The 144,179-nt window shown below is 41.2% G+C and overlaps 1 long non-coding RNA gene across 4 annotated transcripts; it reads right to left on the reverse strand.

The window, feature by feature from the left end:
* Positions 1-32,216: 32,216 nt before the first annotated feature.
* Positions 32,217-114,824, reverse strand: LOC123478191 (uncharacterized). 4 transcript variants are annotated; one of them, XR_008426547.1, is made up of 6 exons: positions 114,657-114,824; positions 104,232-104,355; positions 70,774-70,841; positions 53,974-54,180; positions 42,015-42,174; positions 32,217-36,704 (listed from the first exon to the last, which is right to left on the reverse strand). It is a non-coding gene; the product is annotated as an uncharacterized lncRNA (long non-coding RNA). The 4 variants fall into 4 exon arrangements; XR_008426546.1 differs by lacking the exon at positions 42,015-42,174; XR_006653337.2 differs by lacking the exons at positions 32,217-36,704; positions 42,015-42,174 and having other exon boundaries at positions 53,453-54,180.
* Between the last annotated feature and the right edge of the window lie 29,355 nt (positions 114,825-144,179).

The following is a 144,179-nucleotide window of genomic DNA, read 5'->3' on the forward strand; positions in this document are numbered from 1 at the left end:
GAAATATTCACTGTGCCCTCTCACTGGACAGATGACAAACGTGTGCACACCTGGCCTGTGGGTTTGGGACTGTGTGCAGGACGCATGCGCTGTTCCAGCACATGCCCTGTGGACACAGCCCGAATGTGTTTATGAAGATACCCAACCCTCTGATGAAATCCTCTACTGCAAATAAAGATCTCTGTTGGTCTGTTTATTTCTCTGTATACACACTTAACTTACATGCTCATCTTTTACTTAGACATCTGAAAGGAAAATACTAGGAAAATGAAAAGGCAGATGCCTGTGTTTTTCTGAAGTTGAGGGGTAGAATTCCTGGTTCACTGTATTAAAGACAGAACCAGAGGCACACACTTGGGGGCTGGATATAGCTGAAATACCAGGCTAGGGAGAACAATGAGAGAAACGAGGTTGGTGTGTCCCTTATTCAATACCCAGATTGCCTTCTCTGGAAATTAAGCATTAGTTGTTGTTTTCCCTCCCTCCTCTGTTTTCTCCACATTCCCTGATGGGGGGGGGCGGGGGGAGCTTAAAGCTCTGAAACTCCTCCCCCCTCCCACTTTTATGGGAGAAAATCTAGTTTAAAAAGAGAGGGGATGGATTGAGGCTGCAGGGAAACAAAGAGCTTCACCACCATGGGGTCTGGATTCTGGCCTAGACTTGGGGATTTGATGGGCAGGCAAGAATTTTGGGGGTCCCTTTCCTACCCAGGGTTCAGGCTGCATGATAGAAGAGGAGATTTGTGGAGGAGAGGGGACACAGGGCTTGAACTATCCAGGACAGAAAGCAATGTTTGAGATGGAGAGACCACTTACAGGAGGGGTTGGGAGTTCAGGGAGGGCACCCCTGAAATTGTGTCTGAGTGGGAAGAGCCTTCCAAACATTTGGAGGAAATTCCTGGTGTACAAAAAGGAAGTGGCAGATCCTGACTGGGAATCCCTGGCCCTGACCAGTCCCCCTCCTGGCCTCTTTTCTTCCAGGTCTCTGGGCTCTGGAAGGTCTGGGAAGCCCAAGGAGCATGCAGATTGCAGACACCACCTCCCGGATTCCTGGATCCCTCCAGAACCTGCTCTACTTTAATCTCTCCACCCCCACAGCCTAGCCTCAAAGAAAAGCCACACAGGCCTCACCTCCCAGTCTGGGAACTCACCTCCTGTAGACTCCATCTTGGCATCTTCCACTTTTATTATTTTTACTCCCTGGGCCCCCAGCTTGAGGGATGATGGGACCAGGATGGCTGAGACATCACTTTTTTCCTAGTTTTGGTGTTTTTTGCTTTCAAACCCAAACTTACCTTCCTCCAGGCCCTACTTGCTTCCCTCTTTCAGACATCAAAGAAAGTCACTACCTTCTGCTGCCCACTCAGGGCTTGCAGTTTGGGGAGCCACACTAAATTGTTCTTTCTGATTATTCAGGGACCCACGGAGAGATTCTGGTTTAAGCTGTTAACACCATTCTTTTCCTGGATTCCCCTCCAGCCTGCCCTTAATCACAGACCCTGCCTTGTGGTGCACTGGGTTTGAGGGAGGCGATCAAATGACTCCTTCCATGGGGAACTCTGAGGAAACCTCCAGTGGCCTCCAGAGTCCCTACTTCAGCCCTCTTTCTTCCATTGCTTCCCAGCCCCAACCAAGCGCATCACAGAGCCCCTTCCCAACCTTCCTCATTCTCTTCTTCCCCACTCCACCTCTTTTTAAATCCTAATCCTTGCTACTCCCTTTTCTTTTTCAGCAGCATCTGAGCCAGTCAGTTGTCCTCCCCTCAGTCCCCATTGACAAAAGAAGTCAGGGAATAAACACAGAGTTAAGAAATTAACAAAGTATCTCCTCCCCCTACTTGCCTCCCCAAAGCCCCTACCCCCACCCCATCCTCTGCTGTGGGAGAGAGCCCTCTGTCCCCCTCTTGTCTTCCCAAAACACTTTCCCCTTTTAAGAAGCCCTTCAGAAACAGACAAATAAAATCTATCCTGGTTTTAGGGCCTGTCTGAGAGGGAAGTCCAAGTTCATTTTCAAGTTAGACAACAGAGCTGAGGGGGGTTGGGGAAGAGGTAGAGGAATGTTGGTTGGGGGCTGGATTTGGCTTCCTTGCAGAGATCTAACAAAGGCCCCTTTTGGTCAGAAAGTTAACAAACTGAATGCTTGGAAAAGCTATTTATCACTTTCGATCATTTCCTCCATCTTTTAAAGTTTAGATTTGACACTCCTAGAAAGGAAGTAGACCAGTCTCTCCTCTCTTCTCTTCTCTCCTCTCTCCCTCTCCTCTCCCTCTCCTCTCCCTCTCCCTTTCCCTCTCCCTTTCCATCTCCCTCTCTCCCTCTCCTTCTCTCCCTCCCATTCTCTCAGATTTTCAGCTCTTTTAAAAGAGAATGTGGAAAATAACATTTTCTCTCCTCAGGGCGAGGAGGGGTTGTAGACCCCAAATACACATTCTTCTGGGTAAAGTGTATGGTTTACCCTGTCCCAAAGAATGACTAAATACAAAAGGCATAGCCGAGGGCTGCACATTTCAACCTTAACTAGGTAAGAGACCCCCTTAATGCCACCACGATGCTGGGAAATGGAGTTTTGTGGGGCCCTAAGAGGCAGATGGCAGAGGATGTATGTGTACTTGAACATGGAGAAGAGGAAAAATTATACCCTAAAATGGATCACAGTCTATTTCTCCCCATGACTAGACGACCTCAGAAGTCACTGCAGAAGATACATTCTAATCACTGGAATTTGAAAATCATTGAGCAGAACACAAAACATTAAAGGAACTTCAGAAGATCCTTATCAAAAGAAAGAAAATTCAACTACTCCATCTCCAAAAAAAAGAGGAAGGTGAAGACTCAAGACTCAACTAAATGGGGAAAAAGAAACCCCTTTTTGCTAAAATGGCCAGCCTTACTTGAGATCTATGGAGCAAAAAGCAAGAGGGTACTTGGGACAAGAATCCTGCTGGTGGTGATTAATTCACTTTTCCTAAAAGGATATAATTTGGCGCAGTTTTAGTGATTGAAGGTAAACTATCCCTATGATATCTCTGGGGAGAGGGATGTAGGGCTTTCCCTCCTTTATTGCCTCTTCCCTCTCACCCAAATTTTCCCTTCCCTAGGGAGTATTTAGAATAACTTTTTTCTTTTAGTTGTGGTGTTGCCTTGTACATGCAGCTAAGTCAATGAAACCCAAAGAACTAGAAAGGAGGATGGGGACACCCATTTTCTCTCTTCCCAAAGATTGGTTACTGCACTCACTTGCAAAGTCAGAGAAAATTTAACCTGGATAAGAAGAAATATCTCACAAAGAATAGAGACCACCCCAGGCTTCTTACACTTGATGACCTTCAGCACTTTCAGGGAGCATGATTGTTGAGTCTGAGTTTTGGGACACTACTGGATAGTGCACATGCCTGGGAACATGTGTTGCAAAGGATGTACCTTGTACCTGTACAGCATAGAGTCATTTTCAGGTCAGTAGTGACAGGGGTGCTGGTTGGGGCAGGCTGGTAGGGAACAGGTTAAAGAAAAGGAAACATGGTTAGGATGTGAGCTAGGATGTGGTTAGGAGAAGACCCTGTGAATCCACCAATTCCCGCTCTCTCTAAAGGTGGCCTTCTTTCCTTTGGCTGAGCTACCACACAAGCAAATGGATGGGAGAACAGATCATCCTCAAGTTTTTCAGAGGTGCAGTTCTTAAGGCAAAAGGAGAAGGGGAACCTTGTGTGATCCCTCTCCTTTTCTGAAGACTTAGGAAAATCCTTTTCTGCTAGAATCTGCATCTGTGATTTAAAGCACTGATGACTCATTTTTTCAGTGCTTGGTTTATTAATAAATTTTCCCCGAAGGAGTAATAGAGATTTACTTTACTTTCATCTGTTATAGACTTATAATCTCCAGACAAATGAGTATATGATATATGCTTTGTTAGGTGTTAAGGGAACTTTAGATAAATATTAACATATGATATGTGTCCATGGATACCCGTATTTATATAATTAAGTAATCTTTGTAAGAAAAAATGTTAAATATTCCCCCTGAATATGACAACATAGTCATGTTTAATTTAAAAAATTTAAAACATCTGTCTTTATACTGATGCTAAGATGTGTGAGGGGCACTTGGTGGACCTCCAGTTTTGTGAGTAAGGATATCTGTTGTCACAGACGTTTTTTAATCTGACTCTTCTAGTGTTTTCTCTGATGCAGTTGGTAATTAAGTGGAAATGGTATCCAGGAATATGTAAGGCAGAAATAATTTTTAAGTGTTATTTTTAAGATGGAATAAATACCCAGGTCTGAGGACATCAAGGAGCAACTTTGCAGTATGGAAGTCTCAGATCCATTCCCCCACTCATCTTGGGAAACTACATGCTTGGCAGAAACTGAGTTGTGGCCTCGTGTCACTCAAATTGGCAGGATGCTTGCTTTGAATCTGTTCTCAGCACAATTTTTTTCCTGCAAGGATTTTAAAAGATTTGGGTCACTTCCGCAGCCTGGAGGGTGATTCTCCTCAGTGGTAGCAGCCTCCGTTGCTTTGCTTCTCCAGGAATGGGGCGCCAGCATCTAACTCCTTTCTTGGTTGTCTCTGGATTGCTCCCAAGACATCGAGAGTTCCTTATTTATTTTAATAGGCTGTATGTTTTTGATTTTTTCAATGTGTAGTAATTATTTAGTATTTGATTTCAATTACTCCGACCAAGCTGAAGCTTGGCAAAAGCCGGCCTCACACAAGACAATAAATGGCTGACACGGAGGACAGGGAGCTGAGTGCTCGCATTGGGAAGCATCCGCTGCTCCACTCCCCTCAGCACCAGAGCAGATCCAGCGAGGCAGGCACAAGCACACCCGTAATCCAGACTGATGCACTTGTATGAGCTCTGTGGGCACCTATAGCTGAGCACACAGGTGGGTATATTTATTTGGGGGTGAGCAGACTCTAATGAGATCCCTGAAAGCTCGGGTATGTGGGTGAGGTGCAGCTTACCCGGTCTGGGCATTCACGGACGTGCTTGTAAGTACCGATTTGCAGGTTTGGGGAATTAGGTCCCTCTGCCCTCAGGAGCTACTGTACTTATCTGCAAGGACACTTCCTGACTGCGAATTTCTGTTGACAACCACCATTGCCAAGACCAAGAATGAGCCAACTTTCCCTTCCTACCCTCTGCTTGTCTGCCTGTTCTTGCGGAAAGGACATCTCCCCAAAAGGGGGGGTGGTGGTGGGAGGAAACACCGTATTTTCTGTTCTTTCAATGCCCAGTGCTCGAGATATGGAAATGGTAAAAGAAAAATCACACCCCTACAAAGGTTTTTCAAAAAAGATTGAGAGAATATCTGCTCAAAAAAATGGGGGGAGTAAGTGAATGGGTGGATGGGAAGGGCTGGAACCCAGAGGCAGAGAAGCCGTGAGCACAGGTTTCTGCAAAGCTGGGTAAATCTTGGTTGGCATAATAAAAGAGGAAAGCAAATTATTCAGACGAGAGGAACCTCGGTCTGTGTGGCTACTTAGTGGTTGCCATGTGCTGCACATAATGCACATGAAGTGGTGTGGTCATGCATTATGTCACAGATCACAACATCACCATACAGTTAGACATGTTTAAATGTCTAAATTTGGGACCCTGTGGGTCTACAGATTTCTCATACAGGGTACAGCAAAAGTAGGTTTACAGTTGTTTGTATGGGAAATAATACAATAATTAAGAAATTATAATACAAGAAAAAACTCTGTTTTATTTACTCACAATTGTAAATCTGCTTTTGCCCCACCCTTGTATTAAATCTTTTCTTCAGAATACTTTATACTTTAAATAATAGAGACAAGATTATAAACAGTAGTGAATTACTCTTTTCAAACATTGCCAGTAAGAAATTCCCACTCATTATCTTTCCAAGCTTAACCCTACCCTTGAAAAAGTTTCCCAAATGTGATTTCTCTTGGAAAGGAGAAAGCCCAATCCCCACCCCTCTCCCTGTAAAGATAACGACTGGTCTGGGGGTCTGGCCCTCTGGGCGCAGCCATTGGAGGAGTGCTCTTTGCTAGGTCCAGAAACACCCCTTCCATCTCTACACTGACCTCCCAGGGCTCACTGCTTAGGTCTGAGCACCGAAGGGATTTCTCAGGTGCTCTGCCCAGCTTGGAATACTGATCTGGGTCTGCCAGTTCAAGTCGAATAGGGTGATGCCCACATTCATTCTGCAAGTGCATATTCAGCCCAAGGGTTATGTGGAGGGGGTGGTCCTACTCAGCTTCAATCATCCTGGAAAAAAACTGGAGCCCAAATAATATCCCCACCATGAAATAAATATATTTTCCATCAAAATAAGTCAAAAACCTGTGTTCTCTCTCTCTCCATTTTGATAACATTAGCCTTATGCCTTTTACCCTAACAGAAACAATGTCCTTCCAGGAACTGATGCACCAGAAAGACCGTCCTTGTACCACCAGGAAAACAATGCACTGAGGACCCAGGCCACCATCCCGCACAGCACCCTGCACCCATCTCTGTTAGATTTTCTTTTTTTTTTTTAATTTTTCCTCTCCAGCCATGAATTTCCACAAGCAATCAGAATTCACCTTTTCTTAAATTATTCAAATAATTAAAAGGTAAGTGAGAGGAAGCGCTGTCTGAAGTTTTAGACGATGTCGCTTTGATGATGTTTTTTAGAACGCCTGTAATATTGCCCCCCCCCCCACTTCCATGGAGAACCTTGCAGCTGTGACCCAGCCCGCTCAGTGGCCCCGGACAATGAGGGCCACGCTATATTTGAACAGGGAGCATAGCTGTAGTAACCAGAATCCGCCTTGGTCACAAACCTCTAGGACAGTGAAGAAACCCCCTTAAACACCTCCCCCACCCACCATTTCTTCAACCTTTACTTGATAGCTTCAGTTTCAAGTACTTAGAGTTGCTGGGGAAGGTTCCTCTCCTCAAAGACAAAAGACATCTTTTTGTGCCTTCAGGGACAGAGCCGGCCGAGTACAGGCTCAGGGAGGGGGCAGGGGTGGTGCGAAGGAGGCTTCTTCGGAAAAGGCAGTGGGGCCATAATCTCGCTACAGGTCCGTCCTTTAGAGATCGATCAGTCGCACTATTTATTTTTTTTCCCCGTGCCGTTCAAAGAGACGAGGAATATTGCCTTTCTATCTAATTCCCCAGCAGCCTCGCATTTTGCCCTCGAAAAGGGATGGCCTCCTGCCGCCGAGATCGGGCGGAGGGAATGGCCGAGCTCTCGGCTGCAGACTGGCCTGTTCCTTCCCGCGCTCTCGGGCCTGCGACTTTGAGGGGTGCGGAGCCTCGGGCTCAGAATTGTCCCTGTTCACCCCCACAGTGATCTGGGGCCCGGCAGTGCGTATATACGGCCTCCGCGGGACCTCTGCGGGCTCCGGGCCGCGGGGAGCGCGCCCCTCTCCGAGGCCCCTCCGACCGTGCACGCAGTTCAGACACGGAGGTCCCCACGCTCCTGCCTGCCACGCCGCCACCCTTATTTTCTCAATCTGAATCGAACGAAATCTGCACCCGTCAGGACCTTAGTACCCAGACCCGGTGGCGCGTGCCGGTCCGCGTCTTTGGTTTTGTTTGTTTGTTTGTTTGTTTGTTTGTTTGAAGGGAGTAGATTTAAATGGGGGGGAAAGCCGAAAGGGGAGAAGTTTGTATTTTCAAACATTCCTAGCGTAACTTATGTGCGTTGGCGCCGCACTAGGGCCGGGCATCTCCCAGCGCCTCCCCGCCCTAACTAGGAGTTGGGTCCCGCTACAACGTCTCCACTTCGGGAACCACGCCACTTTCCCGCATTCGCCCTCCCGTGACCCGTCGTCCCCAAAAGCTGTTTTACTAGAGCGGCGGCCCCCTTTCCAGGCAGCGCCCGAGCGGCAGGCTCTGGCGAGGGGATGCGGCGCAGCCCTGCAGCTGAGGCCACTCGTCTCCCGCCACCCAGCCCGCCACGGGTCCCCAGATTTTCGAAGGCCTTGTAGCCGGCTTTCGTGTGGACGGCGACAAGGAGCGATGGGAGTGAAGTGAAGGGTTTCTGACTTTCGAATTCTCCAAAACCGCACTTTGCAGCTTTGTAACCCTCACAGCTGCACACTTCAAAAGAGCCGAGCCCGGGTCCTTCTTAGTTGTGACATTGGAGGGACAGGGCAGTAATCTCAACCCCTAAGTGTCTACACTAACGGATTACGTTTTTCCAAAGTCATTTTCATTTATTTACCTAAGAGGGCTGGGCTGCTCCTAGCTTTGAGGGTTGACAAGCATCCCCCCACCCCCACCCCGCCACTCGCCGGCCTTTGGTTTTTCCAGCGTGTATTCCAGCCCATCTCAAGAAACTCGGCAGGGGAGGGTACTTGATATAAAACTCCAGTGACTCTAAAAGTACAAGAAAGTGCTCACTGCACACATGCATGAATAAGGTGGTGAGCGTGGCTGCACAATGGTACTTCTGGGGGAGCATGGAGACTCCCTTTCATTAGTGAGATTAAGGCCCAAAATATAGGTAATAGAAGGGATCCAGTTGCCCGAAGCTGCTTTTGGTGAGGACAGGTCTTGCGAAGCTCTTTGCCCCACCACGAGTGAAACACCCCAAGAGGGAGGGTTTTGTTTTGTTTTGTTTTGTTTTTGTAGATATTCAAATTCTTCATGTGATGACCTCATCCCTGCCAAATGTGTCTTCTGCTCCTACCAAAATGAGGCACTTTTAAGAAATTAAATTCAACTTGGGAATTCATCTAATCTAAAACATGACTTTGTTTGGATTTTACTGGCTTCTGTGTCCAGTGGCAAATTTTACTGGATTCTTTCAGTAACAAAAAGGTTGTTTGGTTGGTTGGTTGGTTTTGGTTTTTAGGGTTATGTCCATTTCCAGGCTTTCCAAGACATGGGATTTTCAGGCACATCTTCATTACACAAAAGCCCAGAAGCTGGAGGAAGGCAGGGCGGGAAGGGAGGAACCAGAGTCTTACACGTGGAAGGTCTCAGTAGCCAAGCACAGGAGACTTGTTCATCTTCATGGCCACCTGATTGTTGTCACCTCTGTTCCTGTTGGAGTCCTCTCCTTCCCCTCCCCCCCTCCACTCCACCTCCCATTCATCGACACACAACATCTGGAGAAGTTCCTTTGGAGAATGACTTTTTTTAAAAAAAAGATAAAAGTACTTGTGAAAGTACTATACTCTCTATAGCGGCTGAACCATCAGAACTCCATGAGGATCTTCCAGGTTCTCTGTATAGCAACTCCTCCCCCTGAATCTGGTAGTTCTTTTCTTGGGCTCACGGCTGGACTACATTCCCCAGCTTCCTTTGCAGTTTGTTGTGGCCATGTGACTGCTTTCTAGTCAATGGAATGTACAGGCTATTTCCTGTCCAAGGAGTTTAACAAGTGATATGTCCCCATGCCCTCTCTTCCGTGCTTTCTGTACCCCTCCTTGGGTTTGGATGCCAACCTTGAGGCTCTAGGGAACAGTGGAGACACATATGGGAAGAGCCTGGACCCCAGAATTACATGTAGAAGGGAACTGTTCACTGACAATCATTTGCCTAGAACTTTACCTGAGGGAGAAGTAAAATTCTATTTTGTCAGAGCCACTGACAACTTTGGAGTTTATTATTGTCATCCAATTCACCCTTACTGACACTCTCTTTAAAAGACACCTGGCTGGTGTGGCTCAGTGGATTGAGTGCCAGCGTGCAAAACAAAGGGTTACCAGTTCAATTCCCAGTCAGGGCACATGCCCTGGGTTGTGGGCCAGGTCCCCCATAGGGGGTGCTTGAGAGGCAACCACACATTGATGTTTCTCTCCCTCTTCCCCTCCTTTCCCCTCTCTATAAATAAATAAATAAATAAAATCTCAAAAAGACAAAATGTAACTTTTTTTCCCCATCATCCCTTATAAATGTCAATGGATGTTAGGTAATCCTTCTTGGCCCTTGGACTAAAACTGTAGGAGGCTCCAAGACTCTTCTGCCCACTCTTAGTAACACAGTCCTATTACAGCTTCCAGTCATAGACACAGTTTCAAATCTGGAGTTAGAATGTCCAGTCCAATGTATCTTCAAGACTCTGAGTTTAATTTAATGTGAAATATTCTCCCTTCCCTAACTCTGGATTGCTTCATCTTAGATGTCTAGACAGGGAAACAAGGGAGTAATTTTGGGTTCTCTATTTTTTAACTTTGTGTTTCTCTTCCTCCCCCTATCCTCAGACTGTTTCAGACCCACTAGTGGTTCAAGAAATGGAGAGAGTGAGGGATTGGCTTGAACAATGTTTTAGTAATTTTGAGTTGTGGAGATAAACCAACTAGATCAGGGCTACTATAGTGGAGACTACAGATCACCAAATGAAGTGGAACTTTGGCAATTAGTTCCTAATTTGACATGTAGACAAGATCTAAGCACAAAATCCAGTGTGTCTGTATATGTCCCCAGATTGTGTAGAAACAGGTTTAATCGGTCCCTTGAAAAAGTGGCTGGTATGAAAGCATTTTCTCCAAAGGTGATGAGGATACTTTGCTTTGAATTGGTTCATCCCAATCCCCTCTGCCCCAGCACACACACATCCTTTTCCCTGGATGTATAGACTACAGTCACTCTCAGGAAATGAGTTCCTATTTTTTTGGCCCCTGCTCACACTAGGAACTGGGTCATTTCATTCCAGCGTTCTCATATTGCTTCTTCTGGTATGGAAATCACAGCAGCTATCTAATAGGCAGGATGCCTCGCCAGACTCTCTGGCACTTTTGAGACACTGGCATCTCTCTTTATAATCTGTACCAAGTCACTAGGCCAGCTTTAAGGTCACTAGGTGGGGAGAAAACCTGTCCAGCCATAGAGTGCCAAATGGGGAAGCGAAGTGTTAATGATGCAGTTAACTTTGTCAGTGGGCACTGCTCGACTGCAAGATGTTAGAGCAGTCGGCATGCTGACAAAGAAAACTTCAAACCTTCATTGGGTTATTTTCAAATATGTAGATATATTGCAGCAAGTGGATGGATTAACCAGATGACATTTTCCTCCTGCTATGACCACTTGCTTGGCATTATATAGACCCTTACTAAGTGTGCATGCTGTTGAGTGGCACCAGCATTTTCTGAGCCTGAGCTGGGTGAAGAGCTATAGAGTGGGATGTGGGTAGACAAAAAGCATTTAAATCTGTGCATGAGATTAATCTAAACTTGGAAACCTGCTTATCATTGTTAGTCAGGATTTTGGATGTCGATGGTGAACAGCTAAATCAGTTTGGAAATTACTCTGGTCTTCGGAAAGAACGTAGATTGGGTTAAAGATTGAATTATCTGTCATGGATAACTAACTACTTGGCTCACTTTCTCTGGATTATGTCCAATTACATTTTCAAGTCAATACTATGTTATATTCATCATCACCCACTTCGGGGGAACAATGAAAGGACTTGGCATTCAAAAGGAAAGGTTGTAAAAAAAAAAAAAAGGAAAGGTTGTGAGTCCATCTAATGAAGTATATTATTCTGGCAGTGAGGGCTGTTAGATAATGGAATGGGAATTGAAGAGTGTGACATCCATTCCTGTTGTATAGTACTTTGAATACAAATTCTCTTCTAATTTACCTGAGCAGAAATGGATGTATACTACATTGGAGACAGGAGCATGTCCAAGATGACCTCTCAAGGCATCTTTTATTTTTGCCTTTGGCCTCTATAATTTTCTGACAACATCTGTACCTGTAAAATGTGTCAGATTCAGTAGCAGGGTCAGGGGCTGCTGTCACTTGTCAGACTTCAACAACATGACCCTGGCAAAGACTTTGGAATAAAAACATCAGGAAAATAAACACTCAGTGCTCCATAGCCAGAGGACTGGCTGGGAGCTGTCAGGTTGAAATACTAGTCTGGGAAGGGAAAGAACAGGAGCAAGGCCTCTGACACTTCTCTGCCTCCTGGAAAATACCCCTTTAGTAGTAGAGCTAGTGCCAAACACATCAAATTAATTAAGAAAAGAGATAGGAGAGGTATTATAAGGCTGAGCTTCTATTCTAGCCAGTCTGTCAATCAAGGCTCTGTCAGCAACAAAGCACAGCCTCAACTGGGGGAGGGGATATCACAACACAAGAGATAAAGGCAATCCCTTCATGAGAGGAGCCTCACCCTATCTGTGCAGGGAAAGGGAGAATAGATTCAAGACACAGAAAGAAAGATGAGAAGGCAGAGACTAGAGCAATGAAGACATCTGTGCTGGGACGGAAGCTGCAGAGAGGGTGGAAGAATCAGACCAGGGAGTGATCCCCAGTGAGGGGAGATCTTTCAGAACTGGAAAGGAGAGCTGAGACAGGGTTGAGGGCAGAAGTGGGAAGACACCTGTGTCCCAGGTCAGACAGTGGCCTGTGCATTTTAAAGACTAAAGAGGACAGGAGTGTTGGAGAGAGTTGTAGGAATCTGTTCAAGCAGAAATTCTGCATCAGGGAATCATGGGAAAAGAGGCTCAGAAGCTGATGGATTATAAAGCTGGCAGAATGAGATGAACCAAGCATGAATTTCTGGGTAAAGGTGTTTGTGACAAAAATGATGACCAGAGGAGACATTTTTCCTTAGGCTAACTTTTGGAAAAGTAAAATTTAAGCAAATGAGGCTGATGCAGTCATCTCTGATCAACTAACCAGGGCAAACTCAGGAAAAGCAGGCCGCTTCATTGGCTTCAGTCAGAAGCAGCAGTAATATCTGCCAGCTGTAGCAGGAGTATCAGGGAAGAGCCAGGGATTGCGTGGGAGCATGCGCTGGCTACATGTCTCCAAGTGCGTGTGTGCACAAATGTGTTTAAGACAGTGTGCATGACTTTATATGTTCTGGTGATGTTTCTTGCTGAACACCTTAGAAAAGTATGAGAAATATGCACCAACAATAGACATTAGACATTAAATTAGAAGGTAGACTGATGATAGGGTTTGAGTAATATACATCCCATGGAGGAAAGCATCATAATAATAATCCCTCTATACCATACAAACATACACACACACACACGCAGACATTGAATAACATTCATGTATATATTAGAAATGCACATACACAAAGATACATCATTTAAAATATGAATAAAACACAAGTGCTATAGAGTAACTGCAATCCATTTCACAGGAATACTATAGAAAAGACTAGCAGAATAGAGACTTAAAATGGTGTTTAAATCATGTTATCTATTCTTTTGTCTATAAGAAAGAACACCAGCTAACCAACTATTTCAAGCAACATAAGGCCTTTTTCTCTGAAAGAACTCCAAGAAATTCATCAATCTCTAAACCCCACTGACATGTGTACTGCAGGGAAAGTACACTAAATCCTGCAGGAGTCAAACATATAAATTATTAATCCACATCTATCACCTAATAGCAGAGCATTCTTTGGTAAGTCATTTTCTTTCTGACTCTGTTTCTTTGTACATTAAATGTGAAAGTTGCTTATAAAATTTATGGTTGCTTTTAGCTACAGTCTGAGGATATAATATAGTATTACACACACACACACGTTTTCCAAGTGCCCAGAAGTTTTTTACCAGAAAGAAAATTAGATGACCATAGGTATCGACAAATTGGCCAAACAACTTTTCAGCTCTGTTTTCTTTCTTTTTTTTTAATTAAACATTTTTTAAATTGTTGTTCAATTACAGTTGTCTGCATTTTCTCCCTCAGCTCTGTTTTCTAATGGAAAAATCCCAAGTATGTTTTTGATGCGGTGAGGACTAAGGGGTTAAGAACTGAAATTGTCATCTTTCAAGGGCTGAGTTGGTGTCATATAGACAATGAACCTGACCGTGAATAGATCTATAGTTACCTGTTCTACACAAATCTTGGAACTGGGTCTTTTGATTATGACTGTAGTTAAACACAGTCAAAACAATGGGAGGACTTAGTCAAGTCAGTGAAAAAAAAATCAGTTACATTAGTCACTTGGCATTGAGTAGTCAAAAACAACTTTTTAAAAACATTTAAAGCAGATCCAGTCTTTGAGTTATGAGTGTGTGCCTGTCTCCACCAGAATCAGTGCTTGGGCCTTATTCTCTCTGGAGCTCTCTCTGCGCTAACCCCCAATGCCCAGCACAGAGGATTTTCCCAGGGCTCCCAGAGTAGCCACATTCTGAAATGAATTCAGAATACCTTAATGCTCCATATATACATGCATCTTGAAGAAGAGACAGACTGTTAGGTAATAGTGCACTTTATTTTGAAGGATCCTTAGTATAGCACTGGGACTTGCTATAATATAATACTGTAAAAAGACAAAAAGTCTGCAGCTGGCAAACTTCATCCTGAATGTCAACAGGGGGCTGATCTCATAACACAATAGCCTGAGATAACCTGTATCTCAAAGCCAAGGCTGGCTGTGATTACTTAGCACTTATATAGCACCTTATCTGGGTCCTGTTTGTCAGCATCCTTAATGGGAGATAACTCACCAGGACTTACAGCTGAGAAAAAAAAAATCATGACCAAAAAGAAAGAAGGGAAAGCTTAAAGTATCTGAGTGATTTCACAGGGTCTTGTGGTTAGGTTATTCAGTAATGATGCAGAGAGAGCAAAGATGCTATTTAAAGGGGAATAGGAAAGTTCTTTTGTCTCTCCTCGGTGAACAGGAGAGATTGAAGGTACAGAGGAGAGAATTTGCTCAGAAAAAGAAGAAAAACCCCATTAGTAAGACTGGCTAAGCCTAAGAGTTTGACTAAAATAATTTATAGTTTGTTTTCTATAGCACTTTAGATCCCAGGGAAATTATCATCTAGCAAAAATTGTGAGTAATGGTTGGAGGGTGATTCTGTCTGGTAGCAAGGGAATGGAAAAGATCACCTTTTAAAGTGGATTCCAAGCTCAGAAGTCTATTTAAAAAAATAAAATTCTCAAAAATTCATCAGAGTTTCATTGTGGTATTTTTACAAAGTACAAATTAATTCGAATCCTCTGTTACACTAAATAAGAATGTAATCATTCAGTTAGCTGGAAATACGCAGATAGTCAATGAAGACTCAGGAGACTGAAAAACAGCAAGGCTGCCTAGCTGTGGTTCTATTTTAAAGACATGGGTTTCACTCTGACCAATGTGGCTGTTAGTTGGGAACTGTCCAGCAAAGAGAAAGGTCACTGGTTCATTTCCCAGTCAGGGCACATGTCTGGGTTTCAGGTTTGTTCCTGGTCAAGATGCATGCAAGAGGCAACAATCGATGTTTCTCTCCCCAACTCTCTCCCTCCCTTCCCCTCTCTCTAAAAATAATAAATAAATAAAAATTTGTTAAGGAATACAAACTTTAGATTATTTATTTTTGAATGTGATATATTTAACTAGAGTAGATAATTTGTATTCTGTTCCATTTCTCCAAGCAATACCCTCCTTCAGTCAACACACACTTGTTTTTTGTGGGTTTTTTAGGTTTTAATAGTCATGTAGAATAAGAATCAAAATTTGTCCCAAATAAAAAGAAAAACATCTGTTCACTAGTAAAAACAAAAAAGGAAAAAAGAAAAAAAAAGGGACAAATCAGACAGAGAAAGACAAATATGATTTCACTTATATGTGGAATCTAAAAAACAAAATAAACAAACAAAACAGAAACACACTCATAGATAACAGCAAACAAATTGATGGTTGCTAGATGGGAGGGAGTTTGGGAGAATGGGTGAAAAGGGTGAATGGATTAAGAAGTACAAATTGCCCCCTGGCTGGTGTGGCTCAGTGGATTGAGTGCCAGCCTGAGAACCAAGGGGTTGCAGGTTCATATTCCTAGTCAAGGCACATGCCTGGGTTGCGGGGCTGGGTCCTGAGTGGGGGACGCATGACAGACAACCACACATTGATGTTTCTCTCCCCCACTTTTTCCCTTCTTTCTCCTCTCTCTAAAAATAAATAAATAAAATCTTTCAAAAAATAGAAGTACAAACTGCAAGTTAGAAAAATAGTCCCAAGGATGTAAAGTACAGCATAGGGAATATAGTCAATAATATTGGGGCGATCACTTCATAAGTTATAGAAATGTCAAAGCACTAGGTTATATACCTGAAAGTAATATAATATTGTATGTCAACAGTAATTAAGAAATGTAAATACATAAATATATATTTATATATAAACATATATTTATATAGATATACAAATATATATATGGAGAGAGAGAGAGAACAAAGAAGTTTATCTATCTTGGTCTAGGTTCTGGGCTAGAAAAGACATCCAACATATCATAATCTCCTATGAGATATTTTTTGCCTCCCTTCATGCCAGTTTGAAGTTCAAATTTATATTATATACATACAGTTAGACTTCCTTAGCTGAGAAATTAATATTAAAAGTAACCATAGGCTTGACTTCCTTGCAGAAGCAAATATATACAACCTCTCTGAAGAGAGATATCCTCAAATAGACCAGACAATATTCCCACAGGTAAATTCTTGTTCAAGATAAACGTGTAAATCAAAATTACAAAGGCACAAAGAAACCATCCAAAAGAACAAATGTCATCTGACACATTAAATAGCAGATTTGGGTTCCTAAGAAAAATAAGATAAAAAAAAATACCATAAGAAAAAGACCGCATTTAAAAAGAAACCTAGTAGAATTTTTAGATATAAAAATATACCATATTTCATCAATTCTAAGATATGTTTTGTTCATATTTTAGCATCTTTGAAATCAGGGTATTTCCTACAGTTCCTGTTGGTCAGGCAGCCCTTTTGATGTAGCTCACACACATCAAAACTTACAGAATAGATGCCAGTGACGTCGACAAATCCTGAAGACAATATGCAGCACTCTCATTGTGTTATATACACGGCACCACAATAAAAAAAAATAGATTTTAAGACAAAAATTGCAGTCACTATGTAATCCTAAAAGTAACCAGGAAGATAGAGCAGTTCTTTACTTTTATTTAACCACCTCAAATACATAAAACAAAACTATAAGAAATAGATAAATTCACTATAATAGTTGGAGATTTTAAAAATCATAACTCTCTAGTAATTGATGAATTGGCAAAAAAAATAGATTTTAAAAACACAATCAACAAGCATGCTTTAGTGGATAAACATAGAAACTGTTATGCAAAAACTAACAAATACACATTTGTTTTAAGAACATACAAAAAACACTTTATGGAATTCTATGCAGCAGAGAGAAAGAAGGAGCTTATACCCCTTGCAACAGCATGGGTGGAACTTGAGAGCATTATGTTAAGTGAAATAAGCCAGGCAGTGAAGGACAAATACCATATGATCTCACCTTTACCTGGGACATAATCAACAAAAGAAAAAAGCAAACAAAATATAACCAGAGACATTGAAGTTAAGAACAATCTAACAATAGCCAGAGGGGAGTGAGAAGGGGACAGTGGAGAGAGGGGTTTTCAGGAACTACTATAAAGGACACATGGACAAAATCAAGGGGGAGGGGGAGGGTGGAGGCAGGGAAGGGAGGTAGGGTTGGCTGGGGTGGGGTGGGGGGGGAGAAAATTCAGACAACTGTAAGTGAACAACAACAAAAATTTTTTTAATTAAAAAACCCCCAAAAACCCTCAACAACAATAAAAACCTAATTCAAAAATGGGGAAAAAAAGATATTCAATAAATATTTGCTGGACATATAACTAAATGAGAGATTTGCCTAAATAGCATTGTAGTCTGTTGATTTTGGTCAAAGAGAAAAGCAAAACTGTTATTGTCTTATAATGGTAATGGGTAAATATAGAGCCCAGAATTTTTCTTGGAAATGTGTGCTTTAATTTTATTTTATAAGCTATTATTTAACTTAAGCATATATTTTAAAAATTATTACGGAAAACATAAATTCTGCATTTAAGTTAAAATTGTTTAAAAGGCCTCCATGTGGTTAACATCTAACTAAATTTAGAATAAAATTATGTTTTTCAAATGTTAGCATCTAATAGAACAGAATGATGTTTAGAGTCTCATATTTTGAATATTAAACTTAACAATCTCAAAAAAATAATTAATTAATTAATTTTAAAAAAACACTTTAAAAATTGACCGTACACGGAGCCACGAAACAAATCTCAATAAATAAAAAGAAGCAGTTTTAAGTAGACCACATTTCTCTGAACACAGCAATTAACTTAGGTATCAATAACAAAAAGATAAAAATCTTACATAGTTGGAAATGTAAGAACACATTTTAAAATACACCTAATAATGGAAATTAGATCACAGTTAGACTGAGCAATAAGAAAATACACAATCAAAATATATGGGATATAGCCCTGAGCTGTGTGGCTCACTTGGTTAGGCATTGTCCCACAAAGTGAAGGTCGCTGGTTTGATTCCCACTTAAGGCACATGCCTGGGTTGCAGGCCTGGTCCCCAGTTGGGGCACATGCGAGAGGCAACTGATGGATGTTTCTCTCACACATCAATGTTTCTCTCTCTTTCTCCCTCCCTTCCCCCTCTCAAAAAATAAATCAATCAATTGAAAAACTATGGGATACAGCAAAAGTAGCACTAGACAGAGATTTATAGCCTTAGTACATTAGAAAAGAAGGAAAAAGAGCTAAGTTCCCAGCTCAAGAACTTACCGAAAGAATGTCACCGCAACACCTCCCCCACAAAAAGCAGATAGAAAGAATACTGTAAAAGTAAAAATTAGAAAACAGAGATACAATAGGGATAATCAGCAAAACTATAAACTAGTAAATGCTCACTCAGCAAAGGGCACTGACAGGTCTCAATAATCAGATGGACAAGATGACCTGAATCTGTAAATGTCAACCAGACTCTACTGAGCCACACAGGGCTTGCAAAAAGGCTCATGAATACAGTAGCTATGAGGACAAGGTTGGAAATTATGCAACAAAACGGATTTTCTCTCACTAAGGCAGATCTGGCCACTAATACCTCCTAAGGATGGCCTGCCAACAGCACAGACCAATAACGAGCCATATGGTACTGTACCTGAGGGGACCAGGTAACGCAGGTTGATTATAGTGGGCCCTTTCCATCATGGAAGAGGCAAAATTTTGTCCTCACCAGAATACATTTTCTGGATAGTGATTTTCCTTTTCTGCCCACCGTGTGTATGTCAGCACTATCATCCATGATCTTACTAAATGTCTTATTCACCATCATGATATCCCACATTATATCTTTTCCATCCAAAGTTTATAGCAAAAGAAGTGAGGCAGTGGGCTCATGCTCACAGGATTCAATAGTCTTACCGTGCACTCCATCGATCACAGGCAGCTAACTTTCTGGAATGGCAGAATTGCTTAATGATGACTCTATTACAGAGCCAGACAGGAGACACCACCTTGTGAGGCTGGGGTGCTATCTCACAAGACGGATTGCATGAGCCGTACTCGGAGATATTTCTCCCATAGCCAGAATCTATGGACCTAGGCATTAAGAAGTATACATGGGCTGACTTCTCCCACTGCTATACACAATGACCTACTTGAACATTTCCCTTGACTCTTACTCCTTTAGGGGTATTAATTCCTAGAATTAACAGGATCCCGGCCATTTTGTACACTTTGTGTCACTGTATCAATAGGCAAAGGGGTTCTTGCGCCAGCGGAGGTGAAAGAGTGGTTGCCTTGCAACGAGAACAGGGAGGAGTGTGAGTAAAACCCAGGGGAACCTCTGGGGTGCCTTGCAGTACCTCCATGACCAGGGTAAGCTAATGGAAGATTAAAGCATCCTAGTGCAGGCAGGACCACTAACAGCTAGCTCCTTTGGGAATAAAGGTTTGAGTTTCTCCACTAGGAACCTAAACCAGATTGGTGCTAACTAAGGATAAAAAGAACATGGAATGGGTAGTGTACTAAGAAAATTATAAATAGCAACTACAGCCTTGTTCTCAGAAGCTTTGTGGAATATATAGGTGGTGCTGGCAGCTATGACGGGGACAGCAGCAGCTTCCTGGGTCAACCACGATGGTATGTTCATCAACTAACGAATGAATTTAATGGCACCTTCTGACTCCTGTTCTTTCAACCCTTCCAACAATTTGCAAGCATTGAATTTCCTGTAGTAAATTCCTTTCTGCTTGGAATATCTAGAGTTATTTCTATGCTTGCACTGAGGCCTGACTAAATCATATAATGATTAAGGTAGTGTGGAATTTGCATATGGATAGTCAAATTGACCAATTTAAAAGAATAGAGAACCCAGAAATGGACCTATGCTAATTAAATCTAATGCCCAATGAGAGTGGACTATATAATAAATGCTGCTGAGGACCATGGGCCATCCTTGGGGGAGGATTAAACCCTTTTCTCTCACTATATGAAAATAATTAATTCCTACTGGATTAAAGATCTAAATGTGAAAAGCAAAAGTAAAGAGTTTTAGAGGAAAATATATAAAAATTTAGCCCTGGCTGGTGTGGCTCAATGGATTGAGCACTGGCCTGCAAACTGAAAGGTTGCTGGTTTGATTCCCTGTTGGGGTACATGCCTGGGTTGCAGGCTGGGTCCTAGGGAAGGGGCATGGGAAAGGCAACTGATACACATCAATGTTTTCCTCCCTCTCTTTCTCCTTCCCTTCCCCTCTCTCTGAAAATAAATAAATAAAATATTTTAAAAAAAGAATTTAAAGTAAGAAACATTATCATGCTAATGACCTTTAAATTGACATCTCTAGCTTATACCTATCCCCTAAATACCACACTAATATATTCTTCTTTCAATTCACAACTTCCACTTGGATGTCTAATAGACACTTCAAAAACAAAATATTCATTTTCTCCCAAATCTTTCTCCTACTGCAACATTTCCCATTTAAGAAAACAGCACCATCATCCATCCATTTGCTCAGGAAAAAAACTTGGAATTACCCTTGACTTTTCTTCCATATAATCCTTGCCAAATTCACTGGAACATCTTACCAGGTCTAATTTATATATATATTCTGAATCTGACTACTCCTCATGATTTTCTCTGCTATTATCATGGTCTAAGTTAATATTACCTCTCACTGGGACTCTAGCAATAAATTTCTAACCAATCTTCTTGCTTTTATTTTTACCTCCTGGATATTATGATAGTAGCCATAATGATCTTTTAAAAAACAAATCTCTCCCCTGCTCAACATATTCCAGTGATTTACCATCACAGAATAAAATCCTTGGCTACTTCTTTGAAGTAACAACTTGACACTCTTCCCCTTGCTCATGCCACTTGGCCACACTGGTCATTCTCTCAACCATTCTGTAACCCACAAAGCAGGTTGATATGTTAGGGTCTTTGCACTTGCTGTTTCCGCTGTCTGTAATGTGACTCTCCTTGGATACCATCACTTCTTGCTTCCTCACCATCTTCAGTTCTCTGATGAATGTGACCCTGTCAGGCCTTCCTTGTCCACTCAATCGAAAATAGCAAGCAGCTTATTGGTTTCTATTTATCTCCTCATCCTGCTTTATTGTTCTTCATGGCTTATTTTGTATTTATCTGTTGTCTATTATCTCTCTCCCACACTAGAATCTAAGTCCACAAGGTTGCCTGTCTTATCCTCAGTTGTATCTCCTGAGTCTAAAACAGTTCCTGACACATAGTAGACATTCAGTATATTATCAAATGAATAAGTGAGTGAGTGAATGAGAATTTTTATGACCTTAAGATAGGAAAGAATTTCCTAAACAACATACAAAAACTCACAAACCATAAGGAAAAGTTTGAGAAATGTGATGAATTTAAAATTAAACACTGTGTTGATTCACTTTAAAACATCTTTAGAATATTATGATATTTATTAAATTTAAAACATCATCAATATATAAGTTTCAGACTAGGAGAAGATACTTGCAATGCAGATATTGGGCAAGGTATTAATATTCAGGACATATAAAGGACTCCTAAAAATCAATACAAGACAAAAACTCAATAGAAAAAGGAACAAAGGACATCCAATCAAGGTGGAGGTGTAGGTAGACATGCATCTCCTCACACAACCACAGCAACAATTACAACTAAACCTCAAAACAAATAACACCCAGAACTGTCAGAAAATTGAACTGAATGGAAGTCCAACACCCAAGGATTAAAGAAGCCACATTCATCCAGACAGGTAGGAAGGATGGAGACACTGGGACAGATTGAGAGGCAGGAGATGCAGTATGTCATGGAGAGGCAATGGTGGTGGAACAGGCGGTCCCACATTCACATGTGGTGGGTGGAAGTGGAGAGGGATACCTTGGGAGCAAAGTGATCGTAGCAGCAGGCCAGACTGCACAGCCTAGGGTTTCAGTGCTGGGAAGATTAATCCCCCTAACTTCTGTCTGTAAAAACAAGTGGGGGTTGGGTTGGGGGAAGGAACTGCCAGGTTTTCAGGAGACTCGATTTAGAGGGCCTGCACAGTCTTAGAACTTTCACAGACCCAACCACTCTGAGATTCAGCAACAGGGCAATAGCTGGAAGGGTGCCAGTTGCATATGGGGAGTGGGTGAAGTGACTAGAAATGGAGTGAGTGCTATTCAAACCTCCAGAAGTCAGGCAGTGGCACTGTCTCCTCTCTGAGCCCTCCCCCCACACAGAGCCATAAAGTGGTGAAGTGGGTTGCCCCACCCTGGTGATAACCTAAGGCTCCACCCCACACAATTTACAGGTGCCTTTACTATAATAGGTCACACTGCTAAGACAGGGAGTCAAAACAGCTCTACCTAATACACAGAAACAAATAGAGGGAGGCTGCCAAATTGAGGAGACAAAGACATATGGCTCAAATGAAAGAACAGAACAAACCCCTGGAAAAAGAATTAAACAAAACAGAGATAACAAACCTATCAGATGCAGAATTCAAAACACTGGTTATCAGGATGCTCAAAGAACTCACTGAGTACAGCAACAACATAAAGGAATAAATGAAGGCTGCACTAAGTGAAAAAAGGAAGAAAAATCTACAGGGAACCAACAGTGAAGAGGAGGAAGCCAAGATTCAGAAGAGATCAGGCTCATTCAGGGTGGTATGGCCATAGAGTAGGAAGCCAGAATTCATATCAGCGATTTGGAACATAAGGAAGAAATAAGCACTCAACCAGAACAGCAAGAAGAAACAAGAATTTTAAAAAATGAGGATAGTATAAGAAGCCTCTGGGACATCTCCAAACGTACCAACATTTGAATCATATGGATGCCAGAGGGAGAAGTGGAAGAGCAAGAAATAAAAATAAATTTCAAAACAATATTAATGAGAGTTTCGGCCAAGATGGAGGCATAGTCAGAAATGCTCCACCTCCTTGCGTAACTAAAAGAAGGATAACAACAAATTTAAAAACAAAGAACAACCAGAACTGCCAGAAAATCATGTGCATGGAAGTCCAACAACCAAGGAGTTAAAGAAATATTTACCCAGGCTGGTGCACCAGGACAAAGAAATATGGCCCAAATGAAAGAACAGATCAAAACCGAAAAAGAACTAAACAAGGAGGAGATAAACAACCTTTTTGATTCAGAGTTCAAAACACTGGTAATCAGGATGTTCACAGGATTGATTGAACTCAGTCACAAAATGAAGGAAGAAATGAAGGCTACACAAAGTGAAATAAAATAAAATATACAGGGAACCAACAGTGAAGGGAAGGAAACCGGGACTCAAATCAATGATTTGGAACAAAAGGAAGAAAGAGGCATTTAACTGGAACACAATGAAGAAACAAAAATGGGGGGGGAAAAATGAGGAGAGGCTTAGGAACATCCAGGACAACTTTAAGCATTACAATATCCAAATCATAAGGGTGCTGGAAGGAGAAGATAAAGAGCAAGATATTGAAAACTTATTTAAACAAATAATGAAGGAGAACTTCACAAAAATGGCAAAGTAAATAGACTTCCAGGGAGTCCAGGAAGCCCAGAGAGTCCCAAAGAAATTGGATCCAAGGAGGAACACACCAAGACACATCATAATCAAGTTTCCCAAGATTAAAGATAAGGAGAGATCTTAAAAGCAGCAAGAGGAGAGAGTTACCTACAAAGGAGTTCCCATAAGGCTATCAGATGATTTCTCAAAAGAAATCTTACAGGTAAGAAGGGGCTGGAAAGAAGTATTCCAAGTCATGAAAGGCAAGGACCTACATCCAAGACTACTCTATCCAGCAAAGCTATCATTTAGAATGGAAGGGCAGGTAAAGTGCTTCCCAGATAAGGTCAAGTTAAAGTTCATCATCACTAAGCCCTTATTATATGAAATGTTAAAGGGACTTATCTAAGAAACAGAAGATCAAAAACTGTGAACAGTAAAATGACAACAAACTCACAACTATCAACAACTGAACCTACAAAACAAAAACAAAACTAAGCAAACAACTAGAACAGGAACCGAATCACAGAAATGGAGATTACATGGAAGGTTATAAGTGGGGAGGGAGAAGGGGAGGATGGGGGGAAGGTACAGGGAATAAGAATCATAATAGGTAGGCACAAAATAGACAGGGGGGTTAAGAATAGTATAGGAAATGGAGAAGCCAAAGAACTTCTATGTATAACCCATGGACATGAACTAAGGCGGAGGGAATCCTGGAGGGTAGGGGACAGAGAAGTGCAGGGAAGAGAGGGATAAAGGGGAGAAAAAAAAATGGGATAACTGTAATATCATTATCATTAAAATATACTTTAAAATAATAATGAAAGAAAACTTCCCTAATTTTGCAAAAGTTATAGACATACGAGTCCAGGAAACACAGAGAGTCCCAAACAAGTTGGACCCAAAGAGGACTGCACCAAGACACATCATAATTAAAATACCAAAGATAAAGAAAGAATCTTAAAAGCAGCAAGAGTAAAGCAGAGAGTTACCTACAAAGGAATTCCCATAGACTCTTAGCTGATTTCTCAAAAGAAACTTTGCAGGTAAGAAGACACTGGCAAAAAGTATTCAAAGCAATGAAAAACAAGGACCTACAACCTAGATTACTCTGTGTAGCAAAGCCATCATTTAGAATGGAAGGGCAGATAAAGTGCTTCCCAGACAAGATAAAGCTGAAGGAGTTCATCATCACCAAGCCATTACTAATGTTCAAAAGTATGAACATTAAAATAATAAACTCACAATTATCAACAACTGAATCTAAAAACAAAAAACAAAAAAACCCTGGCTGATGTGGCTCAGTGGATTGAGTACCAGCCTGCATACCAAAGGGTCACCAGTTTGATTCCTGGCCAGGGCACATGCCTGGGTTGTGGGCCAGGTCCCTGGTAGGGGGTGCATAAGAGGCAACCACATGTTGATGTTTCTCTCCTTCTCTTTCTTCCTCCCTTTCCCTCTCTCTAAAAATAAATAAAATCTTAACCCATGGACATGAACTAACAGGGGAGGATTGCTGGATGGAATGGGGGTACCAGGGGGAAGGGAGCAAAGGGAAAAATTTGGGACAACTGTAATAGCATAATCAATAAAATATATTTTTAAAAAAGAAAAAGGAGCAAATAATATAAACAGGAAAGTCACAGAAGAAGAAACCTGAATGGTCAACAAAAATATAAAAGATGTTTAACTCTCTAGTAGTCATAAAATACATATTAAAACAACAATGAGAAATCATTTCATAGCATCACATTAGCAAAATTTAAAAGTTTGATAATACCACGTGCTGGCAGAGATAGAGAACAATCTGCACTTTCATACTTTTGGTGGTAGCACAAATTGGTATAATGTCTTTGGAAAGCAATTCAGCAGTATTGAGTATTGTTATAGACATACATACTCTACCACCCAGCAATTCTACTCCCAATGGGAGAAGGGATCAATGTACTAGCATATACATGGTAGCATTTCTCCAATTCTGGACCTTTCTTCACTAACCATTCCTTCTGCCTGATACATTGCCTAGATACCTGCATGGCTCACCCCCTGATTTCCTCCAGGTCTTTTTTCAAATATCACCTTCTCAGTAAGGCCCTCCTTGACTCCTTGTTTAAATCACAGATCACTTTAGCACTCCCCAGCCCATTTATCTGGCTTTTATTCTCTCATAGCCTTTCTAAGGTATTATATAGTCTTTTTTAAAATTATTTATTTATTTTTAGAGAGAAGGGAAGGGAGGGAGGAAGAGAGGGAGAGACATCAATGTGTGGTTGCCTCACACATGACATTTATGGGGGACCTGGCCTGCAACCCAGGCATGTGCCCTGACTAGGAATCAAACCAGTGACCCTTCAGTTCACAGACCAGCACTCAATCCACTGAGCCACACCAACCAGGGCTATATAGTCTTTAATATATTATATTTGTTAGCCATTTTTATTCCACTACTTTGTAAGTTCCCCGAAGATACAGGTTTTTTTACAAAAATATATTTGAGGGAGAGAGAAAGATCAATTTTTTGTTCCACTTACTTACGCATTCATTGATTGACCCTTGTATGTGCCAACCCAGAATGGAATCCACAACCCTGGCATATTGGGACAATGCTCTAACCAACTGAACAGACTGGCTAGGGCAGGACACAGTTTTGTTTTGTTTTTTGTTCATTGATGAATTTTCAGTACTTAAAAGAGCACCTGAAAGTATTAGTTAGTCAATAGAAACTGGTTGACCAAATCAAAGGAGTTAGTAATAGCAAAAATTTGGAAGCAACCTCAATGCTCTTCCAAAGGACGATGGCTAAATAAACTGTGGCACATTCTTTACAATGGCATACTATAGAGCAGTTAAAAAGAATCAATTAAAGCTTCATGTATCCACATAGATGAATATCAAAAACAGAATACTGAACAACAAAAGCAAGTTGAAGGTTAAGTATGGTATGATACCACTTATAAAAAGTAAGAAACATATAAAAATATTATATATGGCTTATATTATATACATATGTAGCAAAAGTATTAAAAATTTCTATGGTAAGCATCAAATTCAGAACAGAGGCTAACTCTGAGAACAGAGGGACATTAATGTGATAGGGGCAGGGTATCCATGGGTTTTCACTGCATCTCTAATGTTTTATTTCTAAGATAGAAGGCCGGCACATAAATGTTAATTTCCTTATTATTTATACCTTTTTGTATGCCTGAAGTGCTTAACAATAAAATTACATAACAGTGACTAGAATGTACTAATAATCAATATTTATATAGAGCTTGCTCCAAGTTAGGCATTGTTCTAAGTGTGTTATATAGGACAGCTCATTTAAATTCTCACAACAACCCTATGAGGTAAGTATCAGCACTATTATTATCTTCATCCTAAGGATGAGAAGACAGAGACACAGAAAAGTTACAGAACCTACTCGAGACTCGCTGATGGAGCTGATGTGGATTCTTAAAAAATCAGTTTGGCTCTGGTTTTTAACCCTTACACCAAATTTCTTCATAATCTTATTAAGCACACTGTAGGTTCTTAATATTCAGCTGAAACTTATGAGAGAATCATGTTTATAAGCCAAAATGGTCAAATATGTAGCAATTGCATATGGTTCAACCTAATAAATGTCAAATAAAAATGAATACAACTGATCTTATGATATCACAAGGCTCTATGATGACTCTGCAATTGTTTTTAAACATTTTACATTCTTCTACTTGCACATCCTAGATGTTGTTAGCCCTGAAGCATAAGGGAGGAAAGTTAAATGCCAGAAGCAACTTCCCAACCACTAACATTGAAATCAAGAAAGCAAGTTTTTTAGGAAAGAGTGGTTATGACCAGGGCAGGTTGGTGTTAAGAGCCAACCATAGGTGGGAGGATGGTTGAGTTGCCCTCTCAACAACCAAGTCCACCTTCCCCTCTGACTTTCTCAGTTTGTCTAAGAGGGAGCTTCAAATCAGCCAGGACGTAGCCATGAGTTTGGCTTAGAAGTCTGTTTACAAGCCCCCTGAGCGAACTCCTTAGAAACCCAGACAGGATGGCAGGCTTCCTCATTAGAGCACCCATAACATAAGATCAAGTGTCCCTTGCCCCCACTCCTTGCTGTACCCCAACTTCCAGGAAATTACCAATAGACTGAAAGAGACAGGAGGCAGATACACATTACCCCAGGTTCAATCTATCTGTTCTTTATAGTTACAGTCCTAATTTATTAGCTGAATTTTCCAAGAGTTGCCTTCAGCATCTGTCCAACAGTGTAGTCTCCTTCCCAGTCTCCCTGTCTGTAGTGATCAAACTTAACTCCCTTTTATTTAGAGTAGTTGAGAGAATACCTGTAAGAAACACTGTTTTCCTCATGTCTTTCCTTGGGACAATCATTTACAGTCAAAATCCTCAGTGCAGATTTCTGCAACTCCTTGTTACTTTTACAGGTGCCCCTCTCATACCATGTCCACCTGAGCAAAACCCATGCCACTGATTGGATCGAGCCTACAGTCTGTGGAAACAGAAGAAAAGAAGAATGGACAGGGTTATTTCTTAAAAAGGTAGTGAATTATGTTGAACACTGTTGCATACATGCTGTTTTTATGGGCATGAGTGTATGTGTATGCACATGGCTGGAGAAGGGGGGATGTGCATGCATGAGTACACAAATGTAGTTGATAGGTGTGCCTGAAGGTGGTGTGAACGTTTTCTAGAAATCTATGCTTGAGGTTTCACCCCATAAATCTCTTTTACTGGCAGTACTCTGAAAACCAAGGGCTGTGTAATAATTTACACTACATTGTCCTTACTCTCTTGCTCCCCTTCACTTGCCTAGGATGAAAACTAAAGATTGATAGTGATGTCCCTCTGGAGGAGCCAGGGGTGTCATTCATCCCCACTCTGTCAGTCTGTCTCTCCAGAGTTTTCCTCTCACTCCACTCCTTTTGCTCCACTCTAAAGGACAGGCTTTCTGTCTCCTCTTCTTCCCCAAACCTTCTCCACTGACTCTTGAAATGTCCTTTTTGGGGCAGCCACCCTGGGTAAAGTAGGGCCAGAAGGACTTTTCAGCTGACCTAATCATAAGACTCAAAAGAAAAGTCCTCCACAGAGATCCAAACAGCTCTAGAAGTTTCCTCCTTCCTCCACTCAAAGCCATTTTAGACCAAATTTCCAAGGCTCCAGACAAGGTGAGTCCTTATATCTGTTGGTCTAAAAATAATTTCTAACTTTCAATGTTTTAACTTTTATCCTTTCCACTGTGGTTTTGGTCATATTCTCTTGAGATTGTTTTATTTCTGCCAGATAGAAAGTTCTGGGTAATGGGTAAGTATGGAAGCAGAGACAGAGAGAGCTGTACACATTCATTTTTAGTTTGTGCCTTGCAGCCGATTAGTGATATTTTTAGGTTCATAAAGAACTCAAGAATCATTTTTGTCTGTCTCTTGACCCTTCACTTCTTCCCTCCCAGTTAAACTATAATCTCTCTAGTATTCAACAACCCCCAAGCAACCATCCCCTGCTACCAAACAAAATAAAATAGACTCCATTGCTTCAATAAGCCAGTGAAACTTTGCAAACCCTCATGGATTGAAAACACCTCCTGCAGTTAGATGAACTCTCTCTGCAGCAGCTTCAGCTCTAACTCCATGTAGGCAGACCATCTCAGCATCTGCCTGCTATGGAAGAAGGAAATCCTCTCTTGGTGATTCCAAATTCTCACACCTCTTCAAAATTCAACTCCACCATCTTAATTTTTTAGAAGAAAACACAGAATGTCTTTATGATCTAAGGGTGAGGAAATATTTCTTAAAACAAGATATAAATAAATTATAATGGAAAAGATAGATACATCTGAATAGATTTTAAAAGAAAAAAAACCTGTTTCCTTTAAAGGCCTCTATGTAAAAAGTGACAATACAAGCCACAAATGGAGATTTTTGCTACTCAATGACTTACCAAGGATTTGTATACAAAACACATACAGAACTGACTTATCATCAAGAAAAGACAAACAGATCCATCAAAAAATGGGCAAAAGACATGAATAGGTCATTCACTTAAGTGGAAATTTAAATAGCGAATAAACATGGGAAAAGATGCATAGGCTCCCCAGTAATTAATAAAATACAAATTAAAACAATCTATCAGATTGGCAAAAAATTTAAAGCATGAAAATACAAAATATTGGTGAGGGTGAGGAGCAAAATTCTTGTACACGGTTAGTGAGAGTGTAATTGGCATAATCTCTTTGGAAAAAAATTTAACTTTATTTTCTAAAGTTGAAGATATGTATATCCTATCATCCAGAATTCTATTAATTCTTTGTGTGTGTGTGGTCAAAGACGTATAAAATATACCATCTTAACCTTAAGTGTACAGTACAGTAGTTGTGCAACAGATCTCTAGAACTTTTTCTTCTTGTAAAACTGAAACTTTATACCTATTGAAAAATTCTTCTTGTCCTCTTTCCCTCAACTTCTGGCAACCATCATTCTACTAATTTAGATGCCTCATAAAAGTGAAATTATGCAGGTTTTGCCTTTTTGTGACTTACTTAACTTAGCATAATGTCTTCAAGCTTCATCCATGTTGCAGCATATGACAAGATTTTCTTTTTTTCAGGCTGAATAATATTCCATTGTATGTGTATATATGCTACTATTTTTTTAAAAATATTTTATTTATTTTCAGAGAGAGGGTAAGGGAGGGAGAAAGAGAGGGAGAGAAACAGCACACCCCTAACTGGGGACTTGACCTGCAACCCAGGCATGTGCCCTGACTGGGAATCAAACCAGTGACCTTTCAGTTCATAGACTGGCACTCAATCTACTGAGCCACACCAGCTGGGCTATACTACTATTTTTATCCATTCATCTTTTGACGAACATTTAGATGGTTTCCATATTTTGGTTGTTATGAATAATGCTGCAATAAAATGGGTGTGCAAATTTCTCTCCAAGACCTTGTTTTTAATTCTGTTGGATAAATACCCAGAAATGGTAACTGTCCTATGGCAGTTCTATTTTCTAATTTTCTGAGGAATCGTCATACTGTTTGGAGGTATACTATGCAAAGTGGCAGTACCATTTTACATTTCCATCAACAGGGTACAAAGTTTCCAATTTCTTTGTATCCTCACTAGTACTGTTAGCTGTTTGTTTGTTTTTTGATAATGGCCATTCTTCAAGGAGGGAGGTAACAGCTTGTTGTGGTTTTGATTTGCATTTTCCTAATGATTATGATGTTTAGATTTTTCCGTATAGTTGTTTGCCATATGTATATCTTCTTTGAAGAAATGTCTATCAAAATCCCGTGCTCATTTTTTAATGTATTGTTTAGGAGTTTTTTTGTTGTTGTTGTCATTGAGTTGTGGTGTTCTTTATATGTGTCCTGAATATTAACCCATTATTAGGTATTTGGTTTGCAAACATTTTCTTCCAACAGATCTTTTCAATTTGTTTATTGTTTCTTTTGCTGTGCAGAATTTTTGAAGTTTGACATGGTCCCATTTGTCTATTTTGTCTTTGTTGCTATGCTTTTGGTGAAAACAGTACTCATTTAAAATAAATCTTTAAGCCAGGGAAAACTATTTATAAATCCTTACCAAATTCTGTTAAGTATGACCGACAATAGGCCAAGAGAGAGCACCCAAATCTGTTATTCCAGCCCTGATGAGCATATCTCAGTTGTCTGAGCATTCTAGCATAGGAAAAGGTTTTGGGTTTGATTCCTGGTCAGGGTACGTATTTGGGTTGCGGGCCTGGTCCGGGTTGGGGGCGTGTGACAGGCAACCAATGGATATTTCTCTCACACGTCAATGTTTCTCTCCTTTTCTTTCTTCCTCCCTCCTCCCTCTCTAAAAATAAATTAAAAAAATCTTTGTAAAAATCTGCTATACCAGAATGAGGCAATACTTATACCTAACTCTTGATTATTTATCCTGGATCAGAGATACAACGGTGTGCATATTCTGAGACAAGCATTTATATACTCACCTTGATCAATATTACACAAAAGAGGTATAGGCAGAGTTCACTCAAAATATCATTTAATCTAAAACATCAATCAGTTAATCCAAATAATAGGAAATGCGCAAATATCATTTGCATTTGTCTTTGGGGTATATTACCCTGTAACTGTAGCATATTTACTTAATGCATTTTTTCTCGCGCATTTGAAAAAGTGTTGTTAACTTCACATTCATTGCCTAGGATGGCCCAGTAGAAAACTGCTACTGGGACAGTCACTTGACAAGTGTTTATTGGCCTCTACTAACAAGATGTCAATTGTTGCTTTAAAACAGCATTATAAATGTTAAAATAGAAATATAAACAAAATGCTATGGGCACCCAGAGGAGGGAGCATCTAACTCTGTGGAGGGGGATGCATCATGTGGTCTTCTCAGAGTGGTGATTATTTAGGCAGTATTGAAAGACAAGTAAGAATTTTCCATAAGAAAGAAGCTTGTGGCCTCACCAAGAGCATGGAATAATGGGAGGCTCAATGTGGCAGCAGCCTAGCGTGAGGATGGGGAGTTGGACTGAAGGGAAATTAATGCCACATCCAAGTGCTTGGCCTTTATTCCATCAGCAATGCAGAGCCAAAGTTTGAGCAGAGGAGTGACCCAATCATATTCATATTTTAGAAAGATAATTCTTGTGGTGGTGGTAGTGGCAATGTGGAAGTTGCCTAAAGAATGAAAGTCACCTGGTAGAGAGAATTGAGGATAATTGCAAAGTTTTTAGCTTGAGAGACTGCATGGATAGTGACTCCATAAACTGAGATAGGGAAGGCAAAAGAAAGAGGCTTTGGAAAGATGATGGGTTGAAGAGCGAAAGGGAATTGGAAAGTTTTAAGAGGGTAAAGAGATTCACAGAAAGGTTTATTTTGGGTGAGAAAAATGAGAACATGGGTCAAGGACAGGTGAAAGAGGAAGGAGGAGGAGTGAGAACAGAAGTGGAGAGGTTGATCTAAAAGTAGTAGGTCATATATTCCTCTAATTAATATAAGACACTTGGAAGAAAGGCTATGTGGTTATGCTAAAGTTTAGGGGCCAGGGAGGGTGGGGGAAAGTTGTGAAAGTTAGCATTAGTTGGGAGGAAGGAGTAGAAGGGAAGCTTATCTGCTGAGGGTGTAAAGGAAATGTGGAGATGTGGCAAAATGCTATTACATGTACTTTCCCATCTGTATAATATTAATGAGATTGCGATTGTAAGCCCACAGTTACAATCTGCAGCTTAAATGCTTGCTGGTCTCATAGGTGTTCTTACCAGTCCTCAGTTATCTCAGAATCTCTTTCTTCCTAGTAGACATGGACTTTTGCAAAGCTGGTTGATACCAGAACAACTTCAGTTAGCAGATCAGTGTGATCCCCGCCACCCCATGTTTATGGTTAAATGCAAAACTGGGACAACTAAGAACTCAGACATCTGCAAAGAGTTCTTGGCCTGACTCTTCCAGTTCAGGTAATCTGATGAGTTTTTAGCAAGCTGCTTCATCATTTGAATTTTATGGAATTAGTGTAAATTCCCAAAGAAACACCTGCTTCCACTGACCATTTTTTGAGAATGTATGTCCCAGGTACTGCACTGGAAGCTGGGGCTTAAAGACCTGTAAGACACAGCCTTTGTCCCTGGGCAGCTCACAGCCTCACGGAGCAGCCTCACTGCGGTGTGCAGATGGCAGTACATGTTTACATACAATGAGATTTAGAAAACTTGGTACTCTGTTTTACTTTTAATGCAGCATTACTTCTTCTGTGTGTAGATTATTAATATAGTCAGGCTTTTTAAAATTCATACATTTTGACATAAGTGTATATTTGTAAAAAACAAAAACAGTATTACAGTCAAGAAAATAAATATATCCATCACCCCCAGAAGTTCTTTCCTGCCTCTTTGCCATCTCCCCCTCCCGCCCTCAGCCATGCCCAGGCAACCATTGACCAGACTTTGTCCCTATGGAATAGCTTGCATTTTCTAGAGTTTTATGTAAATGACATCATATAGTATGTTATTTTTATTATGTAGCAACATTCTGCTTTTGACACACCATATTAATGTAAGAAAATGTGGATAATTTTTATTTGATTTATGTATTTTTAAATATTTTATCTATTTATTTTTAGACAGGGAGAGGGAAAGAGAGGGAGAGAAAAATCAACGTGTGGTCACCGCCTGCATACCTGCACACTCCCCATTTGGGACCTGGCCCACAACCCAGGCAATGTACACTGACTGGGAATTGAACCCAAGTGACCCTTTGGTTCACAGGCTGGCACTCAATCCACTGAGCCACACCAGCCAAGGCATGGAGGGAAATATTTTAAAATAAATTAATGCTAAAGGCATTATGAATTGATTGGTCAAGTTCTTCTGGAATTACAGTATAAAATTTAAATGCATACAAACTGACCACTGATAAAAAGCAGAATATACCTTTGAGTGGGATGTAGTAGAAAATGGACAGGTTTGGGATCCATAACTACATTCACATTTAGGCTTCACCATTCCTAGAAGAGTTACATTGAATGAATCATTAACCTCTCTGAGTTTCAGTTATTTAATCCATAAAATGGGAATAACAAGGACCTATTTACTGGGTGACTGGGAGGATTCAATTAGACTTGGATATGAAAAGTGTCTCACGTTCAAATATTAGTTCCTCGTCCCTTAACTGTGATTCTTGTTTCTATGAGAATATTACTTTAGAATCATAAAGAAAGTCATCTAAGAATTATCCAACATAAAAATGGCCACTTAACAGCCTTTATGAGAACATATCTAGTGCATAGAGCTGTGTTAATCTATGTAATCTTTTTTACGACTGTGGGCTGACCTTCCTAATTCTGATTTGTCCTAACGAACACGAAAAAGAATTTAGTAGCAGTGTTCCCTGACTTCTCATTAAGGGTAGGAGAATATAGCCATGAGACCAGGGAGAAGATCAGGAAATAACCAAAGAAATGACCATGTGTAAACTCCAAAGTGGATAACTTCTACAGAGAAGAGTGAGGAAATGATGGCAGCCAAACTGAATCAAGTGGTTACTATCTGCCAGGCTCTGTGCTAAGGCTTCACCTGAATTGTTGTATTTAACTCACAACACGTCTTTGAACTAAACACTATTTTGGGGCCCATTTTGTAGATGAGGAAGTCAAGGCTTAGAGAAGTTAAGTAACTTAATCAAGTTCACATAGATGGAAGTAGCAAAGAAGAATTCACACCTACATCTCTGACTTCAGAGCTCAAACTGTTAGCTACTTCTTTTAGATCAATCCCAGATTCAAACCATGTTCCTAATTTTTGAATACCCTATTCTCTTGTGATAGGCCTTGAAGAGGTTTTCTGATCTTAGAAAGGCAGGAAAAGAAACTGCTAACAAAGTTGTGTCCTGAACTGTAGGAAAACAACCATTCACAATGATTTCTTGATGATCTTTTCTGGACTATCTGACAGTATGTTACCTATTTTAGGCCTTCCCATCCACAACCACCTATCACCCCCAACACATGCCCTTGATTTCCCTCACTCTTGGAAAATTCCTCTAGTTGTTGAATCTCAGTTTATCCCACTGAAGTGGTGGCCCTCCAGTTCTGGTTAACACCCACTTCCCTCCAGGGCTATTTGTCGAGGAAGGGGTGAGTAGGGACTTAATGACATGTTTTCCTTAACAATCTTCCAAACCTATCATCTAGGATTTATAAGCATTCATCAACAACACCCTAGCAAAGTAGGTTAGTAGGATGATCCCACTACCTGTTTAGGAATCTGGAGGACTAAGGAATTTTTACCAAGACTTGGGACTCAGAGGTTCCTCCTGTCCTGCATGGCCCTCGTAGGCTGCACAACTGTTCTGGATGCCATCTTCTCCTTACCTCTCCTCCATGCCCACTGCCATCATCTTTTTGGGAAGAAGGAAGGTTGAGTTTTGCTTTACTTCCCACAGACTAATTAAAGTCTACAAAGTACTTTGAGAACATTCAGTGTGAGGTTCTTGCCAAGACAGAATTACAGGTGGGAATGGCAAGGAATAGGAAAAGGCTAAAAGAAAGATAGTTGCATTCCTCTAAGGAAGGCTCCAGTAAGCCTCTTTCCACTATGAATCTTTTTTTCTTAACATGTAAAAACTTTTTAAAATTATATCTTATTGATTATGCTATTACAGTTGTCCCATTTTTCTTCCTTGGCCCCCCTCCACCCAATACCCCCCTTCCCTTCAGCATCCCCCCCTTAGTTCATGTCCAGGGTCATGCATGTAAGTTCTATGGCTTCTCCATGTCCCATACTATTCTTAACATCCCCCTGTCTATTTTGTTCTTACCAATTATGCTTCTTAATCCCTGCATCTTTTCCCCACTCCCTCCTTCCCCCTCCCAGCAAATAACCCTCCAAATGATCTCCATATCTATGATTCTGTTCCTGTTCTGACTGTTTGCTTAGTTTTTTTTTTAGATTCAGATGTTGATAGTTGTGATTTTGTTGCCACTTTAATGTTCATTGTTTTCATCTTCTTTTTCTTAAATAAGTCCCTTAAACATTTCCTGTAATAATAATGGCTTGGTGGCGATGAACTCCTTTAGCTTCACCTTGTCTGGGAAGCACTTTATTTGCCCTTTCACTACGAATCTTAAAGCTCTTTCTCTACTCCTTGTTCAGCCATCTCAGAGGAGTTCCTTTCCTTTCCCCTCTCACAGGCTCAGATATAAAGCAAAGTGGTACCTGAGTTCTACAGCTCCATCTGTCCTTTCTCCTTAAAATAGCACACAGACTCCTTCAGATAACACTTGCCTTATGAAAAGAAGGCAAGAGTTGTTGGCTGGATTATATCTTAGTCCAGAGCAAAGTCCTCAGATGCCGGGTGTTGATTGCTATGTTTTCTGAGCTTCAACTGTGGTTAGTTAATCATCGCTCTTGGCTTCTGACATGGGCCTTGACATGGGCACCTCTGGGGGGATTAAAAAATTGCTTTAGAGTCAGGTCCTGCCCAGGAGGAGTTCACCTGTGAAGGCAAAAGATATGCAAAAAAAAGCAACCTAAGAACAATTTACAAAGCAACACATTAATTAGGCAAATAAAATAATATTGGAGAGATTAGGTTAAACTTCTGAAAAACTCTCCACTACAACATATGTTATGGTTTTCTCCTTTGTTTGGTAAGTTTAGGAATATCCCTATGGGAAAGCAAGGGACTTTATGTTTTAATACTCATGACTTGTATTATAAAAACCTCTATTTGGGGGTCTTATAGCCTGTTTATAGCAGGTCAGTAGTAAACGGGGTGTTTCTCCCTTTCTTCTCTCATTGTCCTATAACATTTTCTGGCTCCATTTCCCTCATTCCCATATCCTGATTAAAAAAAGCTTTCTACTGTACACACCAACCTACCCTTGGGAGACATGTCATAAAACTAGCCAATATGTTGCTAGTTGAAGGTGAGAAGTATTGTTAAATATTCTTTATTGTGTAAAATGCTGACATCATGGGGCAAGGAGGACTATGATTGGGAGAGGTATTTACACCTCATAAATTCTCAGGGATTAAGTTCCACATCCTTTAAACCAAAGACTCTCAAGGCCTTTTGCCATTTTAGGGAAGGTTCTTTGTTGTCTCAATTGTCTACACTTCTGGTAGCAAGCTATGACACTGATAACCAGAATAGGAGACACTGATAGGAGAATTCTGCTGCAGTGTGGGAAGGTGTTCTCTGAAGGGTCTGATCTAGAATGAAGGGTTTCTCTAGGAGGAATGGATACCAGGAGGGGTTTGTTTCATTCTATCCTTCACCAAATGATAGAGTGAGGAGATGACCAAGCCCAAGGATTCAGAGTAACAGGAACAAGCTGGACCAAGACAAAACATTTGTGGCAAATGATTACAGAAATAGGTATCACACACAGATAATGGCAAAAAAGACAATGAATGCGACATAATCAACTCTAGCCAGAATTATATCTTCATCAGAAGAAGAAAGAAAGGAAAAGGGAACTCTCAAGTTTGGGGAAAGGAAGGTGATTATGGAAATTATCCCCAGTACCAGGTGACCCTGCAGCTGTGGTTTCAGGCCAGGAGTTGTGTTTTCAAACTTGCAAAGCTCACGCCTGCAGCCCTGGAAGAGATGGTTCTATTCAATGTGTGGGTTCAGCCAAGTTTAACAGGCCCAGTTTTCTCATTCAGCCCTATTCTACTTTACAGGCTTCCTTTCCTTCCCTACTATCTGCAGTGTGCACCTATGTTCTTGATCTTTTTTCTTAAAAACATATAAGGCTTTTGGGGCTCCACTGGATGCAGTTAAAGAAAGTAGATGAACTATATCTTAACACAGAGCAAGTTCCTCTGATAAAGAAGATCAAATAATACATTTCATAAATTAGAAATGGCAAATGGGCCAATAATAATTATTTGATACGTGGGCAGGGAGCTTGCCCTAAAACCTTCTATGGAATTCAGTGACATCAAAGAATAATAAAGAATACCAGCTCCCAGAGGCACTTACATTCTAAGTGGAGAAACAAAACACAAACCAAGACACAGAGAGCAATCACAAAGCTCACATAAGTCCAGGCAAAACCACGTAACACATGCTAGAAGAGGAGGGACTGGAGCTAGATTTAGCTCTGTTCTTCTTAACTATCATTTTTCAGCATTCACCATCAGACAGGCTCAGTGTTAGGAGGTGCTTAACATTCTTCTCTTTTAATTCTCACAAACCTTTTTGGTAGGTATTCTTACCACAGGTTCAGAGATAAGATTAAGTAACTTACCCTAGTAAGTAGGAGAGTGAATTGAAATGCTTCTGGAATAAAACCCAGACCTATGTGACTTGAAACTTGTGCCTTTAGCCACCACCCTATATTGACTCCTTCTTCAGAAGAACTTTCTACCTTGAAAGAAGTTATAAAGTCTTTCTTTGTTTAAGAAGAGGATGTACAACTTGGAGGTGGTGTTGTGAAAGTAGAGAAAAGAATTATATAAACTTCTATGTTTCAGTTGCCTGATTGGTCCTCCCAGCTCTTAAAAACAAAAACAAAAAACTACAAGTTCAAGTGATACAAGCTTCTGGGAGCCTTGGGCTGAAAGGTGCTTTGAGAAATCTTTCTCCTGACTCCACATTCCTCTTTAGACTCTGTGCAGTTCACTTTCGGCAAGTGGATGAACTACATCTTAAGACAGAGCAAGCTCCCTTCACATAGAAGATCACACGAAACATTTCACGAACCTCTAGATTGTTTACTCTTCAATTGTTTAGTCTTTCATTGTTTCAGTGGGCTCAGTAAAATTAACAGAAAGGGTTATTCTTGGGATCTTCACTGACTTCCTGGAATGGCATTTTTTCCACATGCTGCTGCAAGAAAAGCATGAGTGCTTTATATACGCTCTGTGGAACATAAAACTGTGAAATGGTCACTGTCCTCCAAGAACATATGCCCTCATATATAGATAATTATAATAAAAGCAGGTTTAAACATGGGAGCAGTATAGAAAGAGCTTGGAGTCCTTAGTACCAAGAGTTTCTTCAGTCAGTGATATTTACCCAGATGCTAATGGAACCACAATCTGTTTGAGAAAGTCTGAAACAAGAAGGCAGGGCACTTGGGTGCTATGCTCCATTTGTGCTTCCAGATCATTCTCTCCAGGAATTCATGGAATATTTACTGGGCACTTGTAAGGTGCAAGACTGGGAATACAGAGATGGTTGTGATATGACCCTGCCAGCACAGTGCTCACACACACAGTGGTAGCCATGTCCAACTTCAGTAAGGAGTTTTATTCAGGAATGGGGTGGGGGAGTGCAGGGATTAATGCTAAGACTGTTGAGTCAACAGTTTCTCCACCCCCACTTCCTCAGAAAGTGGGGGAGTTGTAGGAAACCACATGAGTTTCACTAATCCCCCATCAATAGCACCCACTGCATTACTGGCCTCATTATTTCTTAATAGGACTTCGTTGATTACAGACTACTTAATTACAGTGACAGGCTACTTCTTGGGGGGGGCTGGGGAAAGAAAATAAAGGTGAGGAGGTATGGGGGGGACCAACCCCCACTATCCAGGGCAGGGTGAGGAAGAAATCTCTGACCAGCAATATTGGCTTTCTCACTACCACCTTCCCCCCAAATAAAACCTCCAGGAATAAGGGGGAAAAATCAATTTCCTCTTACAGCTGTTTTCTTAATATCACTTTCTTCATTAGGCTTTTAAAATATCTGGTAATTAGAGAGAAACTGAAATATTGTGTCACTATTGAACCACAATATAATATAATTCTTGGCACACAGTAAATACCTAATAGGTATTCCTTGAATAAATAAAAGATTCCAGAGAGACAAACTAATGGGGGCAAAGGCAAACAGAGAGAGCAAACTGATCTGTTGGGCTACTTAAATCAAGTGGCCCTTTCAGAAAAGCACTCCCCTCCCCCCTAAAACCACCAATTGTATGACAGAGTTGACAACTCCAGAAGGTACTTTTAGCATTATACATATGCATTTAGTGACCAAAAGAGAGGAACAAAGAAGGGGGAAGAGCTTTTTTCTAGGTATATATAGATAGCCATCCTGAAAAGGCCGAGGTCCAGAGAACAGAGAAGAGGCAAGGTGAAATAAGCAAAACTAAACCAGCTACAGGTCAGAGAAATTGGTGTGGGTCAGAATGGGCATTTCAGGCAGTAGGCAGAGGAGACTTGGGGCTGGTGAATCGGGCTACATCCATTTCAAGTAACATGATAGTTCTTTTGTGGCTTTGAACTGACCTTACCTTGCCATCCCTGCCATACCTATTCTAGGCACTCAATAGTCTTGGTTTTATCTCAGGCAACTCTTGATCAGCTGTGCTAATAAAATGAAGTTGACCATGAAATATTAGAGATTAGCAGACTAATCTTTAAATTTGGTTTTGCCCAAGGAGTTATACCTTTGCAAATATGATTTACATAAGCATTCATTGGAAAGGGTGTGCAAGGCCAATTCTGGGATGACTGAGGTAGGGCAGCCAAGATGCATGCTGACAGGCAAGGAACAATCAAGTTATGATTTTAAATTTCCCAAGGACAGCTTGCACACCAATTCGTAAGAGCTGACTATTTGTATGTACATCCTAAACTATATAACTTATGGATATTTTTCTAATGTTTAATCTTTCATTTGCCATATTCAATATCAGATGTAGATATGTCTCAGGGGTCTTTCTCCTTTTATATAAACTGGCTTATTCCTTCATCTGATAGAGTATTAAACTGTCTATAAAACTCCCTAAATTAATCACTCAGTAGTTTACACATAATAAACATGTGAACTGTCTTAGTTAATTGGCTTAAGAAATTGTTTTCATCCCCAGAATCATTTTTTTCCTCTCTCACAGTTCCCCTGTCACCCTGAGCTAATGACATAAGCATGAAAAATTCGTTCTTTAAAAAAAAAAGATTTTATTTATTTATTTTTACAGAGAGGAGGAGGGAGGGAGAAAGAGAGCGAGAGAAACACCAATATGAGACAGAATCATCAATCGGTTGCCTCTCTCACATGCCCCATCTGGGGACTGGGCCCATAACCCAGACATGTGTCCTGACTAGGAATCAAACTGGCATCCTTTTATTTTGCAGGACAACGCCCAACCAACTGAGCCACACAGGCCAGGGCAAAAAAATTGTCCTTAACAAATGCTGGATTCATATCCAAAATTTAGAGCAAGACTTTAAATATGAATTTAAGAAATAATTCACTGACTTGGAGAATCATCAAATGATGTATAGGTCAATCACTTCTGAGTTGACTACCTTACATCCAGGGAGTAGAGGGCAAATCCAGAGGCAGCAGATAAAGTCCCCTTCCACAGGGAGAGATCAGTCCCATGGGGGAGATGGGATGGCACTCATGACACAGGGACCAAGGTACAGAGATACAAGGACAGAACAGGAGGCACTTTACTGAACTTCAGGGGAAAGTGCTAAAAAAATGTGAAGAAACTAAATAGAGAGAAATCAAGCCAGGGAGTAAAGGATTAAAATGTGTGAGATTCCTGTGTGTGTGTTTTGCAAGAAGCAGCAGGAACGGGTGGTGAAATAGGAGTGACCTGATATCTGTGGAGAGAATGGAGGAGAGTCCTAAGTCTGGTGAGGAAGCCTAGGAGATGAAAGGCAGGAAAGAGTGCTGTAAAAGATGGCGAAAACTAGGTCACAAGCCTTCTATCCTCTCTGTCTATCCAAATCCCCACTCACCGTGGATGGGCAGGACAGTAGCTTTTTGCAAGGCTATTTAACCCCGTTGAAATATGTCTTCAGGGTTCAGAGAATGAAAAAGAGTGGACTCACTTACGTCATGGCTCTGAGCCTCTGCTGAGGAACACTTAGGAGTTAAGTCCACTCTAACATGAAATGATGGGTACTGGGAGTTAACCCTCTTCAACATGTAATGAGCTTCAAATCTCTGAAGACTTATTATTTGTAGGACCACCGGCAACTATTCTTCATTCTTTCTGAGGAAATAAAAACCACAAGGAAATAGAATGGAGCTACAGAAGCAGGGATTGAATTGGACAGAGAAAACATTTCCTGAGCAGAACAATCCCCTTCTCTGGTAGCCTTTAGGGCAGTCTTTACCATGTCCACCCACCAAGATGACCGAGATGCCAATTATTTGAGCTTGTTAGAAAACAGTGCTAAATGCAATATCTTTTTGTTCAAACATTTCTTTATCTATAAAATGGGTAAAATTATGATGTTTCACAAAGGTGATATGTGAGAAAATGCACAGCCCCATGAGAGGCCCCTAGTAGACAGAGTGTGTGTGTGTGTTTGAGAAATCATTTCCTTAGTAAATATTGATCCTTTTTTGGCTCCCCCTCAGTTTTCTTAAATGTAAAATGGGTGTTGACTGCTTCCTTCAGAGAGTCTGGTATGAAGATCAAAGGGGCTCAGTGGATGGAAAATGTTTAGAAATTGTAAACCACCACACACACAGTTAGAATCTCTATGAAGGTGTTTTACCAGTTGCCAATATATGCAGACCCCTTTTATTCCAGGTCAGCGTCTTTGTTTCACGAACACAGGCTATATCCATAACACCTGCCAAATGGTGCAAAAAAAATACTCCTGCACTGGTGAAAAAAAAAATAAATAAATACACCCCATCCCCAAATGCAAATTTCTCTGATGGCTGCTTAGACTTAGCATGTAAGATGAAAGATCATGAGCTACGAGTCAGGCCTGAGTTCAAATCCCAACACCACTATCAATATCTTTGAACCTTGATTTCCATATTTGCAAAATGAAAATAAATACTATCTACCATTTGGATTGTTTTAAAGTGTTGATAAAATAAAACACATAAAAGGCCTGGCCTATTGAGGATGGTCTTTTGAGTATAGTTCTCTTCCTCCTTCCCCAGTGTAGCCTGGTTTTGACAAACAACTTTGTTGCTTCAGTGAGCTCTCTTCTTTTCTTTTTAAAAATGGTACTGATGCCCTGGCTGGTGTGGCTCAGTGGACTGAGCACCAGCCTGCAAACCAAAGGGTGGCCAGTTTGATTCCCAGTCAGGGCACATGCCTGGGTTGCAGGCCAGGTCCCCAGTAGGAGCTTGAGAGGCAACCACACATTGATGTTTCTCTCCCTCTCCTTTTCCGTCCCTTCCCCTCTGTCTAAAAACAAATAAATAAAAACTAAAAAAATTTAAATGATACTGGTGTGTCTGCAGAAAAGTGAGTCTTTCAATGATGGTTTTAAGGAAAACCCTGTGTTGAGTGCAGTGCAACCCTGTGTGGGGCAGAAACGAGTGTATTCATTGGGTTTTTAAGTTGTTAAACTATATATTACACTGGAGACAGGGAAGATGACTTCATAAGTCTGTCATCATGACTGCATTTCTCTTTATTAAACTTTATGTCCTAAACTGGATTAAAAGCCAAACCCAGCTTTACCCAACCCCACTGAAAATGTATGCATATCAAAATAGTGATTAGAGGACACAGGGTGAGGACTGTGGCCCAGAAAACCCGAGACTTTCAAATCATCTATTTATGATACAGACGCCATAAGCCCCCACCCTAACGTCTTAAGGAGCACTAGAATGGACTCTCATTCCCCCATTTCCTCACTGCAGGAAGGGAACCTTTACTCACTTCCCTCCCCGGGTCCCCAGGTCCACAAACTTGCAGCTAACTTTTAAATTTGCCCTAATTTTTGGCATATACAAGAATAGTCAAGCCATTACCAAAGACCTTCTCATTCTTCTACCTTATTATCTCTCAGATTCTCATCTTCTCAATTCTGATTTCTTGACTCTAGAAATCAGATCCCAGAGCAGATATATATGCTAACACTTTATTGAAGAATGCAATCCTGGGAAGCAAGAGTGGAGGATAAGGAAGAACAAAGCAGGAAAAAAGAAAGAGGAATGTATTACATAACTGGTCATTGCTTCTGGAAAAGGTGGTTGCTTCACATGAAAGGATATTTTCAGAGGGGCCATGTGAAACAACTGCATCCCCAGCTATCTGTGTAGGGGAAGAACGGGGAATGATTTCACTGCTATCTCCCATTATTCAAGTTTTGTCCTTGAGGTGTTAACTATCCTGCACTTCTGGGTCTTGTATGCATACTGCTGTGCAGAACCTTCTTAAGCATCAATGACAACCCCAAGCTGCAGGACAAAAAATGGATAGCATAGGTGTGAGATGAGGCCACTCTGTGTGTGCCCAGAGGCTACACGAGGTACTTTGTTCAGCTGTAATCAATACCCTGGACCTCCCAGCAACACGAATTTCAGCCAGAAGGCAGGGCAAGACATGGATCTGGCCAGATGTGGCCCAGCAACTGAATCTGGCATATCTTCTTACCATTGGTATAGTCCTAAAAATGATCTAGAATCAAATTGGTTATGGCTAGATCATTTCAACAGATCCCTAGCCAGCTTTCCTGTCTCTAGGCCTTCGCTTCTTTAAAATAAGTAGTCACTGATAAGAAACCAACCATACATAAAAGTTGTTTGCATGGGGTTCCCATGTTATGCAATCGCTACTGTTTTCATCATATCAAATCAAAGCTCCTCAGTTTGGCCTTAACTCACCTCTTGTGCTGCATCCCCCTCCCTCTCACTCAACCTCTTCCCCCTCCATCTAATGGCTTTCTAAATGGAATCTCTTCTCTGGTTCAAGTTCTCTGCTTCCTCTCTTTCTTACATGACATACTCATGCAAAGCCTCAGGCCTTTGTTTCAAAAATGCCTTTCTCCTCTCCAGTAACTTAAACTTCTCTCCTTATAAAAATAATAATAGTTAAAATTTTTTGGATATTTATGATGTCAGGCATTGTGCTAAAGTATTGGCACATATCATCTGTTAACATTTTAAAAATCTATGGCAGGTGCTATTTTATCTGCATTTTACAAAGGAGTTAACTGCTATTTAGAAGATTAGGCATTTTGCCCAATATTATCTAGCTAATGAATTGCACAGCAATGAGTTAACCTTTGGTTTGTCTAAATTCCATGTAAAACTCCATGTTTGCAGGAAGATTTTCCTTGTTAACTCAACCCAATAGTGACAAATCTATTGCCCTGTGACTGCTCAGCAGTTACGCATATAGTTTCATTATGCTGCTTTGTCACTTTTGAAACACAACTTTATTTAGCACACTACTGTTCTTGAGTCTTTTGTTGTTGCTGTTTGTGTGTGTGTGTGAGAGAGAGAGAGAAAGACAGAGAGACAGAGCAAGCTTTCTCAAACTAGACCCTAGACTGAGAGATCTGAAAGACAGTGATGATATTTCTTCTATATCCATCTCTGTTATTAAAGGGCAGGGGTCTGCACTTTGGCACTGGGAACACAAGAATACTAGAATGATTATGGAGCAATGTTCAGAGGTGATATTTTTCCTAAATGTCACTAGTTCCTTTACCTGATATTTTATCTTTCTTCAAGATATTTTCCTTGCTTTCTTTTTTTAAACTTTATTTTTATTGTTTACTCCATTATAGATGTCCCCATTTCCCCTCTGCTTTGCCCACCTCTACTTGGTACTTGCTGCCGCACCTTTCCCTCAAGCCATCACCACACTGTTGTCTGTGTCTACAGGTTATGCATATGTGTCTTTGGCTTATACGTTCACCTTTTTTTCATCAAGTCCCTCCTTTCAGATGTGACTTCAGATGTTTGTACAAAACAATGGCATGGTCACACATAGGAAAAGAACCCACTCCTAGATTTTTCTCCCTAAGACAAAATTAAGGATGGCTTAAGGAAGAGATGAGGGGCTAATTTATGAGAATAGTGATCATCATGTACAAAGATAAAATCTAGAGGGTAAGATATGATGAAAATCGTTTAAGTCAAGAATATAATTGTGGGGGAATATAATATTTACCAAATCTTGAAATAATGGGGATTTTCTGGATGTATTTTCTGTTTGGTTTTTAATCTAATTCTTTGGTAATGACTGTAGTGGTCAGAGAGTGTAGTCTGTATGATTTCAATCCTCTTAAATTTAGTAAGGCTTGTTTTATAGCCCAATAAATGGTCTTTCTTGGTAAAAATCCATGTGTACATGAAAATAATATACATTCTGCAGTCACTGGGGGTAATATTCTATGAAGGAAAACTAGGTCAAATTGGTTAGTAATGTTATTCAAGCCTTTTATATCCTTACTAATATTCTGACCATTTGTTCTATTAGTTCTTGAGAGACAATAGTTAACATCGCCAATTATAATTGTAGATGTGTCTATTTCTTTTTACAGTTATGGTAGTTTTGTTTCATATATATATATATAAAAGATTGTATTTATTTGTTTTTTAGAGAGGGGGAAGGGAGGAAGAAAGAGAGGGAGAGACACATCAACGTGCAAGGGATCAATCGGTTGCCTCTCTCACACCCCCAACTGGGGATCCCCCACAAACCAAGGATGCGCCCTGACCAGGGATCAAACTGGTGACTCTTTGGTTCACAGGCCTGCACTCAATGCACTGAGCTACACCAGTCAGGGTGCTTCATATATTTTGATGCTCTGTAATTTGCCAACTACTGAATACTTATTTATTATTATTATGGTCTTTTGATGATCTGAACCTTTTATTATCATGAAATATCCCTCTTCATCTCTGGTACTATTCCATATACTGAAGTCTACTTTGAGATTAATATAGTATTTCCAGTCTTCTTGTGATTTGTGTTGGTATACCACATCTTTGCTCACTGTTTTACTTTCTTTTTTTTTAAAGAATTTATTCATTTATTTTTAGAGAGAGGGGAAGAGAGGGAGAGAATCATTAATGTGTGAGAGAGACATCAATCAGTTGCCTCTTGCACGCCCCCAGCTGGGGACCTGGCCTGCAACCCAGGCATGTGCTCTGAGTGGGAATTGAACTAGTGAGCCTCAGGTTCACAGGCTAGCACTCAACCCACTGAGCCACAGCAGCCAGGGTTGTTTTACTTTCCATCTATCTGTATCTCTATATTTAAAATGTAGATGACATATTGTTTGGTCATGATTTTTTAAATTATTACTGACAATTACTACATTTACTTAGAATATTTTAGCCATTTATGGTTTATGTAATTATGAATATAATTGAAGTTAAGTCTATTCTTTCCATCTATTCTTTGTTTCCTCTTTCCTTTTTTAAATTAATTAAGTTTTAGGATTCCATTTTTATCTTCCTTACTGGCTTAATAACTGTGCTTTTCCATGTTATTATTTTATTGGTTGCTCAAGGGTTTACAATATGCATCTTTAACTATCAAAGTTTATATTCAAAGAATATTGTACCATTTCATATATAATGTAAGAACTTTCCAAGTGTTTACTTCCATTAACTTAGTGCTATTGTTGTCATGCATTTTAGTTCTATGTGTGTTATAAGCCCAACAATACATTGTTATTATTTTTGTTTAAACAGCCAGGTATCTTTTAAAGAAATTTTTAAGACAAGAAAAATTCTTTTATTATTTACCCACATATTTATGATTTCTGGAACTCTTTTAAATCTAAGTTTCTATCCACCATCATTTTTCTTCAGTCTGACAAACTTCCTTTAACACTCAGAATTCACTCAGCTTCTGTTTGTCTGGAGGGAAAAAAAAAGTCTTTATTACATCTTCACTTTGAAAAACATTTTCACTGGATATAGAATTCTATGTTGCCACATACTTTAACATTTTCAAAATGTTCTTCTAATGTCTCCTGGCTTACATTGTTTCTGGCAAAACATCTTTAGTAATTTTTATCTTTTTTTGTTTCCTTAGTTTGAATGTCTTTTCCTTATTTTAATCTGCCTCTCTGACTGCTTTTAAATTTTTATCAGTTTGATTTGGATGGGCCTTGATGTAATTGTCTTTCTGTTAGCCAGCTTGAGATTTACTGAGCTTCTTGAATCTGTAGGTTTATAGTTTTTATCAAAGTAGGGGGAAATTGGCCATTATATCTTCAAATATTTTTTGTCAGTGTCATTACATGGATGTTAAAGTACTTGATATTGCCTTTTGGTCACTGAGGGTCTTTCTTTTTGCCTTTCAGATTTTTTTTCTGTGTGTCTTTCTTTGTATGTTTTCCATGTTTTTAAGCTCACTGATCTCTTCTTCTGTAGTGTCTAGTCTGCTTTGAAGTCCATCCAGTAAAATTTATGAATTTATGAAGCTAGACTTAATGATATTCTATTTTCATTTAGAGAAATTCCATTTTTTAAAATATCTCTACTTTTGCCTTCTTTATGTTCATGTCTTCCATTAAATCTTTGTGCATAGTCTAATCACTGTTTTAAGGTCTTTGTCTACTAATTACATCATCTTTGTCTTTTTTTAGATCTGTTTCTATTCACTGATTTTCTTTTTGTTTATGGATCAAAATTTGCTGCTTTTTGTGTGTGTGTAGTGATTTTTTATTGAATCCTGATATTTTGAATGTTACACTGCTGAGTATTTGGATTCTGTTTACTCTTTTTAAAAAGTGTTGAAGTTAGTTTTGACAAACATTAAGTTACTTGAAGACAAGCTTTATCTTTTTGAGGCTTGTTTTTAAAGGTTTTTTTAGGGATGAGTCTGGGCTTGTTTAACCTTCATACAAAGGTATCACCCTTCTGAAGTCCTGACTGATTACCTAGATGTTGTTCAATGGCATATCTACTTTGCATGGATGGAATTTGAGTGTTTCCCAGCCCTGCGTAAACTCTAGGAATTGTTCAACTTACACTTATCTGTCATTCTTTGTTCAGAAACATGGAATTTCACCTTACCCATGCACAGATTAGTATTCAGCCTAAGCTTTCAGGAGACTGTACACAGATTTCTAGAGCTCCTTTTCTGTATAGTTACCTCATCTCAACTATTCTAACCTACCAGTCTAGCTGCCTCAGCTTCCCTGAACTCCAATTTCTATCTCCTTAACATAGAATGACCACCGTATTCTGCTTGATGCCCCCTCTCTCTGCTGCTGCTGTTTGAAAATTGCCTCCAGGTTGGAATCCAGGCTGACCAGAGGGTTCACCTTGTTTGTTTCCTCTCTCTCAGAGATCATGGTGTGCATTGCTTCTTATCCCAATGTCTCAAAACAGGTTTTCATATATATATTTCCTGGTTGTTTGTAGTGGGAGGACAAGTTCCATATCATTACTTATTTGTGATCTGAAGCAGATCTTTTAACCTGGCTCCTTATTTTCTTTATCTCTTCATTTTTCATGTTCTACCATTTCATTAGCACATGTTAGATGTGGATTTATTTTTATTTATCTTGCTTAGGATTTACTGGGCTTCCCAGTGACTTTAATTGGTTTTAGAAAATTGTATCATTACCTCTTTAAATACTGTCTCTCCACTATCCTTTCTCTCCTTTTGTTTTGGAACTTTAATGTGTAGTAGGTCTTCTTGATATGTCTTCCAAATCTCCTAAGCCTCATGCATATTTTCATATTTTTGTCTCTCTGCTGCATTTCATAATTCTTCTGACTTTCCTTCTAGTTTATTAATTTCCTCTTCAACTGTATCCAATCTGCTCTTAGATCCATTCTATTTGATTCTGTTTCAAATCCACTAGGTCATTTTTCATATTTTCTTTTCCCCTACAACTATTTGCAAACTTGTTTTATAATATATGCCTGATAATATCAATGTCCAAAGTCATTGTGAATCTGTTTCTGCTGTCTATTGTTTTTGCTGATTCTCATTTATGGTACCTTCTCTCTCTGTGTGCTTGCTTATTCATTACATTTAAAGGATTACTTGTGGCCCTGGCTGATGTGGCTCAGTAGATTGAGTGTTGCCCTGTAGACCAAAGGGCCACCAGCTCAATTCCTGGTCAGGGCTCATGCCTGGGTGGGAGGCCAGGTCCCCAGTTGGGGGTGACAGGTCAATGTAACTCTCACATATCGATGCTTCTCTCCCTCTCTTTCTCCCTCCCTTCCACTCTCTGAAAATAAAATAAAAATAAAAATAAAGAAAGAATTACTAGTGGCCTTGGCCAGGACTTGGTGAGAGCATCATCCCATAAACCAAAAGTTCATGGGTTCTATTCCTGGTCAGGGCACATGTCCAGGTTGCGAGTTTGGTCACCAGTTAGGAGGCAACCAATTGGTGTTTCTCTTCCTCTCTCTCTTCCTCCCTTCCCCCTCTCTAAAATCAATAAGCATGTCCTTGGGTGAGGACAAAAAGAAATTACTTGTGAGGATTTTTAAAGCTTAGGATGAAGGTGCCTTCAATGAGGGAGAATTTGTATTTGTCTTTGCCAGATACCTAGAAAAATACTTGTCTGGACTTCTGGCCAAGATGGAGGAGTAGGTAGATATCCTTTGCCTCCTTGCACAACCAAAAGGACAACAACAAATTGAAAAACAATATATAACCAGAACTGCCAGAAAAATCAAACTGTATGGAAGTCTGGCAACCAAGGAGTTAAAGAAGAAACATTCATTCAGACTGGTAGGAAGGGCAGAGATGGGCAGCCCAGGCAGAGAGGACATGAGGCAAGGTGGCAGCTAGAGGACTGGGCAGTCCCACATTTGCGTGCAGCTAATCCAGGAGGAACAACTAGAAAGCAAGACAGACCACACAGCCCAGGGTTCCAATGCAGGCAACGAAAGCCTCAAAATCTCTGGCTGTAAAAACCTGTGCAGGTAGCAGGGGTGAGAGAAACTCCCAGCCTCACAGGAGGGTTCATTGGAGAGACCCACAGGGTCCTAGAACAAACACAAACCCACCCACCCAGGAATCAGTGCCAGAAGGGCCCAATTTGCTTGTGGGTAGCAGAGGAAGTGACTGAAAGACAGTGAGAGCCCAGCAAGCAGCATCGTTCCCTCTTGGACCCCTCCTCCACATACAGCACCACAACACAGCCACATGGGTGGCTCCGCCCCTTATGACTTAACAGGTGGGCAGAGACAAAGAAATATGGCCTAAATGAAAGAACAGATCAAAGCTCCAAAAATAGAACTAAATGATAAAGAGATAGCCACCATATCAGATGCAGAGTTCAAAACATTGGTAATCAGGATGCTCACAGAAATGGTTGAGTAAGATGGCAAAATAGAGGAAGAAGTGAAGGCTATGCAAAGGGAAATAAAGGAAAATGTACAGGGAATCAACAGTGAAGGGAAGGAAACCGGGACTCAAGTTAATGATTTGGAGCAGAAGGAAGAAATAAACATTCAACCAGAACAGAATGAAGAAACAAGAATTTTAGAAAGAAACAAGAATGAAGAAAAATATGAGGAGAGGCTTAGGAACCTCCAGGACAACTTCAAATATTCCAACATCCGAATCATAGGGATGCCAGAAGGAGAAGAGGAAGACCTAGAAACAGAAAACTTATTTGAAAAAATAATGAAGGAGAACCTCCCCAATCTGGCAAAAGAAATGGACTTCCAGGAAGTCCAGGAAGCTCAGAGAGTCCCAAAGAAGTTGGACCCAAGGAAGCACACACCAAGGTACATCATAATTACATTACTCAAGATGAAAGATTAGGAGTGAATCTTAAAAGCAGCAAGAGAAAGGAGACAGTTACTTACAAAGGCATTCCCATAAGGCTATCAGCTGATCTCTCCAAAGAAACCTTGCAGGCAAAAAGGGGATAGAAAGAAGTATTTGAAGTCATGAAAGGCAAGGACCTACATCCAAGATTGTTCTATCCAGCAAAGCTATCATTCAGAATGGAAGGGCAGATAAGATGCTTCCCAGATAATGTCAAGTTAAAGGAGTTCATCATTGCCAAGCCCTTATTGTATGAAACATTAAAGGGACTTTTCTAAGAAAAAGAAGATGATCAAAAATATGAACAGTAAAATGACAAAATAACTCACAACTATCAACAACTGAACCTAAAACAAAAAACAAAAACAAACTAAGCAAACAACTAGAACGAGAACAAAAATCACAGAAATGGAGATCACATGGAGGGTTATCATTGGGGAGGGGAAGAGCATAAGTGATAGGTACAAAATAGACAGGGGGAGATTAAAAATAGTATAGGAAACTGAAAAGCCAAAGAACTTATATGTATGATCCATGAACGTGAACTAAGGTGGGAGGGAGCTGCAGGGCAGAAGGGAATAAAGGGGAGAAAAAAATTGGGACAACTGTAATAGCATAATCAATAAAATATACTTTAAAAAATTTTAAAATATTTGTCTGGAATAATTTTAAACTAAATTCAAGGTTTGAGGTTTTCCCTGATTACCCAGGTAATGTAAATTTGGGCTGCGAATCAACCTGGCTTATAATTTTTCCTCCTGCTCTGCTCAGCACCAAGGAAAATCTCTTGTAGTCCTTGAGGGTGGCAGAGGACTAGGAGGAGGTGGCAGAAAGGCTAGGTGTACCTCTGTTTCACCTGTATCCTGAAGGTGTAACCCTTTGAGCCTTCAGTTTAATATAAGGAGGGTCTTTTATTAGACTCCCCACTTTGAGCCAGCTCTGAGTTTTGACTTCTGAGAACATCCATCAAACCCAGAGTTCAAGCTTACCTTGATCAGCAAATACTTTCTGGTCTAAGGGACCTCTCTGTTCCACTTACTACTTTGAGCTTTCACTTTCATTAGATTTGGCCCATTATTCCCTTACTGTCTTGCCAGATCTTTGGTGCTTTTAAGATATTTTAAATATTTTGTACAGCATCTTAGTTGTATATTTATGCAACAGGAAAGTTGATTCAAATAACCTAGCCTATCATGTTTCCAGAAACTGAAGTGGCTTTAGTTTTTAGTTAAAATAAAAAATTCTATCAAATAGTCTCTATAAGCAATCCAAACCAGCACTGTTTGGGTTTTTTTGTTTGGGAGTGGGGGTTGTTTGTTAGTCGCTTTGCTGTTTTTGCTGGCTAATATGTCTTCTCCAAAAATAACCTATTTTTTAAAAAATCAAGTAATTGAGAACATATTCTATAATATGAGACCTTGTAAGGATTCAAACATAAAGCAATTTTCTCTTATTGAGGAATTATTTGGAGAAGATAAAACTTCACCTTATATTTAGGAAAATATGATATATAAAGAGTATTTTACAATACCTAGCATAGGTTAAGTATTTAATAAATATTAGCCTTCCCTACCTATCTCTCCTCTAGCTCTTCAGGGACTCCTCTTTTTAAAAAATCTAAGTAATCCAGTTGTTTAAACTAATATGAGTCTGTTCCTGCTTAGGGTAAGTGGCATGGTCAGCATGACATTTCTTTAAAGCTCTTCTAATCCACAGTAATAATCACATAAATGGCTCTCTCTCTCTCTCTCTCTCACACACACACACACACACAGAGCCACATAACCTTATAAATTTCTGGGTTTTATGGCCTTTTATTTCACAAGGATTGTTATGAAGCATAACAACCAATATATCATAGAAGAAACTTGAGTTCCATTTAAAAATAAAGACTTTTTTTGGTTCCAGATAGAAATAGTCTTCTTTTTACTCACATAGGATTTGAGAATTTCGAAGAAAGAAATGAGTCAGAACTTAATGTAGTTTCTTTAATGAGAGTGACTTTAATGAGAGTGGGCCAGGCTTTTTACAGTAGAATAGCATATGTCTAGGATATCAGGCCACTGTGCAGAGGCTGTAAGGCATATGCCACAGCCACTTCCCTACCCTCTAAAACATATCACAGCAATTTTTGTAAGATTGTAAGAGGGTAAGAGGTGCAGGACCCTTTCCCCATCCTCTCCTACTCTCCTATTCACTACAAATTACCAATCATTACCACCAGCACCACCTACACATTAGAATAGCTTTTTTTCCTATCAATTTTGTACCTCTTTCTCTCCTTCTCCCTCTCTCCCCCCACCTCTCAAATGGAAATTTATTTCTCACAGTTCTGGAGGCTAGAAGTCTAAGATCAAGGTGTTAGCATGCTTGGTTTCTTCTGAGGCCCCTCTCCTTGGCTTGTAGATGGCCATCTTCTCCCTGTGTCTTCACATGGTCCTTCCTCTCTGAGTTCCAATTATGTCTTTTAATTCATTCCTTTTCTATTCTGTGATTTCCCCACTTATAGAGTTCTGTCCATGATACTGGAGAAGACTGAGAAAGAGAGAAAAACACAAATTCATAACATTTTTCAAGTTTGAAGAATTCTTAGAGATGCCCTGGTTTAATTTTTCTTTTTTTAATTTTTTAAAGCTTTTTATTGTTGTTCAAGTACAGATGTCTCCATTTCCTCCCCACCATTCCCCTCACCCCAGTTATCCCTACTTCCCACCCTTGATCCTAACCCCCTTTGGCTTTGTCTATGTGTATTTTATACACGTTCCTGACAACCCTTCTCCCTTTCCCCCCATTATCCCCTCCCACTTCCCCCCTGGTTACTATTAGTTTGTTCTTAATTTCAATGTCTCTGGTTATATTTTGCTTGCTTGTTTGTTTTGTTGATTAGGTTCTACTTATAGATCAGTCTCATAATTTTTCTTGTCCAAATAATTAAACTGAAAAGCCAGAGAGGTTATAAATTGCCACAAGTTATAAACCCACTCTAGAACCCTGGGGTTCTTGAATTCCATGCTATTACACATCTCTCTACACTGTGCTGCTGGTTCCCTGTATGCTCCTCAAGCCTTTTCTTAAACTGGACTTCATATTTGGAGACAGTGAGGCAAGGGCAGGTCTTGAGGCCAGCTGAATAAAGTTCTTTGCATTGCTGCTAGGGGAATTGGAATGATTGGGAATATAGAGGCAATGCAGAGAGAGCAGCATACACTCTTATAGAGAGAGAATGGGGCAGGGTTTGGAAGCAATGGAAGGTCAGGACTGATGAGAGGGAAAGGCATCCCAGGTGGAGAAAACTGATATTTGTAGTCTCAGTCTAAAGAAAGGATGAGATGTGTTGGGGGTGGGGCACAATAACAATAATGACCAAAACATGGAATACTAGCTGAGGTCAACAATGCTTGTATAATGAGGCAAATTTAAAATAATACTAACTTTCCTCTTTCGCCTTAAGAAAGATATGAGGCCAAACTAACATTTGAGAAGCATTATAAAAAGAATAGACACATTTGGCTGGAAAGATATAAGAGGGCCATGAACTCCTCTCCACAGTGAGAAGTGATGGGCTAGAATTGCCATTGGAAATTAAGATTAGACAACAATGGCAAAAAGCTGTGTGTGTTTAACCAAGTGATGCTGAAGATTGAGGAAATCTTGAAACAAAGTCTAGAGGAGACATCCTTCAGTCTGGGATGAGTTAAATTCAGTCCCGCCTGGAGGCAGAGGGAGGGATGAGGTGTCCTGTCACAGAGTCTAGCAGTCTGGATCAGGGCCTGTTCATGGAAACAAAGCATCTCATTATGGAGAGAGGTGGAGAACAGCAGGACAAAGCCCCAACCTATTTGCCTGGGGCTTCAAAGCAGTATAGAAACTTTCTGGTTTGATCAATGTCAGGCTCTGATTATGACAAAAAAAAGATTTCAGTTAAACCAAAATGAAAGAACATTCCATAATACTTCCATGGAGCTTGGATCTCACTTTCTGGGGAGTTTGCAGCTGGGAATAACTAACAAGAACAGTTTAAGCACAACTGGTAATGGAAACAGATAGAGGAATAAAATTATTCCTTGGTTTGGGCATTTAGGATTCGGCTCAGAGGCCTTGGAATTTGTCAGGGAGGATAAGTAAAGTGAGGGTCCTCCCAGCCAAGTGGCTATGCAAGAACCCACTTCTGGGAACCCACAGTGAAGGCTGGGTGTGTCAGAATGTGTGCTGAATTCCTGGCTTCAGTTACAGACTACCAGGCGGCTAAAGAGTCTGTCATTGCCGGTGTCATCACATTTACAAGATTCATAGGTCCCCTTCCCAGTAAGACTCAAGAATGAGGGCCTCTCCACACCTGCAGCCACGTCCTATCACTATGCACTGTATGAAGAAGCAGAGCAGTGAATGATGCAGAGGTGAGGGTCACTCTGATGTGTCCATTCACTCCTACCCAGGGGAATGAGGAGGTGGGAGCTTGGAGAATTTACACAGAGCTTCTACTGCCCTGGTATGACCTTCAAGTTATAGGCCAGAAAAATCTCCAAAGGGAGAGATTTTTATTTATCTAAAATGAAAGCAGAAGTATAAATAAGCTGCTCTCTCCATCGAAACACTGTATGATACTGTGTTGGTCTATGAATTGTCCTCTGCCCATGGAAATCCATTTAAATTCTTCTCCTACCAACATCTTGGGGGGGACTCAAAAGCATGTGGGTGCTCAGTCTGTCTTCTTCAACTAATTGTTTCTGGGCTCTGCCCTTGGAGATGCCATTAGAGAACTGACAGTCACGGGGAACCGGCTTCTCCTCACAGAGTGAAACTCCCAAACAACCAGCCCCACATTCCTCTCTGACTCATGCCACCAACCCCCCACTGTGCCCTGCAGGTCAGTGGGCTGGGAACCCTGCCACATCTGGAACAACTACAGCTAGAATTAGATGTCTGTTCTGATAGCTGGGACTTACCTCCTCCCATACCCAGACCTGGATCACTCCCTGGCCTGTGCCAGGGGTATTATGGTGAGATGAAGCCAGTGATGGGCAGAGGACAGTCAACAAGATGTACCCTAGAGCTGGCAGCCTCACCTGGGGATATCTGATCACAGTCTCTGCGGCTCATCCACTTGCCCTAGTATAGAACCCTTCCAGCTCCTGAGAAGTAGGAACTTTTCATTATCCGAGTCAGTGGTTGAGAGCAGACGCACACATAATTTTTCGTTTGTTGAGTGCCTACCATGTGCCAAGTCCCATGCTAAGTGGTAAGTATACAGTGGTGCACAAAATAGACATACTGGTAAGTCTTGCATGCAGCTTACTGTCTAGTGGTAGAGCCCACCATTAAACAGATTCACAAATAAAAATATAAGCTCAAAGTAAATTAGTGTTACAAAAAAGTGAAATAAATTTGTTACTTTGCCTACACAGTCAGTGGTATACACACACATGCAAACATGCCATCTGTGTCTATCTCTGATGCTTTTCTGACACAGTGTTTCTGCCAAACCCAAGGCAGTGGAAGTATGGAGTCTGAAAAATCCATAAAGTGGATAATCTAAAAATCAGAAATAAAGAGTTGACCCAATGTCAGTATGAAATTGACCTCAGTGATTTATGTAGATATGAAAATCATATCTAAATTGGTCATCTCAAGGCAGGGTGGCTCAGTTAGTTGGAGCTTCATCCCATTCACCAAAAGGTTGTGGGTTTGATCCCTGGTCAGGACACATGCCTAGGTTGCAGATTAGATCCCTAGTTGAGGCGTGTGCAGGAGGAAACCAATCAATGTTTTTTAAAGAATTGGCCACAAAATTCCATTTGCACATCTCAATTGAATAAACTTTATCCTCACTTCCTCAAAGTCTTCCAACTCTGAAGTAGAAGGGCAAAAAAATTTTTTTGAAGAACCAGAGTGACATGCAGCCACAGGGAAGAGAGGCCTGAAAAGATGGGTTCAGGTCACTCTAGCTTCTTTTTCTCTGTGTCCTATTCAGAAATCACTGAGCTTTTGCCTGAAGACAGAACTTTGGAGGTCTTCTCAATCATTCTATTGCCTCCAAAATCATGCACACAGTTGATAATTGACCTGATTCTTCTAGCTCCTCAGATAAAGGGACTACACAATTTTTTTTCAAGCAACTCAATAATCCACTCTGTTGTGAAGTTCTTCTTTCTCTGGTAATTCTAGTCTTTCTTTTTCTACTAGGTATTTTGTTTTTTAAACCTAAACATACCAAAGGGGAAATGAAGACACATTACAATATCTTTCCTCCCTCATTCATAAGCATTTAAGCACTATATGGAAAGTGGCTATCCCTTCCTTCTATATCAGAGGAAATCCCAGCAGAGATCTAAGATGGAAATATCATAACAGTCTGGGGCTCTGCTCTCCTGTGGTTAGTTGATATAACCCAGATTTGGAAGACCTCCTTCTAACAGACTGGGAAAATCTAGAGGCAGTTTCTTGATATTTATTTCCTCTTCTCAAGCATGGTCAATCCAGAAATGTGAAGGTCAATGGATACACATCAGGTGTAAACCAGGTGCAAATGTTTCTTTGCTTTACCACAAAATCTTGTCATACAGGGAAAATGAGTAGACTAAAGGATACAAGAGCATGTGACTGGATAATTACTTCTATAGGGTCATTTTATGATTCTAAAATAGAACCAAGAAAAATTAAGCTCAGAGTCCATTTGGATAAATAATTACTGCTGAAATTTAGCAACATTTAAAAAAAACACAGACCTTAGGTTTTTATTATTATTGGTCTTTGGTTTTTACCTCGTATTAGCAGAACACCTTAGTCAGATAGTAGTCAAAGTTCCAAAAAACCTTAATCCATTTTTCTCAAAAGCTTAGGGAAAGAATGAATTTTTTAGCTCTTAAAGTTAGTTTATGTATTCCCCTGCCTCCAACTAGGAAGACACATTATACTATGTTGGTCGCCTAGGTCATCCACAAGTTCTACCCTAATCTCTCAATGAACCCATTTCTATCAATTTTTTTTCCTACTCAGACCTGTGCTTTAGCCGAGATAACCCATCCACCAACCCCCACATCCCCACTCATTCCCACATCTAAGCATGTGTTTGAACCTCATCTCTTACCTGTTTGAATGTTGTCTTCATGGCCTCTACTCAAAACTCAGCTCACAACCCTTTCCCCCAAAGAGTCTTTCTTTATTAACTCCAACTAATCAAGATGACTTCTTTGCTCTAGTTTCACCTAACCATTTAGTTTCAACAATATTTAATTGCATAAACCAGAATGTGTGTGTTTGACAGGACATTGGGAGAACTTAGGTTTTCTGTCTCATTTGTTACATTTTAAATTCTTTGGGGGCCAAGACAATGTTTTTATTTAATATCTAGCCTCCCCGCCCCAATCCTTAGAGTTCTTCAGTAAATGCTAAAATTATATCTCAGATGGACTAACTGCTTGTCATAGAATGAGACACAGACAACTTTTCTGTATCAACTTCTGAGAAATGGGTCAATGATGAACAGCAATAACAAGAATGGGGGGAATAGCTAACAAAGAAATCTTAACTCTGTGCTCCATCAGCAACTTGCACATTTTCAAGATTGTTTGGGAATATTTGATAAGTAATTTCTCATATCAAACCAATATCTCAACTCTCATTTACAAAGAGCAATGATTATAAGCTCACGGGGGAGAAGTATGGTAATATAAGCAGTGCTTAGTACATAGCAGATGCTCAGACGGCATTTGTGGAAAAAAGGACAGGTGGACAGAGTTAGAAAGGGATCAGAAAGTCAACAGGTTCTAAATATCTCTTTATTGTTGCCTGTTAATGTTGTTGGCTTTCTAGGTAAGAGAAAGCCAGCCAATGACTTCTCTGACTGGAGAAACTGGAGGCCAGGGGGTGGGTACAAAGTTAATAAGAGGAATAATATCGGTATAGTGAAGTTCCTTGTGTGGTGGAAAACAAGATGCAGAGAAACAGGAACATCACTAAAACATCTGGTCCGAGGTCTGGCCATCTATGCTGGAAGGATGAGAAAAGGCTTAGGGCATTTCCGGAAGGTAGTCAGAGAAGACTCTAGAGGAGGAAGAGAAGATTATAAACCAGAGTTTGGCAAGAAGGAAGCTACAGAATTGAGCACAGAGGAGTAGGACTGAAGAAATTACGCACGTGGGCCATCAGAAATGAGAGAGGTAACTGGAAAATGAGAGAGGGTAACATAATTTAACAGTGTATCTTAGAATGAAAATGCCTTGTTGGAAGTGAGGAGAACTGAGATGGTGGGGTATAAGTAGTAGATAAGAAGAGTTGATGAGAGATCAGGGAGGTTTAGATTTGTCTTTCCTTAAGTATACGGAACATAAGCAGTCAAAAAACAGCCCATTCTTCACCTCCTACCAACAAGTACATGGGAGCAGAGCTGTCAGCCCATCTTAGGCACCAGACAGGAAAGTGCTGTCAGTGACATGATTGTAGCATAAGGAAACAAGCTTGATGCCAAGAGTGAAATGAATACCTCTAAGCAAGTACACTGCCCTTTTTGCTGACACACAAAATTCTTAAACTAATCTCATTCCCAGAAGTCAGTTTCTTCTATTCTTCAGCTGTCTCTTCCTTGGTCCTCGTTTCCCTGATTTCTGGGAATCAGGGAAGGGCACAGATAGCCCTTCAAATGATTCAAATTCCAAAGATGAATCTGTTTTCAGGGTCTTCTCAAACCTGTCAGTTCCATGTGCAGTCTAACTTATATTATTTTAGATGCTCTTCTCTTACCATAGATGGAAGTGGAGGATACCCAAAGACTGATTTGGACAGTGATAAAATGGTGAAATAGTTAAAGAAAAACTGTGACAGCAAAATAAACATAAAAACATGACCCTGTTATCCAATTAATTGATATTCTTGAGCACCTACTGTGCAAAGCATTATGCTAAATACAGAAAGGAATATAAAGTTAAAAATATATACAACTTTCACCTTCCCAAGGCTTGCAATCTAGTAAAAGAAATAACTGCATATATAAATTAATCCAGTACAAAACAATGCTATTATAGAAGCTCAAGTAATGACACTGTAATTGGGGAAGAGACAAATAATTGTCTTTAGGGAGATGTAGGAAGCACTCTTGGAGGATAAAATATTAAGACGGTAAATGAAGGATAAGACCTTGATAGGTAGATGAGAAAAGGAATGGCATTCCAGAAATAAAGAACAATGTGGGCACAAATCTTGAGGCAAAAAAGGAAAGAACAAGTTCGAGAACCCCAAGTAGACCCATGAAGTTGTAGTCTAGGTGACAAAAAGGGATATAAATATAAATATAGGAATTGTCACGATGGAGGGCTCTGACAACTAAGCAACCGAGTTTGGATTTTATTTGATACATAATGGAGAATCAGATAATTATGATAGATGCCCCATATTTCTTTGAATCTGAAATTATTTGGTAACTGACTCAATTTCTCAAGTTTGACAATAAACAATTTTCAAGTTACCTTAAGGAAAATGACATTTCACATGGTTTCCACCATGGAAGCTATTGTCTTTATCAAGTTCATCCACATCTATACCAATCCACTGGACATAAAAATGGGAGGCCAAGAAAGAGTGTAAAGTCTCTTTTTTGAAAGGTTTTAACAGAAAAGAGATTTTTGTTCACCCATGAAGGTGATGGTAATAGTTTTGTGTTCAGTCAGGAGGGTCATTCAGATAGCTACAAGAAGTCCCTTGATGGACCTAGGCAGACAATAAGACAGAGAGATATATGCAAATAATATAATGCTGAGGAACTATAGAATAATGGAGTCCTAGGTGCTAGGTAAGGCAGTTTCTTGTGGAAGAGACTTTAGGACCAGGTATACAAAGAAGAAAGGGACAGGAGTTGAGCAGGGAGGACAGAAAAACAGTACCTAAGGTTGGGGGAGGAAGGAACTGGCCTGAATAAATGTTTGAAGGCAAGTACCAGCAAGCACATGTGGTTAGTGTCATGTGTGGGAGACAGAGAACAAATGAACTCATCTGGAATGGACAGTCTGTAACAAGAGCTAACAAGGACTCAGACCATAGGTAGACCAGTTTCCGGCACAACAGCCTGGGTCAACATTGGATGCTACTCCTGGCCTCTCCAGAGAGGTAGGAACTTCATGTCCATTTTCCTCTTGTACGTTAATGAGACATGGGTTACATTCCTAGTTGTTCTGGACTTTGACTCATCCTCCTGTAATGAATCTGAGCGTCCCGTGGTGCTCTGTATTGTACTGAGAGATAAAGTGAGGCTAAGCCAGAGAAGACTTATTGGGCTCAAATTCAAATTACACTTAAGAACTAAGTTCTGCTTGGTCTAAACTTATATTCTTAGGATTTCTCATCCCTCTCTTCCTCTGTTTCCTCTGGATGTCCAATACAGGATGCTGAATGCTACTGTACCTAAGCCAGGTAAGGGAGCGATCAGATGTGGAAGCAGAAGCTATTATAGAATGACTTCAGAAGGGCTACTATGCTTTGGGTTAGCTATCTCTCATAGCCCAGACTCCCCAGGTTAAGGCACAGCACTGTTATTCCTAATCCCATCCGAATTCACAGATGCAAGTGGCCATAATAGAAATTTCCTGAAAAGTCTAAATGCCAGAGTAGGAACTGATTGTTGACCATCCTGAGCAACTAGTAAAACCATGTTGATCCTAAACCATGAAGGAAAAACTGAGTTCAGTTTCACTGAGCAGAGCAAAACATTCATATAGCACAACTGCAATTAGAAACTGGGGACCAAGGCATCCTTGAAACCCAACTGGCGAATCTCTCTCTCATGTTCTCTCTAAGCTCCACATTCTACTGCAGAAAGCATTAAAAAGGGGGTTGCCCCACACCCTTCTGTAGGAAAAATGTACATTTTGGGATGGTTTGGAGGCATCAAAATGGTAAGCAATTTTAGGGTACAATTAAGACCTGGCTGCTCAGCCCTACAATAAATTACCATCAAAGGCACTCACACGTCAATAGGGAAAAAAACACATGTGCTTGCAAGACGATGTGTGTTTGATGCTCATAAAAAAGATAAAAATATAGGTCATCATCATGTAACGAGCTTGTAGGTGTCAGAACGTGTGCTGTTGGGGGAAGTGGGGAGGGGAAATGGAGAGGGCTCAGCAAACCAAGAAGGAAAAGGAAATCAGACTCCTATCCCCAAATTCTTCCTTTCCGTTGAAGACAGTGGATGGGCCATGGGGGGCACAGGTGGACCCCTGACACATTTTTATTTCTTAGAACATCCCCTTCCTTATACCCCCAGCTGAATTTCCGACATATTAATCACCTCTCCCATTTTGAAATCAACCGGTCAGGCTATTATTCAAACATTGTTAATGACACCATCAACCAAGGTATCAATTAGGCAAGTTGGGATAAGAAGAGCAGAGAATAGGGCTGGCCAGAGAGCAGAACACAAGTCTGTTTTGGTGTAGGTAACCCACATGACAGCAAGGGCTCCTAACCCTTTTATTCCATTTCTCTTAAAGGAAACTACAAACACACTGAATTCCCCAGTCAAGACCTAAACCAAAACACTCCTTCATCAGCATCCCCTACTTTGCCACCTCAGTTAGTCCTTAATCAAATTTCAGTTGGTCACATCACACCACTCAAGATGTACAGGCAAAGATCCCCAGTTAACCAGCTCTGGGTAGAGCTATTCTGGTGGTTGGGCCCAGTGTTAGGGGAGGGAATGCTTCCTCAAGCCATACTGAACTTCTTTTAAAATCTAGCTCAGTATTTTCACACCCACAGAAATTTTTTTCAAATAAGGAAAGTCTTCTTATTTGTTGATTACTTATTTCTTAAATTCAAGAGCTGAGTATTGTTTTTTTGCAACAGACCAACAGTTAATCTGAAGACCAGAGCTAACTTTTTCTTTTCTTTTCTTTCTTTTCTTTCTTTCTTTCTTTCTTTCTTTCTTTCTTTCTTTCTTTCTTTCTTTCTTTCTTTCTTTCTTTCTTTCTTTTCTTCTTCTTCTTTTCTTCTTCTCCTTCTCCTTCTCCTTCTCCTTCTTCTTCTTCTTTTTTTTTTTTTGTAAGTCTCTGCCTCCCACACCTAACCATACTCCTCTCTGTCCAGACAGGCTCTGTTCAAAGGGGCTGTTCAGAACAAATGGGTGTGACAGGTACTCAGGTCACTGAAATTTGGATTCTGGAAAATGAAAAGAAACCAAGACTAGAGTCAAAACTACAACACAGTAGGAGTCAATTCAGTCATCAAGACATCCAAGTTCCTTCTCATTATATGCTTAGGGAGGTTTCCAGAGCATTTTGTTCTTAGACTCCAATCTTCTTGAGTCATTCCCCAGCTCCTTCTCACCCTTCCACTCCAGATACATGCAAGTTCTCCGTGGCTTGCTTTCCACACCCACCAATTATCCAGATCTTCAGACAGATGTAGGAGACTAGAGAAAGATAGGATGTCAATGTTTCATATTTTTAGTGTCTTTGGACCCAAAGAAGGTGGCTAGGCCAACTCAGTTCCAAATACCATAACCAAAATTAGAAATCTCAATAAAAAAAAAATTCAAGTTTAGAGCTTTGAGGACACAGTTCTTACCTAATTAGATTAGCTAGGTTTCCTAGGCTTCTTCCCAAACGACGTAGCTCCTTGGGTTCCCTTTTGCCACTCTTCTCTGCCTGGTTTTCCTCCTCTAATGTCTTTCCTGCAGTTCACCCTAAACTCCACAACACTAAGATGCAGTAGTTGATAGAAAATAGATGATAAATAAGCTTTCAAAGTTGAATAGCCAGGATTTTTAAGGTGAAGAACCAAAAAAAATTGTTTTCAATTAGCTTGTAGGTTTCCTAAGGGCAGGCACTGTATTTTAATTCCTTTTTTTTTAATAAAAGCTGTACTGAGATATAATTCATGTACTATATGATTTACCTATTTAAAATGTACAATTCAATGGTTTTTAATATATTCAGAGAGTTGTGCCACTGTCATCACAATAAATTTTAGAGTATTTTCATCACCACAGAAAGAGATTCTTTATCTATTAGCTCTCCATTTTCTCCTCTACCCACAACACTCCTAGCTCTAGGGAATCATTCATCTACTCTCTCACTTTATAGAGTTACCTAGTTTAAACACTTCATATAAATGGAATCATGTGATATGTGGTTTTGTGACTGAATTCTTTTTGTTAGCTTAATGTTTTCGAGATTTACCCATGTTGTTGCATGTATCAGTACTTCACCCCTTTTTTATAGCCAAATAATATTCCATCACATGACTATTCTGTATTTTATTTATCCAGCTAATGGACATTTGGGCTGTTTCCGCTTTCCAGCTATTATGAATAACACTGCTATGAACATTTATATACAAGTTTTTATGTGAACATTTGTTTTTATTTCTCTTGGGTATATATTTAAGAGTAGAATTGATGGATAATATGGTAACTCTAGGTTTAACATTTTGAGAAACTGCCAGACTGTTTTCCAAAGAAGATGTAACATTTTGTATTCCCCCCCCAGCAATGTATGAGGATTACAGTTTTTCCAGTTCTCACCAACATTTACTATCTTGTTTATTATTATGACTGTTATAGCCATCCTAGTGGTTTTGACTTGCATTTCCTTGATAGTTAATGACATTGAGCATATTTTTCATGTGCTTATTGTATTTGTATATCTTCTTTGGAGAATTGTCTTTTCAGATCCCTTGCCCATTTTTAATTGGGCTGTCTTTTTATTATTGAGTTAACAAGAATTCTTTATAAATTCTAGGTACAAGTCTCTTATAATGTCCATGATTTGCACATATTTTTTCCTGCTCCACAAGTTGTCTTTTAACTTTCTTGATGGTATTCTTTGAAGCAAAAAGTTTTATGATGAAGTCCAGTTTATTTTTTTTTATTGTGCCCTTACCTGAGAAGCTATTACCTAACCCAAGGATGTGATGATTTATACCTATGTTTTCCTATGAGAGTCTTATAATTGAGTTTCTACATTTGGATTTTGACTCATTTTGAGTTAATTTTTGTACATAGTGTGAGGTAGGGGTCCAACTTAATTTTTTTTGCAAGTGGCTATCCAGTTGTCCCAGCATCACTTGAAAAGACTGTTTTTCTCTCATTGAATTATCTTGGCATTCATGTCAAAAATCAATTGACTCTAAATGTGAGGGTTCATTCTTGGACTCCCGTTCTATTCCACTGATCTGTATCTCCTTCTTTATGCCAGTGCCATACTCTCTTGATTACCTTTTGCTTTGTAAGTTTTAGAATTAGAAAATGTGAGTCTTCCAACATTGCTCTTCTTTTTCAAGATTGTTTTGGTTATTTTGGGTCCCTCGAGTTTCTATATGAATCTGGGATCAGCTATCAATTTCTGCAAAGAAGCTGGATGGGATTCAGATAGGTACTGTGTTGAATTTGTAGATCAGTTTGGGAAGAATTGCCGTGAACATGGGATGTTTTTGACATTTATTTAGTACTTTAATTCGTTTCAACAATGTTTTGTATTTCTTTTGTTAAAATGTATTCCTAAGTATTGTATTACTTTTGATACTACCGTAAATGGAAGTGTTTTTCTTAAGTTCATTTTTGGATGGTTTATTGCAAGTATTATAATTTTCTATTAAGTACCATAGTAATAAGCACAATTATTTACAGAGTACCTACTATGTAAAAAGTTCTCTGTTAGGCTGAATGTCAAATGAAAAGCTTAAGACTTGGTTTCTAAACTCAAGGAACTTACAACCCAGTTAACTAGAAAAATGTTTTACACACATTTCACCTGTATATTTTTCTAAAGTATTTCAAATACTTCATTATACTTGACTGTGACAATACTATTTATTTATTTATTTACTTACTTGCTTACTTACTTATTTACTTACTTACTTATTTATTCAAAAGTGTTTATTGAATGACTAGTATATAGAAGCACTGTACTAGATGCTGGGAATTAAAAGGAAAACAAACATAGTTCTTGTCTTTATGAATATTACTGTCAAGTATTAATCAAATATAAATTACAAATTGTGGTAATTACCATAAGATAAAAGCACATTGAATAGTAAGTAGAGCAGGAATACTATATCCATTTTGCAGAAGAGAAAACTGAGGTTAGCCAGAGTTTAAGTGTCTAGAGGGCAAGGGCCAAGAATTCTATGAGAAGGGTTAGGCCCTTCAGCTTTAACACTGGTTTGCTTGATTAGGCCTAGAACATTTAGGTTTTTCCTTCCTCCTTTCCTCCTAAGGTAAGGGAAAGGAAGAGGCTATGTGATTAGCAGGGATGAGAGTCCTCCTGTTCCAACCAGGTTGGCACACTTCAGCCACCAGTCTCACTCTCTGCTGGACTCAAACAAAGAAGCAAACAGCAGTCTATGAAGGAAGACACGACAGGGTCCCTGGGCCTTGCCTGCTGCCCCACTGCTGTAAGCACAGGGTAGTTTTTAAACTCTTTTCAGCACTGGCCAAACTAAGCCAAATGGCGTTTTTAATATTATTTCACTTTCTCCAGGTTCTAGTCTCCTTAGTACTAGTCAACCTGCCCCAAGTTTTGCAAAAACAAACAAATTTTAAAAACAATCTGGAGCCCTGGTTGGTGTGGCTCAGTGGATTGAGTGCCAGCCTGCAAACCAAAGGGTCACCAGCTCGATTCCCAGTCAGGGCATATGCCTGGGTTGCAAGCCAGGTCCCCAGTGGGGGATGTGTGAGAGGCAACCACACATTGTTGTTTCTCTCCCTCTCTTTCTCCCTCCTTTCCCCTCTCTCTAAAAATAAATAAATAATCTTTAAAAAACCAATCTGGGGTTATACATATTCTCCCAAATAACTTTAATATACTTTTTAAGAGATTCACAGAAAATTGAGAAAGGACAGGGTTATAGAGAGCTGACAACTATTTTATGAATGGTTTATAGAAAGAAAACTTTGGTTTTTCTTATTTATTATATATATATTGGAAGGAGGGTCAGTATATTTTATGTTACCAGAGAAGTGGAGATCTGGAAATGGCCCCGGGGTTTTCCCTAATTTCATCTTGACAAGCAGTGATGGGGCCAACTCAGAAACTGTAACCGTGAATCCTGGACCGGAACCCAGACCTCCTGATTCTTATTATAGTACTTTGCCACTGCATTTCAAGAGACTTAATAAATCCTTGGTCAATTTATTCAATAGCATGGCATCATAGTTAGGACTACGAGATACATAGATGAATAAAGTAAAGTTCTGGCTCTCATCATCTTCTCTTCCTTGACAGTCCACACCCCCTACCTCACCCGCACTCAGAGTGGGTTCCATACTGCTCCTTGCGCCCTTGTGACACCTCGTTCATTGTGTCTTTCACTACACTTTACACATGGTGTTATAATTATTTGTTACTATATCTGTTTCTTCTACTAACACTGTGTGTACCTTGTGGACAAAATCTTGTGCTCTACATGGTGCTTGGCACATAGTAGGGGTTCGGTAAGTCTTTGTTGGATGAGTAAATGAGTAGCTGGTCCAGTACTCCTTGTCCCACTTCACTCTTCTGGCACAAAATTTGGTAGTATGTGACCACCTATCTCCCAAGTGAAAACCAAAAATCTGATATATTCAAACTATAATTAACGGCCTCCCTAGTACTGTGGATGAACTAGCACAGCACCCATGAAACTAACACAACAATTCCACTCCCTCTTCCTATGATAAAGTGGGGATTTGGATTCAAGTAAAACAACCAAAGTTGGTTTCATGTTGGATGTATTTTATAAAGGGAATGTTTGAGACAACTGAACAAACAAGTCAGAAAACTCCATTTTATTTTATTTCCTCCAAAAGTAGCCAAACTTGAGTTCAGACAGAGTTGTCTTCTTCCAAGTTCAAGTTGTTTTCTTCTCATCATAGGCCTCATTTTGGCTTTGCCAACAAGTTTAAAGAAGCCATTAGGAGAATGAGATGCATATATAAAGCTAAGTTGTTGCTGAGCCAACCCAGAGAGAAAGGAATCTTAATAAAACTCATCTATATTCTTCTTCGTAAAAAAATAATCACAAGTGGACCTATAAAGTGGAGCCTTGGGAGCCCCTACAGTTGGCTCAGCCTGAACTATCCACAGGGGACAGGGAGATAGTAGTGAATAGCTTCCTTCCCACTCCCCATTGTCCACTCTGTGACTCTGAGCCCCAGCTTTTGGAGGCAGTTTGGGGAGAAGCAGTTTGGGGAGACTCAGTTCCAATATGTGTTCCACTTTCAGATATAGCACCAAACTGGGAGATAAGTAGAAATGTCAAAGAAATCAGATAAGGATTTTGTAGTTGTTTGTAAACAACTTCTTTGTCAAACCCTTTTGGGACAAAAGCATAGCTCCTGCATATGTTAGCATGTGTCTACTATGTGGATAAAGAGTGCTACTCTGTTCTTGTCTTTGGAGACTACTTAGGTTTGCTTCCTCCCCTTCCTGGAGCATCAGACTGCTGTTAGTCCAGCCCAGAAAAAATTAGGGCCAGTTTTAAAAATTAGGTGATTGTGTATATTATGTATACATGCATGTACCTGCATTTGTGTGTGCATGTGTGCCTGTGTGTGAGAGAGGAGGATAAAGAGTGAGAGATTAGATTCTGATTTCATCACAAAGCCAAACTGAAATTCTTTCTCTTAGCTATTCCTTGAATAGTTTTTTACTCTTTCTCCCTTCAAGAGCTCGGATAACTGAAAGTGGACCCAGTAGGTCCTACTAGCTATTCACCTACACCTATATCCTCAAACACAAAAGGAAATGTATTCAACTGGTTCAAATTTTTAGGGGCGTGCCCTGGCCGGGTACATCAATACATCAAGGTCACGGGTTCCATCCCCAGCCAGGGCATACAACAATCAACCAATGAATGAATAAATAAGTGGAACAACAAATGTCTCTCTCTCTCCCTCTCTCCCTCTTTTCCTCTCTCTTTCTAAAAATCAATTAATTAAAAAAATGTAGTGGCCATATCTATGTAAAGATTAAGTAATAAGTAAAGATTCTAGAACCAGATTCACATAACTGTAGTCAGTGCAGATTATCTAAGCCCCGAAGTAAATTATTTGAGTCTTAATTGCCCACTTGGGTATCTACACAAATTCAATGCCCTCCCTCTGAAAAAGAGCTAACATAGATAACAACCAGCATCTATATACAAAATAGGAAATATATGCATAATTTATAAATATAAATACTTGGAAGCATCAGGATATTGGAAAAATTTTCAGCCAAAATATGATAATAGCTACAATTTTCAAAAAATGTCTGAGATAACTGCATAATTATCTCCATGCCCCATAAGGCTAGTGTAGTTATATAAATATGTTTATATACCACTTTATTTAACTCTACATGCACACATACATATTATGTAAGCCAGTAATATATATATAAAGTTATATGTGTTTATATGCTGAGATATATGGGGATTCATTTATGTTATTTATTTTATTAATTCATTTATTAGATTTCTATTAGACATTTCTATTTTGGTTTATTATCTGGTGAGAATCTGGCCTCATATAGCCCCACCCTCCTTCTTTCTGCATTCCTGGCTGACAGGAGGGCTTGTGCTCTGAAGCCTGGGGGCTTTTAACTACTTTCTTTAAACTGGGTAAAAGGTCAGTTGTGGCCTAAAGGAACCCATACATACTGCCCATCTCCTGGAGTGCTTACAAAGGGTCTGTCATCTATAACTATCCTCCCCATAAATAATCTTCTTTAAGTAAACAGGGACAGTCCTACAATAGAACTGCCCCCTCTCTTGCGATGGAGAAGAAAAGTAGGGGCTCAACTATGGATTCCTGTTATCATCTGGGTTTAAATATAACTCAGAGTTTGGAAATAAGTGATAGGTAACCACTCTGCCCCTATGCTAACACTATTTGATATAACTGTACAGTGAACTATGCAATGTAGGCAGTCAAATTTGGGCCCTATGACCCTGTTATCTTTACTAATCATAAAATCCCCACATCATCTATGCCAGAAACACAGCTTCCATCTCTCCAGTGGCTTTTATCCCTGGCTGTGCATTATTTAAAAATACTGATGCCTGGGGCCCCATTCCACATCACCTGAATCTACATATCTGAGACTAGCTATCTCTACTGGTTAAAAGTTCCTGATTCTGATCCACACAGAGGGTTAAGAGCCACTTGTTTACACTGACCTGATTCAGTAGAAGTCAGAGAAGAATCCCAGGAGTTGGGAACTGGTAGACAACCAGGGAATCTCTAGCTAAAAGCAAAGCAACAAACAAAATCAAAGTAAGGTTTGGTTTTTTTCCACAGGAACATTTTTCATCATGTTAATGTCTGCTTACATAGACATAGTCAAAGAAACCGAGCTAGGAGTGTGGAGATGGTTGTTTTTTAGAAGCCTCACATTTGAGAGCTGATTCCCAGAGCAGTTACAAGGAAAAATTGGTGCACGCACTCACACACACACACGCATGAACACAAACATGCACATGCACACATACATACCATGTGACTGCAAGTAACTTAAAACAAAAAAATTTAATTGAATTTCAGGGCCTGGGGAAGATCTGAACCTATAATTATTTCTTAGCAAACTTGCTGAACACAGGGTTTCCCTCTTCTGGGACGAGATGAGACGGGTAGCATAATGAATCCTCTTTAATTAAAAAATAAAATGTTTTAGGATAATCATATTCTTTCAAGTTACATTATTTTTTAAAAGGAAAGGAAAGATGGTGAGAAAAATACCATTTTTCAAATGCCCAGTGTTAGGCTACCTCAAATGGCCTTATTTCTCATTCAACTCTCTAGATTTAAAATTTGATCCTGAAGAAAGAACTGGAGTCCCTGCATTATTCCCAGTAGAAAGCTAATGGGTTTTTTTTTTTCACCCCTTGCTCTATTCCCACTTCTCTTAGAAGCAACAGACAGATTCAGTGCTCACTGATTCCAGCCAAGCAAAGCTGTGGGGAGAAAGTAGAAGTTGAGGCACCAAAACAGACTTTTACAACAGCTCTCTAACCTAACTTTATAGGATTCTCTAGTAAAGAAGTGCATGTTCTTCCCATGTTTCTTAGGAAGTATTTAGGATGTGGATACACAGACAGAGGGAGGAAAGTACTCTCCTGGATGTGAGGACTATGGAGAAGGGTGGGGGGAAAGCAGAAGGAAGCTCATGCTCCGATTAACTGAAAATGTCTCTCTTCAGTCAGGTGAACCGAACAAAGATGTCCGTGGAATTGCGGGGAGTGGAGGTTTAAACCTAAGTTCTTCCTCTCAAGGAGACCTGTGTTTATTGATGGTTTTGGGGGACAAAGATCAGCCACCAGGGTAATTGTGAGACATCCAACTCAGGAGGTCTCTTTTTAATTTTGTTATTTTCATTTTCTCTGAATCCTATTTCCTTTCTTACTGCTTCTGGGTTTGACATCCCTAAGGCTAAAGTTTCTGCATCTAATTGGAGATATCTTTATTCAGGGAAGTAAGTAATATATTGAAAAATCTAAATGGAAATTCTATTTTTTCCAAAGCTTTTTCTATCCAATTTCCTCTAAACAGAAAAAGTAAGGGTACAAAGCAACTAAAACCTATTATTGTCATTGATTTCAGACCAAAAATTTACCTCTCATGGATTGTGTCTTCACTCCCAAGTGCAAAGTAGGGCAAAAGCACGCACACACACACACACACACACTGCCTGCATAAGGAACATTCCCCACTGTGGCTGAATGAAACACTGAAAAACTGAAGAGCCTGGAAATCTACCAGTGGGGAGGAGCTTCACAGTCAACAGCCTAGAGAGCTTTGCCCTGGCCAGGTCTACACCTGCCCAGAGAGAATTTTGGTAATTTTAATAAAACCAAATTAAATCTTAAAGTAAGACTAGTTGGTGATTCAGTAGGGATGGCCCTAGACCATTATGGAGTAGCTATAAAATAAAAATTATAGATGGATAAGAATAGGAGCAAAGCAAATAAAATCATTTTAATGGAGAACAGAGGGAACATGGCAGAGAAGAGGAAAACTGACAAGTGTGGAGAGGGGGTTGTTTACAGGATCCTCCAGGCTAAGTGGCCTTTGAGATAGGGACCTAAGATGACAGAAAAAATAATTGGCACAGATCCTGGAATTTGTGCATTTGTGATGAAAAGGAGGGATGCTTGAGTAAAAATGCATCTCTACCCAAGCAGAGAAGAGGCAAAGAGACCTGTGGTGCTGGAGAAGGTGGAGGGATGTGGAGGGGATGAGATCCCCACCCTCAAGGAACTTATCTTTTAATTAGAGGAGCAAGTTTAGATCTAGGACACTCTACTGGGCACTTTATGTGCATGTTTTACTCTGTTCTCATGATGTCTTGTAAGATGAATAGTTTATTACTCGATTTGGATTTGGAAACCAAAGCTCAAACGGTTAAATAACTTGTCCAAGGTCAAAAAGCCTGCGAGTTGAGGATCTAGGATTTGAACCCAGATCTAGTTCACTCCAAAGCCCATGCATGCTCTTTCTAACACCATGGCAGAGGCCTAATATAATGTAGATGTTTCCCAAAGAGATACAGATCTGAAATGGTGCTCAGTGTCTGTTTGTCCAACCAACTGCTCCGTATGCTAAATCCCTGCCTTCCTCCCTGGAGCCCCTTTCCTCACCTGACAACCACTGTGGGCAGGGCCTCTTTGGCTAGAGTTGGCTTCTTTCTCCCCACCATCCCTTCACGAGAAGAAGACATCAAAGATTGCAGCAGGTCCATAAAGAGAGAGAGGGTGTTAGGAGGGAGCCACCCTGGGCTCGTAAACTGGGTGGGGTGGGGGGAAGGGGGAGGGTGGGGACCCACCCACTTGTCAGGCGACGCTGCATCTCACTTTCCCCCAAAACTAAGATCTCAGCTCTTGCTTTAGGGCAGGGCACTTAAACAAAGTTTGGTGGTGGAGGTGGGGGGGTGCGCTGCCCAGTGATTGCAGTCATTCTGATGTAAAAATCGTGCCACCTCTCCACCCCCACCCAGTGAGCACCCCCACTCAGTGAGGCCAAGACATACAGGTGGTTCATTTGAGACCTTAGTTGTAGTTTCAGTTCTGCTGCCCTGTGGCCATGAGAAGGCAACCCTTCTTTCTGTCCCCTCAGCCTCTTTACCTTATTCTGAGGTAAATCATCACTGGCACCCCCCTTACCTTCCTGAGTGGCTCACTGAAGACCACACAGTGACGGCAACCCATTTAGTCCAGCTGAATTGCCTGTGCCACAACTACACTATGCATCTTAAAAGACAGCTGGAGACACCAAAGTGTACCCATGGTCTTGTTATCATCATCTCCTTCTACTGTCAGAGCAAATCAGAGCCTCCAAACCTGCAACATTCATACACAGTCAATACAAATGCCTGTGTCTTAGGTCTGAGTGGAGCCATCTCCATTAATCTGGGAGATCCCCAAGGACAGAAATCCAGCCTTGTCTCTAGAGGATTCCTTCACTAAATGGAGAGCTCTGCACACAGTTGGGGCTCTTGAAATGGAGTCAGCAAAGCCCATATGGGTCAGAAGTCCATGTTCTCCTAGGCAAATTGGATAATCGCAATTAAAATTTTCCCTTTGTCCTGATCATGTTCACCAGAGAATTGCTTTCTTCTCCATCATCATAATCATCAACAGCATTTATTGAACATTACTAAATAGAGTCCTGTGCCCAGTGCTTGATAGGACAGATATCACAGGTCCTACCATCAGGAGACATGATACATGCATTTAAAAATATACGAGAGAATTGGGAACATATGGGCTCTGGGTTGCAAGTGCCTGGGTTCAAATCTCTGATCTGCCTCTTTTCAGTCAGGAGACATTGAACAAGTTCTGTAATTACTCTGTGCCTCTGTTTCTCCATCCTTGAACAGAGAGAACAAAAGTCCCTATTAGATAGGGTTGATGTAGTGATTAATTTAGATGATACATATAGAGCACTTAGTATATTGCCTGACACGTAGCAAGCATCCAACAAGGCAGCCATAGGAACCAGCAGAAAAGTGGCATGATTAGGGCCATGTTTTAGGGAGACAAATCTTGCAACAGAGTCTAGGATGGTTATAAGGAAGGGAACTGAAGAAGAGGACTCCTGTTAAGTTTTTACAACAAATGAAGCAAAAAGGCAAGGACAACCTGAATCAGAGTGGAAGGAAATAAGATTTCTTCATATTCTTAGAACCTTAGACTTCCAGAGAGACCTGGGACAACCAATATTATTTAAAAGCTGGATGTGAGCAGAAAAGGCCAAGGGAATTAGTGTTATTTAGGCTGAAGAAGGCTGAAAAGTGCGAACTGTGTTTATAAACTCACAAGTTGATATTACACTGGGAGCACCTAGACAGCTTTCACAATCTCTGTTTATAGATTATAGATATAGATATAGATAGATACTTTCACCCCCACCTCCCACTAACAAAAAACTCATGGGACAGTAGCAAAAGAGATATTGATTAGGTTAAGATAAAATTAACAAGAAGGTGGATCAAATACTACAACGGGTTCCTGTTCTGCTGATGTCTTGATAACTGGGCATCCAACCACACATTGGTGGTATGGCCTAGAGGTGGGAACCTGGACAGAGTGGCCTCTGGAGCTTCATTCTAAATCAGAACACTTGGAACATCCACAATTTCATCAATACAATATTATCAGCTTGCAGATAATGGCATTTCATTCCCAGTTTCCTTCATATGTTCTTGACCTTGCAGTTAGATTTGGTTGTCTATACATTTCTTTTGGGCCCTACACCAAGACCATCTTATTCTGATCCTATGAATTAGGAGCACATTGGTGACATCATTAGAAACCTTGTATTCCTCACCCTGGAAATTCTTCAAAAAGTGCCCCCTAACTCTTTCTCTCATGGTTGGACACCAAACAGATCTTCAGCTCCTTTGCAATAGTCACTAGATTTCAATCAAATGCCAACTCTGTAACATACTAGTTCTATAACCTTAACACAATTACCTGAGCACAGTGCTCTGTGCCTCACTTTCCTCTTCTGTAAAATGAGGGCAAGAATTCCAAGCATACAAGGTTATTTTGTGCTTATAAATAAAAACAACTTAGAACTGTAAGAACTGTAAAATACCACTTAAACATTAGTTATTATTACTGCAAGATTTCAGCATTATGAGAGAGAAAAAGAAGGCAGTTGGCAGGAACTTTGATCCCAAGTCTCTTTTAACCTACACATTTTTACTTTTTTCTAAATCAAACCATATTTTTGGAAAACCTTGGCAAATTGGAACATTGGTCTTTTCCAAGTAATAGCACCTGGGAATTTGGTAGGCTGAGCTGGAGAATTGCATGTGATTCAAGAGATGGAGCTTTAGAGTCTCTCGTAACATACTGAATGTTAGTCCTGCCATTGTCACTTCCTAGCAGGTTTTAGAGAACTTTCAGGCTCTAACCCTGTGGAGGAGGCTGGGACAGGAGCTAAATCTTTCAATGGAGGGGAGTGTAAATTCTGCTCCAGGCCATGAAAATGAGGCCTAGATGGAACACATCAAGGAACCAGGCACCCTCCCCCTCCAAGTCCTATCTACAGTAGTTACAGTAGGATGTGGGCTAAGGATGGAGAGGGAAGGAGTAGAGCTTCCATGATCCCCAAGAACAGCAACTGTGTTGAACTACATGTGTTTGGAGTCAGGCTGATTGCCTGGCTTCCCCAAGGAACAAACAATAATAGCCCTAATCATCCCTCAACATCAGAAAACAATCATTAGTGTCCTGCTCCTTCTCTGCCTTCCCCAAGAGTATGGGTCAGGGCTGGTCTTATCTTGTAGATAGAAAACTGACTGACGCATCATGACTAACGTTAGCCAGGGACGGGTAGCAGGTTCAGGAAAAAGTTCCAGGTGTTTCCAGCTGTTATTTTATCCACAGGCACAGGTTTACCCCCATAAAGATCTCTATCCAGCCACAGAGGATGCCTATCTGGATTCTGGCAATGACTGCAGTGGGAGGGAGGTGGAGTAGCATGTGGGCCCTGTCATAAGAGGGCACAGGCCAGAATGGAGCAACTCAGCATCCCTGAGGGGAATGACACTCAGGGGGCTGGACTAGGTTACCTTTCATGTTTGGAAGCTTCAAGAGTGTACATTCTTAGTGATTTAGTCTCTCCATGATTTCCTTGCAACTAATGTAAAAGTGCCAAGCCTTTTCCCTTGTTTTGCTTGAGTATTGTGAAATCTAAAAGAAAAGAGGAGAGAATGACCCTCAGGACAGAAGATTTCTCCCTTCTCTCCAAAATTAGGGAGAGGGGCAGAGGGAGAGCACCTCATTCTAAGCAAGCCTGTTTGCCAGCCCAGACACACCCCCAACAAAATGCCATGAAGAATGATGTCATGACTCATGGCTTGGCAAGTACCCGGAGCATGCCCCAGGCTCCCAGATACCACACTGGCTCCTCCAGGTCGCTCTGGCTGGATCTCCTCCTCCTCCTTTTCCCCAGAGGCATTCCTCATCCAGCCCTCTTCTCCTCAGCCCCTCCTCCCCTCAAATTATTCCATGCAGTGAAGGAGGTAGGGAGAGAAGAGGGGTTAGAATTGGGATTTGAGTTAGGGTTAATTTCAGAATCAGGATTAAAGATAGGGTCACGGGCAGAGCTACTCTGGGATCTGGTTTAGTCTGTGGACTTTCAGTTAGGAGAAACAACAGAACTCTAGTAACATACATGCACTCAAGTCCTAGGGTTAGCTTAGGGTTAGCTGTCTTGGTGGTAGGTCCACTTTCTTTGGGTCAGATTAGAAGAGTTAGAATCTGGTTTAGAAAATGAAAAATGTCAATGCTGAACAAAGATGTAATCAAGAAGCACCTCCCAGGAATCTGAGCACAGGTCTTTTTGGAATCAACTACATTCCTACGGATTGTAGACACTGCAGAACCATTATATCTACTCCCCAGGCATTGTGCAGTGTTATTTGACTTTACCTTGATCTTAGACTTAGACCTTTCTAGTACAGCCAAGAGTCCTTCCTGGATTCCTTCTCCAAATCCTCCCCTAGTCTTATCAAAGAATTATTCCTCTATTCCCGTCAGCAGTGGGGGCTGGGAGAGTAGCTGAAGCGCTGGGGCCCTGACATTTAGGTATCTTGGGCGCCGTGTTGGCGGAGCAGCACTAAGCAAAGCATGCTGGGGCTTCCCAGACTGAGACATCTGTCAGCAAGACTCAGGAGGCTCCCCTCAGGCAAAGGACAAGACACATTGCAAGTTCTGAGCTCAATTTCTGAGGACAGGAAGAAAATAAAACTAGAAAAAATTGCAGGCTGGGGATGAGGAGCAGGGGGCTTCACAGGAAGACATGAGGGTCCTCCAGGAGAAGTTGGATAAAAGCGATGCTATTGGGCTGAATTCTTAGAAACCCATTCTGAGGCACCCCCCACCACACCCCCGTCCAGAAGCTCCTTACATAAGTTGTTCACCCAGGCAAGATGAACTAGTTAGCAGCCCACCCACTACTGTGCAATCACAATCTTTTCCATTTGATGTGGGCTTCACATCTTCTTCCTTCTCTTCTGACTCTCCTTCTCCCACATCTACCTCGTTAGGTTCTTGGAGGCCCTCCTGCAGAGGGCTAGGAGCTGGCACAAAGCGCACCTCAGCCCTTCCCTCCCCACTAGCAGCACCAAGACAGTGATTAGCAGCTCTCCCCAAGGCTCAGCAGTAAGGGATTTTTTTTCTTTCAAACATGTCACATCTGGCACATCTGCTTCCCTAGCAATGATGCATCCCAAGGGGTATAATCAACAGTTGGGGCGGGGCCGGGATGCAGGTCTGTACTGACAGAAGACTGAGCCAGAAATGCCAAGAGCAAAACTTAAGAACACCAACTGTCCCCACTCCCATTATATCCAAGGGTTGAAGATGAACCCTCTCCCTGCGCATCTTTCTGCCTTAAAGACAGGCGGCCTCCTCACAACCCAAACCCAATACAGGACACTGAGACAACGCAATGGTGCATTTTGCTTTGGGAAATTGTATAATCCTTTTTCTTATCTAACCTTCAACTCTCCTACTGGAATTAGAAGGGAAGTGGAAAATAACCAGTCACCCTTTCCCCTGTCACAAGCTCAGGAGCATATTCAGAAAGGCTCTGGTAGTATTTTCTCCTCTTCCACCCCTAGTCCTTTTACTGCCCTCATCTCTTCCTTCTGTGACTCCTTGTTCTTTTCAAGCCCAACCCCTCACTGCAGGTACTACCGCCCCCTCCGCCTTGGACCTACTGTTTCAAAGGCACTACCTAAATGCTTCCCAACAGCAGTTTGATGAAACACCACCAAGCACTTTGATGGCTCTGCCCATTGGAACACCCCTCTTGCCCCCTCCACTTCCTTTTGACTCTTCATTCAGACACTTCCTTTCAGTTAAGTAAACTGCTTCTTTTGATACAAATTTCTCTCCTTCAACCTTAAAGGTCATTCTTTTCTCTCATCAGAGCTACCCTCCTTTCCTTTCTCTTTGGTCCTAATTCACCTCTTCCAAACACTCCCAACAACCCTTCCTGAAGCTTTCTGTCAATAAGCAACCTATATTGCTTGCAGTAGTGGTTCTCCATCCTCCACCACGAACTAGCACTCTGCCCTTATCTCATTATGTCTGTGTGTTTGTCAGTATCCTGGGTATCACACAGTTCCCACCACACTGAGAGTCTCCTGAGAAGAGGGACTCTATCTCTCCGTCCAGTGCTCTGTATACTCCAGTTTCTTGACTCAGTAAAGAAAGGTAACTGAGTGGAAGGGGAACAGAGGGCCTAATAACTCTTCTGCTCCCACAAAAAGACATAACCAACATACATACATACACACACACATAAATACACATACACACACCAACTCATCTCAAAGATGACTGAGCTTGTCAGATATAAATCATGTTTGGCTTTCAAATGCAGTGGTAATTACACGGTATCTTAACTATCTGTGCAAACTGTCAGAAAAAATATATTGGCAATTCAGAGGAAAGAGGAGGGGAAGGCTGGAGCATCCATTGAACACCACCCTCACCTTCTCTGAAGTCATCCGGAGATAGGACAGCACAGAAGGGCAAAGGCATGCCAGGGCCAGTCCCAACATTTTGGGAGCCTAATGGTTTTTCAGGTGAGAGGTGCTGTCACAAGCTCCCGGGGAGGAGGGGACACTCAAGATGAATTGTATGCATCACCAATCTCAGAAGGTGTTGCAAGCAGCAGCGGGAGTGATTTAGGCTAAATTTTCTGAAGACATCCTGACAAGGTAGATTCGAGAAACAGAGGGCCCAGAAAAACTGAGTCCTTCATCTGATAGTTTGGGAATCATTTGGTCTAACCTGTAGCCTCTAGACAGAATGCAACCCAGACTATTCCAGAAGGGGATTGATGTTTAGAATATCTGGTTTTAAATTTATAACATATTAATATATTCAAATAAGTCTGTGTATCTGAGATTAGGAGTACATTGTCTCTTCTTAGCCACAGTTACAGTGTAGGGTGCTTCTCTCCCAATGGCTACTCCCTCTTAACACTTTTCCCAAGCCCAGGCTGGCACTTGCCTCAGCTTCCCTTTACCTAGAAGCACTGCTGACCTGTTTCCAGGCTAATTTTCATGCCCATCTTTCTGCTAGTGTGTTGGAGAAAGTAAACTGATGGGTTTCAGAAGGAGGACCCCAAAAGGGTGTTGCGTTTGGAACAGTCATCCAAGAAGGAAGACAGAAAAGATGGAAGCCAGAGTGAGGAGGAGAGAACAGATAGAGTGCAGCAGTGAGGGCCTGAGGTTGAGACTCTCATCCCTGAGGGCAGAGGGGTCGAGGGTAGCAAAGGGAAAAAGAAAGAAAAAGAGATTTCTTGTGGCTCCTCTAGCCCATCTCTTGCCTCCAGGCAGATTTCATACTCACATACTTGGCTACTCACTGACACCAAGCCAGACAAATGTGTTGTCTGAAGCTGAGAAAAGAACAGTGTGCTTATCAAGAGCTTGCTTATGGACATTTCTAATGTGTGCATGTGGAGGTACACTGGTGATGTTTTTGGCAAGAGAAGGAAAGCTGTTTTGACAAAAGTTCGTCACACGTGGCAGCAGAGAGCAGGATCTCCTTCATTAGAGATATAGGAAAATCATATGGAACTCATCTTTCTAGAACGGTGCTGAATAATTCATTCTGATATCCTTTCAGACCTTCCTGACCTAAGCAACTAATGAAACAAAAACCAACCAACAAAAGTACATTGTATTCCTAATATACACTTGCTTAAACAGTGGACCCCAATTTCCTAGTTAGCATCTGGATGAACCCTGTTTCATACAACAACCCTTGTCAAAGGAATAAGATTGTCTTCATCTCTCTCACTTGGGGACCTCAAGTTCACAAGCCCTACATTAGTGTCTTTCCTACTCTCAGTATTTTATTCCCCTAGAGTTGATGTTCAGGAGCCTTATAACTATCCTGTAAGTGACCACTCTATCTATGGGTCAAAAGTAGTATGACAGACAAACAAGGAACAGATTCAGGATACACCCTAATGGCTGGCACAGCCTTCCTACCTGCCCAAAGGGATTATTCATATGCTATGAGATAGGAAACCTGAGAATAAAGAACTGACTCTTTCCTAAGTTTATGGAAGACAGTGCTCCAAGTCGGACCATTCCCCAAATTCCTAGGTTCCTAAAGAACCAGCATTCCTGAACTGCAAACACTGCAGGGTTCAGATTTCCTGGCCTGTCCCCACAGAGTCATGAAATCCAGCTATAAGGCAAACAAGGCCATGTTTGTCCCGTAAAACCACCATGTGTGAGCTAATTAAATGACATCATAAAACAGAAGATAAATGCAGGCAGGAGGGAGGCTGCCCAGGGACGGGGATAGGATCAGGTGGGTGACTGATAAAGACATGCCAGTAGAACTGGGAGTGAATATCTTCAACCCCAACCTCAAGATTTTTCAGGAGCTTCCAACCAACATCAAGTGAGGGGTGAGGAGAAAGAGGGTCTGAAGATGGAGAAAAGTTATGCTGGGCTTTAGGGAAAACATGCTAACAAAGGAAGCAAAGCAGCCCACACAAATGTGAACCTCCCTGCTCCTAACACGTTTACTCATAGAAATACACACAACAGTTAAAGCAATTTGCATGTGTAGTGATATACATAAGCACTCTCATATACTCACACATTCTGAACATGATAATTCTCCTCCAATTCACCCCATAACTGAATTAGATATCTTCTACTGAAACAAAGGTCTACGTAAGTCACGACCTTGGGGATTTCTTCTAGCCCTAAAAGAGTCTTTGATTTTGTGATCTCTGAGCACATTGAGAACATTTTTAAGTGACGTGTTCACTGCTTCCCCTAAACAAGAACCCACTGGGAATGCCACCAAAATGAAGGGTACCTGGAGAAAGTAAAATTCACACTCATATCTGGTCACGTGGCCCAGAGCTCATCTGTCTGCTGCAGAACAGATGAAGGCTCTAACTATGTGGTCAAGGTGCCTGTTCCAGAAGAATACTCAGACAGGTGAGGGTAGAAACTCAGAATTCCTGAAATAAACTTAAAATTTAATTTCCTTTATAGATCTTCATAGGCAAAGTAAGAGTGAGTCTCAGGAACACCTCCCACCCATCCCCTCTCCCATTTCCAGCATATCAATCTAAGGTGCTTCTCCTCACTCTTGTACCCACGCTCACATTTCATCCAGAGAAGTTTGATGCAAAGTTCAACTCTTCATGCCCATGTCCTTTCCAAAGATGTTTGTTTTAGAAGGAAAAATTAGGAGCAGGGAGGAAACCCAGATCAGTAAGACAAACTCGGGTGTTCTGCCATTCGCTTGTTCACATATTCACTTAGCAAACAGTTAAGAGTCTTCTATGTGCCAAGCACAGTCTACCATGAAAAACTGAAGATACAAAAGTGACCCTTGATCTTAAAGAATGTTCATCTCTGTGGGCAAAGCTATCTTTCTCAGTAATCCAAAAAGGATTCTGGTATCCTGTAACATGGGCCTCAACTTTCACCATTTCTAGTGAGTTCTTTTTTCTGCTGAATGTGCAGGAAATTGGAGCTCTGAATCACTAGCAGCAGAGGAGACGGTCTCCCTGGACACTTAGGTTCCTTTCCTGGCTCCACTCTGACTCCCTGGGCAGTTCTGGACAAGTCATGGACTCAGTTTCTCTACCTGGGAAGCGGGGGAGGCTCCCACTGACTAGTTCTCAACTTCATAGAGCAGCTCGGTGATTAATGAGTTAATGTCTGTGGGAGGCTTTGAGCTGTTGGGATGAAAGACACCCTAAAGCCCTGACTCTATTGGAAACTCTGCCCAACCTACAAGATACTCTGAAACTAGAAAAGGGGCCTTTGATCATATATGAAGGGCTGTCTTTAGGAAAATGAACTAGAGGGAATGAGTTAAGACAACAGCAGGAATTAAAGTAGCAAGAAAAAAAACCTTAGGACTTTCTGGCTCCTGGGTGGAGTCCCTGGCCCCAGAGTTAGTTACAGATCTGTCACCAGTCTATAGAGAGGGGTGGTCTGGATAATCTCTGGAAGCTTCTTCTAGACATCCTAGAGTCAGCTTCATGTTAGCTACTCTGCCAGATATTTAATATTGAAGGTTAAATATTTAAACTTCAATGGTTCCCCCTACCCAAATATGAAATAAGCCACCTTCCCCACCACACAAATTGATAGTAAGCATAAAAAAGGAGAGTTAATTTAATATATAACAAAAATTTTAAATCGTTTAACAATGTTCCATGGGCAGAAAAATTTTGCTGTGCAGACAGAATTACTCAAAATCTGTCAAGTGTTCATTGTCAAGATGAGGTGTAAATATCAAGATCACTACATGGAGAATGGAGTCGGACTTAAGTTCAAATACCGGCTCTGCCATTTACCAGTCATACAACTTTGAGCAGCTATTTAAATACCCTGAGCCTCAGTTTAATCATTTGAAAAATGTGAATAACAATAATTCCAACTTCAGATGATATTGTAAAGATTAAATTGGAAACTTCTGAGGCTACCAAGAGTTGGCAAGGATGGTAGAACAACAGGAACTCTCAGATACTGTGGTCAGAGTAAAAATTGGTACAAATTATTTGGAAAACAATTTGGTATTACCCAGTAAATTTTAATGTTCCACATACCCTATAATCCAGAAATTTCACTACTAGGTATAGACCCTACAAAACGTGCACAGTGGAATACATGTTTAAGTCTGTTCAGAGCAGCACCATTTTCAACTGATAAAAACTGGAAAGGATGCAGATGCTCATCAACAGCAGAATGGATGAGTGAGTTGTGCTATAGTCATACACTGAAATATATGCAGCAATGAAAATGAACAAATTACAGCTACAAGCAGCAACATGGATACATCTCACAAATAAAATGCTAGTAAAAATTGCAAGACACAAAAGAATACAGTTTGAGTGTATTTACATAAAATTTTTCAAAGGCAAAAACTACATTATTTAAGGATGTATATTGGTACTAAAACCATGATGAAAAGTCAGAAAATTACCATTACAAAATACAGGGTAGTTACCTTTGGGAAAGAGAAATGATTGTGATCAGGAAGGGACATACGGACGGGGCTTCTGGGGTGCTAGCAAAGTGTGTTTTTTTGAGTAGTGGTTACACAAGTGTTTATGTGCCACATTATTCATTAAAATGCACATATACTCTTTATGCACTCTCATGAATGTGTCTTATTTCACAATTTAAACGTTAAAAAGATTTAATTAGTTTATCTAAGTAAGATGATTAATAAATACCTAGTGGGTACTAAGCTCTCAATGAATGTTAGCTATTATACCCATTATTTATCCACTGCCAGTTCAGAAGTTATTGGTACTGTTCTTTCCCTCCATTAGTCATGATAGATATGTGGATATGTGTTTAATAAAGATTTACTGACTGCCTACTATGTACTATGCACTATACTAGGAAGAGATGCACCAGTGTTCCCACAAGGTACTCACTACAGTGACCTGAATGCACCAAGACAGATAATCTCCTGCTTCCCAAACCATCCACTTTCTTTCTACATACCTGGGTTAAATGCTAACTTCCCAATGAGGACAAAATCACAAATAGGGATTTGTGTTCAGAAAGAAAGCTCCAATTCAAACCACCCCCATATCCTTACCAATCATATGGCTGCCCCAGATCACAGGTTACACACACCTGATGCAGCCCACATCATGTCTGCCACACCCTCAACCATGGCAGAGAAAAGAAGAACTGTGGCAGAAAAACCTGATGTCTGCATGAGCCCCTATCAACCCTTTCTACCCCAACCCCGCCATCCCAGCTTAAGGGCAAGAAATACATTATGACCCTGGGCCTTCGTTTACATGTAACAAACAGAGGTCAATTTATTTCTAAATCACTTTTTTTATGGCTCTATTGAACTATTTGCCACATTATTTATACGTTAATGGGCCAGGCCCCTCTGGGAAGCTCCCCATATAATAAATAATGTGCCAAATCATTAAGCAAGGTGATAAAATCAAAGCCATTTAAAAATACATCAACCTGCGTTCCCTTCCAGTGAAATAAGCTCCAGGGGACCAAAGAAGGGGGTGGTGTGAAAAACCACCTTCTATTACTGAGTTTGGTCAGATGTAGGTTTTTCTCTGCCAGGGCTTGAGATAAAAATCAGAGCTGGGAGATCTAGATAACCTGGCTGCTTACCCATATCCCCAGCAGCTAGAGTGAGAGGAAGTGGGTAGATATTACAATAGGGATGGTTGCAAGTATGCTTCAGGCAAGAGGAAGCAGGAACAGCAGATTCTACCTCCCCCCCCCCGCTGCCTCTTATGGGTACTGGGGACTGACAGAGAAGCCCAGCTGGGCAAAAAAAGTCATATCGTCTGGCTGGAAGTTGGGGGTTAAGAAGAAAATCCACCAAAGACCTTTGCCTTTCTACCTATATTCCATCACTACAATTCTTTCTTATGAAACTCAGTATTTATAAATAATCTGGGCCGTAGAGAAGAACATTAATAATAATGATTATTCTGGCTCTCTTCCATTGCCCACCTCTTATACCAAAGGGCTTACCAAACACTTCTTAACCATCAATCTACTCAGAAAACCATAGCAGTGGCAAGAGAACATGGACTAGAAGGACTCACTCCCTAAGGACTTGACCTTGAGCTCTTTTGGAGTGATCCAAAGGAAAAGAAACACATGGGAGCCCATCAGTCTATTTCTATCCTGAAGCCCCTTTGGGTTGATCCCTGTCTTAGGTGCTACAGGAATGACCCAGATAGATCATCCCCCTGGTTGACAGAAAAGATAAGACCCCCTCCTCACCACTCTGACTCAGACTGAAAACTTAAGCTGCAATACAAATGAAGAAAGTAACTGTTTGAAAGATGGTGAAGGGATTAGTCAAAGAACATATGAGTGTATATGAAGGACCCAGTGACGTGGACAATGGTGTAGGGATTCACTATGGAAGTGGTGGGCAGGCTAGGCAGAGAGGGGCAAAGGGGAAAAATTGGGACAACAGCATAAACAATAATAAAAAATATATACAAGAAAATCAAGACTTCTGGTCAAGATGGAGGTGTACATAGATACACTTTGCCTCCTTGCACAACCACAGAAAGAAGTACAACTAAACCTCAAAACAAATAACACCCTGAACTATCATAAAATTGAACTGTATGGGGTCCAACAACCAAGGACTTAAAGAAGCTACATTCATCCAGACATGTAGGAGGGGCAGAGACAAAGAGATGGGTGGAGAGGTGAGGAGACATGGTGTGGCATGGAGAGGCAGTGGCAGATCAGGCTGTCCCACATTCATACGTGCTGGGTAAAAATCAAGAGGGATACCTTGGGAGCAAGCAATACCAGCCCCAGGCCAGATCACACAGCCCAGCAGTCCAGTGCTGGGAAGATAAATCCCTATAACTTCTGGCTGTAAAAACCAGAGGACGTTGGGGTGTTGGAAGAAACTGCCAGATCTTCAGGAGACTCCACTTGAAGGGCCTGCACAGTCTTATAACTTTCACAGACCCAACCACTCTGGGATTCAGCAACAGGGCAATAGCTGGAAGGGTGCCAGTGGCATATGGGGAGTGGGTGAAGTGACTGGAAATGGAGTGAGTGCCGTTCAAACCTCCAGAAGTCAGGCAGTGGCACTGTCCCTTCTCTGAGCCCTCCCCACACACAGAGCCACAAAGCAGTGAAGCGGGTTGCCCCACTCTGGTGACTACCTAAGTCTCCACCCCACACAATTTATAGGTGTCTTTTCTACAATAGGCCATGCAACTGAGACAGGGAGTCAAAACAGCTCTACCTAATACACAGAAACAAACAGGGAATCTGCCAAATTGAGGAGACAACAAAATATGGTCCAAATGAAAGAACAGAAAAAAAAAAACCAGAAGAACTAAATGAAATGGAGATAATCAACCTATCAGATGCAGAGTTCAAAATACTGATGATCAGGATGCTCAAAGAACTCATTGTGTACAGCAGCAACATAAAGGAATAAATGAAGGCTACACTAAGTGAAAAAAAAGAAGGAAAAGCTACAGGGAACCAACAGTGAAGGGGAGGAAGCTGGGATTCAAATCAACATAATTCAGAACATAAGAAAGAAATAAGCATTCAACCAAAACAAAATGGAGAAATAAGAATTTTTTCTAAATGAGGATAGTATAAGAAGCCTCTGGAACATCTCCAAATGTGCCAGCACCCAAATCATAGGGATGCCAGAAGGAGAAGAGGAAGAACAAGAAATTGAAAAATTATTTGAAAAAATTATGAAAGAAAACTTCCCTAATTAGGTGAAGGAAATAGACATGCAAGTCCAGGAAGAACAGAGAGTCCCAAACAAGTTGGACCCAAAGAGGACCGCACCAAGACACATCATAATTAAAATGCCTCAGGTTAAAGATAAAGAGAGAATCTTAAAAGCAGCAAGAGAATAGCAGAGAGTTACCTACAAAGGAGTGCCCATAAGACTGTCAGCTGATTTCTCAAAAGAAACTTTGCAGGCAAGAAGGGACTGGCAAAAGTATTCAAGTGATGAAAAGCAAGGACTTACAACCTAGATTACTCTATCCAGCAAAGCCATCTCTTAGAATGGAAGGGCAGATAAAGTGCTTCCCAGACAGGGTAAAGAAAGCTAAAGGAGTTCATCATCACCAAGCCATTATTACATGAAATGTTAAAGGGACTTATTTTAGAAAAAAAGATCAAAACTATGAACAGTAAAATGGCAACACACTCACAATTATCAACAACTGAATCTAAAAAAACAAACTAAGCAAACAACCAGAATAGGATCAGAATCATAGATATGGAGATCATTCGGAGGGTTATCACATGGGCAGGGGGAGGGGGAGAATGGGGGAAAAGGTGCAGGGATTAAGAAGAATAACTGGTAAGTCCAAAATAGACAGGGGTATTTTAAGAATAGTATAGTAAATGAAGAAGTGAAAGAACTTACTTGAACTAAGTAAGGTGGACATGAACTAAGGTGGGGGATTGCCAGAAGGAAGGAAGGTACCAGGTGGAGGGGGGCAAAGGGGGAAAAGTTGGGACAAATGCAATAGCATAATCAATAAAATATATATTTTTTAAAAAGAAAGCACACATTGAGTATCTAAGCAGAGAAGGTATGCAAAGAAATTATCTGTGCAGTAGGGAAGGTTTATATAAATATCTAACTCCTAAGCAAACAAACCAAACATTATTTACTTTAATCCATACAAGGGCCTTGAAAGTTAATTTACAGATTCAGAGAAATGAAGAGATTTAAGCAAGGTCCCACGACATGTTAGAGGGCCAGAATTTGAATCAGTTCTGTTTGTCTACAAAAGGATATATTCTTTTTATTAAATTATCATGCCAAGGAGCAAAAATAGCTTTGAGTTGAGTTTTAAAGGAAGAGACATACATATAAACTGAAAGAGCAGGGGAAGTGGGGTTGCCAAATAAGATACTGGATGCCCATGCCCAAATATTGTATGAGACATGCACTAAAAATTATTTGGTGTTTATCTGAAGTTCAAATTTAATTGGCATCTCCTAAACCTTAAATCATGGCAAATGGGTAAGGCTTCCAAGTGAAGGAAAACAAGACTTCCAGGGAGGATGAGAAATAGGTTTGCCTAATTGGTGCAGATAGTTGCGTACTGGGAAGTCAAAAAATGGGAACAGGATGGTCATAATCATCTTCCAGAAAGTCTTGAAGAATGGAAAGTTTAGACTTGAGAATAGGGAATAGAAAGTGCCTGGTTCTAAGCTATGAATTTCAAGGAAAGAACAAAAACAATTTCATAGAATTTAGAACTGGAAGGTACTTAATTTATAATACAATGCCTTCTACTTGTATAGTACTTTAAACTTTTCAAAGCACTTTCACTTACATTATTTAATTAGATCCTCATAAACCCCTGCATAGTAGACAAAATGGATGTTATCCAGTCCCCCTTAGCCTACTACTGGTCTCCATCCTTTCCTCTGCCACCAACATCCTGAGAGGTACTACACTGCCTCTCACCCCCAAATCCACTGATCTGAAACTGTTCTCACAAAGTCATCAGTGACATATCTGATGGCTTCTTTTCATTCTTCATATCACTTTACCTCTCTTTGGCCTTTGACATTGTTGACAACCTACTCTATCTGTGATACGATTCAGCTCTTCTTCTCCTCCTACCTCTTGAGTCACTTTTTCTTTCTTTTATAATTTTTTTATTTACTTATTACTTATAGTATTTTTTGCATTACCACTTATCCCCCTTATACCCTCCTTCCTCCTACAATCACCACACTGCTTGGATCACTTTTTCCGTCTCTTTCACTCTCCTAAACTCTTCCTGTTTAAATAGGTATTCCCAAGTTTCCATCCTTGGCCTTCTCCTTGGGTAATTTCATCCGTTCTATTTTCAGACCCTGAATGTGTGCTGATGACCCCCAAATCTACATCTCCCACTGGCTTTCTAGATGATAGATTGGAATTTCAAATTGCCTCCTAGACATCTCTGCCTTCTACCCCCGATCCAATTCATCCTCCTACTGCCACCAAATCTAGCCATCTTATTCACTGAATGAATAGCTCCCATTGCTTACATGATAAGCACCAACTCCTTAGCAGGTTTGCCCATAGTTGTACAGTTATGGCAAAATTTGATTTCAATCAGGAGGTGTCAGCAAACTTTTCTGTAAAGGACCAAATTGCAAGCTACATGTGGTCTCTGTTGCACATTCTTCTTTTTTTGTAAATATAACCCTTTAAAAATGTAAAAATGAAGAACACATTCTTAGATTGAGGGTTGTATAAAATAGGTCTTGGGTCATAGTTTGCCAACCTCTAGGGTCAGGTCTCCTGATTCCCAATCTTGTTCTCTTTCCCTTGCTTTAGGAAGTTAAAAGCATATATGCATTGGGTATTTACAGTTTAAAAATTCCCTCACACACATTACTTTATTTGCTCTCTTCCTTTGGACCCCATAGAACTTTAGGTGTACTTCTCTTATTGTACAAACTCCAGGTCACAATTTATTACTCTACTAGGCTATTCTTGAAGACAATGATTATTTCTTATTCATTTTTTGTATTCCATAGCAACTAGCCCAATGTGTTATTCATAATAAGCTCTTTAAAATGTTTGTTGAATGAATTAATAACTTAGCTTCAAGTTTTTATTTAAACAGGAAAAGTATAGTAGGATCTGAAAGCTGAACACCCAATCAGAAGGCTGGTGCTATTCTGGACTCTAAGGTCAGTCATGGGTATAAGAGGAAATAGAAAGAATGAGAGAAACCCACAACATAAGGTCTCTGCTTCCCCCACTGGGAGTTCCATCTCTCTAAGAATCAAACTGCCTAAGGTTTTTCCAAGACAAAACCCAAGCTGTCTGGGACCCCATGTAGGAGACTTAATTGGTTCACTTGAGCAGAAGAGGCCTCCAGGCCTGATTTAAAATGCAATCAGAGAATCTTAACGTTAGAAGGGACCTTAAAGGTTCAGCTCTCACCTAGATGGCTATAGTTAACTCTCAGCTACCTGGACTAAGACAGGAAAGCTGTGGCAGGGCTCTGAAGAAGTCAGTGGAAAAATTTAATAAATATTTTGGACTTCTGTTTTTTTAAAGATTTTATTTATTTATTTTCAGAGAGGGGAAGGGAGAGAGAAAGAGAGGAAGAGAAACAGCAATGTGTAGTTGCCTCTTGCTTATGCCCCTACTGGGGACCTGGCCCACAATCCAGACACATGCCCTGACTGGGAATCAAACCACTGACCCTTTGGTTCACAGGCCAGCACTTAGTCCACTGAGCCACACCAACCAGGGCAATATTTTGGATTTCTTAATGCAGCATTTTTTATCTTCCAAAAATGTATCTCTGCCTTCAGAATTATCTTAGGAATTATGTCTCTCTGGAAAATAAAGGAGAAAGCAGCCTTGATTTAGAAAAGATATTGGAAGAGAGTTGACAATACTATACCTGTAGCTAATCTGAGGCCTGGGGGTTAAGATAAAATCATTGCATTTTAATATTGGGCCTCAATAAATACCTGTTAATAAATTTATTGATCTACTCTTTTCATGAATCTTTGTTCTCTTATACTTTTTTGCCTTCTCTTATTACGTGTGCATTTGGAAGGGGCCAACAAAGAAGAATTCTAGATCTCTAAGCTTGGGGACTTCCCAGAGGTAGTCCCCAATAGACAAGAGCAGAACCCTTGAGGCTGAGGCACTTGCTCCCTGAATTCAACCAGCGACCACAATGGAATAGGGGTGGAGGTGCCTCCACTGGTAGCCATCAACAGTAGATATTCTCAGGCTGTACAGTAATCAGGGTCTGCACCCAGTAAGTCTAGAGTTGCCCTCCCTTTGCTTAAGCTCAGTTCTTCACACAAGGATCACAAAGATGTGTCAATACAAACAGCCAATTGTAACTGCCCTTTTCCTCCAAAAAAGAAGCTGACTCCTATAATTCATAGAACCGTTTCAAATGAATGTCCTGTCTGTTCAGGAAATAACTCTGACAGCTGCTGACAAAGTATGGCAGCAAATGGTTCATACGGGGCAGTGGGGGGGGCGGGGGAGGTTGTAAACAAGGTGCAGAACCTCATTGCTCAACCCATGGTCCAAGGACAAAACAGCATCAGTATCCCTGCGGAGCTTTTTATTTATTTATTTGTTTGTTTGTTTTTCAAGAGAGGGGAAGGAGGGAGAAAGAAAGGGAAAGATCGATATGAGAGCAAAACATCGATCATGTGCGAGAGCTGCCTCTCGCACATGCCCCAACCTGCAACCCAGGACCACAACTGAACCTGCAACACAGGCAAGTGGCCTGGCCAGGAATCAAACCAGCAACCTTTTGCTTTGCAGGATGATGCCCAATCAACTGAGTCATACTGCTTAGAGCTCTGGGGAGTTTATTAAAAGTGCAGAATTTTGTACCACCACAGAGTCACTGAATTAGAATATGCATTTTAACCAGACTCCAGGCAATGTGTATGCATACTAAGGCTTAAGAGTCACTGGTATGTTGGATGAGGTTCTGCTACTTAACAGCTGTGTGACCTCAGGCAACTTATTAGACTTCTTCATAGCTCAGTTTCCTTATCTGTAAAGTTGGGATAATAATAGTATCTCCTCACGTAGTTGTTGTGAGACATTAGTTAACACATGTAAAGTGCTTAGAATTGTGCCTGGTACCTGGTAAGTATGCAACAAATGTTAGTCATTATTACTATTGTCTTTGATGCATTTGGTAAATCCAGTCAAGGGGAACTGGCTGGCTTACGGTGACAAAAGGGAAGAAAGTGTGAGAATATATGTTTTTGTGTGTGTGGTGGGATAGAGAGAAGGATACTGATAACAAGAGGAATAATTTTTGAGATTGCTAATGAAAAATTCAATTATGAGGGTATTAGGTCAAGCTTGGGGTACCCAGAACTCTAGGATGAGTAAATGGCCATTCAAATGATGTGTTTATTAACATATACTATACCCTTTGCTGGGTTTTAGAGACAAAGTGGCCTGAACAAGACAGACAAGGCCCCAGCCCCGAAATTAGGGAAATTCTGAAGTGTCTGCTAACACTGAGGGGAGTGAAGGCCTATCAATATTGTATTACTGTGACCCATTTGGATCAGACCCCATTCTGGGGCCTTGGAAATTTGGTTTGACTTTCTCCTCAGATCTTTTTAACATGATAGTTCCCCCAAACTCTTCTGTCTTCCACAGACAGCTCACAGTGGCTGCATCAGCTGCCAAGCTAAACACATTAAGAGTAAGAACTAGCCATCTTAGAGGCCAGTTGTCCACATAGTCCCAGTTTTCTGGAATTGTGTTACTACAAAATAGGTCTGATCTTGTTACCCATCTTGTTTAGAAACCTCTAATGGTACACAAGGCCATTCACACTGTTGCCCTAAACTATTTGACAGTCTCATGTACTGCCTACTATGTACTCTATACCTTAATTGCAAGAGTAGTTAAACCTGGGGCCCATTCAGAATTAGGTTTTAAATCCGAGCTTTGTTGCTTACTATATACTTGAAACTGGGCAAGTCATTCAACCCAATCCTCAGTTTTTGCATCTGTTAAATAGGAATACCAATTAATTTAAAAAGCTATTATTACTCCATATCAAGCACTATTCTAAGCATTTTACATCTATTGATTCACTTAATCTTTCCAACAGTGCGACCTCACAGAATTGCTGTAAAGATTAAGTGAATCAGCACATGTAAGTGCCTAGAACTGTGCCTGATATGAAGTAGTGTTAGCTAATAATATCAATACTAATATTACAACACAAACAAGTTTTATTGTGCCTTCATATCTTTAATGGTTTCCTTTCTCTGGAATGACCAACTCCCCTTCTCTGTGCCTCAAACTAGTGTTCCTCCAAAAAACCCAGCTTTTCAGACTTCCATACACAGAATAAATCATCTCTTGCACACCTGTTCTTGCAGCACTTTAAAAACACCTTCCTATCTCTTACTTATCCTAGTTCCTTGAAAATAATGTTTAAAGATCAGGCTCCACCACTACCCTGTGGGCTTCTCAGCAGTAAAGATCTTATCTTACTTCATATCACTAGGGCTGACTCTAACACACGGAACATAGCAGGTACAAAATGAATGTTTGCTGAATGAATAAATGAAGGTCTGACTGAATGATTAAATACTTTCAGAAAAAAGGCCTAGAGTGGGAAACTCCAAAGAGAAGGCACATTGAGGGATAAAACAATCTGGGTGTCTTCTGCCCTGCATCCCCCAACCCCTGAACACAGAGCCATTCACCAGCACAGGTTTCCCCATTGTAACTGGATGGATTGTGCCTCCCCACCAAGAATATGCCCCAATCCCCTCTTGCTGTAGACACACCACTGGTCTCTGGCAGCGACAGAAATAAAGAGGATTACATCATTTGTTACAACAAAATGGTTATTATAGTAATAATTATAATTAGCATTAGACAATTACAATAATAACACATTTCCTTGCAGCAGAGGTACTTTTTTAAAAAACAGGTTTATTTAATGCCCCCCTCACACACTCCCAAGAAAAAAAAACAACTCTTTCTGCAAAGATCAGAGGCTTCTTTCATTCTGCTGAGATGCTATCTTAATGAAGGAACATTATTGACAAACCCCATAAATTGGGAACAGATTCCCTTGGAGCAAAAACTCTTTTGCTCTCTTTCTGGTTTCTCTGGGGAAAAGAAAACCTTGTGCCTCTCTTTTGAGGGATTAGGGAAACTGGTAGAAGGGTAGAAAATGTGAGGCCAGAGAAAGATTTTAAAAAAAGAAACATCTTCTCAAACAGCTAGAGCTTAATATCCATTGTTGACTATCTCCCAGCCTTTCTTCCCAGCTGCACACATCAGGAAGGGGAACAGGCCAGTTACTCATAGTGGTGCATGGGTGTTTTAGGTAGTTTCCCAGGCCCTGATGGAGCAAGAAGCATGGGTAAGATGGCACAAGGGCCTAGGAGGAAATTACAAATGGATAATTAACAGGACATTTTATTCCACGTGGACATACCCACAAAATCAACTTAGTTATCTCCTGCTTTTTATAAAAATATTTGGGAGAGCTTCCAATAACATGCATGGCAAGATTTAAAAATTAGATAAGTTAAGTCAGGATAGTCATAGACATTTCATAAACTTGTTGACAGACACATAAGCGCATGTGTACTTTCCATACATATATGCAAATATAGGCATGCCATGTTTGTATAGGCATATACACAGACATGTACCTCACACATAGTAGGCTCTCAATAAATATTGGGTGAATTAATGAAACACACCCACCCCTAAAGGCACAGAAATATAACAATGCAATAAATAACTCAGATATGGACATGTAAATACACGTAAACATTTATATGTAAAGTATATGTATGAATACATGCCTCATGTATATAAAACAGACCACTATTCATACTTGGATATACATGTAGTACACACACCATTTTACACACATACACATAAATTTAAACCTCACCCTTTTACAAATGACACAGCCATAGGTGGACATATAAGCACTTTGCAAACCTATATATACAATTAAAACATGGCCACATTGCCATATACATGTGCAAGTGCAAACTCACATAAAAACATTCACACACATAGACAGGTGCATACAGTCTACACACACAAACCAGGAATCAAATAAGAGCAGCTATAAAGATAAGTGTCTCTGCTCATCACTCTTATCTTCTCTAAGTGATAGTACCCAGAGGCATGAACTTAATGTAGGGTGCCAGCCCATCACACCCAGTGTAAGAGAAGGCAAAAGGTTTGGGCCACCCACGAGGGCCACGAGGGAATTTGTCTGTTTCTGAACCCATCCATACAAGTACATGTCTTGTCCAAGTACCCTAGGATTTCAACTTCACCACAGATCACTGGGAGTGAACTGTGTGTTGACCTACTTTCCCAGGTAAAGCTCCTTTTCACCCTCATTGACTCCCAGTATGTGGTCTATATTTCATCATACTTCCCCTATGAACATTCTTCCATTCTCTTTGAATTTTCAGCCAGGTAGGTTGCTCCATAAACCAGGGATATGCCCCTCTCTTCACCCACCGCATCAGCAGGGAATATACTCTTTCCTCTCTTGATATCAGTGCTCCTCTCTTTCAAGGAGCCTTCTCAGATCTTTCCCTGAAGACATTAAGCTGCATAAATAGTTTTCCTTTCATGTAATGTCTAAAATGCACTTATTCCAGCTCTCTTTATTCACTTACATAGGTTTAATGTGTTATTCCACTTTTGTATGTCTTTTATAGGCATGTCAAGATATCTATTTTAGATTTTATGTTTCTGATTCTTGGGGGATTGGGCCTGCCTGGATGCCTTTGTACAGTAGCCAATACTTGTTGGGCATTTTCATTCTATCCCCACTCTATCTTTAGAGGAACCCTGTCTTAGGTGTGTCAGAAACATACACAGAATAAAAGAGATGTCACACCTTCTTAGGGATTCTCAAACTGATAGTAGAGAAAAAACATTAACAAACAGAATAATAAGGGAAAAATCTATAGTGTTAGAACTAGAAGAGGATTATGAGATGACTTAATCCAGACTCCTCATTTTTTAAGTAAAGAAATTGAGATCCAGGGAAATGAAGTGACTTATACAGAGTCACCTAGAAAAATGAGTGGCAGAGAGGGGGGTGATTCCAGGTTCCGGTCTCTTAGGCCAATATTCCTTTCACTGTAACAGTATTTCCCAAATGAATTTCACTAATGTACTCAGAAGTGATGAGACTTTTCTTTAAAAGAGGTTCTGTGGCCTAATAATATTGCATATTAAGCCTCCTCATGGAGATTAAAAGTAAATACTAATATGTTTAAGATTCTGAGAAGTCCTGCAGTTTAAGATTTTAGTTTTGTCTAGTCCAGTGTTTCCTAAACTGACCTGATCACATAATACTTTTTAAGACACCCCTTGTTACATCACATAGGACTTGAGTGTTTTGAGGATTATAAAGTTTAGAGAGCCCAGCATGCCTCTAAACACAATAAGGGGGAGGTTCTGAGTTGGGTTTCTTCTAAAACAGAGAGGGAATGAATTGAGCACAAACATGATCATAAGACTGTCTTCTCTCCTATGAAGAAAAGTATGAGCAGGGTTCAACGTAAAGCAAGGTGGGGATATCCTAAGAGGCAGAAATGATTGATCAAAGGCTTAAAGGGAATGACATGATTAGGATTCAGAAACCAAGTTCTTCCAAAGGTAGAAAAGGAAAGAAAATATTATTATCACAAGATGCTAGGAAAGGAGGATCTCAAATCATTTAGTTAAAAGATGGAAGCATCAGACCTGGCTTGTGTGGCTCAGTGGATTGAGCACCACCAGCCTGTGGACTGAAAGGTTGCCAGTTGAATTCCTAATCAGGGTACATGCCTGGGTTGTGGGCCAGGTCCCCAGCTGGGGGTGTGTGAGAAGCTACCAATCCATGTTTCTCTCCCTCTCTTTCTTGCTCCCCAATCTCTCTAAAAATATAAATAAAATATATATATTTTAAAAGATCAGCATTGATCCATATCAAGAGTTGGCAAGCCCCATAGCCCTGGTTGGGAGAGACAGTGACTCCGGGAAGAAAAATTCTGAAACATGGGCCCTTCTTAGAAATCTTGTCTGACAGTGGACACTGGTTCAAACTGAATCAAACCACCAGTGTGCTGCAACTGGTTCATACATTCCCAAGAGCTGACTGTAAAATGTTCAAGAATTTTTGAAGCTGGTTATTAAACACAACCATTATTTAAAATTAAATTATATAAACTTTTATTAAATAAATTATATTTAAAAAGCTAATAAATACTAAAAAAAAAGAGTTGGCAAGCCCCAATCATGAGAGGGGAGAGCCTCACACATAGTAGGCACTCAATAAATATTTGTTGAATAAATGAATCAATGGAGCAAGCTGATTTACCTCAAGCAATGAGAAAGCCCAAACTGAGTGAATTCAAAGTTATTTCTAGTCTTCTGCTAACTTAATGTTATATGGGAAAAAAGAGTAGGAATGTATGACCAAAGACTTATAACCATTGGTTCTCTTATTTCCATAGGGTCTAAGGGATTTTTCCTGGCAAACCCCAGCAACAGAACTGAGCACAGTTGGTGGAATAAATGAGTCAGGTTGAGCTGTTTGTTTGTTCTCCAGGGCAGGGACGTGCAAGAGTCAATAAACACACTGGAGCCTCTTTGACTGGGCCTTGGAGCAAGAAATCAGCTTGTTTGTTCTAGAGAATTTGAACTTGGGTCAAAATGGCTCTCAGGGCCTCCCTTCCCTGAGGTAGAAACCTCCAGGCACAACTGAGGTCATCTACTGGGCAACCAGGTGCTCCACCTAACAATGCATTCCACATAAGAAGTACCTCACCAAGCTAATTTTGTCTTCATAACATGCAGTGGACACATCAACCTGCCACCTACGAGTTGCAAGATGTCTTATTATTTAACACAGGCCTCACATTGCACTAGGTTAAGGCTGTGGTATATCCCAATTGGTTCACAAGTTACAGAACCCAGGACTGGAAAGAACCCTAAGAAGTCATTTCAAATACCCCGTGCCTCTAAGCAGGATCACTATACCCATCCACCTCTAAGTCAGTCTTCTTTTCTTCTTTCCTCTCCCCAAGTGCAGAATTAATTTCAACTTTCTTGGACTGTCCAATCCCAGCTGTAGTCAGGCAACAAGATAAGATACCCCCAGAGCATTCCAGGCTTTGTTGTTAGAAAGCTCCTAATCTAAGTAAATTGATAGAACATAAATATCTATGAACTGACCTTAAAATGCTCATTAAGCAACCAAGCAGCAAATGCAAACCAACAAATGAGCCAAAATGATGAAGACCCAAGAAGCATTCAAAAAAAGAAAAAAATACTTAGGGAAGGCTTCCTGGGTTGCAGAAGACAAAAGGAGCAGGAGGGACAAGAAAGTGAAAGTATTCCAGCCTGGGGTGGGATGTGCTTAAGGGATCCCAGCCTTCATAAGCCAAAAAAAAAATGTACAGAATGGACTAGAGGCCAGGAAACAGCTGTGCTTGGCTAACGTAGACAATAGGGATGGGCAGAAAAGAACTGAGTGAAAGGAAGGTGATAAGAGTCTTGCAAGTAAAGCTAGAGTTTGAATATGACATTTAGTAAGTAGCATGGTGTAACATTCAAAGTCTTAAGGAGTTAGTCAAGAGACACGGTTCCTACTCTTAATCTGCTACCACCTCATGTACTGTAGGTTTTAGTCTTCTTGTCTGTAAGATAAAGACATTGGACTAGAGGACTTACAGGGTCCCTTGCAGTTTTAAAAGTCTCAACGCTAAGATACAAGAGACAATCAGGCCTACCATGGCAGTTCCTCAACACGTCCATTTAATATTTTTCCATTACACGAGTCAAGTCTAAGTTCCCTTTATCCCTGCGACTGAATTACAACTTGAGCATATTTACTACGTCAAAGATTAATCCTCTAAACCCAGCAAGCTTGCTGGTTGAGCAGCAAGGAAATCTCTCTATAAAAAGAATAGACTCTATAAATTATTGGTCACTTACCTAGGGTTGTTACTAAATTATTTTAAAAGGATATATATTCTGCTACTACACTCTCACTTCTGTCTCTCAGAGTAATTGCTTCCTGAACTAGGAAGGGTAAGCACACAGAGACCTAGGAAGTTTGATATATTCCGGATCCTTAAACTGCTGGGATTCCGGATGATAAATAAACTGTACACTGGAATTTGAATCAACCTATTCACAGCCTTGAAAGGAGAAAGAGGGTAAGTCACTGAAATCATACTTTTTTTTTTCTTTCTAAGCATTCTAAGCAGCATAACATTTCACCTGACTTTACTGAGGAAGTGTCAGCTTTCCCATGCTTCCATGTCAGGCCTTACTGTATTGCATTTTAAATGTTTATTTTGTTGTTCACCTCTGTAGACTGGAAGCTCCTTGATGGCAAGGATTCATCTTATGCATCTTTACATAAGACCTAGCATAATGACTAGCACGTATTTGGTACTTGTGCCTTAATGATTGTTCAATGCATGAATGCATACATGAAGAAATTATAATCTAATTGAGGAAGAATTTTTAGTGTCTAGCATTAGTCTTACATCTAGCCTTTTGCCAAGTGGACCAGAAAATGACACCCCCTTGCATCCCAGAACCCCACGCACACCTCTATCTCAGCTCTGATTGTGCTCTATTGTAAATGCTGGCTTACTTGTCTATCCTCCAACCAACCTGAAATCACCTAAAAAGTAGAGACCTTGCCTCACTCATTCTGCATCCTTTGTCCAAAGTAGCTATCAAAAATAAGGCAATTTGTTGACTGAATCAAAAAAGCACAGTAGCTAATCTTTTTAGTGTTATGATCAAAGAAAGAATCCTTTAGGAGAATATCAAAGGCCAATCTCTATGATAAAAGATAAAACCATAGCACTGTGTCTACTTGACCAAAGGAGAGGAGTACAGAAGCAGTCATATAGATATTTCAATTTTCTAAACATGCTTTAGGAAAAACAAAAGTTGTTCATACAGATCAAATTATCTAGGTAACTATTCACCTCAAGCACTTCGGAGTATTATGAATTCGGGCTCTAAATTGCACCACGAGGGATATAGAATGGAGCAAAAAATGGAAACCAGGTTCTGTTGTCAACAATTCCCAGACTGAAACACATTATTAAGGATGAAAATAGGCTGAAGACCATTAGTGTTATACAATTAGCCAAAGAAAGGCATCACACAAGGTAAGGCTCCAGGGGTACTTGGCTTGGGAAATGAGCAGAGATGCTGATCATTCACATTTTGACAAGCTGTCTTCTTACTGGCCCAGGGGAGCTTCTTAGGTGTAGTGAGGAAAGCAAGACTGCTGAAAGAATGAGAAGGAGACTGTCTAGTAGGCTGAGGGCCTGAAAAGCAATATGAAAAAATGTTTATATTCTTACATATATCTTACAGGAGAAGAAGTAGACCAAAAAGTCATTAAACAAGGTGAGCCAAGGAGAGTGGTGATAAAACAGGAAGATCTCAGGTCTATTTCCAGGATGTCAGGAAATTCTTATAAAAGCTGGAAGCTTACTGCAGGGGATCACTGGGAGAAATTGATAGGAACATGAGCTAATGAATCAACTGGAAAACTAAGATGACAAGACTCTTGATGATCCATGATGGGATCCATGCTCCTAAGATGCTCTATATCTCCAACTAACCCACCTCTACGCAAAGGACTTTTCCTCCTCTAAAAATGACTTTCTCCTTTTAAGCTCTACATTTGCCTCCTCCAAGAAGCCTTCCATAACTAATGACCCTCCCAAATGCCCTTTTCCACACACACTGGTGATTGGCCAGGCTGTGCACTACTCATTCATTCCTGACCTTCTATCACTCACTACCCACCTGTGAAGATTGCAATCTGTCTCATCTCAATAAAAGAGCTCCCAGAATAGAAATCATGTTATCCTCCTGTGTGACTTTTGCTCCCCAAAGTTGTTCATGGTAGGAAAGCACAGACTGCCTGAAGAAGACAGCCATCAGATTGCTCCATTCCCCGCATCACAGAGCCTACAATGGGCTCTTCTCTCACACTGGAGTTATGGAGCAGGACTTATGGCTCTCCCTATAAAAAGTCATTATAATTATGAAAAATGTCTATGGCTCTTTCCACCATTTAGGCAAAGCCTCTGGCTGTCCTCAGGAGCAGAGATTTAGGACCCTGTTCTCCATAAAGATGGCTAGATAACACCAGAGATATATGTGTTAACGCTTAATTGGTCATTGTTGAGTCATCAAATCTGTTTCAGTCAGCGGGATTGGACAATCCTGACTGATAAGAAAGACAGAAAACAGCTCAGGAGGATGGTGGCAAGGGATTATTTTAGTCTGTGCTCTCTTTCTCTATACTGGCTACCCCCACACTTTCACTGTTCCTTTGCATAGGATTTCTCAGAAGATGCCATAGTCTTGCTCAGAAGCAGCCTCATTCAACTTCCCAGTACAGCAGTGTTTTCTTCAGTCTAATTCTAATCTCTCATGTTTAACCTCCCAGCTGTTTCTGCTCTGGCCTCAAGAAAGGCCAGTATTCTCCTTTTCTTGAGGTTTCAATATTTTAAATCCATTGGTCAGCATTTTCTCTTCTTACTTCTTGTATCTTTTTCCTCTATTTCCAACCTTTCTCTTCTTCATATTAATCACAGCTCTATTATTTATACCTTTTTTTCAAAACCATGTAACTTTTAAAAAATCCTTTTCTACAACCCCTAATAATTATAATGACTATCACTTAATTCAGAGTGGGTAAAGTATGTTATTCAAACAATAGTCACTTTTGGCTGCAAACAGTGCATTCAATAGGACCTGTAGACTGGGAGGGTAATAACTGATCCAGTGTAGATGTGAGTGACGAAGACGACACTATTCACAATTCGCAGTTTTAAAAGAAAGAGAAAAGAGGACACTCTGTAGTTAAGGTTTTAAGATGCCGAGTATGCAAAATGTTCATTTCAGGGTTTTAAACAGAAAAAGAGCATCTCTCCTACCTGGGTTAGAAGATTTTTTTCAGAAGGTAAAAATAACTTCCCAGAAGGATGAGACAAAATAACCCCTCAAGGAAACTCTGTGACTTTTCTTCCTTCCCAAGGGAAATAATTGAATTCGTGGAAATGGGAAAGAAATGGTGTTCATTCCCAGAGTAGAGGTGCAGAGGATAGGAGCAAGATGGGAAATAAGGTTTCCTCTGTCCCCCACACCATTCAGGTGGTTGCAATTCAGCAGCAACTCTATTCGAGTTAACTCTCAAAATACTCTCCCATAATCCACTATTATTAAATCTAAAGCCCAGAACATAAACTCCACCCCTTTCAGGCAGAAAAGTGGACCATTATTGTGGCCTGTGGATTTATTCACTTAGGAGCACATACTCCTCAAGGTTATCTTCCGTATCCTTCTATCTCTCTATGCTCTTCTACAGAGATGAAAATTCTCTTCATTTAGAATTCTTCAGAGAAGGTACCTCTGTCACTTCCCTGGTTTGACATGTTTCATCGCTCTTCTATAAACTTAACATTACTCCTGAGCAGTTGGAGTAAGAACCTGTTTCCTTTACTTCTCATGCCTATCCAGTAAAATTGGTTTTCTCAGGCTCTCCTGCACCAAACACTCCCCACCTCTTTTGATCCTAGAGACAGAGGTCAAATGAGGTGGTTATCCTCCATTCCTAAGTTCTGAATGCTCTCCCACATCCAGTCCCTCTTGAGATACAGAAGCTGGAGGGAGGAGTCTGGTTTCTGTTGCTCTACATTCATCAGAATCACTTCACCCCTTAGGGATTAAGCATTTCGGAGTTTCCTGAGCTTTTGCAATGCTACCTGTCTGGCTACAGAGAGAAGATGGCAGGTAGTAAAAGGAACCCCATAAGAACCCAAGGCAGATAAAGTAAAGCAGATGGCCATTCCTCTAAGACCCTGGCATTCCCTTGAGGGACAAAGGGAGCTGGGTGCCCTGATCATCTAGAGTAATTGCTGCCGCCGCCACTCTGACAATAATAACCCCCAAACCACTGAGAGCCCTTTTCATCTGAAAGATCTCAAAGCACTTATCTGCCAGGTGCTCATTAAGCCCTCTGGGATGAGGTTGGTTTGACAGGTCTAGTCCTTGCTACAGACGGTCAGGGTCAGGGGGTGACTCAGAGAACCCAGGGAGCCAAATGTTGCAGAGAAGAGGGGCCCTTCAGCTTCCTACACGTGGGAAAATGAGCTTCCTTGGCTCAGGTCTGGGTCCCAACTCCAGGGGAATGAAAGAGAGGCTAGCCCCTCCCCCAGCTGTCTACAAGCAGGGTCATGTAGAATTAAATCAACACAGAGCTCATATACCCCAAATACCAGACAAGATGGTTTATAGCCCTCCCCCCAAGAACTGGTGGGAGGCATGGGATAAGAGGCAAGGGCAAAGGTAATTTTGGAAGACAGCAGCAGAAATCAGGGAAACATCTCTTCTTAAAGGAGATGAATGATGGCTAAGGAAGCATTCCTTGAATCAAGAGGGGGCCTGAGAAGGACGATTCTGGGAAACTTGAGTCTTAGGAGTGACACTGGGTAGCAAAGAAAGGATGAGCTGGTCTTCGTGTTCCTGGGTATCAAAAGAGGCAAAATCAATTTTTTCAACAGAAGTGGCCTCTATACAAAGCCTGGATTCAGACTGAGGAGGGGGAGTTGTCATCCACTGTACTCTGCACCCACGGGGTATAGCTCAGAATGTGATTTCTATTTACCACTGACCCTGCCAAGAGCCACATGGACCAGGTAAATGCAAATATCCCAACCTGCCACCCCCAGTGTCACAGAGGTCACTATATCGGGGTGAATCCAAAATCATCCTGAATGGCTCTTCTGAGATAGACCACAAAGCCTGCCTTTAGAAACATGAACCACAGACTAATTCAGATAAACTATTCAGATGGCTCATTAGACATCTCAGAAAATTGTGTCCTTTTCTCACTTCCTTTTGCTACTACAACTACCACATAACAAAAGTCTAAAGGGCATTTTCCTGATGGTGTATTTCCTTTTTAATAGAGTCAAGCCTATATTATAAAATAATGGCATATTTGGTAACAATTTGAAAATGCATAAATGGACAAGACTGCTCACCTGTCCTGCTCTCTTTTGGGGACCCAAAGCCAGATCACCACTGATTCACTTGATGGCAATTGCTGGAATTTCAGGTACAGGTGCCTTCAAGAAAACTGCCTTTTGTGTACTAACATTAATATTCCTGAAAGCAGAAGAAAACAGTAGAATCACTTAGCGGCCTAACCTATGGAATTGGAGGAAGATGACTTCCTGAGTATCAAATCTAGAAAACTAATGACTTAGACATTCCTTGAGGGAAGAAATGGGGTCAGGTAACAGCTCTCCAGTGTGCCTCAGGAAACCAAAGCCCAGGAGACCTCAAGGAATCCAAAGAGCCCAGACCTGTTGTCCTGCTCCTAGAGATTTTCATCTCTCCAAAACTCTGCAGTCAGAAGAAATATTAGAAGTATATTCATTTTTTATTTAGTATACTCCTTAAGGTCATTTCTGTACTCCTATACCCCTGAAAAGGACCCACCCTCACCCTCCAACCTCAATTCTCCTAGACAGAAAAAAGGAGAAAACATCCATTTGCCCAGAATTAGGGGGCCCCCACCTTCAACCTCCGAGAGGTGAGGGAAGCAGGGGAAAGACACTCATTAGCAAGTTGCAGGTGCTGTTACCAGGGTATTATTTATTATTTGTTGGCTGCCAAGGCTTCCCTGAGCCTGCAAAGACAGAGCCATTGCCTCAGGGGCTGCAAAGTCTGAGACAGACAAACACCACACAACCCAGGCATGAAATCCGCCCCACAGAGGAGCTGGGGGCAACTTCGGGAATAGGAGCCACCCTCCTCTCTGGGACTCCTCTAGTTCCTAAATGTCTTGAGGAAGGTACAAATGTTCAGAGGAGATCCTAGATCAGAAAGGAGTGGGCTCTCTGAAGGAATGAGAGGGGCTCCAAAGAAGGAAGCCCAAGCACAGGTTGAGGCAAGAGGTCTTAGAGTGGTGTGAGAGGTAGGAGGAAATGAGATCAGGGTTACAGGCTGGGACAACAGGCAGAGGAGGCGGGTTGGGGGGAGAGGCATTGTTGAATGGATGGGGGAGGCAAGAGATGTCATCGGCTGTTGCGTGGAGGAACACTGATGCCAGAACACAAGTTGTGGCAAGAACGAACTGCCAGAGGTACAGAATGATTGGGAGTTTAACCAGAGGGGAAGAGGGACTTGGTCATCGGTAATATCCTGTATTGAGATGCTATTGCTCCATGATAACTGGTCCATTCCCAGTATAAGTCAGACTGCAAAGAAAAGGGCTAGGATATGGCATGGCAAATGTTCAAGACAACATTTGGCTATGTATTGCTTTGCTGGGAGAAGCCCAACTATATCAGAGAGCGATAAAAGCTTTAAGTTTCACCCATGAACATGATCATTTTCTTTCCATAGAAAAGTAATTTGAGAGCCTACTATCCCCTAGGAGTTATAACCCCCAGAATCTTTGCTCTACGTTCCTCACAGGCCTCATCCTCTATGCAAACCTTACTAAAATAAGGGAGCTTCTTTGGAGGCTTAACAGAGAAGACTGTTCCTGTCTGACCAAGGGAAGCACTTCTAACCAAAAAGAAGCACTTCCTGGTTGGTTGGTTCATTTTTTAATATGTAGTTTCAAGAGGAAGGTACATGAAAGGGAAAGGGAAGTAGAGACTCCCATCCAGGCACCCCTGCAAATTGACGAGGTGAGAGATGTCAGAACTACACTTGGCCCTTGTCCACAACATAGGGCAGCAGAAAACAAGGCCTGGGAGGAAGACAGAAGGGACTCTACACTGAACGAGTTGGTCATGATGTCAGGAAGTCCTTTGCTAAGTTTAACCACAGCACCTCCAGCTTTACATGATCACTTTTCCTCTTACTTGGAAAGGAGATTAACGAGAGCCCTGCTTCTTCATTCAGGTACTCCAGAAACTGGGTGTAAAAGCCTTGAGCCACAAGTTCCTGAGCTTCCTCTAAACCCAGCAATTCTATATATCCTTTGCTCATCCCTTTCTAAGAATACTAGGCTGGGCCAAGTGAGGGACTCTGAATACAAGAAACCTACCAGAGTTTATTTATATTTTTCCTTCAAAACATGCACCCATTACTCAATATCCTTGGAGGGCTCATGTGCAAAAACAACTTAATACAAGCAAACACTGTAGGACCGCTCTCTCCTGCTCTTTGTGCCCAAGCAGAGAGGCCAAATACCAGCTTCCTGGTTTAGATTTACTAAAGCTACCTACAACGGGATAGAAATTTTCTAAAGGTCTGGTCTAAAATGGCTCTCGGAAACATAAGCCAGGACAATTTTGGGTCACTGCATAAAGCCGGTCTGACCTCCTCCAGTGTATATCCTCAAACAGTAGTGAACAGAAAGTCTTCTACCTCCAGCTTCCTCCAAACTGCCAACCCCCCTAAATGGGATAAGAAATAGAAAAGACTATAGTGCAGGATAAATCTCTCTGTAAGTTTCCTCTTTTACCCCATATTGTGAATTCCTATACTCTATGAACATTGGGAATAGAGAACAATGTCACAGACAATCCAAAAATGTTTGATAAATGTTTAAGAATCCATGTGGCTTTGAAATCTATTATGTGAAGTTTTTGTCCCTGTTTATCCATGTACCCGGGAAGACATTAGACTGCTTTTCCTTAATAACCCTGTGCAGGGACAGCAAGCCTAAGGTCACAAATTCTCTGCAAAGATAGCCTAGAATGAAAACTAAATATTGACCATATTTAATCAGTCTGTTTCTTACCAAACTCTCACAGTCACCATACACCGAGAAACCCAGACCTACCATGCATCCACCAGGGGGCCAGACAGCCTTAGTCTTACCCTATAGCAAACACAGGGGCTGAGGGGAAGTATTAATATTATTACTAACCGCTGCGGGCGCTGAGGGCACAGGAGGGTCTCCTCTCATGTTAGTAGTGGAATCAATTCCATCCTTCAATTGGTTTTCAATTTGACTAATTTATTGAAGGAGGATGGCAATCAGGCCAGGCATAGTGGAAAGCTTCCTAATGGGAATGTGGGCCTATTAACCTCTAGGAGCTCTTAGACTGGTTGGCTTTAAAAGTATCAAATTTGTTCTCTTTTTCAAGCTAGATTATAGGAGAGTCTGTCCTGAGGCAGCGAATTGGCAAAATGACTCTCCTGCTTGCTCAGAGTCTTGAATCTTCTCTCCTAGGGGAAGCCAGATCCAATATCCAGAAGGTGAGGGCTGCAGTGTTATTTTACAAACAAGCCCTCCCTATATCAACGCCACTTACTGTACTGGAAGCCGGTATTAAGTGAACCGCTAGTGTAGTGCATCAAGGGCTTATTGAATATTGATTCCCATTTACGTGACAGCAAAATGGCCTAAGAAATCTTCTCTGGATGCCTCAGCCCCTTGATAAAGAGGGTGTTAGTTTTGTTTTATGAAGCTGGGATCCAGGCCAGTCACATCTTATAGCTCCACTTACTTTTATTTAATAAAAACAACGGATGCTATGAGAGAGGAGGGGGAATGTGTTGTGTTATGTTGTTTTTCAAGAAGATTCAATCTCTTAGCAAAGCAAGAGAAACAGGAGTTAGACTTCAGGAAGGATTTTGCATCAGGCCATGGGCCAACAAAAGGAATAGAGAAATCCTAAAAATGAGTCACCCCCAAAGGCAGATACAGATATTTCTTCTAAGAAAAGAACCCTCCCTAGGTGAGATAGGGAAGGGATTTTGCTAGCCAGTAAATAACACATTGGCAAACAATGGAAGAGACTGCTTTTGGTCAGAAGAGACTGCAGGAGCAGAACCATAGTCTCTGCTCAGGGGAGCAGGGAGCCAGAGGTTGCCGTATCCCTCCCCAGATGCCAGCTGTCCCCTGACCCAGCACTTCATCCATATGGGAATTCCTTCTATCCTCCAAATTTTCCAGAGAAAGAGAGTATATTAGTTTTCCCACCCCAATCCCAGTTTCTAGCAGAGAAGAATTTCTTAATGTTAAACCTAGCTCTACACACCCATTTCTTCCAAATGTGCCCCCCTGGAAAATAAGCTACAATACTTTTATGGAAAAGAACTGACAGCCCCATCCTAGAACAATGTGAGGATAAGGGGGGTCATGGAGAACAGGGGAGAAACTTAGAAGATGAGTCTTCTCCTGGATCCCCACCCCTACCCCACTCAACCTCAACTCTTAAGGTTAGACACAGGAGAAAACTTCTCAGCGTGAAGGACCGCAGAAGTCACTTTCCTTCAGCCTAACTAGGTGGGATGCAGAGGCAGAGGGATGCCAAGATTGGAGACACAGCAACCAGGGAGGGTGAGCAGAGGAGCTGAGGAATGACCACAAATCGGCCAGCCTGCCAAGAGCCACTGACCCTGTTTTAATATCCCAGAGGTTGGAGGCGAGAGTAGAAATCACAGGCTCCAGAAAAAACAATCTTTGAAAGAAAATTGCCTGTCGCAGCCAGAGATATATGAAAGTGCTGTTACAGTCAGGGAGAGCGAATGTAAAACTACACCTGGTTATTGCACTGACTGGCTGACACCAGGATGCTTTTGCACTCCAAACGGTTTTGCTTGAAATTAAAAGTCGCTATGGACTTGGGTAACTAAGACAGTGTAGGATGAAGTAAGTAGACAAGAAGGGGGTAGGGCTTCTCCAGCTTCAGGGTAGAGACAGATCCATGATGACTGAGTTGGGAGTGGGATGAATGGGTTGCAAGGAGAAATAGCAAGTGGGACCAAGAACTTAGCACTCAAGTCCCATAATAGCAAGGGGCAAAACGAAAGCAGGGAAGTCTTGCCCCAGGGATCTTATGCCAACTTCCACAATTGAACTCTATCTCTGTCTTCTGACAGTCTTTGTCTGGCTTTCACTCTTGTCTCTGTCTTTCCCTGTTACTTTATTTCTCTTCTTTATTTCACTTACCTTTATCTGTTCCTCTCTCCCTTGTCCATCTTTCTAGCTTTTACCTTCTCTCTTTTGCCTGGTTTTTATTATCTGCTTCTCTGTCCCCCTGGTGTCTCTCTCCCAATGGTGTCTGTCTCTCTTGTTATCCCTTCATTTTTCTTACAGTCAACCTCCTATGTCCACCCACTTGGCTATGACTATTTCTCCCCTGATTCTACCTACCAACAAGTGCCCAGGGAGTAGAGACAGTGAATTCTAAATAAAACTGTTAACTGCCTTTTTCTATGCATTTGCTTTATGCCAAGGCCCTCACTTAACAAACATTCTCTTGTTTAACCCTTACAACTAGTCTGAGAGGTAGGTCTTATTATCCTCATTTTGCAAATGGGAAAAGAAGATCAAAGATACAGTACAATACTAAGTGTCAGGGCTAGGATTCAAACCCAGGCCTGCTGACTTTGAATATCCAGCCCTTAACAGTTAATGGGTAAGAAAAAAACAGACAGAAAAATGGCAAGAGGGCAAATAGACGCCCTGGAGAAAATTATAGAGGCAGAAGCAGGTAAGAGTTCCAGACCAATCAGTGGGAACGACTCAGTGTTAATCCTTAATCTGCCTGCCTTCAGACCTGATGGACCAATGACCAGATCTGTCAAGGCAATCAGCAGCCTTGTCCTGACTCCAAAGGTGGGTGTAAGAGGAAAGAGAATCACTAGCCCCAAGAAGAGCATCCTCCCTGCCAGTCTCAGCCTAGTCTTTCCTAAACCTCTTAAACCTCCGAAAGCCAATCCTTTCCAATTGAGCTTCAAATTGTTTGTGGGAAGGGACTGGCTTCTTGTGGTTTAAATAACACTATTTTCACAGCCAAAGAAACCTGTAAATAACATCAGAAGCTATGCTGGATCACGAAATTCTCAGGATGGAAGAGAGTTCTTTTATCTATCACCAATAAATCTCTCTCATTTTAAAACTACAGTTCTCTCCATGCCCTCTTCCAGTACCTTTCCTGTTCACAGAGTTCTCCTTAGCACCCATGTCTATCTCTCCTGCTAGAACTGAATCTTGGTTGAAATACTCTAGCCATCAGTTCTTGTATAAGGGATGGAGTCTTCTAGCTCCCATGAGTGTCTGGCGTGTGCCATGGAGCATGAGATGAGATCTCTGTTATCTCAGCATCCTTACAAATGGAATAATTGGTCGTAAAAATTATGCAGTCTGTTGGAAAAGAAATAACAACACACATGCTCATTACAGATTCCTGAGATAGCTTCTCTTGGCTAAAATGTCATGTTTTCTCCATAACCCAGTCATCACCAATACCTCCCCAGCTCCAAGTGCCCAAAACTCCAGGAAGTCTCCTGGAATTGTCTCCTCCAGGAAGAAGCCTGAGATAGTAGTAGCCTCATCAGAAGTTTTGCTCGACTGAACCAACATAACCTGATCTAGAAGTTGAGGAATTTTTTAATTTTTTTATTGTTGTTCAATTTCAGTTGTCCCCATTTTCCCCCCATTGCTCTCCCTTGCCCTGCCCACCACCCCTCTCCCACATTCAACCTGCCCCCCCCCCAAGGTTGTTCTTATCCATGAGTCCTTTATATACATGTTCCTTGACTTGACCCTTCCCCTTCTTCCCCCCCACTTCCCCTCCCCCTTCCCTCTCGTCACTGTCAGTTTGTTCTTTATTTCCATATCTCTGCTTCTATTTTGCTCATTTGTTTGTTTTGTTGATTAAGTTCCACTTGTAGGTGAGATTATGTGGTATTTGTCTTTCACTTCCTGGCTTTAGAAGTTGAGGAATTTTTTAAAAATACCTACAACTTCTCTCATAAAAGAACTATGTGCCAATAAGTGAACATCTTAGATACTCTTTGCAGTAGAAGGATGTGATCCCTTTAAATTCCCTCTCCATCAGCCAGTCTACACTGACATTGGTATGAAGAGAGATGAAGAGAACAAAGGTGCCAGTTCTCGCTTTCAGCGAGCTTTCAGCCTGATGCAGAAAAATTGACGTGTAATTTAGGACACTGAAATTTGAGTCCAATGATATAGCAGTGATTTTGAGGGCCCAGAGCTGGCACAAAAAAACAAGAGTGAGATATCCTGGTAATAAATGAAATGACAAACCCCATGCCACACCCCAAAGAAGAGAGAAATGAGGGGTATTATTTATTCCAAATGACTAAAATGCTGGAAAATCACTAACTATATTCTGAAAGCCTATGCTACACTCCCCCTTCCTGGTCCTGACCACCAGGCCCCAGTGCCTCACCCTGCCACTTCTAGTCATGTAATAATCCTCAAGGATTAGATTATAGCTTGTGGTAAAATTCAAAGGGCACTGCTTCAAAGGGTAAATACTTTTAGGGATGACAAGAGATACACATGAGGTCTTTGGCTAAGGCTGTACACAAGGCCTCTGCTCTAGAAATCACAGTAGAAGACTGAGAAACACATCTCTACCAATAGAGCAAAATCCAGAGACCCAGGGGCCTAGAAAAACATGGGAAAGACTCAGAATAATCTCTTCCCATGACTCCGGGGCGAAACCTCTCATTTACATTATTTTCCCACTCAACAGAGCACCTCTTTTTCCCAGGTTACCCCAAACTACTTTGCCCTCCATTTACTTTATAATCCCCTTATGCCACTGGTATCCTCTTCTGAAAATAACCAAGGAGGATAAGGCACTAGCCCAAATAAATTCAAACCCCTTCCTCCAGCCTGTCTTCAGTACACCACAGTTCTCCTACATCTAGAGGTGGGAGAGCAGGGGAAGGTGTAACCTGCTCCCTTTGATTCCCAAAGGGAAAAGGAACAAAAAAGAGGGAGGCTGGATTTGAGCCAAGCAGACTCAGAGACTGACTCCCAGTTTTCCCAGCTGTGGAGTGAGAGCAAAGAGTGAGACGAGGAGATTGTTATGTGAAGAACAGGTTTGACTCCCACACCCTGTCTCCACTCTTTGTGCCTCTCCTCACTCCCTCCCAGTGGGGTGAGGAAGAAGGAGGGAATTATACCAGCTCCTCAGCCATTCCCAGCTATAGTCAAAACTCCTACAAAATATGAATCAGCGCTAGCCGTGGAGACAGAAACCAGAAAGTTATTTTGAGACCTGTAGTTCTGCTTCTCCCAGGACTTTGGTGACAAATGTCTGCTTGCGGACAAGTGCTAATTCTGAGGAAACACCATCAGCTGACCTCAAATTGAATATTAGGAAATTTTGCCCCTGTTCTGCCTAACTGTGAGATAGACAACTAAGGAGGTTCCCATGCCTTCCCCTGGAGAACACTGACTCCTGTTCTTTTCCAGCTTAGGAGAGTCAGATCCCAGGTTTCTATGCAATTCTGATAAGAACTTATAAATTCAAAAGACACACAATTTCCTTCTTCCCTCTCCTCAAAAATATCCACAGTTTGACTCTAGTCTAGAGGTGTCACTTAGTTTTTGTTTATGCACACCTGCAGTATAAATTGTTTATCACCCCTCTCACTTTCATGTGCATGTCAACAATCTAGGGATCTTAAAATGCAGATTGTGATTCAGTATGTCTGAGGTGGAGCCTAAGATTCTGCATTTATAACAAGCTCCTGAATGATGCTAATGCCACTGGAGCCCAGACCACACTGTGATATTGAGGATCTGAATAGAGTACATGAACCCAAAATGGACTTCAGCAAGAGGCTCCTGCCTTGAGGTTGCCTCCAGTCTCAGAGGGAACTAAGACACAGAAGTAAAGAGGCAAGAACAAGATAAGAGCAACCAGGCAGAATACCACAGAGTTTAGGAAGGAGGGTAAGTAAGAGAGACTGAGAATCTCAGGACACCAGGGAGGATGTCTTAAGGCAGGAGAAGTATGGGACAGAATACGAAAGCAAGGGCCAGCTGCACTGAGAGGAATACGGGGAGGGGCCAAACATGCAAAGGGTCAGGTGGGAGAGAGTGACATTCGCACACGGCACGGGCTCAGAACTGACTCTCGGTGTGGGACTTATGCTCTCAAGGATTTGAAAGAAAAACAACCACATTACAAATTGGTTTCTGTTGTGCCTTTGAGCTTCACCTGCTCATCTTGAGTCATTAAGGGCTGCTCTGTGGGTGCCATGCATGGATCCTCTTGCTCAGCAGCCAGCAGATGAAAGAACCAGGCAAACGGTGGATGAAGAAAGATGAGCTCTTAAAATGTCCAGGCTCAAAGTCCTTGGGAACATGCAGCTGTTTTCTGGCTCCACAAGGGAATTATGGAGAAAAGGGATAAGCTGAACTGGCAGAGAAAGAAAACAAACTGAAACAACCTACCAACTATCAAAAATTTCCTTAAGAAAAGTAGGGCAAAGAAGCAAAGAGACCATTCTGCCTAAAGTCAGAAGCATGGGAGATACAGACTAAAAGGGGTGAGAAAAAAATAAAAGTGCCTGCTTGGGCTAGAGAAGGGGCTACACGCACAGAATACCAGCACAAAATATGAGCATTTCCACCAGGAACACGCTGTAAAAAAGCAGGCTGGACCCAAAAAGAAAGGATGAGCCTCAAAATAGACAAATGGAAGAAGTTAATGGCATGACTATGAAAAGGGATTTTGAGAAACCAAAACCTTCCTTTGAGTCAGTCTGGAGGCAAATAGAGGGGAAAGGAAACCTTGAAGAACTTGGGCAGTTGCTCTGAAACCTGTTATGCCAACACATCCAATGGGAAGCACCAGAATGAATTACTCCCCATTGCCACCTATCCATCAGGGTGAGCTCAGACAGAAAGGGCTCCAAAAACCTGGGATGAGGTTGGCTTCCCATCCCGGAAAGTTCTCTGCCCTTGCTCTCTGCCTCCACCCTCTGAAGGTAATGGGGTGAATCCAGCAGCTGCTCTTAAGTCATTAACAGGAGCAGAGCTTGATAATATTTCCTGACTCAGAGCAGCCTAGTCAAACTCTTAATTTCTCTTTGCAAATCCATCATCTGGGATCAAGCGTCACTACCGCTCTCCCATGTAATCCTTAGGCTCCTCCTGGATCATCACAGCAATTCTCCTTTTCCAATGATAACGCAAAGGAACTGCATTGTGTGGGGAAGGGGCAGATTTCTCCTATTATTTGTGTTCTCATATCTAGATGGTTAAAGGCTCCTGTCTGAAGTATACCCTCAATCCCTGCTGCTAAAAGCATTTGTTTTCTTCAAGAAAATTTTTTTAAAAAGGAACACGGCTCTCATTGGCTACAAAGATCAAAGAATTGCCGTCTACAAATAATGAGTAAATAGAAAGAGTAAAAGTTGATGCACTTTGTAATTATTTTAAATTATCTTTTAAGCTGTTCTATTTGTAGGAGAAAAAGGCTCTCCTCCATTTCCACTGAGAAGTTAAGAGGGAGTCATTATGTAACATTCACAAAGTTTCAGAGAACTTTTACACCCATTATTTCAACCAATCTTCACAAACATCCCAGGATATGGGGAAAGTAGGCTTTACAATTAATGATGTTCATTTAAAAAATAAAAAGCATAGGTGAGTAAACTGAAGTCCAGGGAATGACCTTAACTGCAGGAGTAACTAAGGGGTGGCATCGAGAAGGACTTACCTTCTGTAGGAATTGTGGAACAGCAGGACACACTACAAAGGGACATAAGTCAATCCAACTTGTCACAGCTAAAGGAGGACTTTTGAAGAAGGCCAAGAGACTTCACTTGACACATTATATCAAAGTTGCTTGAGTATTTGTGTCTCAGGTACTTTTTTCTTCTTCAAATTGCTCAGAGCCTGTGTGCCCTCAGAACCAACCAGAGGCCTGGGGTTCTGTGTACTCAGTAAATATTTGATAAAGGAAGGGGGAGGGAGAAAAGGAAAAGGACGTAGGCAGGGTTGAGGGACACTGTACAGTTAAGCAGAAACTGAGAGGACACTGGAGGAAGGAGACAAGAGCTAAGAGGACACAGGGAAAGGCCCAGGAACTATGGTATATAGGAGGAGAAACAGGCAGTGGGGGGCATAGGAGCAGGAGAACTAGGGCTACCAGGACACCAGTGGAACCAGAATGATGTCAGAGCCACAGGAGAAAAAGGTGTAGGGAAGTTTCTGTACATTTCCTTGTAGCCCCACATTTGGTGCCTCCTATTGGAGGACGTACCTTCTTGGGGCTTCTGTAACTCAGGGGCTACATTAGGTGCTAAGGACATGATGGCTAAGAAGTACTGAGTACAGCACAGACAAGTAGGAGACAGATAGTTTTTCAGCAAACATTCCATAACAAATTGAGAATAGAGGAGCCAGCTTTGGCAGCTGCCTTACTCTAAAGTCACTAGACAAGTCAGGCAGGTGGAAGGAATTTGGGGAGCACATAGAAGCTACTGTGCCTAAGACATGATCTCATGATGCTGAGCACCTGGGCACCCACCTCAACTCACAGCTGATTACAAAGAGGGTATGACTGGAGCAAAAGTCAGGGTACTCTCGGATAGGAAGCAAGTTCGAATCCTCAATGGGACAGGCGTCTTTTAGTAAGGGACTCAAGCTATCTGGCCCCCACAGGGAAAGTGGATAGAATTGCACAGCCAGGATTTTTACAAGAGCCAGGCCCTACACATTTGACATTTGCATATAATAGAAACAACAGCTTCTTCACTAGCCTTTCCTCCCCAACCACCATCATCAACCTCTTCTCCCCAGATTCAAACCCTTGTGCCCAATAGCAGCCAGACTGAGTTGAAGCTCCTTGAAGAGCTGGAGAGACTCAGGCAGTGTGTGGGAAATAGGTTCTCAGTGCTGTGAGGGAAATTTCAGGATCACTGGACTTTGGGTACCCAAACTTAGTCTCTGATTTCAGAGGACAGGTCCATTTGTCTATACTCAGATTAGGATGGCACTGCTTGAAGGCACTTCCTGAAGCCCCAGACCACCCACTGGTAAGAAGGGACTCTCGCTTCTGCTGTTTCTTTCCATCCACAGACTTCTTAAATGTATCTAGAGATGTCAGAGGAGATCATTAACCTTGGAACTAGAGACTCTACCCCTGCCAAATGTCCCTAACCTCACCAAGCTCCCCATCCTACCCCAGATCTTGATTCTTTTGAGGAGATGAAAAGGTAGCAGTTCTTCCCTTCAGCTTATCCTGACCTGCTGCAGCAGTCAGAATAGAAATGATGATTTCAGCCATCACCATGGAAACCAGCAGTCTCTACGGCTCCCCTACACACACACTACCCTATCAACTTCTTCCCTCCCACCTCTAAGTCATATCAGCTCATAAGATTTCTCTTTGTGGCCAATACACTAATTCATTTAGAACAAAGAACAGAAGAAATAGCTCTGGGAGGAGGCTGACCCTTGACTTTCTAACTACTCACCTCAACTGATCATCACACCTCTCTTTCCCTCACGTCTTAACCCCCCCACAGACTCATCCTGACCCCCACCATCCAGTCTCAGCATCTCTCTGATCCATTCTCCCAATTCTCATACAATCACCCCCATCCAGATCTCCTGTTTCATTGGTCCCCAAATACAGATCCTTTAAGCCCCCAGTTCAGACCCGCTCACCCTCACCCTCATACTGCCACTCTCTGAGTGCCTTTACCCCCACCTGTCCCATTCTTCATTCCACCACTACACATACCTGCTATTTTCACAGTCCCACAGCTTCTCATTCCCAGCCGGCTACCTGTCATTCTTTTTGTGGGGGAGTGGGTCCTTCATTCTTAATGTTCTCCAGTTCAGGGTACTTATCACCTATCTTGCATCCATAATCTCAAGCACTCTATAATAAAAAAGTGGTCCTACAAAATATCAATATTTCCCATTATCCATTCTTCTTTTCCCCCTCAATCTTAATTCAACCTCCAAATTAGTTGTTTGAATCCCTGGGCCCCTTGCAAGAAGAGGGAGAGAAGGGAAATCTATCCTAATGCTCCCTTCTCCTAACTTGGTCCTGCCCTGGTCCAGTCCTGGTGCCCACTGGGGGCTGTGAGACTTCATTAGCCTTTCCAGATTACTCTGAGATTCTTGAGAGAGGCTCTAAAGACTATTCTGAGAGAGGGGGAATTTTATCAGCGTCTTTTACGGCTTTGTTTGTTCTTCAATTTCTGCAGCTCAGACTCTTTATCTGAGTCTCTTCAGTCATAAAACAACCTCAGAACGATGAGCTGAAACCAAACTACACAGAGCCACTTTGAGGCCTGGCCCAATGATTGGGAAGGGGCACCTGGATCCCCATGGCTGCCCCACCATCACCCAATGTACCCCCAAGCACCCATCCCCAAGCATGGTATCCCACTGCCCCCTCCCATCTGGGAAAATGGAAGCAGAAGATGACTCAGAGGATCAGGGAGGATCAAAGCTTGTTTAGAGCTTTGAGATCTCTGGATGAAAAGTAAAAAGGGTGGGGAGTTGTGAAAAAGGTGAAGCATCTGGGGCTCAGGAGCAAATCACTGTCCACCCCACCCACCCACTTCCCAGAATGAGGCACTTAGTCTTTCATAAATGGGTGCAAAACAGGCTTGCATTGAAGCATGGGCACTTTAAGCTAGCCTGAACAAAACTGCCCAAGTATTTACTTATTCTTCTCTAGGGAGCTGAAAATTGAGAAGACAGACACATTTATTTAGGGTAGACTCCATCTGTTTCAGCCAGATGAGCTAAAAATTTTCCGTGAAAGCCCAGCCTATTACTGTACTGGTCAAGATTCAGACTTCAGTGGAGAAGAGATGACTTACAGAGGGCTGAGCATAGAGTCTTTTGTTTTCAGAGAGTTATTTAACCTCACCTCGAAAGAACAAGGCAAGTAAACATCTGGTAACACCAGATGACGTTAAAGGTGGCCCTGTAGCCCTGGCTGGTGTGGCTCAGTGGATTGAGTGCCGGCCTTCAAACCAAAGGGTTGCCTGTTCTATTCCCAGTCAAGGCACACGCCTGGGTTACAGCCCAGGTCCCCAGTTGGGGGCATGTGATAGGCAACCACACATTAATATTTCTCTCCCTCTCTTTCTCCCTCCCTTCCCCTCTCTCTAAAAATAAATAAATAAAATCCTTTTTAAAAAGGTGGCCCTGTAATATATTCTCTTTATCAAAGATACCTCTAACTGTCTAGTTTCCCTCTATTTTTGTGAAAGCATGATGAACAAAACTTTTATTCTCAATTATCTTACCCATTTTCATAGCTTCAATTATTATTTCTACAGGGTGGGAGGGGGGAGGTTGTGAATCTGTCCTTCCAGACCTAACCACATTCTCTTTGGTCTTCCACTTCCAATGTTGGTCTTAGTTTAGTCTTTTAGCATCTTTTATCTACACTTGTAAACTTCTACACTAGCCTCCTAACTGATCTCCCTGCCTCTGTCCTACTCTCCAAGTTATCTTCCCAGAGCATCAAGTATAATCACATTTAGCCAGGGCCAGCTGGCTCAGTTGCTCCGAACATCATTCTGTGCACTAAAATGTTGCGGGTTTGATCCCCAGTCAGAGCACACACAGGAGGCAACCACGTACAAAAGGCAATTGATTGATGTTTCTCTCTCTCTCTCAAATTAATAAATATATCCTTGAGTAAAGATTAAAACAATAGAGTAATCATTCGTAAGCAGTTTTTGTATGTCATTTCAACCCCTCCCTGGATACTAAAGTCCTATTCATATCTCTCAAGGTCCTCACATGAACTTTCTGTGCCAGATAAATGGGTCATTCATGCATTTATTCAACAAATGTGCATTAAACATCTAGCTACTATATCTTTGGCATGTTGAAAAAGCAAAGGTGAATATATATCATCCTTGACCTTAGAAAGCTCAAAGAAAGCTCTGTTAGCATCCCCAAAATATAGCTTTTGCTTTCTTGCTTCTGTGACTTAGTGCCATTTCATTCATGTAGAATGTTCTCCTCTCTATCTAGTCTTAAATTTCTTCCTTAAAATTCTACCACTTCCATAATGCTTTCCTTAACCACTCCATCACAATTCTCCCTCCTTTCTCAGAATTCCAATTGCACTTAATTGTCTATCACTCACTGGGCATTGCCTTATTGTCTTGACTTATAGTTCCCAATGCTAGACTTAATATACACTATATAGATTTTAGATAGATAGATAGATAGATAGATAGATAGATAGATAGATAGATAGATAGATGATAGATAGATGATAGATAGATAGATTCTCCCCAAATAACTCCAAGCACCTGGATACTAGGGACTCTATGTTTCCTTTTGTCACCCTAAAACATTTAGCCAGGTGTCTTAATGTGATTGCATATGGAATATAATTGGAAACACCATACTGTCCAACTAAAGAAGTAAATTTCTGGAATGGAAATTCAGTGTAGTGTCATTAAAAAAGCAATAGTTCCAAAGTCAGAAAATATGAGTTTGCCTCCCAGCTCCACCAGTTTTTATCTGAGACCTTAAATTCTGAGCCTAGTAGACATGGCTTTATGAGGATTTAACTTCATGAGAAAACATATGGAAAGAGTAGACCAGTGCCTAGCACATAATAAGTGCTCGGTAAATATTCATTTCCTTCATTTCAGTTCTGGTAAGAAGGCAGGCATCCTTTGAGGGCCTTCCAGCTTCAGCTGTGCAGATCATGGGAACACAACCAAGAGAAAAGCATTAACCTACTCTATCACTGCTGGCTCTCTCTCACCTTTATTCTTGAAATCCTCATCACTTAGACTACTTTTTGTTATTACATTTGTTATATCCCAACCTCCCTTCTCTAGGAAGCTTCCCATTCAACTTTCATCCAGGATTCCCCACGCTAGAAAATTAGTCCCAGAACTCTAAGTCTGGAGAAATTTCTATGTCCTCCCACTTCCTGGGCCCAACATTATCTTATTAACCTCTTTTGAAGATACTTTAAACCTTCTAGGATATTAGGTCTCAGGGTCTCAACATTCCTTCATGGAGCCCATTCTCCTCATCAACCTCAACCACCACCTCTCCCAGCATCTCGCAGATAGCAATGAAGTGGCCAGAGAAGGCTTAGGAAAGTCTGTCACCTCTCTACTCAGTTGAAATAAGTCAAAGGTCATCCATCTTGGAAGGAGAGGACATGGTTAAAATGTTCTTTCAATTTTTTGTTAGATTCAGCTAAGGGTGTAAAAATAGGCAAATAAAGAAACACAAAAGGGCAAAGCCCAGGAGTCCTGGACCAGTGGAGTCATCCTTTTCCACCACTGCTACCGCTAGCGGCAGTGGGCCTCCACTGAGCTGTGAGAGGTCCTCTAATGGGGAGAAGGGGGAAAGGGAGGGATGAGTCAGCAGGAGCTGAAAACAGAGTTTTTCGTTGAAGGGGAAGAAGAAGTCTGTGACATGAGCTCTGAGGAAACACTGTGCTCCCTGTATCTTCACCCTCTCCCCTCCATCTGTCTCCTTTCCCCACACCCCAGCCAGGTCACTGACCAGGTCTCTGGTCAGATCAGGACAACAGAAGAGGCCTCTAGTTTCCATCTAGTCATTCCCTGCTCAACAACTTTAACTTTCACCATTATCCTGACCTTTCCCCTTCTCAGGGGCCAGCGATGGCTCACAATTATCCCTAATTTCAAAACATTATTCCTCAACTGAATCTTCAGAGCTTACACTTCAGCTGCAATTCTCTTTGTTCTAAGCAAAGCAAACCTGTTTCTATCCCTTCTGCCTCCGAACCCTCACAACGACCTCTGTTTGGCACATCCTTTTCTCTTTTTCACCGAGATCTATCCATTCCTTTCTTTCAAGCCCTACTCAGTATTTTCCTCCTCTGGGGATGCCCTCAACAAGCCCGATTACCAATTTAAGCCCTCTTTTACACCATGTACTCCTAGTATCAGTATCCAGTTTACAGTTTCATATGTCTGTATCTGTCAGACTCTAACTTGTGTAGCCTGATGCTCTTCCTCCCCTTTAATAATTTTTGAGAGTTTTATGTTCAGAATCAGACATAAAAAGAGTCCAAGTTACAGAGTTATAAAAAGTAGAGTGGACAACCTGTGGAAGGAGGTAGGCAGGCAGTGATGGGTGGATGATCACAAAGGTGGGAATGTGGGATGTAGAATTGATATAAGAGGCCATAGGACATAAGAGTATAATCATTAAGCTTTTCTTCATTGTCAGTCTGTACATACTTCTGGGCTGGGTTATACAAATAGAAATTACAGAAATGGGTTTCCTGCAAGTAAAGGTCTCATAATATAGTCACAATAATATAATAAATAAAGGACAAATGAACCAAAAAATCAAAAAGAAAAATCAGAAGACTATAAACTAAAATATTAAATAATTATAGCCCATAGAAATCAGAAGTAAGTGTAACTGAGAATAGAGACCAAGATGTGTGCAAAATGAGAGGGGGGACAGGATTTGAAAAATGGAGTAGGGGGGAATATAGGATGAGGCTGGGGCAGGGGGTTCCAAATCCAGCTCTGCTCTAATCTAGGAACTAGATTATAATCCCTATTTTACCTGTCTCTCTCCCTTATCACAGCACCCTTACATATACCCCAAATACACTTTGTTTTCTTCTCCCCTGGGTTCTTTGTTCCCTTTTTCCATGCCAAAGGCAAACAACCCTCTCTAAACCAGTAAAAGGTAGGTGGAAAGAAAGAGAAGATGCTGGGCTAAGATGGAAGCCTTGAGCCCAGAGAGACTAATGAGGGTTGGAGTAGAGAGCCACCCGCCCTCCGTCAAGGTGGCTTTGCCTGCAGTTTTTATTATGCATCGATTTTCTTATCCATCTTCTTTAGAGCCTCTTAGATCTTCAGGCTGCGGCTGTTTCTCCAAATTGTCATTCACTCCAAGCTCTCTAGTTCCATGCAGCAGCTAAGGGAGGGAGTTGGGGGAAGGAGTTGGGGGAAGGAGGGAGCAAAGGGAGAAGGCAGCTAAGAGAGGTGAATAAGGGTTGCTAAGTAACCGTTGCCAAGGAACCAGTACCAAGGAGCATCCCAAGCTGCCTGCTTATTCCAACCTACATCTTCCCCTCACTTAAGTTCTCTCAGGTCTATAAAGCAGCTTGATTCTGTCACCTTCACCAGCTGCAGAGCTATTTCCTCAGCACTTCAGGTGGAGAGCTGCAGATTCCAGTGACTGAGAATCTCAAATTCCTAGACCAGGACTGGTCATCATGGGCATCCATCTGTCTTTCACATGGCACAATTAAAAGCAAATTACTAAAATATTATAACTTAACAAAAAAATCCTGTATGCATGGGTAGGTCATTTGTAGTAGCCTGAGTTCAGAGGATAGACATGAGGGCCAGGCAGAGAGCAGAATGTGTCTATCACCCCAAGAGGATTTGAACCCCCTCAGGGAAGTTCCCTTATTTGACCTGAAATTTTGTGAATTCCAAGAACAAAAGATATATCCTGGTCCTGTCAGGACCAATTTCAAACTAAAATGGCATCTGAATTGTTTAAAATTTGCATTATCTGCAAATAAAGATTATCCATGACTATCATCTCAATTGATGCAGAGACTCCAGAAAGTACTACATAATATTTTATAATAAATTTAACTAAGTAATAACATTTGACTTAAATAACTATTAGAAATTTACATCCCTTCAGAGGTAGTAGGGGGAGCATATAGCAAAAAAAGAAAACCCACAAAAAACAAAAAACTGAAGGAGGAGAGCAGAGATAGTGTCACTGAGGAAAGTAAGTCTAGAAGTCAAACTCTGACACAAATAATGCAGAAAGCAGATAAACATTCTTCTGCCTATAACCCCAAATAACCCAGAGTCACCATCCCTCTGAGGCTAGTTTAGATGAGGTTAGGTATTACCCTGAGATCTCACAAGTATCCCCATTCCAAAACTGACTAAGGACACTGCTTTCACTAGACCCACAGTTTCTATTATATGCCAGGTATAGTTCTCAGTATGGCCAAAAGGATGGCTGTTTTTGCTCAGAAGGGTCTTTCAGGTATCTTTCTGGCATTACCAACAAAAACATAGTCCACAGTCACCTTCAGAATCTATCAGAGTTTTCCACTCATGAGAATCAATACAACTTAAATTTTCCTGATGCTGCTTAATACCAAACAATAGCACTAAGGATAAGGAGCCTTTTCAACTAAAGATCTCCAAAAGATAGTTGTACAAGATAGCACAGTGGCAAGTAAAAGCAAGGCTTTAAAATCAGAAAGACATAATTCCTTGAATAAGGAACTTTACCTCTTTCAGCTTCAGTTTCTCATCTATAAAATGAGAATAATATCACCTGTGTCATGGAATTCTTCTAGAATTGAAGTATGTACAGTCTCAACGTAAATGCTCAATAAATGGTTGCTGCCATTATCATCATCATTATCCCTGTTCTACTCAGAATTAGGCAAATGGACAAGTCAAAACAAGAAATCACCCACTAAAAAAAAAAAACACATGATTTTGTGGCCACTCAGCTTCCAAATGTAAGCTAATTATCAATGAAGTAAAGCCAAAAGGCTAGGGCTATTGTTCTAAGGAAAAACACGGACCAAATAGGGTAACCTCCAGTGAAGCTGGGATAGAGCTAGAGTCCAGGCCATAACCTTGGTCCATACTATCTTCTTTTTTTTTGATATGTTTATTGATTATGCTATTACAGTTGTCCCATTCCCCCCCCTTCACTCAACTCCATCCTGCCCACCCCCTCCCTCCCACATTCCCCCCCTATAGTTCATGTCCATGGGTCATACTTATAAGTTATTTGGCTTCTACATTTCCAACACTATTCTTACCCTCCCCCTGTCTATTTTCCACCTATCATTTATGCTATTTATTCTCTGTGCCTTTCCCCCTTCTATCCCCCTCCCAATCCCCTATTGATAACCCTCTATGTGATCTCCATTTCTGTGGTTCTGTTTCTCTTCTAGTTGTTTGCTTAGTTTTCTTTTGTTTTGGTTTTAGGTGTGGTTGTTAATAACTGTGAGTTTGCTGTCATTTTTACTGTTCATATTTTTTATCTTCTTTTTCTTAGATAAGTCCCTTTAACATTTCATATAATAATGGGTTGGTGATGATGAACTCCTTTAACTTGACCTTATCTGAGAAGCACTTTATCTGCCCTTCCATTCTAAATGAAAGCTTTGCTGGATAGAGCAATCTTGGATGTAGGTCCTTGCCTTTCATGACTTGGAATACTTCTTGCCAGTCCCTTCTTGCCTGTAAGGTCTCTTTGGAGAAATCAGCTGACAGTCTTATGGGAACCCCTTTGTAGGTAACTGTTCTTTTCTCTTGCTGCTTCTAAGATTCTCTCCTGTTTAATCTTGGGTAATGTAATTATGATGTGCCTTGGTGTGTTCCTCCTTGGGTCCAGCTTCTTTGGGACTCTCTGAGCTTCCTGGACTTCCCGGAAGTCTATTTCCTTTGCCAGATTAGGGAAGTTCTCCTTCATTATTTGTTCAAATAAGTTTTCAATTTCTTGTTCTTCCTCTTCTCCTTCTGGCACCCCTATAATTCGGATGTTGGAACGTTTCAAGATGTCCTGGAGGTTCCTAAGCCTCTCCTCATTTTTCCGAATTCTTGTTTCTTCATTCTTTTCTGGTTGGATGTTTCTTTCTTCCTTCTGGTCCACACCGTTGATTTGAGTCCCAGTTTCCTTCGAATCACTATTGGTTCCCTGTACATTTTCCTTTGTTTCTCTTAGCATAGGCTTCACTTTTTCATCTGGTTTTCGAACAGATTCAACCAATTCTGTGAGCGTCTTGATAACCAGTGTTTTGAACTGTGCATCTGATAGGTTGGCTATCTCTTCCTCGCTTAGTTGTATTTTTTCTGGAGCTTTGATGTGTTCTGTCATTTGGGCCAATTTTTTTTTTTTTTTTTTGTCTTGGCGCATCTGTTACTTTAAGGGGCAGAGCCTTTGGTGTTCACCGGGGCGGAGTAACGCTGGTGGCTGCTCTGTGACGCTGTATGTGGGGGAGGGGCCGAGAGGGAGTAATGGTACTTGCTCCACTCTCCACCAGGTTTCATTCACTCCCTCCGCTACCCACAATCAAACTGGGTCCCTCTGGTGCTGGTTCCCGAGTGGGTGGGCTTATACACACTCTAGGCCCCCGTGGGTCTCTTCAACGACCTCTCCTGTGAGGCTGGGAGTTTCTCCCGCTGCCGCCCCAACTCCCACAGGTGTTTTCAATCAGAGGTTTGAGGCTTTCTTTCCCGGCGCCGGAGCCCTGGGTTACTCGGTCTGCTTTGCTCCCCGCCGTTTGTCCTGGTTTATCTGTGAGCGAATGTGGGGCCGCAGGGACTGCTAGTGGTCAGACTGCCTGCCCCGTTCGTCCCACACTCCGCCAGTCTCGGTCCCACCACAGCCACGCAAGTCCTCTCCGCCCCGGTGCCCGTCTCCGCCCCTCCTACCTGTCTGGATGTATGTTTCTTTTTTATCTACTTGGTGTCAGACTTCCTTGCCCTTTGATTTTCTGTCAGTTCTGGTTGTGCGAGGAGGCGCAGTGTGTCTACCTACACCGCCATCTTGGTTCTCTCATACTATCTTCTTAAGGATCACCACTTACACTATAAACCCACAAAGCAGTCTGAATTAAAAATTGAGAAGAAAGAGTGGGTAAAGGAATATTGCTCTATAAGACCAAGGAGTTCCCTTTGCACTGACCTCTTGATCCAACCACATTTCATTTAAACCTCTGTCACCTGCACCTCAGCCCCATCTATTAGGGAGGATGGGCCAGGAGGTAACTTCCCCTTAGGCCACCCATGTCAATGTCTATCAGGGTCTTCCTGACGTCTGACCACCATGCCTCTTACTGTACCTAAATCCTACTCTCTCACAGATGCTGTCCCTAAAACTTAATCTTCCCATCTCCTCAAAGTTAGAATTACAAATGAAAGTTGAGAGAAGAAAAAGAAATGGAGATTAGAAAGAAAGGAGGCAAGAAAGACTGACCAAGCAGTGGGTGGAAAGGAATTAAGAGGACAGGAGGTAGAGAGGAGAAAAGTTGCAGAAGGAGAATCAAAAGACTGAAGAAATCAAGGGTAGAGTGAAGGAAACATAGCACATTCTCTCCAACTCCACTAAGTGCTATGGAAAGAGATAGGCCTGGGAGAAGAGAAAAGAGGAAGAGGAGAAAGGAATGGGGAGGTAGGCAGACAGTTTTACTGTCTGAAAAGGAAATGAGCTTTGATTTAAGGAAGACATTCTCAATTCATATGCTGCGTTGGTATTGTAGATCCCTTTCTTGAAGGGACCTGGGACTTCAAGGTGGTCCCCTGACTGAGATGGGTCATAGAAGTATCTTCTCAAAGAAGACTTGACAAGATAAACTTACATGATCAGGGAACTTATTATCAATCTGGGTGGGGTTTTGGGGTGGGGGTGGGGGGTTCTGGGTTTTTTTGGAAAGTGGTTGAAAAAGGATAAAGTATAAAAGCAAAGCAGTAAATGGAGACCATGATTTTGACTGAAATCTTTCCCCTTCTCCTTCATCTTCTAATCCAATGAATCCAGAAAGGATAAATGGACCTTATTTCTTCCTCTACCTACCATCCTCTCCTCCTCCCTCTACCATCTTTTAAACAAGGCTCCTTGGGATAATCTGCCCATATCCTTCCACATTAATGTCAGCACTGGCACCAGAACCTGCCCTGGCCTGCCCTAACCTACATGTCCTATCCTGTCTACCTTCCAAGGGAGCCAATATTGCTGCTGCCCACTAAGGAATAGACTCCAGAAAGGACCACCAGCTAAGAACTAGAATATTAGTATATCTCAGAGATTATTAACTCTGTCCTCTGTATAAACCTGAACTCCCTGAGTTCAGGAGTCAACTTAACCATTTTGCTGCCTCCATGTATGTGCTTGCCTTACTCCTCATTCTCCTCTTTCAAATAGTGTTATTTATGTTCCACCTCACTTACCCTGCACCCGTAACATAAAGTCCCTTACAAGATCTAAAACCCATTATAGCTTATCTCAGATTCTGGCCCTAGTGCAGTTGGAAGAAGATATGTAACTACTGCATGCCTCCTGCCTCTGGAACAGCAAGAGGCCCAGCTTGGACAAGAACTTGGCTGTTTGTCTTCAAGGGCTGTGTAGGTACCACTACTCTAAAGTGCCTGTCTATCTCTGATGATCAGAAATCTGTCTTGTGTATGCCCTTAGCAACTAGAATGAATAGTTTTTCCTCTTCCAACAAGTATCTCTTCAAAACAAACCAATACGAGTCCTCTATGTACATTTCTGGACTATGCAGAAGAGTGGTAGGGTTCATCTAGAAGTAGGGGTATAGCCTTTATCCTCGTGCATGATACCAGTTGCAGAAGCTGATCCCAATGGGATGGGAGAAGGCTGAAGAGAGGTGAAGTCTACAACTTCATTAGAAAAAACATGTTAACCTAAATAAGACCTTCTCAACAGTTTGAGGTGTCCCTTAGCATGTCCAAGGAAGTCAAGCCCTTTGTGAGGAGTGGAATCATTAGTCTTGATCTAACAACTGAAATGTGTCACCCCAACAGGAAACAGACGTCAGGAAAGTATTAGTGGGTATAAAATCCCCAGGTACCAGTCTTAAATTCTTCTTACCTACTCCCAAGCCTTTCTTAATGTGACCAGTTCTCTACAAGAGACAGAAAGTAATGTTACTATCTTGTGCCATGAGGAGGAGGGGGAAAAAGTGGTCAAAGGAAAACCCTGATAATGAAAGAACTACCTGAAGCTATTGGGACACTGGAAGACTGCATGCTCTCCTCTTTGGAGTTGTCTTCCACCTTGGAGCAGGGATCAAGGAATGACCAAGGGGGTCTTTAAAGTCACCAGGGGATATCTTCCCCCTCTCAAAGGCCATGACCAACTCCCCCAAAATATACAAAGCTCAGAACCCACCGAGACTGAGGTAGGAGGTAAACAGGAGTCTCTGCAACAGCAATTTGCCTCTCTTTATCTACCTCTGTCTCCATCTCTTCCCTAGCTTCTCGCATCCTGGGGCATTATTTCAGAGGCCTTTACCTTGATCTGTCTCCAAGTCTCTAGCAAGATCAAAGCTCTTAATAACTGTTTTGTTGCCTACTCCTCGTGTAGAGAAGAGTGGGCACGGTCTATTCTGAGGCAAGAGGAAGGCTCTGACTTCCCCTCTTCCCAAGGCAGAAGGGAGATTAGGAGGTTGGGCCAAAAGAGAACCAAACCAAAGGTTGGGCTGACAAAAGTTTCCCCTGGTGGGAAGGCTATTATTCTGTTATTGATTTTATTATTATTGTTATCCGGGTTATAACTTGAATTAACTCATAATTATAGTAGGGTATATATATTACAGTGACCAGAAAGGCCTCTCCTAACCTCCCCATCTAAAGAAGACCCTGTTTTTGTTTTGTTTTTTTCTCACCCTTTTTTGTTGCTTTCAGAGAGACAGAGAGAGACAAAAACATTGATGTGACAGAGAAACATTGATTGGTTGCCTTTTTGTACACGCCCTGACTAGGAATCAAACCCACAACCTGGGTATGTGCCCTGACCAGGAATCAAACTCATGACCTTTGATCTCTGGGGTAATGCTCAAACCAACTGAGCCACAATGGCCAGGGCACAAGACCCTATTTACTTTCTTCAGGTTTTCATCAAAATTTGTAATTATTTGAGCATTTGGTTGGGGTGTTTTTTGTTTTGGGGTTTTGTTTTTTTTGCTTATTGTTTATTTCACACTAGCAAGTTAAAAAGCTCTATATTTGAATGAAAGAAAGAATAAATGATGAATAAGTAATTATCTGAGAAGAAATCTACTTGTGACATAAAGTTTTTCTAATAATTTGATCTATACCTTAAAGTATCATGTTTAGACTTTTATTAACAATCATAGTTTTAATCAATATATATAATGCCCTTATGTCTACATCTCTACCAATGACCTCTTTCTCTACAACTTCATACCACTTATTAAAGTTATTTAATAATTCTCTAGCTCTGTGTTAAACATTGTGGAGAGAATATGAAAATATAAAGGGCACAGTCTCTCCACTCTAGAATCTTACAGTTGAGTAAGGGAGAAAGGGAAGATACATGATAACTACAGCTGAAAACAGCGTACAATAAGACAGCATATGATGAGACTGACACAGTCAAAGGGGTATAGGAGTCCAAACGAAATAAATTCCTTCTGGCTGGGGCTATCCAGGAAGGTTTCAGCAAGAGGTAGCTTTTAACCTTCAACATGATGGTTTTGCAGGATTTCAGTAGTCAGAAATTGGGAAAAGGGAATTTCAAGGAAAAGACATAGCTTATTGGAGGGATTTCTTGACTTTGGGCATTATTTGATATTAAATTTATATTCATCATTAGAGAGTGAAATGCGAGGACCAGTGAAATTCAAGATTAAACTGTAGAAGCTTGAGGATTTGAATAGGAAACACAGGGACCAGGACCTCATTCCTAGCTCAGGTTCTGTTTACCTCCACTTCTCTTGTATCTGGTCTTATGTAAGGAATATAAATTTCAAATAGGACAGGGTATCCATTATGCCTCCATCCATATGTCTCTCATCTCCTCTCTCCCCTGAGTTCTTTCTTAACAATGAAGCAGTGTCTTAATCTCATTACTGAGAAGAGTACGAAGCACAGAAAAAGCATATGCTAATTATGTTAGGTAATTTGCATACTGGAGAAAGCAGAAAGCCCTCTTCCTTTCTTCTCCATGGTCAATTTTCCTCAATCTTCCAACACCATATTTCAATAAATATATATAGTTCCTCCTTCCTCAGATAAGAGATGGTGTTAAATGTCACATGTAAAGTTTGACATAAAAATCCCTCATAAAAAAATCTCCCAACTACCAACATTGAAAGATAGAGGGGAGTTCCTGTGCTGTGTTTGTCTCCTAATAATGTTCAGGTCATTTCACCTCCTGCTTCCAGGAGCATCTCAGACACCATTTTCTTCTTAAAGTTTTCTAAAAAAGTAGACAGAGACATTCAGTTCCTCATACCACCCTTGCTTCAGTGAAAGTACACTCTGTTTTCTTATGAAATCAGTTTCATAAACAACCAGTTTCTCACAATGTCAACTCTTAATTAGTATAATCTTTAATTCTCCTCTTGTTGGGATGGCTAAAGTATGGAGAGTCACTTGGAAGCAAAGAAGTAAATGAAATGACTTCTCTTAGCACCTTCCACAAGGGGTTCTAGGAGAGTGGAGGTAGTTAGGTGGGAGGTGTACATACAAGGGCAACTGTGTATTAAGCTAGAAAGTAAAACACAGGAGGGGTTTGCCTTGCAGCTGCTGTTTCTCTTTCTCTGCAAACCTCTGCTGATTATAGCAGATTTATAGGGGCACCAAAGCAGCCCAGCATCTCAGCCATAAACTTCCCAGAAAGAAAACTCATTGAGGTTCCCTTGAGAGGTGATGAAAAATAAATATCAGGGTTTGGTACAAACACATCAACCAGGGCCAGGGGTGGAAGGCAGCCAGTTCCCTATAGCTACTTTAATTCCTTCAGGAGTTGTGTACACACACACACACACATCCTATACCCCAAAAGTCTAACAAATATACTCACGTTTATAGACCTACTGAGATAAGTATTCCCCACTCCTTGGTGCGTATTTGCAGTCAAATGCAAGCACATATGTCTATATAGTATGCATGTACACATGATTTTCAATGAGTTGCTTTATGACTATAATATGCCCAGCTTCTCCCCCTTTCCAAGCTCCTGACTACAGGGTGGGGCACAGTGAAAGTGAATGAGGGAATGTCTGAGTATAAGCTAGCATGTGTCACTAAGTGTGTCTCTGACTGCATTCCAAAAAACCAAATAGAAATTGTGTTTTCATTGTTCACCATTTGTAATTATCCACTGTCTTTCAATTACCTCTAAACAGGCCATCAAGTTTCAATGATCATCTATCCTTACTGAGCCACTACTCTGTTCATAGTATAGCTCAGAAATTAATAGCACAAGCTTTGCTACAAGCTCTGGTACAAACCCTAGCTTCACAACTACTTTACACAAAGTACTTAACCTCTCTGAGCCTTAGTTTCAATCTCTGTAGAATGAGGATAACAATACTCACCTCAGAGAACAGTTGTTTAAATTAGATGATTATGCAAAGTGCTTAGAACAAAGTATAGGCCATAGAGCTCAAAAATGGTAGCTATTGCCCTGGCCGGTGTGGCTCAGTTGGTTGGGCATCATCCTTAAGAGTGAAAGGTTGCTCTTAACTTCAATGTCTCTGGTTAGATTTTGTTTGCTTTTTTCTTCTATTGCTTATGTTCCCGTTAAAGGTGAGATCATATGGTATTTGTCCCTCACTTCCTGGCTTATTTCACTTAGCATAATAGCCAGGGCGGGGGTGGGGGGTGGGGGCGGGGACAGTGGGTAGAGGGGATTACAGGAACTACTATAAAGGACACATGGACAAAACCAAGGGGCAGGGTGGAGAGGGGGGAGGGAGGTGGGTTCACCTGGGGTGGGGTGGAGGGATGGGGAGAAAAGGCATACAACTGTAATTGAATAACAATAAAAAAAAAAAAAAAGAGTGAAAGGTTGCTGGTTGGATTCCCAGTCAGGGCACATAACTGGGTTGTGAGTTCAGTCCCTGTCTGTGTGCATGCGAGAGGCAACTGATAAATGACTCTCTCCTTCTCTTTCTCCCTCCCTTCTTCTCTCTCTAAAAAATAAATATGCATTTTTTAAATGGTAGCCATTAATATCATTTTTTAGGCATTGGAGATATAAAGAAATAATAAATTAAAGAGATGTTCTGTTCCCTTAGGAGTGTTTTAAATCTTGTCGATGAGACAAGATAAGTATATGGGGAGTGAAAGGCTGTGGAAACCTAAAACTCATGAGCACTAAAATTCAATGTCGTCTCCTAAATCCAAGCCCTATTTTGAAATTTTTAGCAATGATTTCAATGCTCTAATGAGATTGCTTTTTATTCTATCATTCATTGTCCCCTTGCCTTACCACCTTACATGTACCACACATCCACCACAGCCTTTTATTTAAGTAGCTGACTGGAGAATCCTTGAGATAGAAAACATTTTAAGAGTTTATTTTGTGAATTTTCCTGTTTGGGGGCCAGAGCCCTTCTCAGGCATTCCAAACCAAACTCATACACCCATGTACATGTCCAGAGAGTCTTCCTCCTTCCATCTCCCTCAATCATCACTTTAACCTCAGAAAATTCTTATGTTTAATCTCAATTTATTTTCCTTCTGTATTGACCTCTCTGTCACTCATTCTTATTGGGGATGAAAGACACAAATGCTTAAAATGTAAGAGAAGATCTCAAATGCTCACCTCCCAACTTTTTTCCATTGCCAATCACCCCAGGTCCCTGGAATTTTATGTCATATATTTTATTTTTCATTAGTCCATTAAAAATCATCAAAAGATCCTTTAAAATCATTAATTTGGTCCTTGCTAGGGTAGGCCCCTTATCCAGTCATCTTTATGACTATGATATACCCAGGAATTATTAGGAAATATCCTAATTTCCATTACAGATGGTTGAGAAATTCCTATTTCAATCCCTCCAATCCCCATAGTCTCCTCAATTAATATCATCAAATTGCCACTCATTTGATTAAGGGACAGTACAACCCTGAGGCAGGGGAATGACTAATATGGCCTCTCCATTCCCTTTCAGTCTATCCATATCAAGTAGGGGAAGCAAAATAAGGCACCAGTTCCAGCCCACGTAATGCTTGCCCCAGGGGATACCCTTAGAACCAGACTCCAGCATGGACACAGCAGGCTTTTCCCAGAATGGGCAGAGTGCCAAACCCTAGCATAGTGACTGGTATAGGCCTGCAGACAAGGAGATGAACAAGGGCCCAGACTCCTCTCTCTTCCTCAAATTCAATTTCCCTGGTCTAGGCCCCTCCTTTGGAACTGTGCTCCCAATTCTAAAGTTCTCAGACCCTTTCACAATGCTCGCCTGAGGCCAGACACCTCTCATCAATCATCTAAGGCCAATGCTTCTCAAACTTGAAAAAGCATACAAATCAACAACAACAAAAAAAAGCATACAAATCACTTGGGAGCTTGTTAATAATGTAGATTCTGATTCAATAGGTCTTGGTTGGGGCCTAAGTTTCTGCTTTTCTAACAGGCTCCCAGGTGATATGCACCACATGTTGCTTATCCATGGACCATACTTTGCAAGCAGGTTTCTCCAATGGTCTCCCAGAAAGAGTCCATCTATCTCCATCTCCATCTGTCTCCCTCTTCTTCAGATGGCAATGAGAATCATATCTCATATGTTTCTGATTCAGAAATCTCCCTCTATAGTACAATATACAATTCAAAACTGGCTACCCTTCCAATGTGAAAAAACACATCTCTCAGAAGAGTCTCATTCTTTCACGGCTCTAAAGATCCATATAGCCTAGAATTACTGTTTCATTCCTTCTCCAACTTGCCTATCCCTCTTTTATTTCCCAAATTGCTCCATAGGCATCCTCCTCCAGGAAGTGCCTCTTGACCAACATCTCTTTCTCAATTTCTGTTCATACCTACCCCTTCCAAAGTAATGATGTCAATCCCTATGTAGTTACTAATTCCTCCTATTTCGGTCCCAGTCTTCCTCCCCATTTTGGTTATGAATTATCATCTCTCCCCAAAGAATCCTAGATGCTCTCACGAGGTTTTTGCACCAGTGTCTCATAAAAGCACCTAAAGGAGTTGGCGAGTATATGGCTAATCCTGACCCTAGGAGGCTGGCTTCCCTGGTGTCACCTACTCCCTGATGGGAATATCAGAAAATCCATAAGTAACTTCCCATTCCTCCCTCCCAGGGCAGGTTCCATACATAAATACAGTAGAAAAACACTGGCCCTTCTATGCCAAAGCATAAAACTCTGACTGCTTCAAGAAAGGTGCCTGTTGTACCCACGCTGGAGACAGCCCAGTCCTCAGGTATTCCCTGGAGTCAGGTAGAGTGGGTTGGGCCTTCTATCAATTTCACTACTTCCTGCCCCTCCCAAATTCCTTAGGAATGGATGGTCATGGACAAGGGAGGTCGGTTCAGGCATTCTCCTGCTCCAGAGTTGTATTATCCTTTCTTGCTCTTTGAATTGAACAACATTATTCTCACTGTTGGATCTAGAAGAAGGAGAGAACCTAGTCCTTGTCCTGAACAAGATTCCACTACAATGGAATAGACAGGATTGTCGCCAAGACTCAGGTATAGCCAAACAAAGGCAAAATTAGAAGCTGCTGGGTACAGTTCTAGATACTGGAAAGATGGGAAGAAATGCTGTTTGTCAGTGAAGTCTCCTAGAAGATAGTTTTAAAGGAGTAAGTCAGTGCTAACCTGAAAGTAAGGAGAACCTTCTGTACAAAAAAAAAAAAAAAAAGTAAGGTTCAAGTCAATGAAACAGGTATTTATTAAATGCTCATTATGTACCTGGCACCAGGCTGGATACTGTGGGGGAGTAAATAAGATACTCCTTACCTATGATCTACAATCTAGGGAACAATATTAAGAAAATAAAGACACACAGATAACTACAGTATTTTGGTTTTTTTATTTCAGCTTTATTGAGGTATAATTGGCATATACAATTTAAGGAATTTAAAGTGTACATCATGATGATTTGTTATATGTATACTTTGTGAAAGGATTCCCTGTGGTTTCCCCATTGTGAAAGGATTAACTATGGTATCTTAATACAGATGTTTTATTAAATGAAGTAAAGTGTTAGAAGGGAGCCTTTGTTTCCCTCACTTCATCTTTGCATGTGCAAGGCCTTGAACTGGAGCTTTGGTGTTCAAAGTGTGGTCCCTAGACCAGCATCATCTGGGAACTTGTTAGAAATACAAATTCTGTGCCCCACCTAGACCTACTGAATTTCAAACACTGGGCCCAGAAATCTGTTTGAACCAGCCCTCCAGGTAATACTGATACACACTGCAGTTTGAGAACCACTAAGCAGAGTAATATTCCTAAGCCTCTCTCCACCACCCTTTCTCTCACTGTGCCCTGTTGATTTAGTGAGTTGAAGGGACAGCACTGAGCCTTCCAAGCTCAGCCTTTTGTGGCCTTTTTGTTGGTTTTCTCGCCCCCAACCCTGCCACTCCCCCCGCCCCGTGGCAACAGAGCCAGCCTGCCTATAGGACGCATGCGTTCCAATCTGCTCATACTTGAGAAAATCTACGAAAATCAGGCTCTATCCTGTGGTGGGAGGTGGGCAGGTGTTCAGTACTACCTATGATGAGAAGTAGTTTAGTGGTGTGATACTAGCAAAGAAATAAGCTACAGATCTAAAGCTGACAGTTTAATCATCTGTCTCTATGTCTTCATTATCAATTGATTCCAAACATAGGAGGGGGAAATGGGATGTTATTATTAACTGTACCCCTAAAATTCCAACAGTGGGTTATAGGGAAAAGTAGGTAGGATGCAGGTTCAGATTGCTTTCAGTAGAAAGACCTAACTGGGAGAATAAGAGGACAGAAGAAGCAGAAGAAATCCCAGAGTGTGTTTTTAACTAAATGGAGCTTTAAAAATGATCACTTTTCACCTCCCATGTTACAGATGAAAAAGCAAGGCATTTAAGGAACTGAGCGGCTTGTTCAAAAAGTCACATTACTTGTTAATGGTAGAAACAAGGCTAGAGCCCAGGACACGTCGCTCTCAGGTGTGCACTTTCTGAGCAGGTGGAAGAAAGCAAACAATAGTAGAGAAACCTGAAAATCCAAGAATACAGATATTGCCAATAGAAGAACCAACCCCAGGGATTTTTAGCATGTGTATGGGTTCAAAGCCAAAGTGCTTTGTGCTCATAGGAAAGCTTTGGCTCCATTCCACCTATGCGGTTGTCCCTTCATACAGCCAAGGGTCAAGCTACACAGCCTGCTCAGTATGCTCTGAGCCCTCCCTCACTTCCTGGTGCTTTTCCTAGTACTATTCTCTCTGCCTAGACTCTCTACCCGCCCTTCATGTGTGGTGAAATCCTGTCTGTCCTTGAAGAGAGCCAACTCAAATGCCATTCTTCTACAAGGTCTTCTTTGATTGCACTAATCAGTCCTCACAACTGTGCCAGCCAAAAATGATCATCCTCCACTCTGAATTCCCAAGACAATTTATTTGTATATTATTTATGGCACTTACCACTTTTCTTACTTGTGTTGCAGCTATGCTGTAGCCACCGTATTAGACTATAAGTTCCTTGAGGACAGAGGCCATATTTAATTTTCTTTTTTTAAAAGATTTTATTTATTTATTTTCAGAGAGAGAAGAAGGAAGGAAGAAAGAGAAGGAGGGAAACAATTGGCTGCCCCTCGCACACCACCAACCAGGGACCCGGCCTGCAACCCGGGCATGTGCCCCAAATGGGAATTAAACCAGCAACATTTTGGTTCACAGGCTGAAGCTCAGTCCACTGAGCCACACCAGCCAGGGCCATATTTAATTTTCTATGGGCTATCCTTCCATAATGCCTAAGATGTGGTGCACAATAAATACTTACTAAGCCCATTATTCAACCAACCAACCAAAGCTCAGAAGTTACATGTCACCTGTTGCAGTCCAAATATCACAAACACTGACACCAAAGGACATCATAGAAAAATTAACCCTGCTTTCCACCCCCACCCCAAAACAGCACCAAATACCTTCCAACATTCTGCTTTTCTACGCACCACATGACATAATCCCATTTGGGTTCGTCTAACTCATGTAGCTTCATGTACTAATTAAGCTGTAAGACACAACAGGGCATGAATTTATTGTGCAATAATTCACACGCGGGATGTTTGCGCAGTGCTTGGGCGTGAGTTATGACACATTAATTCACGGCCTAGAGGGCCTCATTGCAATTACAGAACCATTTTTAAATATCATCTGGGTTTAAAATACAAATATTGGTCCCCCAGTCTTAAAACCCTTAGCTCCAAAATGCAGCTAGCCATGGTCAGATGTCACTTTGACCCTCTTTCCTCTCATTCTGCTTTTATCCATTTAGCTGTACTGATGGCAAAGAATGTACAATCCAACCCTTCACTTTACTCACCTGAGACCCTGGGGGCTCTGTACAAAGAGAGGAAGAGGGAGAAAGAGGCACAGACTTCATAACTACCTGCAAGAACAAGAGATAAACTGGTTGTTGCACCCTGGCTGGTGTGGCTCAGTGGATTGAGTGCCAGCCTGTGAACCAAAGGGTTGCAGGTTCAATTCCCAGTCAGGGCACATGCCTGGGTTGTGGGCCAGACCCCCAGCTGGGGGCACATGAGAGGCAACCACACATTGATGTTTCTCTCCCTTTCTTTCTTCCTCCCTTCCCCTCTCTCTAAAAATCAATAAAAATCTTTATTTAAAAAAAGAGATAAACTGGCTATTGGGTAAGAAAACACTAGAGAAATGGCTGCAACAGCCAACTAAGGGTCCATTACTAGGAAGGGAGAAGAACAAGAAAGAACTTTTTATGAATTCTGACATTCAATAAACCTCACCCAAAGCAACCAGGCAAAATTCAATTTTTATGTCCAGAGTTAGGAGAGTGTGATGGGTAGAAAGAGAAGCAAGTCACCTGACTCAGTACTTCACAACCAACAATTCCCTCTGTCTCCTGTCTCCCCAGGGTTCTAGGAGAAAAGGTGAGCTCATTTCTGCAGACAACTCTCCCTGCTGGCCATACCATGCTCTATAAACACTCTGAGCCATCTGTGATGTCAGCCGCCAGCCACCTAGAGAATCTGCCCTGCTCTGTGAGCTTGTATTAAAACACTCACTTATAACTCCCTATTAATTTTTCACGAGGAGTTATTTTTAACTCGCTCAAACCATTGTCTGAATATGCCAAATATATTTTCTTAATGAACGAGCCCGGCATGTGGTTCCTCCTTCCCCCAACTCCCCTGCTGCTATTCAAATGTCCCCTCCTCGTGGGGAGCAGCCTTCAGATGAACGTTCACAGCAATGCCCCGGAAATGAGCAGTGGAGAACATGGAAAACAAAGTCACACGCTCCCCACTCCCCTCCCTGCTCAGGCTTTGGTTTTGAGAGAATTTCAGGAAATGTTGTCAGAGGTTTTTAAAGACAGAAAGATCAAGTCAAAATTGAAAAGTCTTCTCTACAAATTATCAAAAGGAACCCTTGGGTTATGGGGTCAGGCCTTCCTTCCCTCTCCTAATCCATCTAGACTCCCGTATTTGCACTCATCAGTTCCAACATTATGATTTACTCACAAGGAAGCTAGACAGATCAGGAGAGTCAATGCCTAACTCGTGGAATCTTTCTACACTGTAAATATGATTGAGTTGTCCCCCTGCCCCAACAGGCTTAAAACGGTTCAATGGTTCTCCACTGCCCTCAGGATAAAACCTAAACTTCTTAGCACTGGGCATCCTTTCTTCATAATTTGACCTATGCTTATTCCACTAGCCTCATCCCCTTCCCAGTTCATGGTCCAGCCACTGAATTCTAGACTTGCCCTGTTCCCTTGCCTCTAACGCCCTCTTGACCCCCTTCACTTAGCTAACTCCTACTTATCTTTTAATTCCCAGATCAGGTATTGCTTCCCCAGGAAGCCTCCCCCGACTCTCACGCTGCCCTTCCTATGTGCCCTCCTGCACCTGTGCTCACCCCATTTACCACCGATCATACTGTATCAAAATTCTGGTTCAGCTGCCTATCTCCTCCACTAACCTGTGAGTTAGGGGCTCAATAAATATTTGTTGAACAAACATACAAAGAAGAGAAACCTGAAAAAGCACATAATCCAGCATTCCTATCTACTTGACTTTGAGATATCTACTTTGTAGCCAAGCTACCTTTATAAATCTGACTCAGGTAAATATATAAATGATACTACATTCCTTGTAGAAGGTAATCAAAATGAAAAGTGTGAAGAGAAAAGCAGCTGTGATAAAACCTTGACCACAGATAATTCATGGCACGTATAAGCCACACGTAGGTGATAAAGAATTGTTTGCTTTTGAGGATACTTGTTTTAGAAATATCAGGCTGCCTTGGGTGACAAAGCAGCCAACCACTTACACCTAGTTAGAGAATCCCTACTTTGTTGAAGGTATCATGCTCAGCCCTATAATCTAGGTAGGACATCCCCTAAACCAGAGGTTCTCACTTGGGGGGACAGAGAGAGGCAGAATGAAAACACCTGGGGAGCATTTACAAACTTCATATTCTCACGCTCTGGAGATTCTTTTCCAGAGAACCCCTTCCTTCCCATCCCTGATCTAAATCATCCCAACTGACAAGGAATTGTGCTAAATTTAAAAGGGAAGAGATTCTAAAGGCTTCCTTCACAGGAAGGCAGCATCATTTAGTTGTTAAGAGTAAAGGTTTTGCAGGTAAACTGCATAGGTTCAAATCTCAACTCATAGCCAGGTAACTCTGGGCAAATTATTTAACCCCCCCATGCTTTAGTTCCTACAACTGGCAAGTGGGAGTAAAAGTAAATGCCTCATAGACTTGTTGTGAGATTGAAGTGAAATAATGCTTGTAAAGCACTTAACTCAGCACCTAGTAAAGAATAGGAACTTAATGTAATCTACATAACATTTAATATTAAAATCTGATCCAAAGTCCCTAAACTTTGAAAATCAATTAGTCTTTATAAATGTCTAGCCACAAAATCATCTACTAAAACTTGAGCCTGTTAGCTAGCCCTCATGAGAAAACGAAAACAGTTTTATTCTATATAATTTGCCTTGAAGCACTAAGGACTCTAATTAGACATTCTCATACGTGCTGGTGCTTTCCAAGTTAGACCAGGCATTGAAAAATGCAAGGCTCAAATATAATAATAATAACAACAACAACAACAACAACTGACATTTCTTGAACATTTACTATGTACACTATCTATGTTAAATATTTTACCAGTGTACATCCTCATAATAATCCTAAGAGACAAGTCTTATCATTACCTCTATTTTACACATTAGGAATCTGAAGCTTAAATGAAATAGTAATAGTAAGTAATGAAATAGAAACAGAAATAGTAAGTGATAGAGCAAAGAAATGGACCAAAACTCAATGTGAATGCTATGCCACACTGCCTTTCTTGCCCTCCCTGCCATAGGGACAGTGCACAGCTTTCATTCAACATCCCAGCTCCTAAAACAGGCAGAGATTGAGAGGAGGCCACAGTTCTCCTTTAGTGGCTCCTTGGGCCTCAGGAATTGTGTCGTTTGTCCAATCATCCCTTAAGGGAGGAAATAATTAGCAAAGGAAAGTAATATAAATATTACTAATAATAATAGCTCTGACCGGTGTGGCGATCTTTTCCTTTGCAGGATGATGCCCAATCAACTGAGCCAGTTCGCCAGTTCAATTCCCAGTCAGAGCACATGCCTGGGTTGTGGATCCCATCCCCAGCTGGGGTGTGTCTGAGAGCAACCAATTGATATTTCTCTCTCACATGGATGTTTCTCTACCCCTCTTTCTCCCTCCCTTCCCTTCTCTCTAAAAATAAATAAATAAAATATTTAAAATAATAATAATAGCATCTTTGCCTATGGATGCCTCATCTTATTTTTGGAAGTAGCAGACTGGGTAACTAAAGTGATAAAAGCAAAGAACATTATGCCAAAAATTCTGGATTTGAGCCATGGCTCTTCCATTTGACCATATAAACTTGGATAATTAACTTAAACTCTCTAACCCTCACCTTACTTATCCATAAAATGGGAATAATAATACTTATCTTACTAGATCAGTGAGAGAATTAAATGAGAAGATACAAACTATCACACACTGCTGGTGAAAGAGTAACTGCGGACGCCATTCTGAAGCAAAGTCTTAGTGGAACTAAGTATTTACACACCCTCCAATCCAGCAATCCCACTGCTAAGTAGGTATATACCCCAAGGACCCTCTCTCTTGAGTCCATAAGAAGGCCCATATGAAGCCATTCATTGCAGTACTATTTGTGCTAGTAAAAAGTTGGAGGGCACCCAAGCATCTGTTACTAGAGGAATATGTAAGTAAAACGTGCTATATGTGCACAATAGTCAGAAATAATGAAGTAAATTTACACGTAGGTAGATCTCAGAAACAATGTTAAGTGGGAAAAGTAAAATCAGAATGAGGTGTATAGCACAGTGCCATTTATGTAGATTTTAAAAAAACAGCCCCAAACATTCTATATTTGTCAATGATACACATATGTCTGTTAAAAATATCGTGGCATTCTTCTGCTCAAAACCTTCCACTGGTGTCTCTTTTTATGCAGGACATAAGCCAAAGTTTGTATTTCAATGGCCTGCAAAGTCCTACAGTATTTGCCACTGACCCAGCTACCTCTCAGCCTTCTGTTTCTTGCTCTTCTCATTCATTTTTCTCTAGCTTCTAACATACCAGGCAAATCCTCCCTCGGGATCTTTGTACTTACTCTTCCCTACACCTGGACACTCCTACCCCAGGTTGCTCCCTTAACTACATTTGGTAAAGTGGCACTTTTTTTAGTAAGGCCTTCCTTAATCACCCATACAAAACTGAGATTCTCTCCTAACCACCCAAAACACACCTTTTCCCCCTGCCCTACATTTTTATAGCACTTATCACTACTTAAGGTACTATATGTTTTACTTATTTATTTCTTCTTGATTTATCTCACTGCAGTAGAATGTAAGCTCCATGAAGGTAGGAAATTTTTATTGTTTTGGTCCCGGCTGTATTCCCTATAACTGCACCTGACACATAGACAGCACCGAGTATTTGTTGAATGGATAAATATATCTAAATAAATATATACAGCATGCACTGGAAGAGGATTTCTTACATAGATTAAAGCAGGTGCCTCCAGGAAGGAGGAGGAATGAGAATAGAGATGTGGGATGAAAGGAAAAATAAAATGAATTGAAAGGGGGCCTTACATGAAGCTGACATGCCATGAACTGAGGGAGGTGATTGACTCAATTCTGTGCACTTGAGGTTCAACGAAGGGATTGCATGAGACACCGTTGTGAGAGTACCTGGTCAAAAGCCTGAAGAATGGCAGGCATTCAACAGATCTAAACTGAAGAGGAATTGGAATCCTACAGTTGTCAGGATACATAGTGTACAAAGAAGGAATAGCAGCCAGAAAGAAGGAAAATAACAGGGGAAGTGGGAGTACCCCCTCCTACTCGTTCCCTTGGAACCCATTTCCCTTTTCCCGATTCGTCTTTCTCCATCTTCTTCAACTGCCTTTGGAGGGGAAGTTGGCATTGTGTATGCTTTGTACCCCATTCCTCTGTCTAGAAAACTTTCCCCGGCCACCTACCTCTCAACAAAGACTAGTACAATGTTTCTTAACATCTTTTGAATCACAGACTCCTTCAACGTTGCTCAACTCAAAAAAAAAAGTTATTCACTCTTCTGAAGTCAATCCATGGACCATGAGCCACAATCCCAGATGAGAACAGTCTGAATGGCAGGGTGGGAGAAGGGTCATGCTTTCAATACAATTTCTGTTCCCCTCAACTTTTTTACACAGGGTGGTCCTTGGGCCCTTCCCACATTTACTGAAGATGAGTGAAAGTAGACCAACAGACAAAGTGTGAAGATACAAGGGAATCAACTCAAAAAACAAAACATAGGGGAATTAAATAATCATATTTTGTGACTTAAAAGCAGGCAGAACAAACCAAAAAAACCTACAGAAGAAAAAGTAAGTATTGTACATCAGTGATCCCCAACGTCTTTGGCACCAGGAATCGTTTTTTTCCATAGACAGGGGCAGCCGGGGCGGGGGTGGGGGCAGGAGGCGGAGCTCAGGCAAGCTTCCCTCCAGACCTGGTTCCAAATAGGCCATGGACCAGTACTGGTCCATGGCTCAGGGGTTGGGGATCCCTGTTGTACAAGATTGGGGATTCTGACAAAGACCCACTGCAGTCCAGGCCATACCAATAAAGAGGAACATTTTCCTTAAATGCAATGTGCAGAAACACTCTTTCCCTATGCAATCATCTGTAATTATTCCAATAGTTTATATTCATTCCAGACTCTTCCACCAAGCTGTCAGAGTCCCTCCCTAATTCTACCTCCCCCTACCCTCATACCCATCACCTGATTCCTAACTCAGCTCCTCACACCCTGACTTACCCTTCATGAGATGAGCCTTAGGCCTGTGTATGTTACTTGTCCTGCCAGGGACGCCCTCCTCACTCCTTTCTGTCTGGTCTTGACCCTCTAGCTCTTCTCAACCCTATTCTACAATCTCTCCCCACTGCTAGGAAGCCTTTCTAAACCCATCTCTCCCATCCCAACAGCACATATAGCACTAATTTTCCCTTTCTGTCTGGCGGTGCCCTGGGTGTGTCCCTTAAATTCCTTTTTAGCCTAAAAGTAGGACCAGAATCCATGAACCTCCTCCTTCTGAATTCCACACTCCCGACCCTCGCTACTCAGGATAAGGATCTGCTCATCATTGTGCCAACCAATCAAAAGAGGCATGTAGGACAGAGAAAATGAACATACAAGTATAGATGTATTGATTGATTACTGTATCTTAACATTCCTAGAAGTAGGAAACTTTTTTTTTGGAATGAGAGAAAGGGCCAGACAGAGGTGGAAACAGGGGACCAGAACATGCATAATCACCTATTGCAAGAGCATTTCCTAAGGACATTTCCTAATGAGGGCCCTGGGTCTGTGAATCTTAGTTTAATTAGGAAACAGTCTCGCCCAAAGGAGGTACTTGGCACAGGGAGGTGCTTAAAGAAACTCAGAGAGAGGCCAGGGAACTTGAAGCCAGCTTCAATGAATTCCATAATGCCCCTGGCTCACTCCTTCCCTCCCTCCTCCCCCTCATTGTGTTTCTCTCCATCTCTGAGCTCATTCCAAGCTCCAAAACAAAAGTTCTATCCCAAGTAGCCAAGAAGAACTCCTGTTAAATCCAACAATCCACCCACTAAATTGCAGGCTGCTTGCTTTCCCAGCCAACCCCACCTACTCTCCTTCATCCTAGAGGTCGTTGTGTTCATCCCCTGCCTCTAAGAAGGGTACTGCCCTCACTCTGGACCTTTCCTTTTCAAAACATTTTTCCAAGGAAATTAATTCCACCAGTTCCCTCATTGCCAGGTGTTACCAATCCTGCCAGTCAGGCAGTTTGGTTTTATGCCTCCTGCTGAGTCACTTCAAATATAGATTGGATAAGAGTTGCTTTGCTATAAGTTTGGTAAATACTTGAGAGAGGAAGGCCAATAAGGCTGTTAAATAATTATTTTCAGGTCTCAAAGTTTCAGAGACATGGACTTTAAACACATC

Source organism: Desmodus rotundus, chromosome 3, assembly GCF_022682495.2.
Source record: "Desmodus rotundus isolate HL8 chromosome 3, HLdesRot8A.1, whole genome shotgun sequence".
NCBI lineage: Eukaryota > Metazoa > Chordata > Mammalia > Chiroptera > Phyllostomidae > Desmodus > Desmodus rotundus.